General features: G+C 43.1%; 7 protein-coding genes and 1 pseudogene across 15 annotated transcripts; 3 read left to right on the top strand and 5 right to left on the bottom strand.

The window, feature by feature from the left end:
- Positions 1-760: 760 nt before the first annotated feature.
- MRPS21 (mitochondrial ribosomal protein S21) lies at positions 761-13,865 on the bottom strand. Its single transcript, XM_034989934.1, has 3 exons — positions 13,765-13,865; positions 13,232-13,347; positions 761-1,572 (listed from the first exon to the last, which is right to left on the bottom strand). Exons 2-3 carry the CDS (start codon positions 13,312-13,314, stop codon positions 1,392-1,394), a joined length of 264 nt encoding a protein of 87 aa, XP_034845825.1. The 5' UTR covers positions 13,315-13,347; positions 13,765-13,865; the 3' UTR covers positions 761-1,391.
- A 5,630-nt stretch (positions 13,866-19,495) lies between these two features.
- On the bottom strand, positions 19,496-23,933 carry CIART (circadian associated repressor of transcription). The gene is made up of 6 exons (XM_034989919.1): positions 23,241-23,933; positions 22,239-22,667; positions 21,995-22,070; positions 21,485-21,563; positions 21,261-21,372; positions 19,496-20,153 (listed from the first exon to the last, which is right to left on the bottom strand). The coding sequence occupies exons 1-6, from the start codon at positions 23,406-23,408 to the stop codon at positions 19,755-19,757; spliced, it is 1,263 nt and encodes a 420-aa protein (XP_034845810.1). The 5' UTR covers positions 23,409-23,933; the 3' UTR covers positions 19,496-19,754.
- A 947-nt stretch (positions 23,934-24,880) lies between these two features.
- Positions 24,881-31,468, bottom strand: CUNH1orf54 (chromosome unknown C1orf54 homolog). Of its 6 annotated transcripts, none has more exons than XM_034989922.1 (7): positions 31,364-31,468; positions 30,897-30,961; positions 29,687-29,770; positions 29,199-29,257; positions 28,707-28,802; positions 25,665-25,766; positions 24,881-24,969 (listed from the first exon to the last, which is right to left on the bottom strand). In XM_034989922.1, the coding sequence occupies exons 2-6, from the start codon at positions 30,940-30,942 to the stop codon at positions 25,668-25,670; spliced, it is 384 nt and encodes a 127-aa protein (XP_034845813.1). In that variant the 5' UTR covers positions 30,943-30,961; positions 31,364-31,468; the 3' UTR covers positions 24,881-24,969; positions 25,665-25,667. The 6 variants fall into 6 exon arrangements, with proteins under 6 accessions (XP_034845813.1, XP_034845814.1, XP_034845815.1 ...); XM_034989923.1 differs by lacking the exon at positions 31,364-31,468 and adding an exon at positions 31,158-31,225; XM_034989924.1 differs by lacking the exon at positions 31,364-31,468 and having other exon boundaries at positions 25,665-25,763; positions 30,897-31,002.
- Positions 31,469-33,282: 1,814 nt separating this feature from the next.
- On the top strand, positions 33,283-37,056 carry APH1A (aph-1 homolog A, gamma-secretase subunit). The gene is made up of 7 exons (XM_034989918.1): positions 33,283-33,615; positions 34,163-34,333; positions 34,513-34,586; positions 34,819-34,941; positions 35,095-35,222; positions 35,670-35,793; positions 36,128-37,056. The coding sequence occupies exons 1-7, from the start codon at positions 33,503-33,505 to the stop codon at positions 36,190-36,192; spliced, it is 798 nt and encodes a 265-aa protein (XP_034845809.1). The 5' UTR covers positions 33,283-33,502; the 3' UTR covers positions 36,193-37,056.
- A 325-nt stretch (positions 37,057-37,381) lies between these two features.
- On the bottom strand, positions 37,382-43,682 carry CA14 (carbonic anhydrase 14). Its single transcript, XM_034989928.1, has 12 exons — positions 43,594-43,682; positions 43,246-43,346; positions 41,197-41,217; positions 40,082-40,261; positions 39,555-39,697; positions 39,231-39,326; positions 38,983-39,049; positions 38,666-38,823; positions 38,435-38,561; positions 38,177-38,191; positions 37,980-38,064; positions 37,382-37,860 (listed from the first exon to the last, which is right to left on the bottom strand). Exons 2-12 carry the CDS (start codon positions 43,298-43,300, stop codon positions 37,797-37,799), a joined length of 1,011 nt encoding a protein of 336 aa, XP_034845819.1. The 5' UTR covers positions 43,301-43,346; positions 43,594-43,682; the 3' UTR covers positions 37,382-37,796.
- Positions 43,683-57,363: 13,681 nt separating this feature from the next.
- Positions 57,364-58,101, top strand: LOC118000295 (annotated as a pseudogene).
- A 1,017-nt stretch (positions 58,102-59,118) lies between these two features.
- Positions 59,119-59,718, bottom strand: LOC118000294 (60S ribosomal protein L17-like). Its single transcript, XM_034989920.1, has one exon. It carries the CDS (start codon positions 59,686-59,688, stop codon positions 59,134-59,136), a length of 555 nt encoding a protein of 184 aa, XP_034845811.1. The 5' UTR covers positions 59,689-59,718; the 3' UTR covers positions 59,119-59,133.
- A 5,320-nt stretch (positions 59,719-65,038) lies between these two features.
- ANP32E (acidic nuclear phosphoprotein 32 family member E) lies at positions 65,039-82,535 on the top strand. Of its 4 annotated transcripts, none has more exons than XM_034989914.1 (7): positions 65,044-65,460; positions 68,287-68,436; positions 69,040-69,162; positions 70,107-70,272; positions 72,201-72,376; positions 78,613-78,667; positions 80,165-82,535. In XM_034989914.1, the coding sequence occupies exons 1-7, from the start codon at positions 65,407-65,409 to the stop codon at positions 80,233-80,235; spliced, it is 795 nt and encodes a 264-aa protein (XP_034845805.1). In that variant the 5' UTR covers positions 65,044-65,406; the 3' UTR covers positions 80,236-82,535. The 4 variants fall into 4 exon arrangements, with proteins under 4 accessions (XP_034845807.1, XP_034845805.1, XP_034845808.1 ...); XM_034989917.1 differs by lacking the exon at positions 65,044-65,460 and adding an exon at positions 66,048-66,067; XM_034989915.1 differs by lacking the exon at positions 65,044-65,460 and adding an exon at positions 66,087-66,229.
- The last annotated feature ends 39,361 nt before the right edge of the window (positions 82,536-121,896 follow it).

Below are 121,896 nucleotides of genomic sequence, written 5' to 3'. Positions count from 1 at the left end.
CAATTTCCAATTCAGAAAGTCTAAAGGAGGTCCTAGAATTTGCATTTCAACCAATTAACTGAGTGATGTTGATACTGCTGATCTGAAGACCACACTTTTGAGAATCACTGCTGTAGATATTTCTGGCTCTGTGCCCTTGTATCTCTTAATACTCGCCCATTCCTTCTTTTCTACCATCCACCTACTGCTTTATTTCTTCTCCACTATTCCTTCATTAGCCTTCTTTAGGAAAACTAAAGGAAAGACAGGAAACAGGAGTGAATGTTAGATTTGTCTTAAGGATTCCTCTGGATAGGGGCACCTGGGGTGGCTCAGTCGTTAAGTGTCTGCCTTCAGCTCAGGTCATGATCTCGGGGTCCTGGTATCAAGCCCCGCATCAGGCTCCCTGCTCAGCGGGAAGCCTGCTTCTCCCTCTCCCACTCCCCCTGCTTGTGTTCCCTCTCTCGCTGTGTCTCTGTCAAATAAATAAATAAAAATCTTTTTTTAAAAAAAAGGATTCTGGGGCGCCTGGGTGGCTCAGGCATTAAGCGTCTGCCTTCGGCTCGGGTCATGATCCCAGGGTCCTGGGATCGAGTCCCACATCAGGCTCCCTGCTCGGCGGGAGGCCTGCTTCTCCCTCTCCCACTCCCCCTGCTTGTGTTCCTGCTCTCACTCTCTCTCTCTGTCAAATAAATAAATAGAATCTTTAAAAAAATAAAAAATAAATTAAAAAAAAAAAAAAAGGATTCCTCTGGATAAGGATTCCAGCACTCTAGTCTGGTTGATGGGTGTTTCAGTAGCAAAATTTATTCCAAATACGTAGATGCCTCCTCTCCTGTCCTTTTATCTAACAGTTGGTAAGAGGGGACAATTCAGTAAAGAGTAACAGATGCTCTTCCAATAATGTCTTGCTTTGGGTTTCATAAAAATTGAGTAGGAAATGGTAGATATATTCCACTACATTTTAGAAAAGTTCCTCACCTCTCCTAGACTACTTAAAAATTTTTATTACAGCTAAATATATATGGAATTTGCCATTTTCACCATGCAAGTGTACAGTTCAGTGGCACTAAGTACATTCACATTGTTGTGCAAGTATCACCACCATCTGTCTCTAGAACTTTTTCAGCTTCCCCAACTGAAATTCCGTACCCATTAAACACTAAATCCCCACTCCCAACCAGCCCTTGGCAACCACCATTCTACTCCTAGACTACTTTTTGACTTAGTTTCTCCTTCACATAATAAAAGAGAGGGTCCACTGCTGACTATGGGATTGCTTCTATATATGCAGGCCTTCTTGCACATACGTGATTGAATTTATTACAAGAAAGGTAAGAGAAAATGGGATTGGAGAAAGAAAGGAGACAGCTGGATAGGGATTTTCATACTGGGCCTACTATCCACAGGCCTCAGCAGCCCTGCCATGGATCCAGCCGATTCTTTCGCATCAAGAAGTTGATCTTGCGAGCCATTTCCATGTTGTAGATCCGCCGACAGGTTTCGTAGCTTTCCCGTCGTCGTTGACGACAAGGCTTTTCGTAGTACCGCCGTCGCTTAATGTCCTCGATGAGCCCATCCATGGTGAGGATTCTGTATAAAGGCAGGCAATGAAGTTAGAAACCTGGGCTCATTATTATTCTTTTCCAAGTTCACAGATGGCCAGAAGTCAACTGACCAAACAACTGGTGTCTATAAAAATTATGATGTGAAATGGTGGTTATATAGCTTTAACTGCCTACTTATAGAGGCAATCCCCAAATAGGAATTTGTGGGAAATAACAAAGCAATTAGTGACACAGTCCTTGGTCTTGGGGAGTTCATAGTCAGGGTCATATTTTCAACCTTTATTCTCCCACAGCACACCTGAGGGATGTGACACAGTCCTTAAGAACAGTGGCTCTCTATGGCAGTGATTCTCAACCAAGGGATCATTTCAGAATCTTCAGATGGGGTGAGTCATTTGTAGTAGGAAAAACAAATCATTAGGGGTGCTTCCTAATTGGTCCTTAGTGACAAATGCTACCCCATCCCTACAGTTTAACTGACACAACTGACACAGTGAGAGAGGGAAGTCTGTAGGCCTGAGATATCCCTGGGCCTACTTAATACAAGGAGAGAAGAGGCCTTCATCACACCAATGACACAAATGGGAGTATTAAGTTAACAGCTTCACCCATCATTTTCCCCATGTACCACACTACTTTGCTGACTACTGAACACACTCTAATACCAAGTCTTTATTCATGCTGCTTCCTCAATCTAGAATGCCACCCCCACCTCCAGTTGCCAACCTTCTGAGTAAAATTTTCCTCATCTTTTTGATGCCAAACTTAGATGCCACCTCTCTAAAAAGAATATCTTCTTAGAGGAAATAATTTATTTTACTGTATACCTACTTAACGATTATTTCATTCCTTCATTCTGTTATTTATACAAACGTCTCCCTCATTAGACTGAAAGTCTCTGAAGGAAGAAACTATGTTTTATTACTCTTTAAGGGTCTATAAAACTGAGCTCAATGTGTTTTTTCCTGCCCATCCAATTCCTTGCAATGCAGTTCCTCTTGTTGGATATATATTTTTTTCTTTTCAAATTTTTATTGAAATTCTAGTTAGTTAACATATAGTATAATATTGGTTTCAGAAGAATTTAATGATTCATTACTTACATACAACACCCAGTGCTCATCATATAGCCCATTCCTTGCCCACCTCCTTCCATCAACCCTCAGTTTGTTCTCTATCGTTAAGTCTCTTATGGTTTGCTTCCCTCTCTCTCTTTTTTCTCCCTTCCCATATGTTCATATGTTTTGCTTCTTAAATTCCACATATGAGTGAAATCATATGGTATTTATCTTTCTCTGACTGACTTATTTCACTTAGCATAATACTCCATCCAATCATTGCAAATGGCAAGATTTCACTCTTTTTGATGGTTGAGTAACACACACACACCCCACATCTTCTTTATCCATTCACCAGTCTATGGACGTTTGGGCTCTTTCCATAGTTTGGCTATTGCTGAATATGCTGCTATAAACATAGGGGTGCATGTACCCCTTTGACCCTATATTTTGTATCCTTTGGGTAAATACCTAGTAGTGCAATTGCTGGGTCACAAGGTACTCTTGTTGGATTAATAACACATCTAACTCAAACTTACCTCTTTGTTCTTCCACAAAGACACTGGAGCTTCTTTTATAAACTACTCAATCCCTAGGCTCCTGAGAACTCTGGCTCCAATCTGTAATTTGTTGCTCCCTCTCAATCCATCACCAGTCGGTCCTAAGGAGGTCTAGAGGCATCTGCTGCTGCTGCCCTCCATTTCTGGCATTGTTTACATGAGCCCTCTCCTGCTCACCCTGTTCTTTCATTACAGGTAAAAAGTTAAGTCACAAACACAGTTGGAGATAAGGAGGTTAAGTAGAAGAAGGGGGGGTGCCTGGGTGGCTCAGTTGGTTAAGCGACTGCCTTCAGCTCAGGTCATGATCCTGGAGTCCCAGGATCGAGTCCCGCATCGGGCTCCCTGCTCGGCGGGGAGTCTGCTTCTCCCTCTGACCCTCCTCCCTCTCGTGCTCTCTCTCATTCTCTCTCTCGCAAAAAAAAAAAAAAAAAAAGTAGAAGAAGGGGAATAGAGGAAAAAGAAAATCAAAATAAAAGAAACCACCAGCTACTTCTGCCCAGTGGGAAGCCCTATTTCTTGCTGCTATGTTATACCACAAAGTCCAAGATAACAACTATAGATCGAACATGAACTTGAAAATATGTGAGCTTTGGGTAAATAACAAATGTGAATAGACACGGGAACCACTGTCCTATGGGATCCTCTCCCAGGCTGCTGCTGTTTAATATCAAGAATGCTTTATAGGCTACTAGAAAATCATTATTTGTATAAATCAGTTTGTCTAGGTGTTAGTGGTAGGAAGATAGGGTCAAGGGAATTACTGCAAATTCCCAGAAGCAGGAGAAGCAGATAATTCAGGTTCTACTGGAAACATAGTCATGCCCAGAAGTCATGTGGATCCAACACTAGAATCTTACAATAGAGAGGTAAGGCACCAAAAACTAAAATAGACTCCATATCCTGGCCCACAATGGGTCTCCTTTGCTACCCTTATTCCTTAATTTACTTTTTTAAAAAAATTTATTTATTTTTTTTATTTTACTATGTTATGTTAATCACCATACATTACATCATTAGTTTTTGATGTAGTGCTTCATGATTCATTGTTTGCGTATAACACCCAGTGCTCCATTCAATACCTGCCCTCTTTAATACCCATCACCAGGCTAACCCATCCCCCCACCCCCTCCCCTCTAGAACCCTCAGTTTGTTTCTCAGAGTCCATAGTCTCTCATGGTTCGTCTCCCCCTCCGATTCCCCCCTTTCCTTAATTTACTCTTAAATGTTGGTATCCCCCCTCCAGATTCTGACTAAAAACCTCCTTCTTTCTGGTTCTACATGACTTCCTTAATCTTTACCAGTGAGCCTCAACACTAATGCACAATGGAATTATCCCCTGAAAGGTTTTTAAAAAGTACTGATTCCTGGGGCGCCTGGATGGCTCAGTTGGTTGAGCAGTTGACTCTTGGTTTCAGCTTGGATCATGATCTCAGGGTCTTGGGAGCAAGCCCCGCAGGAGGCTCCACGCTCAGCGGGAGTCGGCTTGGAGATTCTTTCCTCTGCGCCTCCCCTGACTTGCGCAGACCTCACGGGCTCGCGCTCATACACTCTCTCTCAAATAATTAAATGTTAAGGAAAAAAAAAAAAAAGTACTGATTCCTGGGCCCCTTTCCTCAAAGATTCTGATTTAAGTGGTCTAGCATGGAATTATGCACTAGAAATGTTTTAAAAAACTCCCAGGTAATTCTAATATAGAGCCCCACCTGAGAACTGACACAGATACTGCTGACTCCTGAATCTTTTTATCTCTAGCCCCAATCTTACCTTAGAGCTAGACTGTTATTTCCAATTGCTTCAAAACCTATAAAGACCATGATCTGTGGTCAGTGACTATGACTCACTGAAAGCTCAGATGATGGTTCGCATTTTTGAGTAATAAAGTTCTGTACATTTAAAAAACACACAAAAAACCCTACAAAGACCGAAGTTACTGTCTCCTCCTAAAATCTATTTTTCCTCTTCTATACTATTAATGACATCAGCAATTACTCAAGCTAAAAATCTCAGCATGTTCCTGGACTAGGCCTTCTCTTTTACTTCCCACATCCACACTTACCGTATCCTATAAATTCTATGACCCAAGAATTCTATAACCTCAGATCTCTTTCTTCTCTCCTTTCCTATGGCCACAGCTCTAATTATGGTCCTTATCATCTTATACCTGACTACAGAAATAAACATCTAACTGATCATTTAATCACTAAATGTTTATGGAATTCCAACTTGGTACCAGACATTGTGTTAAATGCTGAGGACAGAAAACAAGCTTAAACATGCTTCCCTACCCTTGCAGTCTAGTAAAGAAGATAATTATACAAGAATTACAATAGAGTGTGATCACTCCTTCCTTCTGTTCCCAAAGCACAGTGGTCCTCAAACTTCAGCCTGCAGCCATCACCTGGATAACCCATTAAAACATAGATGTTGAGGTGCCTGAGTGGCTCGGTCGGTTAAGCATCTGACTCTTGATTTTGGCTCCGGTCTCAGGGTCCTGGGATGGGGCCCTGCGTCGGGCTCTACACTCAGCACAGAGTCTGCTTGGGGTCTTCTCCCTCTCCTCCTGCTCGCATTCTCTTTCAAATAAATAAATAAAATCTCCCTTATTGGGGTGTGTGCTTTCTAAGGTTAGAAATTATTTATTTTTGTATTCATTTTTGAAAATGAAGTCCTTTTTTTTTTTTTTTTAAAGATTTTATTTATTTATTTGAGAGAGACAGAGATAGCGAGAGCAGGAACACAAGCAGCGGGAGTGGGAGAGGGAGAGCAGGCCTCCCACCGAGGAGGGAACCTGATGTGGGACTCGATCCCAGGACCCTGGGATCATGACCTGAGCCAAAGGCAGACGCTTAACGACTGAGCCACCCAGGCGCCTTGAAGTCATTTTTATATTTGACATAATGCTTGGCAAAGAGCATATTATCAGTAAAGATCCATAAAATGAATTCATAAAAATGAATCTTCTAGGTGACTGACACATGTCCACAGCTCAGGGTATTAAGAGGCTTTATTATAGACACAGTTCTTGGGAATAATAGCTCAGAAAGCCTCAATAATATTACCTTTCCTAAGATGGCACATTAGAGTTTAGACAGCATCTTCACATCCATGATCCTAATACAATCCTATAAAATTAAAGAAGCAGGCAATGTCATCTTTTTACAGAGTAGGAAACAGTCCAGAGAGGATGACATGCCCAAGATCACAAAATGGAGCTAGAAGTAGAATCCAGATAAAAAGATGGGAGGGGCTGGGCGCCTGGGTGGCTCAGTTGGTTGGGCGACTGCCTTCGGCTCAGGTCATGATCCTGGAGTCCCTGGATTGAGTCCCGCATCGGGCTCCCTGCTCGGCAGGGAGTCTGCTTCTCCCTGACCCTCCCCCCTCTCATGTACTTGCTCTCTCTCATTCTCTCTCAAATAAATAAATAAAATCTTTAAAAAAAAAAAAAAGATGGGAGGGGCACCTAGGTGGCTCAGTCGTTAAGCGTCTGCCTTCGGCTCGGGTCATGATCCCAGGGTCCTGGGATCGAGTCCCACATCGGGTTCCCTCCTCGGCGGGAAGCCTGCTCTCCCTCTCCCACTCCCGCTGCTTGTGTTCCTGCTCTCGCTATCTCTGTCTCTGTCAAATAAATAAATAAAATCTTTAAAAAAAAAAAAAAAGGACATGGAAACTGGGTTTGAGGAGAGACTATTAAAAAAAACCAGGGACATTGGATATGACTTCACTAGGAAGAGGATCCTATTGGAATGACAAAGACTGTTTATTTATTTTTGACAAAGACAGTTTAAAAGTGTGATGAAAGAAAACTGCAAAAGGAAGAGGGAGTTCAGACATATACTCAGTCAGGTATCCTACTGGAGTTTCAAAGGTTTGAAACAGAAGTGATCACCTTACCAGGCACGTGGGTGGCTCAGTCCGGTAAACCTCTGCCTTCGGCTCAGGTCATGATCTCAGGGTCCTGGGATCCAGCTCCGTATCGGGGCTCCCTGCTCAGTGGGGATCCTGCTTCTCCCTCTGCCCCCTGCTCATGCTCTCTTTCTCACTCTTTATCTCAAATAAATAAAATCTTAAAAAAAAAAAAAAGTGATCACCTTACCAAGTAAATGCCTGTGTGGTCAGGCAAAAAAAAGAAAGATAAGAAAAAAGTAAAAGGATCCAAGAATGGAGGAAGGGAAAGAATGAAAAGATCATGGTCCATGGGGTTGCTAAATGGTGTTCCCTGGATGGTTCTAACTACACTAGCTAAGCCTTACCCAGTTCTTTCTAGTTATCCTAAAAAAGCACAGATTACCTTCAAAAGCTCCAGAGTCCCTACAGTAGAGGCATCTACTCAATATACTTCTAATAAAAAAGGATGCAGAAAGAGCTTTGTAGAACTAATGAAGTAAATAGAGCGATGTTACTAATGATGCTTCTGCTTCCAAAGGTAGTTCAAGGACGAGCAGACCAAGGGCTTTAGAGTAAACAAATCAGCTTGGAGTTTGGGCGCTTGGCAACCTAACACTGAAGGAGAAATCTGCTGCCAATTTTAGTTAAATTCATCAGATTATGTAAAAGGAGCTGAGCTGCCCGGGCTGGGGGAGGTTGGAAGTGGCAAACTCACATGTCAGCGTAGCCAGCCTACGCCAGGATAACGTGTATGCACAAGGACTCACTGGGCCCAGAAGCTTGCCTACTGGGAATAAAAGAGGTCAACTAGGCACACTTCCAGTGTGCTTGCCTTTCCTTGCTTGGGGGCCAGCCAATCATACAGGGCTTCCTAGCAACCCCCACTCTCCATCTCCTTATCTCAGGGCAGGAATCAGGGCTCTTGGTTATACAACAAGCATTTTGTGGTGGTCTCACTGGACAGACACATAGGCTGTTTCCTTTGTAAGACTGCCTTAGTGCTCCAAACACACCAAAGCTTTAACCACCTCCCTCTTATCTCATTTGCTCTCCTGCCTACTGTTGTAATTAGACCACAGGACATGCAACTCATTTTTAAACTACCAACCATCAGAAAGCTGGAAGAGATAAGAGGCCTGGGGTGTAATACAGAATACAGAATACAGAAAAGGTGTAATACAGAAAAGGTGGCCAGAGAGGTCATTAAGAAAAAGCAGAGAAAAATAAGAAAAGTGCATCAGAAAATACTGTGTTTGACAGGAAGACTGGGATACCTCAGAACCAGCTGGCTCACATTTTCACCTTAAACTCCTTGCCTAGAGAATCATTCTAAGAGCAAAATATTTGCCCATTTTCTCCTCCTGAAGCTAAAATACAATTTATAGCATATATATTTAATACTCCAAGATTAAAAGGAAGAGAAATATTAGCTTCCTAAAGACTGAACGCCAATTGACAAAATAAGTATCCTCCCAAAAGACTATAAAAATTATTACTGTAACACTTGCTCCAACCTGGCACCTTCTAACAACATGCTCTTTTTTTTTTTTTTTAATTCTTTTTTCAAAGATTTTATTTATTTATTTGAGAGGAGAGAGAGAGAGAAGCTGGGTGGAGGGGCAGAAGCAGAGGGAGAAGCAGGCTCCCCGCTGAGCAGGGAGCCTGACATGGGACTCGATCCCAGGACCCTGAGATCATGACCTGAGCCGAAGGCAGGTGCTTAACTGACTGGACCACCAAGCACCCCAACAACATGCGCATCTTGCACTGCTTTCCTAGATAATCCCAGCCACAAAGTATGAATTTTCTAAATTCATAAGGAAGCCAAAAAGAGATCATCATACCCAAGGCCCTGAGTCTCTGGGACTTGAATCTTTTTGTCTATTTTTCTTTCCAACCATTCCTCTTCTTTCTGATCAAATTCTTTCTTTTTAAGTACTATATAATTTTTCCCCAAAAGCTGTTCCTAAATTGGTGTTTTAATCCCTGAAATGAAGAAAAAGTAATGCCATGTTTCTTTTTTCTGTAAAGATTTATCTATTTATTTTGGGGGTAGGGGTGGGGTGGGAAGACACCAGAAGTGGAGGGAGGGGCAGAGGAAGAGGTAGAGAGAATCCTCAAGCCAACTCTTCGATGAGCAAGGAGCCTGACGTGGGGCTTGATCTCAGAACCCCGAGACCATAACCTGAGCCAAAATCAAGAGTCTGCCAGTTAACCGAACAAGCCACCCAGGCCACCCAGGCTCCCCAGTAATGCCATGTTTCTTAATTAGGATATTTGACAGTGTGCCAAGGGTATAATCCAGAGACAAAAGTCTCTGGAATTTTTTTTTTTTTTTAAGATTTTATTTATTTATTTGAGAGAGACAAAGAGCATAAGAGGGGGGAGCGGGAGAGGGAGAAGCAGACTCCCTGCTGAGCAGGTAGCCCGATGCGGGACTCGATCCCGGGACTCCAGGATCACGACCTGAGCCGAAGGCAGTCGCTTAACCAACTGAGCCACCCAGGCACCCCTCTGGAATAAATTTGATGCATTTGCCCAGAGCACCAATTTTAACTTGAATAGGGGTGGAGATGCTAGCCCTAGAACAGATGCAATGGCAATGAATTAAAAAAAAAAAAAAAAAGAAAGAGAAAAAAAAAAGAGACAGAGAGGGATATGAAAACAGATTCCTAAGAACAAGAACTGAGATAGTACCAGGCCAGGCCAGATGGCAGAAAGAATCCAAACATGCCTCATCTTCTGCCATTTATTTATTCTTCCTTCACCTGCCACCCACTTGCATCTGGAATCAGGAAGGATTTTTAGATAAAATGAAAAAAAGAAAAAAAAAACAGGAAAAGAAAAACTCTAATGTTGATTAAAATTAAAATATATTGCATTTTGGAAGATGCAGATATATAGAGGTTTGATTCTAAGTTAATTAGAACGATCCCAGACAAAGACATCAGAAAGGTGTCTCAGAAGGTAGAAGGCCTAATGTTTTCTTCAGGTCTGACATCAATGGAAAGAGGATCAACTCCTTCAGGCAGGAAATTAGGAATATTTTGTTTTTCAGGTTTTAAATTTTTATAACTAGAAATAGAGATGAAAGAGCAGAGCATACAGAGGGAATAAATGCTATTATTTCAAAATGAGAGTAGCAATAGGCTAAATAGAAGAGACTTGGTTGGAAAATATCACTGTCTATAAGAAAAGTCATTCCAGGGGCGCCTGGGTGGCTCAGTCGTTAAGCGTCTGCCTTCAGCTCAGGTAATGATCTCAGGGTCCTGGGATCGAGCCCCGCATTGGGCTCCCTGCTCAGTGGGAAGCCTGCTTCTCCCTCTCCCAGTCCCCCTGCTTGTGTTCCCTTTCTCGCTGTCTCTGTGTGTCAAATAAATAAATAAAATCTTTAAAAAAAAAAAAAAGTCATTCCAGTATTAGCAGCAAACTGGATTGTCCTAAAAAAATAAAGCTTAATTTTCTCATTTTTTCATCTCCAGGCCACCTTGAGCATAACCTAATGATCAAGGAAGATAGAGAAAAAACAGCTAACGTAAACTTAACCATTCAAAATAAATAAATAAATCACCCACAAGCAAAACCAAAAGGGTAAAAACTTCCTTACAATGACTTCCAACTTATCATAATAGCTAATGTACAATGTGCCAAACACTGTTCTAAGCAATTTAATCATACTAACTAATTTAATCCTCACATCAAACCCAAGAGGCAGGTCCTATTATTAGTTCCACTTTACAGATGAAGAAACTGAGGCAGAGAGACATTAAGTACCTTACCATAGATCATGAAGCTAATAAATGGCAGAGCAGAGATCTATCTGAACCGGGCAGTCTGCTTAAGGGTCTGTGCTCTTCTTTTTTTTTTTTTAGACTTAGATCATAACCTGAGCTGAAATCAAGAGACGGTCATTCAACTGACTGAGCCACCCAGACACCTGGGGAAGGGAGTTCTGTGCTCTTATATTCAAGCCATGGCTTTGGTCAAAAGTATTAAAGTTGAGGGGCGCCTGGGTGGCTCAGTTGGTTGGGCGACTGCCTTCGGCTCAGGTCATGATCCTGGAGTCCCGGGATCGAGTCCCACGTCGGGCTCCCTGCTCGGCAGGGAGTCTGCCTCTCTCTCTGACCCTCCCCCCTCTCATGCTCTCTATCTCATTCTCTCTCTCAAATAAATAAATAAAATCTTTAAAAAAAAAAAGTATTAAAGTTGTAGCTACTTTCTTGATACAAATATAAGAAATGGTTTAATAAATAATCTTGCACCATAAATTGTTTTTTCATTCCTTGCCAAAGTAGCTCATTTCTTAAAAATCAAATTTTTGCTTTTGTGTTATTTGCACTTTAGGAACAGGGGAGGTTAGGGGAGCTAAAGCTAAACCTTTGGAAATCTGTTTTACCATCAAGTAACAGCTGGCCTTTGACATCCCTCAATAATACAAACATCTCAATCACTCTGGCTAACAGACCCATCTAAATCCACAAAAAAAAAAAAAAAAAAAAATCATACAAAGACTTACAGGAAAAGATCAGAAAAAGGGTGGAGAAATTTACTAGACTTCCTTTTCCCAAATTCAGCATTTCATCTCACTAGCTAATTCACTACTGAGTCTATAAAGACATTCTTTTTGTGCTTATAATATAGGGACAGAGAAAGGTCATTAGACATTTTGACCCTTTCACAGACATGCCACTAGGTCTGAAATAGGAAAGAGTTGGGTATGAGCAGTGATAGAAAAAAATGATATAGGGTATCTTACCACATAGTACTTAACTGATTATCTTTAGGGAACACCTTCTGTGCAAGGATATGACTGGTATGCACAGACATTGAATGAGGTAATGGGGATGACCTAAGACCAGATCCTTAAAAGACACAATTCATCTTGAGCTTGCAACTGCTTCAAAATTACACAGCTTCTGACAGCATCTTTGTCCTCATTAACTATGGTCTTCTGCCATCCAACTCTCCACACCCAAAACTCTTTGCTAAGAACTAGTTTCTCTTTCATTTATCCTCTCAGCCCCCAAGAACCCCACTAATAAATCCAATGAAATAAAGTTCTTAACTGGAAAATGACTGCAATAGGTGTCTACATTTCCAGAGGAACTAGTAAACAATCTAGTGACATAAAAGCAAAGAACACTGTAGTAGAAAGGTGTGTTTTATGCTCCTCTCCACCATTCAATAATTGTGTAATCCAAGAAACATAATTTACATGTCCAAAGCTTCCCTTACTTGTGTAATAAAGCTACCACCTTACTGGCCTTAAGGCAGAAGGCCAGCTCATATATTCTCTTAAGATCTCTTTCATACAGGGACGCCTGGGTGGCTCAGTCATTTAAGCGGCTGCCTTCGGCTCAGGTCATGGTCCCGGGGTCCTGGGATCGAGTCCCACATCGGGCTCCTTACTCAGCGGGGAGCCTGCTTCTCCCTCTGCCTCTCCCCCTGCTTGTGCTCTGTCTCTCTCTCTGACAAATAAATAAAATCTTTAAAAAAAAAAAAAAAATCTCTTTCATACAATTCTTTGATAATTCAACTCAACAAGCATTTGTTTCTTTCACACTGGGGAGAGAAAATGATGAAGCAAGCCGGAAAGTCAAAATCCTTACAACCAATGATAAGGGAAGACTAAGGAACTATTGGCCTGAGAACGTCTGACGTTAAGGTATTCTTTATTACAGCCCTTCTACATCTCTTAGTCTAGCATTCAAAACCTTTCAAAACAGGTCTTCTACTCCCAGTTCATTTCCACCTTTATGTTTTTGCTTTTGCTGTAACCTTCCCCTAAACCTGATACACTTTTCCATCTCTTGCTTCCTTCTCCAAGATCCCAAATCTCAATTCATCTTTCCATTGGCCTTGCCCTACACCAATCCCTCCCTCGACCTTCTATTTATCATGTACTACGTTCCTGCTTCCCAGCAACTTTATATTTTTATTTTCCCTTTGGGTTCCTTAAGTCTTGGGGGAGAGAATTCAGGCTCTGTATATACAAACCCCATACAGTTAGGTTTTGGGGAAAAACTTCATTTTTAAGATAATAAACTAAGGGGCTGAAAAGTTTCAAGAGGCTGAATACCTGGGCTGGCGGAGGTTTGAGAACAATCTATGACAGGGGAAGGGAAAGAATAACCACCCAAGCACTTCCCAAGAGAGCTTGTCTAGGCACGATTCTGGTTACCTGTTTAGGGTCCTGTATGCACCTTCTATGTTCCCTTCCTGTACCATCACAGTCCTGGCAATGAACTTCAGATGTTTTGCCATGACCTTGGAATTTAAATCTTCACTCTGCAGGACCTAAAGGATAACGGATAAAGGCAAAGTATAGAGACCAGGTAAGAAAGAGAAACAGAGCAGAATGCACACTCTACCGCACGAGCTCACTCAGGGTCTGGAAAAGCAACGTGCCCAGGAACAAGGGACACAGGGGCACGTGGGATTCTTCATATCCTAGAGATCACGCGCTAATCGTAATCAAGACTGCCTAGTTCTCTTTGCCAATACAACCCTAGCATAGGGAAGAAGAGACGGTAGCAGGGCGTCATCCCGGGGATGTACGTGGCCGGGCACGGAGGATCCGGTCGCGCCTCCAGTTACGGCTCACCGCCCCAGGAGGGTTTGGGGGTGGGAGCTGGGTACGAAGTCTTTCTCGCGCAAGCTTCCCCTCCCACCATACCCGCTTTGCTTTCCCCAACCCCAACCCCAGATCCTCACCCAGCTCCCTCAGGCACCAGCCGCCACAAAGCCAGCTCGCGGCCGGAAGCGGAAAGACGTCATCTCCTGCGCCTCGCGAAGAAATCCAGGCTGGAAGAGGAAAACTGCTTGGAAACCATGGCAACATTCTTCCTGGCTCCAGCTGATGGCTTCTCCACGCCCCCTTCCCCGACGCCCCCGCGCCAGGCTCCCCACGCCTCCAGCCCGGACTCGACACCCGACAAAGCAAGATACTCGTTGCCTTCACTTCGCCCCAAACAGGTTCTCGTTTTCTCAAGCTTCGGTCTCTGAGAAGGTCAGCGCGATTCCGTGCCCCCTAATCCTATCAAATCTGTAATAGATATTTAAGGCATTTCTTTTTCTGGAAGGAAAATGAGAGAAATAGGCAAAGCTTCCTGAACACGCTTCCTGTTTTCTCAAAGGACACAGATTCTTTGAGATCTGCTGTCCGGAAAAAACAGCTTCACGACCCTCATCTGCTTAAAAACTAAGGAAAAGAAATGAACATACCGTGAGTTTCCTGTAACATCATATGCCCAGGCATTTGACTAAATAAAGTGAAATTACTAAACAAAGAGTTGGGAAACGCCTGCAGGTTTTAGATTTGAAGACTTTTTTTTTTTTTTTTTTTTTTTTTTAAGATTTTTGTTCTTAAGCCATCTCCACACCCAAGGTGGGGCTCGAACCCACCACCCGAAATCAAGAGCCCCGTGCTCCACGGACTGAGCCAGCCAGGCGCCCTGAATTGAAGACTTTTATGACAACTTCTATCCCTTTGCCTCCCAGTGAGACCTAGTAGAAATATCTCCTTTGTTTCTTCTTCACTGTGGAAACAGATTTTCTTTTATTCATATGTTACTTCTACATATCCATCTGTGGTTATTCACATAAATTCAGATCTAGTGGCTACTGGAAAACAGTAGAGAAAGGCCCAAAAGAAGAAAGATACACAAGTGTCCCGCACAGGGCACCTTGCTCAGCGGGAAGCCTGCTTCTCCCTCTGCCTGCTGCTCCCCACTGATTGTGCTAGTGCGCGTTCTCTCTCTCTCTCTCTGACAAATAAATAAAATCTTAAAAAAAACCAAAAAACAAAAAACAAAAAAACAAGCAGGTACTTGTGTTATAAGTTAAGCCAGGTTCAAAGTACCAAAATAGAGCGAGACTGGGACATCATTAGGCTTATTAACAAACTTTTATTGAATGCCTACTCTTTGTTAGGTGTTTTTTTAAGATTTTATTTATTTGAGAGAGAGAGAGCGAGAGGGAGAATGCACAAGCAAGGGGAGGGGCAGAGGGAGAAGCAGGCTTCCCGCTGAGCAGGAAGCCCAATGTGAGGCTCGAACCCAGGACCCTGGGATCATGACCTGAGCGGAAGGCAGACCTTTAAGCGACTGAGCCACCCAGGCACCCCTGTTAGGTGTTTTTTTTGTTTGTTTTTTTTTAAAGATTTTATTTATTTATTTGACAGAGAGAGACATAGCGAGAGAGGGAACACAAGCAGGGGGAGTGGGAGAGGGAGAGGCAGGCTCCCTGCAGAGCAGGGAGCCCGATGCGGGACTCGAGCTGAAGGCAGTCGCTTAACCAACTGAGCCACCCAGGCGCCCCCTGTTAGGTGTTTTGATACCATTCCAGTGCCCTTTGGACCACCAGAAGACAGTACAGTAGACATAACTTTAAATAGTAAAACAAGTTAGCATACGATAAATGCAAAATAAATTATATAGGCAAAAGGATAATATGATGGAAAAGCACTGGATTAGAAGTTAAGAGATCTGATTTCTGTCCAAATTCTGATACTCATATGTCTTATGTCACTTAAACCCATAGTCCGAAATCTACTGCCTATAGGTCAAATCCAGTTCCACTCCTGTTTTTGTAAATAAAACCTTATTGGAACACAGTTGTGCTCATTTGTTTGCCTTATTAGATATGGCTGCTCTGGGCAACAATGGCTGAGTTGGGTAGTTGCACTCAATCACACAAAACTTGTCATGGGAAAAAAATTTGTCATGGGAATCAAATGGGATAAAATATAAAATTCTTTTTGAAATAAAGGAAGAGGGAAAGTAACATTTTTGAGAATCTGTTATATACCAAACCTTGTATGGGTACTTTACGTGCATGATCTCATTTGATGGAGTAAAGGGCCAAAGACAGCTTATATATCATGTTTAGTGGAGAGAATAATTGGGAAAAGGACTTGAGTGAGTCTCTTAAAGAAGGGTAGGGTTTAATTGAGAGAAGCAAGAAAGGCTGGGCAAGGTGAATAGCGTGAACAAGAGTTTAGAGTTAAAAAGTCTTACGGTGTTCATCAAGGGCAAATAAAAAAGCGAACAGAGGGATCAAGTAGGGGAACAGAAGGAGAAGCAAAGACTTTGAGTAAAGGCTTTGAACTTCTCAAAGCACTGAGGAGCCTTTGAAGGATTTGAATAGGAAATGACATGCAAAACACTGTTCTAGGAAAAGTAATCTGGTATCAGTGAGAGGGATTAGAGGTAAGAGAGACTATTGCTATAATTAAAGTTTAGGCCAAAGATGTGGCAATGAAATGGGTAGGAAGAAATGGATTTTAAGAGACATTCCAAATACAGAATAAAAAGGATTTGGTGAGACACCTGGGTGGCTCAGTAGGTTGAGCGTTTGCCTTTGGTTCAGGTCATGATCCTGGGATCGAGTCCCACATCAGGCTGCTTGCTTGGCAGGGAGCCTGCTTCTCCCTCTGCTTGTGCTCTCCTCTGACAAAGAAAATCTTTAAAAAAATATACACACACACACACATATATATATTTATATTATATATATAAATATACGTATATAAAGGATTTGGTGACTGAATGGCACCAAGTTTTAAGTTCAGTTATCTAGAAAAACAATGGTAGCTTAGACAGTGTTAACAGAAGAAAAAGAGTATAGAAAGGAAGAACAGGACATCTTTAAAGGAAAGATAATATTTTGATTCGCGACCACTGGAAAAAGCACCAGACTGGAAACCCAGAGTTTTGTACCCACATTGTGTTGTCTTGCACAAGCCACCTAAATTTCCTCATCTAAAAAATTAGGGGGGTGAATGATACCTCTTGGCTTTAAAATGCTGAAATTTTCAACAATATTTAGGTGTTAATAACATGTAAATAGAATTGTTCAGCAGAAATGTAGACTTCCAATACGTCTTCTAGGGGAGAGAGTGGGACTAGAGATGGGGATTCAGAAGTCTTCAAAGTTGAGGCAATAAAGCCATGAAAGATGACATCTTTAAGTGAAAGAATGTAGTCAGAGAAGAGTAAAGGATCAAGGACCGAGCCTAAGGGAAAACCCACACTCCAGAGCAGGCAGAAGTGGGGCCATTAAGAGATATGGAAGTTGCTGCCAGGTAGGTAAGAGGAGAATTAGGATAGTGTGTTGTCATGGGATCCAAGGGAGGAGAGTTTCAGTAGGTAGCATCAAGAGTGTCAAATGCTACAGAGAGCATGAAGCACATAGGCTTTGTGCTTGGATTTAGCTATTGATTAGGTGGAAGCTACATTAGAATACCTGATCCTGGGGGCTCCTGGGTGGCTCAGTCTGTTAAGCGTCTGCCTTCAGGTTTGGGTCATGATCTCGGGATCCTGGGATCAAGGCCTGGCATTGGGCTCCCTGCTCAGTGGGGAGTCGGCTTCTCCCTCTGCCCCTCCCCACTGCTTGTGCGCTCTCTCAGTAGATACATAAAATCTTTTTAAAAAATTTTTTTTAAAGATTTTTTATTTATTTATCTGAGAGAGAGAATGGGAGACAGAGAGCATGAGAGGGGGAGGATCAGAGGGAGAAGCAGACTCCCTGCCGAGCAGGGAGCCCGATGTGGGACTCGATCCCGGGACTCCAGGATCATGACCTGAGCCGAAGGCAGTTGCTTAACCAACTGAGCCACCCAGGCGCCCTTTTTTTTTAATTTTTAAAAGAGATTTTATTTATTCATTTGAGAGCGAGAACATGAGCCAGGTCGGGGTGGGGGGAAGTAGGGGGAAGGGCAGAGGAAGAAGCGGACTTCTGGCTGATCAGGGAGCCTGACACAGGGCTGGATCCCAGGACCCCGAGATCATGACCTGAGCATAAGGCAGATGCTTAACTGACTGAGCTACCCAGGCACCCCCGAAAAATAAAATCTTAAAAAAAAAAAAGAATACCTGATTCTGTGTGATAATTAGTGACTCTGGAAGGTGCACTAGAGTGACAGTAGCTAAGCTGCAAGAGGCTAAGGCTTGAGTGGTAGAAAGGAGTCAGAAAGATTAGACTGTCAACAATATGAGGAAAAGATAAGAAAGAGGACAATCAGACTCAAGAGATGTTTTCCGGAAGGGAGAGACCTGATCCCACTTATGGGAGGAATAAATATTATTTGTAGGAGAAATAAATAAATAAATAAATAATTCAAGAACAATGTGAAGTTACAAGATAAAGAAGGGATAAATGATACAGCAAAAGTTCCAGAGGAGAAAGGTAATCAGGAGCACAAATGGAGAGGTTTGCCTTAGAAAGGAGGTCATGTGGGCCGCCTGGGTGGCTCAGTTGGTCAAGCATCTGCCTTTGGCTTAGGTCATGATCTCAGGGGTCCTGGGATCAAGCCCCACAGCTCTTTACTCAGCAGGGAGTCTGCTTCTCCCTCTCCCTCTGCCCCTCTCTCTGCTCATGCTCTCTCTCAAATAAATAAAATAAAATAGAAGAGAAAGGAGGTCATGTTCTCTGAAATCAAGAGACAATTATTCCCTGAGAATGGAGGACTTGAGAAATAGGGGAAAGATGTATAACCAGCTGTGAGAAACATGCTAAGTAGCCAATAAACAGTAACTAAAATGACCAAGTAGTCTGATACACTGCCAAGACTTAGGATGGGAGAAGACATAGTTTCGGTGGAAACTGGGACAAATAAGTCAGAGTGATATACAGAGAAGGGCAGATGCAGATAAATTCACAGACTTTCATGTTTGCCTCCCGATAACACTAGGTAGCTTTCCTTAGCCTTGCACACGCTTAGCTGCAAGCTTTTTTTAAATTTAAGATTGATTTATTTATTTTAGTGGGGGAGGGGCAGAGGGAGAGGGAGAGAGAGAATCTCAAGTAGGCTCCATGCCCAACATGGGGTTTGATCTCACAATCCTGAGACCGTGACCTGAGCCAAAATCAAGAGTCAGATGCTTAAGCTTAACCAACTGAGCCACCTTGGCGCCCCTCCTGCAGCTTTTTGAATCAAGATGTGGCTCTGCATGTGAGGAGACTCCCCATTATGACAGTTCTAGGGCACCCCTTCCTCTTCAAAACTGGCAACCACAGTGGCTGTTCTGGCTCTCGTGTCCCTCCTCTGGCCGCAGTAGATGACATACGCATTTATCCACAAGCATCAATAGCTCCCATCAAAGCAAAGAGCTATCCCAGAGCAGAAGAACCTGCTAGTCTGGGCCAGCTGGAAGAGTACAAAAGGGAAAGGTACTAGTCTCTGAGACTAAATGAAAACACAAGCTCAATTCTGAACCCTGTAACTGTCCCAGGAAGTTTTCTGAACCCTGTAACTGGTCCCTAGGAAGCCAGCAGCAGAGTCTCATTTGCTCTCCACAGGATTTCTATCATCCCATCCAGACTTCTAACTTGCTGGAGCTCACTGTCACAAACATTCCCATCCCCTTTCTTCTCCTCTGCTGCTCAGAGGATCAATATTGGTATTTTAAGCAGAAAGTTTCAACTTCCTTTAATCAACAAACTCTTTAGGTATAAAGTTTCTTTAATCAAAAAGGACTTCTCTTCCCTCAACACAAATGCACACATTAAAAGTAAAAAATATATATGAGAGAGACATATATTTACACAAATTAGAAACCACAGTCTCGAGTCCTGGATTAGGGGTTGAGAAAATGGACATCAGGAGCAACTGGAGGATGGCTTCTCATCTGCTCTAAATGTCCCACAGTCATCTCTCTGGCCATGGTGGGTAGACCAGGACCAGATAGGGTATAGCTCCAGGCTTATGGCAGAGTTACTGGCAAACTGTGGTAAAGAGGTCCCTCTCCGGAGAGCTTCTTAGGATCACCAGGGATGACCACAGATGCTGTAGCAGGTGGAACTGGAGTGGTTGGGGGAGAGTGGGTGAAGGGCTGCACTCCGTGCTGGACAAAAAGGATGACACCAATGCTGGCTCCAGTGCCTAAAGGACCATGGCTAAAGGAAATGGTACCTGGGGAACTGAGGGGGGGGTTGCAAATTGGAGTGGTGTGGATCCAAGTGAGGTGCATGGTTGGCCATTCAGTGAGGTGCCAAGGCTGCTTTGGTTTCAACAGCAGATGTCCTAGCTGTGTCTGGTCCATCTTTTCCATTGGAGGTGCAGGAGAAGAAGCAGCTGAGTAACTGTGGTGGCTTGGAAAATGCTAGAAGGGGGAGACGAGAAGAAAAAAAAACATGTGAGAAAGCTTTCAGATTAACTCCACTAGGTTGCTTAAAACTTTTCTTTCCTGGGGGACTCTGTTTGCAATGCAAACATACCTAGTTTTATGCAACAGCTCATTTTCTGCCAGGCGATGATTAAAAGTTTTAGTAACCTAGTTATACTTTCATTTACTTAACAAATACTTGAAGGCTTTTATGTACCACACATTATATCAGGCACTGGACATCCAGACAGGCGAAATAAAACAAACAGTCCCATAGGTTCTCACTATTTATAAAATAATTCATTTTAGAACTTCTTTTTTAAAAGTCTATTTTTAGTTGGAATCATCATTCTCCAATTTCTGCATTTAAAATTTTAATTTCCCTTTGTTGAGTTTCTCAAGAAATATAAATTAATATGCAGGCAAGATCCTCCTGCCTATTTTTGAATGAGTTATTCCCACAGCAATAATAACTGTGGTTGATTGAATACAAGAAGGACTGTCCGTTACCTATAGGAGACTTTACCCTCCCTGTAATTTGAGTACCCCATAAATACCCTATTGTTTAAAGGCACAAAAAATAGGTCACTTCCAAACGGGTCTAAGAATCTATCCAACACTCCTTCTGTGGGTGCCCCCTGGGTGCCCTCCTCCCCTCCCAGTGATATACCTGTTATGACCAGTCCTTGGAGCCCACACTTCCAGAGGGTTTGGTACAAGGATACTTGGGTAGGAGTAAAAAGAGGGAGAAGGAAAGAATTTTAGGGCAACAGAGGAGAAAGGAATTGTAGAGAAAAGCTAAGGACTCTTCCTGCATGACTCATTTGGCCAGGCAAAAAGCCTTCTGTATCTATGCAGAAAGCAGATAAGCTGCACATGAGGGATAGGGTTAAACTTCATGGAGTTCTTTGTAGTGATCAGAACAAAATAGAACAAAAACCATACAGGAATCAAGACAATGAAGGAAGGTGAGGCATTCCCTCCCCTGAAAAGAAACCTGTTGGAAAAGAGTAAGACTCAAGAGAAAACAGAAGGAACCCATTTTTGCAGGTACACTTCGTTTCCTTATATCCCCATCTCCCCCTCAGTTTTAGAAGTTCTTACCTTGGTCAGCTGGTGCCTGCTATTACCCAGTGATGACTTCTGGGCAGCTATATGAGGAAACCAAGTCTTTAACATCCCTTCTACCTGTAGCAAGGTTCCTAGGTAACGTTCCCTGTGAAAAAGACATTTCTTTAAAAAGCCATTAAGTGTGAAAAAGCAACAAGACAGGATTGTAGATATCTCCTTTTTTATGAAGTACTGAGGAAAGAACCAGGGGAACTTACCCCATCTGTGGCTTCTGCAAAACACCTACAATACGATGGATTCTATCCATTGCCACGCTTTGCTGGAAACTGCTCAATCCTGGGGTCAGGGAGAGAGAAAGACATCAAGGGTTGAGATTCAAGACCTTAGTCAGGTAAAGGAAGGAAAGAACAGGGTTAAAATAAATTCACCTAAAGAAATTAAATCACAGGGCGCCTGGGTGGCTCAGTTGGTTAAGCGACTGCCTTCGGCTCAGGTCATGATCCTGGAGTCCCGGGATCGAGTCCCGCGTCAGGCTCCCTGCTCGGCGGGGAGTCTGCTTCTCCCTCTGACCCCCCCCCTCATGTGCTCTCTCTCTCTCTCTCAAATAAATAAATAAAATCTTTAAAAAAAAAAAAGAAATTAAATCACAGAGGCAGAAAAGTAAAAATGTAGGCTGTAAAGATTTAAGAGAAATACACATTTAAAACATTGAGAGAAAGAGAAAGAGATGAACCTAGCCAGATAATTGCAATTAATCAGATAATTACCTCTCTCAAATCGACCCATCTTCAGCCCATTCAGTAGGTCTGTGAGAGGGCGGATGAATCCTTGAAGCTCTTTACACTGTAGGAAAACAGGACAAAGGCTATGAAAGGACTGAGAATTGCCCCTACAGTACTGTTCTTCCCCACCTCCAAATCTGGGAACCAACACTCTCTTCATTGGGTCCTTACTAACCATCTGGGTGCTAAGCCATTCCAGTATTGTCGACTTTCCTCTGCTTTCTCTTACCTTCTGAGCAAAAAGCAGGTCTCCTTCTGTGGTACAACCCTGGATGATCATGTTGGTCTGTAATCCACCATCTCTTGTTCTTTTGACCCCAGATCCTGCCATGGGAGAAGCCAGGCCCCGCTGTTCCAAGTGAGACGCTGTATGTTGGTTGCTGGAAATCTTGGGCCGTTGCCTGCACCGGATAGGACCGGGGCTGGGCCGAGAACCTCCCCTTTGCCCAACAGGGTCTGACCTGGGGCCACGGGCCGCCTTGTCCTCCCCCTCACTATCGGAGGGGAGGCCAAAGTCACTGTTCCCTGGGGAGGTGGAAAAAGAGGAAGAGAGAGAGTAGGAAGAACAGGAAGAAATGCTAGCTGGAGAATCCATAGGTTCAGAAGCAGGTGCTGGAGAGCAACTCCGGGAGTACCCAACGATGATCGGAACCTGCAACTGAAGAGCAAAGCGAGGGAGTTTGTAACCATAATCTGGAAATTAGGAAATGGACCGGGAGACTGGGGTGTACTGTATGGGACGATAATACCTCTTCTCTCCTCCCCAGCATTACATGTCTCAGAGACTATAGAAAAAGTCATCTCCTCCGCCTGCCCCCCTCAATTAAAAACCTGGACTGCCCCTCTGGCCTCCGCAGAACAGCTTCTTAGTCTGACACAGACTCTGTTCTTTACTCCCCTCTGTTCAGAGTAAATTACCCTACTTGACACCTTCCCCTGACAGTTGTTCGCCAGGTCTGTTCCCAGCCTGACCCCGCAGCGAGGGCTACTGGAGAGCCCCAAATCTCCGGCAACCCACCCAGTGACCCTGTAGGGACCACTCCCCACAGGGACCTCACGCCTCTTCCCAATCTTTCTGATCCGGATCCCTGAGCCGGGACCCTCTACAGTCGCGCCTGCCACGTGATGCTATCCTTCCCAGTTCCAAGATCTGCTTTCGGTCCCTAAACCTACCCCCTCCGGGTCTGATCCTCTCGCGCGGATCGCTTCCTTTTCCTGCAAGCCTCCTCACCTGTATCGGTCGGCTCAGCCCAGGCTGTCTCCTGCTCCTTCTCCAACTCTGCGGGTCTCGGCTGCCCACCTCCGCCTCTCTCCCACTGGGTCCCGCCCCTTCCCCCTCCCAGACACGTGCGGCTGGGCACGTGCCTTCCCCCTGCGTACACAGACCTCGCACCCTCATTGGTTGACTGGCCAGTGGCACGTGACTCTTGTTCCTGAAGTTCACATCCCATTTGCTACAGCCTCCAGGGGCTCGGCCAATAGAGACGCTGGTAGGTGACGATTGGCTGGAAGGGAAGCATTCCGTGCCCCGCCCCTACATGCGGCTTGCGAACCGGACCCGGTGATGAGAAAAGGAGGAGGATGGAAAAAGAGTGGAAAAGGGCGGAGCCCGAGGCCTTAAATAGGATGATGGTGGGCAGGAGACGTGCGGTTGGAGTGTGCAGACTGGTTGTGCGATCTGAGGCGCGCGTGTTGGGATGTGGGACTCCGGGCTCGTCCTCGGTAGCAGACGTCCTCCCCCTGCCGCGGCCCCCCTCCCGTTCGAGCGCCTCCTCTCACGAGGGCAGCACGTGGAAGCCGTCAGCAACTTGGGTCTGCAACGTGTGTGAGAGAATGGATGTATGCCACTGTGTATCCATCCTCTCCCCCTCTGGGCCGCGCGGCCCTCGTGACTCTCGGGTCTCTGCTTCACCCTCTCCGCCTCCTCCTTCTACAAGTTGGGTGCCTCCTGCCCTGCTGGGTGAGGAGGGTGGGGACTGCTGCCGAGAACACCGCGTCCTCTCGCGCACTCCCACTGGGGCGGCTCCTCCGGCCCTTTCCTTACATAACCCGCCACGCACGTTACCAGCTCAGATGCCAGCCAGCCACGACTCTAGAGGTCAAAGACGAACTCGGTTGTTCCTGACTTTTCTATCCGGGGTCCTCGGATTCCTAGCGCAGGGAAAGGAGTATGGGTAGGTCCCTGATTTCCTAGATTATACCTTTGTCCAGCTTCATTGCCTTTATTTGTTCCCTGGAGAAGATTCGAAAGGCTTGGAAGGAGGGAAGGTGGCAAGTCCGGAGTTGACAGAGTCCGGAATTTACTATTCAATGCCCCTTGCAGTACTGAAAGTACAGTGCGGCGAAGGGGATAGGGGCTCAGGGACCGTGGGCTGATTGAGGCTGTGACACCGAAGCGACCGCAAGGGGGCAGCCCAGCTCTGATTAGGGTCTCGAGGACAGAGGAAGAATTAAAGTATGTCCCTGCCTGCCCTAATTACGCGCTGGAAAAGGCACATTGTTGGGGGTTGGGGGTGTAAGTGGAGGAGGGTGTGAGTTTTTAAGATCTATTCTAAGTAGTTTTTAATATTTTACATATGTTTAACAATGTGCTTATTTTATAAAAAGAAAAAAGTGTTCTACATAAACCTCAACTCTCTTTTCCCAAACACTCTGTCTCAACACCATGTGTAATAAAATATTAGAATTAGATGAAGTTAACTGTGTTGGTGCTCTTCTCCATTCTTCACAACAGTTCAGGTTTATTCACAGTCCTAATTATTCCCTCTAATTCTACTGCCACCTAACTCCCTTTCTAATCTACCCTTCCTATCCCCATATCCTGGTGCTCTCTTTAGCGTTGTGAGATTAGAACAGACCCTCACGAAGGAGTAGACAGTAACCAGATTATTTCATTTATTTATCTTCCAATTTCCTCTTCCCAAATCCCCATCCAAAGAGTTGTAGCAGCCTTCTTTCTCCTAAAAAAGGAAAGAAAGGGAAAAATAGGCTCAGGTGGCTCAGGAAGCCCCTCGTGGCCCCCCACCTCTATGAAAACTCCCCAGATTTCATATTCTGGGCTATATTTCTCCCATCTCCTGGAAGATGTGTCCCCTTCCCTCCTCACTCCTTCCTCTGGTAAAGCTCTTCATCCCCTCCCACCCCCCCAATAGTTTTTTTAGAATCCCAATTTTAAATTCCTTTCCTACAGTACAGGCTTCTCTTCCCTCCTGCTTGCCTCCACCACTCTCCTCTACTGTAGGGAACCAACCGCCACCCCTTCTGCCTCTGAACTTTGCCTCTTCACTCTGCCAGGTTGTAGGGCACCTCCCACTATGCCCTCTGGCAACTGCCATATCTTAAACCACCTCCTGGCTGGAACCAGCTTTGATTCCTCAAGTCAGACTGGAAATCTGGAGAGGTTTCTTCCCTGTTTCACCTGCTTCTGCTGTAGGAGGTCCTGAAGTCATCCCAGTTCAGAAAAAAGTAAAGACTCTTGTTTGAAAAGTCTTTGCCTCAACATCTCCTAAACCTCTTTAAAATTAGATAAGATTTTTCTAAATGGGATCCCTTGTCCTTTAAGCAGCTGAGAATTGACCAGGCTGGAAACACTAGCCAGAGATATTGGGAAAAGGTTACTTCACGGACTCCCCAAGGCCAGTGGCTGCACTCTCACCTTCTACATGAAATATATGCCCCCCTGAACGAGGGCCCAGGACAGGAGGAGGGGAACAGGACTCTGCAGACTGGATACAGCATCGTTCAGATCTGGACTCTGCTAAAATACAGACATCCCCCCACGGTAGGCTAGCGTCATCCTTCCTACCATCCCTCCTCCCCCTCTGGAAGGATAGCCATCTCTTTATACCAACCTCCGTCTTCCTTTCTTCGGAGCTTAGAGAAAGATCCAGCTCTCCTCCCCATAACTATGAGGAGTCCTTTCCTCTGTGCCTTTCAGCCTCCGGAGCATATCGGGGAGGATCAACTCAATTCAACCATGTGTATTTTTTATCTGTTATGTGCATGACACTAAGCTTAGTCACTGTGCTAGGTGCTACAGCAAGGATATAAGTGTGATTAAGACCTCCCTCCTTTCTTCAGAGAGTTTACAATCTAAATGGAGCCTACTATGTACCTTAAAATCTTTCCCTGTCCTTGTCATCAATCACCAGCTTTCCATTCCTACTGACTCCTCCCATCTGTGTTCAACTATATTCAGGCTATACTTTGGTCCTCTTGCCCTTTTTGGCGGCTGCTTCTTTTTTTTATTACCAGATTTCTCAGATGATTGGTCTACACTCTCCCTTTCCTTCTTCACAATATACTCCCTCTCTAACTCCACAAAACCTAACTTTTGCTCAACCACTCAATTAAAACTTACTTCTTTGGAGCTACCAATGACCTCCTTTTCTTTGGACTCTTGGTCGCTTTTTATTGACTATATTAAACTTTATCTTCTAGATTCTATAATACAGACTTGGCTATCTGCCTGCCTCTTCAATCAATTCTTCTCCATTTTCCTGGTTGATTCCTTTTCTTCCTACTAACTACAGGCACAGTCATTGGCCTCTGGTCTTCTGTGTACCAGCTCTGTTGAGCTTGTCTACTTTCGTAACTGTGACTTTGCACTTAGAACTGCAGCTCTGACCTAGTTCAGCTACCTTTGGACACCGTCACCATAAATTCAGCTTGACCAGTACCTAATTTATACGTTCAGTCCTAAACCACTCTGACCTTTCACAGTTCCTATTTTGGTCAGCCATTTCCCCAGACATCCATATTCAAAACTTGTAAGCTATTTCAACTCTCTCCTCATTTGCTGCTCATTGCATTTTCTTCAAAATACTTATTTTTCTCCTCTCCCTTCAAAATGCTACTTCCCTAGTCCAAGCCTTTAATGGATTGTTTCCAGAATGATGTAAATCTCATGCATCTCTCTCCACTCTGTTGCATCCTGCGTACAACAAATAGTTTTTCTAAAATACCACTTTCGGGGCGCCTGAGTGGCTCAGTCGTTAAGTGTCTGCCTTTGGCTCAGGTCATGTCCCAGGATCCTGGGATCGAGCCCCGCATTGGGCTCCCTGCTTCGCGGGAAGCCTTCTTCTCCCTCTCCCACTCCCCCTGCTTGTGTTCCCTCTCGCTGTGTCTCTCTCTGTCAAATAAATAAATAACATCTTAAAAAAATAAATAAAATACCACTTTCACTGTATCTTTACCACACTGAAGAACTTACTAGGCTCCCCCATTGCTTATCTAAGTCCAGACTTCAGCCTGACACTTCAGATTCTCTTGTGATTCAGCCCTATTGCCTTACCTATGTGAAATAATCAAGCGAGTATTAGGAGCCTTATAAATTTTAATTTTTTTCTTAATTTTCCGCTGTTCCTTCCCATACACCTTCTCCTCCAATCATACCCTATCCCACTAAACATGCCATGCTTATTCCATCCCCTCACCAATGCTGCTCTTTTATCTGCGATTCTTCCTTCTAATTGTTTTCATACTTTCATAACTTACTGCCACTCAAAAGCTTACCTATCCTTCCAAGTTTATCTCAAACACAGTCATCTTCTAAAAGTCTTCCAGGCAACTCCAGTGTATACTGATTTCTGTCCTTCCACTGACTAAAACACTTGCCTATGTCATATGCTCTGAAATTTATATGTAATTGAACTTTGTTATGAACCTTTTCATTTTGTTCTAAATGTTTTGTAAGTGTTGAACTTGGGTTTTATAAATACTTTGAGGGCAATAACAACATCATAGATTTCCTTTTCATCATCATCAGCATCCTTCACAGTTTTTTTTTATTTTTTAAAGATTTTTATTTATTTATTTGAAAGAGAGTGAGAGAGTGAGAGAAAGCACAGAGGGAGAGGGAGAAGCAGGCTCCCCGCTGAGCAGGGAGCACGATGCAGGACTCCATCTCAGGACACTGAGATCACGACCTGAGCCAAAGGCAGACGCTTAATGGACTGAGCCACCCAGGCACCCTCCTTCACAGTTTTAGTCATAGGTTACATACACATTTAAGTACTATTGAACTGAAATTTAACTGTACCAAATCTCCCCAGTTTTCTGAATACAAGGTTAGTATTAAATCTCAATGGAGGGGCTTCTGGGTGGCTCAGTCAGTTAAGTGGCTGACTCTTGGTTTCTGCTCAGGTCATGATCTCAGGGTCCTGGGATCGAGCCCCACATCTGCTCCACACTCAGTAGGGAATCTGCTTGAGGATTCTCTCTTTCCCTGTTCCTTTTGCCTCTCCCCTGGCTCTCTTTCTCTCTCTCAAATAAATAAGTTAATTTAAAAAAAACAACTAGGGTCTCTTGGGTGGCTCAGTCGGTTAAGCGTCTGCCTTCGGCTCAGGTCATGATCCCAGGGTCCTGGGATCGAGCCCCGCATCCCGCTCCGCGGGAAGCCTGCTTCTCCCTCTCCCACTCCCCCCATTTGTGTTCCCTCTCTTGCTGTGTCTCTCTCTGTCAAATAAATAAATAAAATCTTTTAAATAAATAAATAAATAAATAAAAACAACTAAAAAAAAATCTCAATGAGAGGTATGATGGCCAAGCTGAGCTAGACACCTGCATTGCTATATTAGTTATTTGGTTCCTTCTTCCACCGAAGCCTATTATTTCAGCCCTCCCTCTGTTCTATGTCACCAGCCCTGGGGTCTGCACCCCCCTCCCCGCCCTGTCCCACCATCCCCAATCCACTCACTGGTTCCATTGTTTCAGGCTTCTGAGGGTCTGCACCTTCTGTTTCATGACTAATGGTAGTCTCTGCTGCTTCCCTTCCCTCCTTATTCAACCTGTTCTGCCCTCAGTAGGATCAAAAAACACAGTTATCATTGCTTCCATCCAACATCCTCAGAGTTTCTCTATTTAGACTCCTTCTCTCCTGCAGCCCCCATCCCCCAAACTTAAGCTCAGGAATCCTCCCTACTTTATGTTTGCATGGATTATGTACCCATCCCATTCACCAATTCCCCTGACTCAAGGACTGTCCCTCCCTCTCAATGTCTTAGCAAACCTACTGAGTTCTGGCTTTATTTTCTTCCCCAACTGTGGTTAACATATATGCTTTGGGACTTCCCAGTTCCATTTCACCTAACTCATTTGTGTTCCTGCTAATCATTTATATTTCAATATTGCTCAGTTTCTTTTTTAACTGTTACCTATCCCGACCCTCTTAGATGTAGAGGTCACTCACCTGTCTGTCCTCAGATTCAAACATGGAGTAATCAACAGTGAAATTTGCACCGAAGTCATCTGGGGAGGAGAAAAAAATCAGTAATGACAAACAAAAAAGGTAGCAGTAGGTCTAGAAATGGAAAGAGGAAGAAATTGCTCAGAATACTTTAACTTGCTCAAGTTGTAAAATTTACTGGTGTAATCTAATTCTAATGAACTTTAATGTTAAAAATGTTTGTGAATGTATCTGCATTTATATTTTCAACCTGGTATCTAAAATAATTTACAAATTTGAAAATCTTCAAATCGTTTCAACCAGGTTCCAAAGAACTGAAAATCGCTAGCTTGAGAAATAACATTATGAGCCTTGATAAGGTCTTTGCTCATAGCTGAGTTTCTCTCTGATCTAGTTGTTCCAATTGCAAAGAGAAAGGCAAAGTCTCAGAACTAAGTATCTCCAAAATCTCTGTCCATCCTGCTATGCGTCAGAGCCTTATACATACTCACCATAATTGGGGGTGACTGTGTAATAATAGATCACCTGATAATAATCATCCTCTTCCAGTCCTTCTCCATCCTCATGTTCTTGTCCTATGGGGACAAGGACTAGAAGTCAGGGGGCATCTGGAACTCCTTAGCAAGGGAAGGACACCTGAAGTTGACCTCAGCTCTATCAATTTCTTTTCTCTCTGCCCCCCCTTCAAGGGTCTTACTATCTCACTGCCTGTGTACCTCTAAACCCTTCTCGGTCTTTGGGGCTCCATATCTGTGATGAGGCTTTTGGACTTGGGTTTTAGTTTATTGTTTTTTTTTATGAACATCTAATGTATTATTTGTTTCAGGGGTACAGGTCTGTGATTTATCAGTCTTACACAATTCACAGCGCTCACCATAGCACACACCCTCCCCAATGTTCATCACTGGACTTGGGTTTTAGTTCCGGATTCACTGCTAACTAGCAGAATAATGCTGAAGAAGCCACTTAACATCTCCTCTCTTAAAATGAGTCAGCTGGACTAAATGATCCATCTGCATTAGTTTTTCTTCCTTCCCAGGACTAAATATATAGATCAAGGACTCCAGGCCTCCTACTGAACACTTCCCTAAGCTCCTTAAATGCTCTCCCCGAACCCCAGGCAATGACACACAAATCTGGAGGAAAAGGAAACAATGAGAGTACCTGGCAGACTGGGAACAAAGGAGGGAAGGAGCCAAGCTACTTTTGGGACTCTCTCCTTGAGGAGGCCAGTTCTCCACTACCCTAAAGGCCACCCCCCATTTCTGTTTTCTTACTAATATAACGGTTTTTTCTCTGGCCCTCTGGGAAAGAAGATACCCTGGCTTCTCTCATTAGTTTCAGACTGCCCCACCTTCCAAGAGTCCACCTCTCTCCTCCACCCTCTCTGTAATCCCTCACCATCTTGTTCAACTCTGTGGTGTCGGAGAGCTGAGGTGACTTGTTAGGACCTCCAAGTGTCCGGGACTCCGTCCACATCAGCTGTTTCTTCTTTGACAGGACTCTGCTTTCTGTCCCTTTTCCCGGCTCTACTTTCCAGATCCCACCCCCCACTCCGCCCTAACACTGGACTCTGGCACAGATGTGTGTTATCACTCCCCATCAAATTGCGCCTCTCACCCTCTCCTCATTTTTCTTTTCTCCCACCCCACTTATGATAGAAGACCTAGCCCAAAAGCTCAGGGAGAGAAGTGAACTTACCCAGGATAAGTAGCACAGCAAGGATGGCTACGAAGAGGACATCCATTCTGGATTCTGCACTATTGCTGTGAAAGTAAAAAAGGAAATTACAGAGTTTCTCACCAAATTTACCCCGCCTTCTGCCCTCCTCCAACGCTGCTGCAACTCTTCTCCCAGGGGGTAGAATTCTCCACCCACTTGCTGTTGGACTAGATCATCAGTTTTTACTGGTCAGCCAGATCTGCCCAGATTAAGAGAGGCAAAGTGGGTTTTGATGCAAACCGGCTTCACTGAGCTCCCCCAGCCCTAGATTAGATCCATTCAGGACTCCCGCTGCCACTACCAAAACAAGCAAACAAACAAGCAAAAAGCCAAACCAAAACAAAAAACCCCAGCCTATCTGGGAGCTTCCTGTCTCCCCTCCTCTCCTTCTTCCCTCCTCAGTCCTCACAACAAGTTCACCCTCCTTTTCACTGTCCCTAACTTACCATCGCCAAGCAGAGTCGAGGCTTATTCACAATCTCTCTTCACAGCCAAAATGTTCTGAGGAAGGGATGAGCATTTTTTCTAGATCGAAAAAATTCCCTCTCCTCTGCCTATCCTGGACTATGAAGTACAGGAGTAACATCAACATCATTGTCTGACACTCAAAGCACTTACTACATTACTTCTGATAAAAATCTCTCAGCCAAGACTAGTTATTTCCTCTCTGGTAAGTACTGACCTCACTTCATTTCTTTCTCTCCTTTCTGGATACAGGATGGAAGAAGGGAGGAAACAGCCTCTTTTCCCATGTAGATGCTATCCCCTTCTCCCACTTTCAGTCACTTGGTATGCTCTCTCCATTCCAGCCCACAGGGCTAGAGTTCATCTCACTCTTCTCTCTGCTTTTATATTTCCCATTTTCATTTGATTCAACTCAGAAACATTTAGTAATGTATATGCTAGGCCTAGTCTGATAGGCAATTCAGGGTCCACTGGCAAGGGAATAAGAGTAGTTATGTTTTTTTAAGAGGAAGTTAATAAATATCTATTCAACATCTACTAAGAGTCAGGCGCTATGAGAGTCTCTGTGGAACCACCGGTGGACAAGATAGGTTTGGCGCCTGCTCTCATCAGTCAGAAGATGCTGTGGTAATACTCAGAAGAGAGATAAGAAGAGCTGTCTTATTCCTATCACCTCCCCTGACTTGGCCACCTCCCCTGACTCAGAAGCAAGACACACTGGAGTTTTGAGCACTGGCCAGGATGTTTCCACCCTCTCAGCCTTTTGGGGGGGAGGATTTGCTTGGTGATGGTGATTTTCCATGTATCTATACAATCTATTCCTTCAGCTCCTTTTAAGAACTTCCTGGAAAAAAATGTAAAATGCTTATGTGGATGTACCCATATGCATTAAATCATAAATCACTTCCAGGAAGGAAAGGAAACCTGGTTCTCTTTGAACAATTTCTATGTTTTTTTTGGTACTTTGATTAGTCTCTCAAAAACAATTTTCCAGATTTCCTCACCTTCCCATTCTGGTACTCTTTTACCTAAATATCCTCCCTAAAGACTGACCTTTGCCCCATCCAGATGAGGTTACAATACCCTCTTCTATTTTAATTTTCTCTCACTCTAATACACACAACCACTGTGCCTTCCCCTAGCCTGAAGAAAAGACACCACTGAGTTCATTTTCAGAAAATAAACGGAGGAAGTATGACCTAAAAGGAACTGTGTGACTTGGCTGGTGTGTGTGTGTGTGTGTATGTGTGATTTTCCTTCAGCCCCATAGCTCGAATTGCTTTTTTACAAAGAGTCTTAACTTTGAAATCTTAACACCAAATCCCATGTAACCTCCTTCCTAACATTGCTCTCCAGGCTCCTATTCTCTCCGATTCTCTGGTCATGACAGATGAAGGCTTCATTAGCGATATACTCACTGAATTGCATGTTTCCTCTACTAGCCCGTTGAAAGAATCTTACTTTTAAGTCTAACCTTCATCTCTTAGGCAGTAGCTCAAGCTCGTTTCCTCTCATTCAAGTAAGAACAATACCCGTCCCTATCTCCCTGCACCCTCTATCCTGTGCTTTCTTTGTATTTGTCCTTTAGGTTCCAACAGGATCTTCCCCCCCTCTGCAGCTCTTCAAGAAGACGTAGAATTGCCACTACCCTTTCCCCACAAAATAACGAAAGGAAGACGCAGCCAAGGCCCAACCAGACCCATGAACCCGGGCCAGTCCCGACCCACTCCCTCCTTTCACCCGCTCGAGCCACTCCCGGAACCCAGGTCGAAAGCTCAGTAGGGCAGAAAGACTACAACTCCCAGCAGGTAGTGCCGCCCCGCCCCCGCAGCTCCGCCCCCGCCGATTCTCCGTTGGCCTTCGGGGGGTGGGGATTGGATGGGAGGTGGCCATGGGGCTGCGGCCGGGTTTGTTCCCTCCTCGGCTTCCGTAGAGGAAGTCGCGCGGACCTGTATCTGGGGTTTCGGTGTCCCCCCTCCCCTTCCCCGGGGTCCGGGGGTGACATTGCACCGCGCCCCTCACGGGGTCGCGTCGCCACCCCAAGCGGACTCCCCAGCTGGCGTCCTCCCCCTATCCACCCCTCTTGGCCAGGCTTTCCACCCCGCCCCGGTTGCCCAGCCATGGGGGCCGCAGTGTTTTTCGGATGCACTTTCGTCGCTTTCGGCCCGGCCTTTGCGCTTTTCTTGATCACTGTGGCTGGGGACCCTCTTCGCGTAATCATCCTGGTCGCGGGGTGAGTAGGGGGTCGACAAGACGCGGGAGGGCGCCAGAGAGAGAGATCCGGAAGGGGCTGGGCGAGCTTGGGAGCCTGAGTTGGGGGAGACAAGTCGGAGGTGAAGATTGGAAAGGGTCGAGTCAGGGGTCTAGATGATTTGCCCTTTCCCGCAGTTGGTTTCCGCCTTCCAGGGATCGCACAGATTCCTCCTATACTCCTCCCGGCGACGTCAGAAGAGGCCCAAGGCCAAGACTCGTGAGGGGGGGTGTGCTGACCTCCGCCGGCCTAAGGGAGGATCCAGGAATGGATACCTCTCCCTACTGTGCGCGTACATTCTGGCTCTCATCGCTCTGAAGACTCATTAATCAGATTTCTGTCCCTTCCCCCGGTCCAGATCCCTACATGACCCCCTTGGTGGAGACACCGATCCTGTCTCCTCCCAGTCTCCCTGACCATCCGGAAGTCTAACTTCCACTTTCCATGCTGCAGCCTTGATTGGTTCCCCTCCTTGATTTCCCTGGCTCTCCCTACCCTGACCTGTCTGATTGCCCGTGTCTTTCCTCAGGGCATTTTTCTGGCTGGTCTCCTTGCTCTTGGCCTCTGTGGTCTGGTTCATCTTGGTCCATGTGACCGACCGGTCAGATGCCCGGCTCCAGTATGGCCTCCTGATTTTTGGTGCTGCGGTCTCTGTCCTTCTACAGGAGGTGTTCCGCTTTGCCTACTACAAGCTGCTTAAGTAAGAAGATGGGATGGTTAGGAGGGGAGAAGGGCAGACGATTGCACTATGAGAAGTGGGGCAGCCCCTGGGTGGTGGGTTTGGAAGAGGAGGCACTAAGGGAGGACGTTAGAGGGAAAGGAGCATTACTGCCCTCCCTCATATTTCCCCTACCCCACCCCACCCCCGCCCCATCCCAGGAAGGCAGATGAGGGGTTAGCATCGCTGAGTGAGGACGGAAGATCACCCATCTCCATCCGCCAGATGGCCTATGGTGAGCCAAGGGAGAGGGACTGGAGGAGGGAGTTGGACACCCCCCTCTCCCAGGGAAGTCGAAAACAACCACGTGTTCTAAGTGGCTGCTGCTTTTCCTTCATACCTGACTTCCAAGGAGGTGGTCTGGAGGGAGAGTAGGTGTGGGGGAATTGCGACTGGGAATGGGGTGGGATCACTGGTAATCAGGCTGTAGAGATCTATGACGTTGATGAGACCCTCCTTCCCTCCAGTTTCTGGTCTTTCCTTCGGTATCATCAGTGGTGTCTTCTCTGTTATCAATATTTTGGCTGATGCGCTTGGGCCAGGTGTGGTTGGCATCCATGGAGACTCACCCTATTACTTCCTGACTTCAGGTAAGGCCTGCTTTCTGTCTTGCCTTCATGCCCCATCCATCCCTGGCCCTGATCTGATGTATTAGCCTTCACTGGGAGACCTCTTTGGCTCAACATCTCAGGAGGCTGGGAGAGGATGAGGGATGTAGCTCATCCCCATCTCCCTCCCCGCAGCCTTTCTGACAGCAGCCATTATCCTGCTCCATACCTTTTGGGGAGTTGTGTTCTTTGATGCCTGTGAGAGGAGACGGTACTGGGCTTTGGGCCTGGTGGTTGGGAGTCACCTACTGACCTCCGGACTGGTGAGTTGGGGACATGGGCCCAAGTTAGAGAGAAAAAAGTTTAATGGTGAGTGGGATGGAGGGGAGATATATTCTCACTTCTTAACATTTGAAAATATACCGAGGGAGCAGGCGGAGAGGTAAGTGTTGAGAAGTCTCTCACCTCAGCATCAGTTGTATAACCTGCTCTGGGGATGCTCCGGGAGGAGTTTGAATGGATTAGTCAAACTCTAATACAAATGGCCTGAGGTGAGCAGGAGGGGCAGAAACCTATGAGGGAGCTAAAAATCAAAAGTCCTCTTAACCACAAGATGTTGGTGCCCTGAAGGGAAGGACTGGGGGATTTGAGTGAGCCACCTGGGGCGGGGTGGGGGGTAGGGGGGAGGTTTGGGTCAAAGGCACGGAGAGAATGTGGGGATTAGGCAGAGAGAGAAGCTAACTTCTTTTCTACCCTTACCCCATCCCTAGACATTCCTGAACCCCTGGTACGAGGCCAGCCTGCTGCCCATCTATGCAGTCACTGTTTCCATGGGCCTTTGGGCCTTCATCACAGCTGGAGGTTCCCTCCGAAGTATCCAGCGCAGCCTCTCGTGTAAGGACTGACTACCTGGACTGATCGCCTGACAGATCCCACCTGCCTGCCCACTGCCCATGACTGAGCCCAGCCCTAGCCCGGGTCCATTGCCCACCATTCTCTGTCTCCTCGTCGGTCTATCCCACCACCTTCAGGGTTTTGCTTTGTCCACTCGTGACCTTTAGTCTCTAGGCTTCACCAGGAGCAGCCTGGGTTCAGCCAGTCAGTGACTGGTGGGTTTGAATCTGTACTTATCCCCACCATCTGGGGACCCCCTTGTTGTCCAGGACTCCCCATGTGTCAGTGCTCTGCCCTCACCCTGCGCAAGACTCACCCCCCTTCCCCTCTGCAGGCCGACGGCAGGAGGACAGTCGGGTGATGGTGTATTCTGCCCTGCGCATCCCACCCGAGGACTGAGGGAACGTGGGGGGGAACCCCTAGGCCTGGGGTGCCCTCCTGATCTCCTCGCCCTGTATTTCTCCATCTCCAGTTCTGGACAGTGCAGGTTGCCAAGAAAAGGGACCTAGTTTAGCTGTTGCTGTGGAGATGAAATTAATGGAGGCTCAAGGGTAGACGAGCTCTCAGTTTCCCAGTACCTCCTCCCCAGACTGGGCGTCTTGGTATTTTTCTCAGGTCTGAGGGGAACCATTTTTGGTGTGATAAAGACCCCAAACTGCGTTTTTCTTTTCTTTTTCTTTCTCTTTCTCTTTCTTTCTTTCTCTCTTTTTCTTTCTTTTTTTCTTTTCTTTTCTTTCTTTCTTTCTTTCTTTCTTTCTTTCTTTCTTTCTTTCTTTCTTTCTCTTTCTTCCTTTTTTTCTTTTTTTGAATGGGGGAGGGAAGAGGTGTGTTGGAATTCTTCTAACCTCCTTGAACTATATTTTCCTTCCTCAAATTGCTCCTCATGGTGGGGCTTATATCTGTCCACCTTTCCCCTTTGTCCCAGGCCTTGGGGGAAAGGAAGGAAGTGCATGTTTGGGAAACTGGTATTACTGGAACTAATGTTTTAACCTCCTTGACCACCAGCATCCCTCCCCTCCCCAAGGTGAAGTGGAGGGTGCTGCGGTGAGCTGGCCCACTCCAGAGCTGCAATGCCACTGGAGAAGTCAGACTACCATGACATCACAGGGAAGGAGGGCAGATTTTTTTCTAGTTTTTAATTGGGGTGTGGGGGGGTGGGTGGGGAGGTTTTCTATAAACTGTATCATTTTCTGCTGAGGATGGCATGTTCCATCCTTTTAATCAAGGTGATTGTGATTTTGACTAATAAAAAGGACTTTATAATTGTGGGGGAACTTGGCTTTTAAGGGAGGGGATAACATATTAATCGAGATTTCTGTCCTCCCACATCTCTTATCCAACCTCCTTATCTGGCAACCTCTGATCCCCTTCAGCATAGCTTTGGTACAAGGACAGAAATCTGGGCTCATGGTCTCACATGTCAGGAACTTTGGGTTAAGTATTTTCCAGAGGCGGATCTCCCCTTGCAGGACTGAGGTAAAAAGAGTTATTCACCCATGCTTCTTTCCCCCTGTCCTTTGCCCACCTCTGCCTCCTGAGAGATTAAGGAACTCCCCCACTCTCAAAAGCCCCAAAGGAAGACCAGAGGTGGGATTAGAAACTTTAATTTCCAGGTATATTGAGCAAAAAAATATAACCCCAACAGCAACAAGTCTTTTTCCTAAGGGGAGGTCCTGCCCTATATCTAGGGAAAAGGACATAAAGGTAAGGGGGTGGAGGACTTTGGGGGTTACATCCCCAACTTCCCCTACAACTAAACACAGTTTGCTGTCTGCATTGTCAACATAGGGTTGTCCTGATCTATAGGTTTTGAGAGGTCGAAGGCTATCTGCTCTTATTCCACAAACAAGAGCCTGTCCGTGCCTCTCTGTAGGGGCTGTCTGGAGGAAGGAGGGGTGTCTGCCCACTACTCCTACAGTATTTTCTGGCCAGTCCCTGCAGCTCATTTTAGAAGCTCCCTGATTGGCATGAGGGGAAGGCATCCATGATGTCGGTGAGGGAGTCTATGCCTCTGTGGCTCGTGCTGAGGTGAAGACCACGCTTTTCCGGTTTCCTAGCCTCTTCTTCCTGGAAGGGGGAATGGTTCATGGAAATGACTAGTGTCCTAGGTGAAACAGATTAAAGATGGAATAGAGTGATTTTCAGTAGAAAAGAAAGGACCAAAGGAATGGAAAGTAGGACCTCACCGAATCTTCCTAGCGATGAAATAAACAGCCAGTAGAAGACAAAGACAGCCAACCAAGATCCCCACTCCTAAACTCAGCATTTCACCTGAGAGAAACACAGAAGATGTCATCCTAGGACTAACATAGATACTTAGACCTTCCCTCACTCACTGTGGAGCGCCACTCCCCTCCCCCACACCTGGTTCAGGCTGTCTTACCTGTAGTATACGAGGCTCTCGCTGTAAGGAAGGAAGACATGGGTCAGTGGGACTTGAGCTCCCCATCACAGCTGGGAGCAGGACACTATGCCTCTATGCTGGGGGAGATCATCACCTGGCGCTCGGGGTGGGGGTATTCCCAGTCCAAGCAAGTCCTAGAAACTCCTTCCCGTCCTAGCCTGCCTTTTCTTCCCAGAGGCTCCCTAGTTCCTGCCACCAAGTCCCCCAATTTCCCATCTCCTTTTCCAAGCCCTGTGCGGTCACCTTGGATGAAAGAAGCAAAGACTGTTCGCTGATTGAGAGGCTGGGGGGCTCGGTAGTTCCGTACCAGGAGCTTAGAGGGCTCCTCTTCTGTGGAGAACAACGTCTCCTGAAGCTCTTCCAGCTGAGGAGTAGAAGAGTGGGATGAAGGGAGAAGTGTCACTCACTTTGTGGAGTGGGAAAGGGTCTGAGGTTATGTCTCTGCTGCCTCACCTCTCCACCACTCACCTGTCCCATCGAAATCTGAGCCCTTCGACGGAAGACTGTCCAGAGCACACTCTGGTAGCAGGGGGGTGTGGTGAGCGAGCCATTGTAGCGGAAGAACTGGTCCAGCTGTGGGGGGAGCAGCTCTCCCACGTTGAAGGGAGGCACTGAAGTCTTCTGATCTGGAGGAGATCAGACTAGGACTCCTCTTTCCCTCACCGTACCCCAGCTTACCTAGATAGCACTCCCAGAAGCAAAGCCCCTGGCCCCTAACTCATTGTCATCCCAGGCTTCATAGGCCTTTTTGGGGAAGTGGCCCTGAAGTCTAATCTCAGGCTCACCTTTATGCCTAATTTCATGCAAGTGACTCAGGATGTGTTCATAAACTGGATTCTTGGTCTCACCCACCTGGGAAGGGAGAGAGTTGGGGATGAGTCCGTGTTTGGAGTAAGACGTTCACACATGGAGTAAACGGTCAGAGTGGGTTGCTGACTAGCCTAGGGAGGGAGAGCAGCAAAAGACATGGGCAGAATAGGACTGAAGGGGGCAGAGAGGGCGAGAGACCTGGGAGGGACTGGGGGCCACTGACCTCAATGAGGATGCCCAAGACAGCCAGGCCCTGAGGCTTTGGAGCGGCCTCACTCAAGCTGTCATAGGAATCAGAATCATAATGTACAATGTGGAGCTGAGGGAGAGGAGAGGGAATGAAATCATTTAATGTTTCTCCACTACCCCTTCCCAAAAGCTCTGACCCTAGCCACCACCACCTCCACCTCCAGCGTGCCCTAAACCTGTCCCACAAAGGCTGGCCTCATCCTCCAAGTATGACTCTTCTCAGTTTCCAGATCCTTCCATTCTCTGGCACCGACCATGCCTGTCACTATGTCCCAGTCCAAGCCTTGCTCCCTGGTACCTCCGCAGCTGTGGCTTCACTGTTGATCTGGTGCTCTGATCCGCCCAGGGATCCTGTCTCACCCCAGTGCAGGTGGAGCTGGGCAGCTACATATTTTCGAGGAAGTCCCTCCAGATACATGGTAGGGGGCAGAGAGAGTTGCACTGTGAGGAAAAGAGAGCAAGCTAGGGTTGGTGGAGGAGTGTGGCCACATTCCCACCCCTCCGATGCCACTGCTCCTTGGGAGACTCGGGCCAGCCTTTTCTACCTCCCTCCCCCAGTAGCACCCAGTCCTTCCCACCACTGCTTTTCCAGCATAGCTCTCCCTTTCTCAGTGAGGATCAAGTTGATGTTATGATGCTGAGTCCACCCTGATTGTAGACATTCACTCCCCACCTTTGGCTTTAAGGAACCACATCCCCATTCTCACATGTCTGAATTTGTAGATGAAGCCTTCTAGGAATTTAGAAGTTAGGCAAATGCTTCTTTTCCCTGACTCCTAAGATTGGAACTGGAGTTTACACCTCCTTGGAGCCTGGGCTTTTTACCTGTGTGGCCATTGTTGTGCAGGTCCAAAGGCTCAGTGCTAGGCTGGTCATATCCATGGGGCTGCAGAGCGGGCAACTCAGGGTCAAAAGTCACACTGTCTGTCTGGATATTGATGGGGGATTGGGCATTGCTTCCACACTCAGGGTAAGAGGCTGGCCAGTGGTCTTGACCATGTGGGCCTGGTGGGGATTACCACGGACATTTGTCCTACCCTCCAAGCCCCAGCCACCCTTCAGGAACTACCCCCCAACCCTGGCGAAGACCCCAGTTGTGCAGGGCTAGGTGAGGCAGGGGTCCCTGCTGGACTTGATGCAGCAGCACCCTTCACCTTCCCTGAGGCAGTGAGGACTCCCCAGCTCTCCTCATAGACTACTCCTGATAGAGTAGTGGCTTTTACTTACCTGTAGTTTGGGGACAAGAAAGCTGAATGAAAGGAAAAGGGGATGAATAGAAAACCTGCATGCCTGGAGAGGTGGGACTAGAACAGAGGCAGGAAAGCTGGGGGAAAAATGATCCTAGAAAGAGCAAGTCTCCTTGGGAGCCCCCTTATGAAGTGGCCTGGGGATTGCATTCCCTCTGCTGACTTCCCACCATTCATTTCTTGCTCTCACACAGGACCTTGCGTTGGCTCTGGAATTCGCTTGCTAGTCAGCAGTTCAGGGGACACCCCCACCAGGGTCACCAACTATCCTGCCAGACTCTTCCTCACCCCTGACCTCAGGCTCTGTCCCAATTCCAGATGCAAGGAGGATCTATGAGGTCAGAAAAAGAGCCAGGAAGTGGATGGGCAGCTAAGCTCAGTATTCCTTTCCCTACCTGATTTCCTCTCCACTCCAGCTCCCTCATTCCCACACAGACTGACGGAGGACATCACTGGTCTTTCTGCTGAATCGGGGGTGGGGGTGGAGGGGTGGGGGCAGGATTTGACAGAACAGGGTCTAGGAGTCATTGACGTAAAAAGTTGGGCCGGGGGGCCTGGGGGGGCAGGAGGAGCTAGGGTCAGAAGCTAAAGAAACTAAAGGGAACTCCCCACACACTCGACAGCAGTCTTCCCGGCAGGTGAAGAGGTCCCAGTGTGGAAGGGGGAGCGGAAGGCCTTGGGTTCTGCGCTCACCCTCATATGTCCAGTGTTGACCTGCAAGGCAGAGAGAGCGGGGTTGCAGCCAGCGCAGCGGCGGGGGGGGGGGGGGGGGGGGGGGGGGGGGGGGGGGGGCCCCCCCCCCCCCCGGGGGCCGTGCCGCCCCCCCCCGCTCTGTTCTCTCTCCACCCTCCTCCGCGAGCACTTCCCGAAGGAAGCCCTGAAACCCGACACCTCGGCGGAAAGGTCGGGGGGCCGATTTAAAATCGCCGGCCGGGCAGTGCAGGCGCGTGCTGAGGAGAGGGGGAGGAGAAGGGGAAGGGAGTAGAGAGAGCCCGGAGACTAAAATTAACCTGGACCCAAAAGTGCAGCTTGCCCCGGTCCTCACTGTTCTCCAGCCGGGGCCAAGCCAGTCCGACACTTAGAAGATTAGGGTGAGGTGAGCGCGTGGACAGAGGGTTTGGAGGAGAGGGACTAGAACCCGGGGGGGGGGGGGGGGGGGTGGGTGGGGGGGGTGGTGCTACCCAGGGGAGAAGGGCCATTATTCATCTGCTCTAAAGCGTCGTGTCAGGCGCGTGAGGCGACGCCCTTGGCTGTGAATTAACACTGAAGTTCCTCCTAGGGTCCTAGCAGCTCTAAAGGAAGCCTTCCCCGTTAGCGGGAGCCTCTGCTCTCTAGATTCCCAGATGGCTAGGGAAGGTGGGAGTCGGGGCAGGGTCCCCGCCACGTTGAGGGTGGTGGGTGGCCCAGGCAGCGAGGCTGGCAGAGACCGGCTGAAAGTGAAGCATTGTGTGTGGAAGGGAGAGCTGCCAGCCGGGTCACATGCCAGCCTCTCCTGCAGCCCTATCTCAGGCTGAAAGGCTGGGGGTCTGCTGGTCCAGGCTCACGCAGGGCCAATGGCTTGCGCCTTCCTGCCGCTTTTCTCTGGATTATTCCAATACTAGTTCAAATTCAAGCTCTGGGGGAAAAAAATTCAAAATTCCTTCCTCTCTCTCTCTTATTCTCAAATTCCTCAGACTTCTGAGATATCCTTGATCTCATCCTTAGGCTCTTGTTCTGACCCACCCCTTGGTTCAGACAACTCTGAAAAGCAGCCCAAGGGGGAGGGCTGGAGGCAGCGTCTCACTCACCAGCTCCATGGGACACTCAAGTCAACTTGAATTCCCCAGTTCCATTTAGTGCAGGCTGACAGCCTTGCTTTTCCCCTCCCACCAAATCCTCAACATGCTGATTCTTCATCTCTTCCTCTTCTTTCCCTGTTTTTTTCTTTTCCCTCAGATGCACTTTCCAGCTTTCCATTTGGCTGGCCCCCTCACCCCATCCTCCTCCCTGCATTCCCCTGCTGTTCTTCAGGCCCTTCCCCTCACCCCCTGCTCTTCCAAGGGATCTTGATTACACACCTGCTGTGTACTGGATTCTGTGCTAGACCTAGAAAACACAAAAATAAGGGGTGGGGGTCCTGGGAACACTTGGGAGCACCCAGAAGCCTGGTCTCCCGAGTCCTCCTCATGTCCTGGGAGCTTCTGAAAGTCCTTTGTAAGCTGTAAAGGGCCCAACAGTGTTGGCTGTTATTGCTACTGCTTGCAGGGAGAAACTGGGAAACCAGTCGCCCCATAGAATCAAGAGTGGACATTGGCCGTGCAGTTCATAGTTGGGGATCAGGGTCTGAGTTAGTCAGGAGGTGCAGGGGTATAGAGTCCTCTCTATTTTTTCACTCGCTGCCTCCTTGGCTCGCTAGTTGAGGGAGTTCAGAAATAAAGAAGGCCTGGGAGGGCTGCCTGGGACTAGGGCGGTGCAGGAAAGAGTGCGGAGAGCGATTCCCGCAGTGTGTGCACACATCCTGCTCCCCAGCTAGTTCCCCAACCCACCCCCCATCCCCACAAACAGCAAGGCTGGACAAGCAAAGGGGGAAGAAGGAAAGTGCTCTTCTCCCCACTCCTCTCTCTTCCCCCACATCCCTGAGTCTATTATTCAAGCTCCTAGGCTTCCTTTTATAGCCCCCCACCCCCCTGCCGCTCCATTAAGGAAACCTAGAGCATGTGGATATCAGCACAGACAGACACACAGACATCCAGATGTACCTACCCCCTTCGGCAGCCAGGATCCAAATCACCTCCAGCAGGAGAGTGAAGAACAACATGGTATCCCCAGAAGAAGCAGGTACTGGGAGTTTGGGGACTAGAGGACTAGGGTTGGCAGAGAAAGAGGGGGGGGGAGAGGGAGAGAGAGAGAGAGAGGGAGGGAGAGGGAGAGGGAGGGAGGGACAGAGAGAGAGTGAGAGAGGAGTTTCTTGGACCTGAGCTGATTGTATTTATCTCTTTTTCTCTTGCTGTCTCTATGAGCTTCCAGAGGATTTGGTTTTCAGTAGGGTACCGAAGGGTTTTGGGTCCCTAGGACAAATCTCTCGCTGCCTCTCTCTCTTTTTTCATCTACCTCTACAGTCTTCACTCCACTTGCTGGCCAGCGACTTCACAATCGCCTCCTGCTTTTAAGGTGGCTCTGGACGAGTGTTTGTGGTGGTGGTGCGGGGAGGGGGGGGGGCTGCCTGGGTCGCTGGCGAACAGCTCCTTAAATAGCCGATTAGGCATGCAGAGTTGGAGCTCGCGGCGGGTTCACAGGAGCCCGGGCCCTGGCTCAGGCGCCCAGCTGGGGTGAGCTCTTCCTTCCTCTGCTCTTCTCATGGGCACTGTCCAGGTGGGTGTCCCCTGGAGCGGGCCTGGGCCACGGGAGGAGGGCTTGGGGGTCCAATCCAGCCCCCTCAGGGGGACACTGTGTTCTCATTCCCCGTCTGGCTTCTCCGAGGAGCAACTCCCCTGGGTGGCATGGGGCAGTGGGTGGGAAGACCTGTTCGCTGTCCCCTGCAGAATATGAACTGCCCCGGAATAGGAAGGGTCCAGAGTTTGGAGATAGGAGTTGGGGACTCAGGGTGCAGGTGGAGGGTAGGAAGTCAAGGGCTAAAACCTAGCTTGTGGAAAATAAAGAAGAGAAATGAGGCAAGAGAACTTGTTTGGACCGATCTCTTCCTGCGCCTGTCACCACCCCCTTCCCACGGTGAGGCCTGGGTCCACGTGCCTGTGCGGCCTGGGTGGGGGGGTGGTTTTGTTTGCTGTATAAAGCCCATTTGTGTGCCCAGTGGGGGAGGGGCTGCAGCAGCACCACGGAGAGACAGCGGCTGCAACTGCCAGACCCGGCCACCTCCCTCCCCAGGGAGCCCAGATCTAGGGCGGCTTTTGTCATTGAAGAGGACACTGACCCCTGGCAGGGAGGCCAGGGCAGGAGGAGAGATGGGGAGACCTTTGAAACAATCATTACCACCGTAAAAAAAAAAAAAGGCGGACTCTAGAGAAAGGGAGGGGAGGGAGTAGAGAGAGACCATGTGATCTAGTTGGAAGTGGGGCCCAGGGTCTTCCCTCCTGCTCAACAAAGGGCTGAGGCCGGACATGTGGGACTGAGTGAAATCTGCCACCAGAGAGCTCGATGAGTAGAGCATAGGCTGCTGGGTCTCAGGAATGTGGGCTGGTGCCTGTTTCCCCACGGGACTGGAAATCCCGATCGGAATGTACATCCTAAAGCCCTCATTAGAGAATGTGAAACACAGATAATTTCAAGCTAGACACTGAGACCTCTTTCTCCTCCGTGCCCTTCACCAGAGTTACCAGCCCTGAGGAGGCACCCATTTGAGCTCCCTCTGCACTTGTCCCTCCTGCCAAGAAGCAAGAAATAGCCAAAACAAAGGGAGCAGAAGCTAAATAAGGAAGCAGGATAAAAGCCAAATGAACAGAATAATGCATGTGCTGGATCATCAGTGCCCACTGAGGCAGGAGTTGTCATGCCTTTCTGGTCCCTGTGATTGATGTGCGAAGCAAAACCATTTGGAGGATGTCATTTCCTTCTTCATTTTCTCATCACCCACAGAATTATTTTTCCCTTACAAGGCGCATTTTATGTTTTGGGGTTTCCCCAAAGCCCCACCCCTCTCATCTAAGAAGAATAAAAGGCATAAAGTGTAAACTAGACATCCTGGGAATCAGGATAGTTAACACAGAGAAACAGAGAAAGGAAGAAAAGCAGAGACATCTATTGCATGGGAGGAAAGAATGGGCCTGGACAGAATGACCTCGCTAGGTCAGAGTCCCCGTCCAGCGGCTGTGGCTGTAATTCAGCTTCCCCAGGCAGATAGTGTGTCTTGCCAGGCGCCACCTCCTGGTTGTCTCATGAATTTTTTCTTTTGGTAATTTTTTAAAATTTTAATTTAAAATGTGTGTGTGTGACTGCTTCGGGGAAGTGTTTCACTGCTGGTGGGATTTGGGATTTTGCCTCCAGAAATAAACATTGTTTCACAAAAATGTCTTAGCCCCAAATCAGCACCTTCCCACTTCTGAGTGAGCAGCCTCTCCAGGCCCTCGTGCTTCCCCAGTAGACAAAGACCTTGGTTTCTGGGAGGGAGGGAGTAAGGAGGCAAGCACCGTCCTCCAGGCACTTGCCTTTATTTTGCTCTTTGGCTCTACTATGGATATTTCTGTAGTCACCAAGCTAATTTGGAGTAGGTGTCAAGAGGACCCTTCTATGTTAAAACAAAACAAAATGCCATCCCACCCCCCCCCCACTCCCTTCACCTTAGTAGCTACTCAAACTCTGGTACCTTTGTTTTAATTCCTACTTCTCTCTCCAGCACATTCCTTACCCCGGAGTTGGCTAAACCCAAGGCATTCCACTGCCGTCTGGCGCCATCTCCTGTCCTTTCAAATGCAGTGAAATGTGAACAGGTCAGAGAATCAAATGTCCAAGTGTGGTTGGTGGCTTTTTGGTTTGTTTTTTCTTTCTTTCTTTTTTTTTTTTTTTTAAGATTTTATTTATTCATTTGAGACACAGAGATACAGAGAGAGAGAGAGAGCATGAGCGGGGGGGAGACAGAGGGAGAGGGAGAAGCAGGCTCCCTGCTGAGCCAGGAGCCCGATGTGGGGCTCGATGTGGGGCTCGATGTGGAGCTCGATGTGGGGCTCGATGTGGGGCTCGATGTGGGGCTTGATCCCAGGATCCTGGAATCATGACCTGAGCCGAAGGCAGATGCTTAACCATCTGAGCCACCCAGGCGCCCCTGGTTTGTTTTTTCTTAAAAGTTCTTTTTACTTTATTATTATTTTTCTTACTTAAGGAATCTCTATACCCCACGTGCGGCTAGAACTTACAACCCCCAAGATCAAGAGTCGGCATACTCTTCAAACTGAGCCAGCCAGGCATCCCATTAAGAGGTCCTTTTAAAAAGGATATTTAGGAGCGCCTCTGCCACTCCCCCTGCTTGTGCATGCTCTCTCTCTCTGTGTGTCAAATAAATAAATAAAATCTCTTTTTAAAAAAGGATGTTTAAACTCAATAAATGTCCTAAATAGTCTAAAACACCTTACAAAAGCCCACTAGGTACTGAGTTTGTGTGGTGGGGTATACAAGAGTCAGTGTGGGAGGGAGGCAGATCAAAAAGAAAGGAGGGGCACCTGGGTGGCTCAGTCAGTTAAGTGTCTGCCTTCTGCTCAGGTCATGATCCCGGGGTCTTGGGATCAAGCCCTGCATCAGGCTCCCTGCTCAGCGGGGAGTCTGCTTCTCCCTCTGCTCCTCCCCCTCCTCCTGCTCTCTCTCTCAAATAAATAAATTAAAAAAACAAAACAATACAAAAACAAAAAAAGGCGAATGGCCAACACAGGAACTTAAGCAATACAGTTGGTAACGAGAAAAGAGAATCAATGAGGTGACAATTAGATGGAATTCGATTTCTTTTTTTTTTTTAAGATGTTATTTATTTGACAGAGAGAGACGCAGTGAGAGAGGGAACACAAGCAGGGGGAGCGGGAGAGGGAGAAGCAGGCTTCCTGCGGAGCAGGGAGCCGGATGCGGGCTCAATGCGGGGCTCGATGAGGAGCTTGATGCGGGGCTTGATCCCAGGACCCTGGGATCATGACCTGAGCTGAAGGCAGATGCCTAACGACTGAACCACCCAGGCGCTCCTGGAATTCGATTTCTTAAAAGAGCAAGCAACTGGGGCGCCTGGGTGGCTTAGTTGGTTAAGCGACTGCCTTCGGCTCAGGTCATGATCCTGGTGTCCCTGGATCGAGGCCCGCATCGGGCTCCCTGCTCGGCAGGGAGTCTGCTTCGCCCTCTGACCCTATCCCCTCTCATGTGTTCTTTCTCTCTCATTCTCTCTCTCTAATAAATAAATAAAATCTTAAAAAAAAAAAAAAAGAGCAAGCAACTTTGTGCCATGAAATAATGTAGACCCAGAGATATTCTAATTTGGTAGATAATCACATTTATTATCACACGCTTGTCTCCTAACACATGAGTACTGAAGCCCCTTAAGCAAACACAAGAGCTTAAGAATTGAGGTCAAAGTAAAAACAAACAAACAAACAAAGAACAAAAAACAAAAGAATTAAAGTCCAAGTAATTTGGGAGAGGAGTGGTCAGAATTCTGGATCATTTTCTCAGCTTTCCAGTTCACATTCCCCAACAAATGCAATGTGAGACTATTGTAGACAGAAGACAGGTAAGTTTGTGGTCTGCAATCTTGCAACTTTATTTAAAAAGGAGTAATTGTGGGGCACTTGGGTGGCTCAGTTGGTTTAAGTGTCTGCCTTCAGCTCAGGTCATGATCCCAGTGTCCTGGGATGGAGCCCCGCATGGGGCTCCCCGCTCAGCGGGGAGTCTGCTTCTCCCTCTGCCCCGTCCCCACCCCCACCCCCCACCCCTGTTCATTCATGCTCTCCTGCATCCTCACTCTCTCAAATAAATAAATAAATAAATAACATCTTAAAAAATAAAAAGGAGTAATTTTGTGTCCTGCACTGATTCCGTGTCCAGGTCACTGTCTGGTACGTACATATTTGCTGAATGAATGACTAAATCTAGTCATTGGAACATTTATTTACTTTCTTTCTGTCTTTGGTATTTTGCGGAATTTTAGACCAGAAGGGTTCTCAGGCATCATTCCAACTCTCCCTGTGAAGGCAGAGTTTTGAGGGGCTTAGGGATTCTCTCATGGTTAGACACAGGGCCGCTAAGCTGAACCAGGGCAAGGGCACAGACCCCGTTGGACTTCCTACTACACTACTGGTTCTCAAACATCAGTGTGCATCAGAATCATCTGGAAAGCTTGTTTAATTACAGATTTCTGGGCCTCCCTCCCATAGTTTATGATTCTGTAGGTCTGGAGTATGTCCAGAGAATTGCATTTGTAGCAAGTCCTCAGGTGATGCTGATGGTCTAAGGGGACCCCACTTGAGAACCAAAGCCCTACACCAACTGGAATAGGGAAGGTAGTAGGAAGTTTGCCATTCTTGGTAGGGCTTCCAGCATCTGGAATTGTTATTTGCAGTCATCTTTATAGAGATGAGCCACAATACCTTCACTAGTTTACAATCATATATTGAGGACTTCTAGATGCTAGGCACCATGCCATGCCCTAGAAATAAAAAATTAACAAGAGGTAATCCCAGCCCTCAAGAATTTCACAATCTCTTAAGGGCTATAGATACCTTACCCAATTACTAGACTGCAGCACTGAGGAGTTCTGAATAATGGTAGAGCAAAATGTTATGGGAATCAAAGAGGATGGGAAACTAGTGGTGAGGTTTTCTTTACCTGATACCAACAATCTTTCCGCAGAATAGGAGCAGGTCCTAGAGTTATATGTAACAACAAAAAATTCCACTCCAAGGCAGGCAGGTTCGTGTTTCACTGTCTTGGAGAGTGACACCAAAGGATAGGTTCTGTCAAAGCAGGATTCTCCTTAATACATTTTATAAATTGCTTCCTCTGCAAGTAGGAAAGAAAAAGGATAGCAGGGTGCTCTGGAATTGTAGTTATCTGTTCTGTCTGCTCTGGTGGCTGCCTCATTCTGCCTGTCTTCTTCCTTTTCTCCTTATTCTCTACCATTTGTCTAACTTAAATGAACGTTGTATACCAACCCAAGCAAAAGATATTAACACTTTTTTTTTTAAAGATTTTATTTATTTATTTGACAGAGAGAGAGAGACACACACAGCGAGAGAGGGAACACAAGCAGGGGGAGCAGGAGAGGGAGAAGCAGGCTTCCCGCAGAGCAGGGAGCTCATTGCGGGGCTCGATCCCAGGACCCCGGGATCATGACCTGAGCCAAAGGCAGACGCTTAACTACAGAGCCACCCAGGCGCCCCAGATATTAACACTTCTACCACTTCCCTTCCATGGTGAGAAGATTCTAGTTAAAGATATTTTTTTCTTTGTTTTTCAAGGAACTGTTATGTCTGAATCACTATAGGAATAAGAATCAGGGGATAATATAATAGTGTAATCTTGTTACAATGGGTAACTTATTACTGGTTTAAATCATCCCCCAGATAAGAAGTCTGTTCTCATTTCAGATTGTGACAAATGATTTGGATTTCTTTGAAATCTTATAAGAGAAAGAGTTTGCTGTGTTTTCATGCACATCTTATTTGATCTCAAAATAGCTATACATTTTATTTATTTATTTGTCAGAGAGAGAGAGAGAGCACAAGCAGGGGGAGAGGGAGAAGCAGTCCCCACTGTAGCTATACATTTTTTAAGAGGACATGAATCTTAAAAGGTAAAGTGACTTGGCTGAAGTCATATAGAAATTCTACTGGGACAAAGAATCAGGTTCTGACTGACCCCTCACTCAAAATGTGTTAAAATGGAGCACCTGGGTGGCTCAGTTGGTTAAGCGTCTGCCTTCGGCTCAGATCATGATCCCAGGGTCCTGGGATTGAGTCCTGCATCGGGCTCCCCGCTCAGCGGGAACCTGTTTCTCCTTCTGCCTGCCTGCCTGTCTGCCTACTTGTGATCTCTCTCTCTGTTTCAAATAAATAATAAAATCTTTAAAAAAGTGTTAAAATAATTTAAAAAACAAAAAACCTTTAAGGAAAATTGAGAATTTTTTTTAATAGAGGACATTTCTGGTTCCAGCTGCTGCTCCCGCCTCAATTAATTCCCTGCAGTAGCTGAGGAGGCATTGCTCGGAGGAGGAAATCCAAAACCCAACAAAAGCTTCAAGTCATTTCTAAGGAACATCCGCAAAAGTGAAATACATCTATTAATGAGCTCGTAGATCCTGCATTCTTTCTACTGTTCTACTGTCCAACGCATTTATCATTTTAGGTATGACATATATATAATTAAGTAGTACTCTCGCAGGTTGGTTATAAATCTATTCACATTGGGAAAAATTGACTTTTTTTGCTCCTTCTAAAAAAAATAAAATAAAAAGGAGGGACACCTGGGTGGCTCAGTCGGAAGCTCAGATCTTGATCTTGGTATTGTGAGTTCAAGCCCCACTTCATGTTTTGTTTTGTTTTTTAATTTTTAAAAAAGATTTTATTTATTTATTTGACAGAGAGAGAGAGAGAGGACAAGCAGGGAGAATGGCAGGCAGAGGGAGAAGCAGGCTCCCAGATGAGCAAGGAGCCTGATGTGGGACTTGATCCCAGGACCCTGGGATCATGACCAGAGCTGAAGGCAGATGCTTAACCGACTGAGCCACCCAGGCATCCTTACTTTATTATTTTTTAATTATACAGGTAATACCTGATGAATTTAGGGAAAATAGGAGATTCAAAAAAGAAAAAAAAATAACATCACTTAAAATTCCTTCAATTAGAAATAACTGTGGGCGCCTGGGTGGCTCAGTCAGTTAAGCGACTGCCTTTGGCTCAGGTCATGATCCTGGAGTCCTAGGATCAAGTCCCGCATTGGGCTCCCTGCTCAGCAGGCAGTCTGCTTCTCCCTCTGACCCTCCCCCATCTCATGCTCTCTTTCTCTCTCTCAAATAAATAAATAAAATTAAAAAAAAAGAAATAACCGTGTTAATATTTGGTATTTTACAAACGTTTTTCTATGAAGTTACATCTAAATGCATATTTTGGGGCACCAGGGTGGCTCAGAAGGTTAAGCATCTGCCTTGGGCTCAGGTCATGATCCTGGGGTCCTGGGATCAAGCCCTGTATCTGAACCCGGCTCCCTGCTCAGCGGGGAGTCTGCTTCTCCCTCTCCCTCTCCCTCTCTCCACTTGTGTGCTCTCTCTCTCTCTCTCTCCAGTGAATAAATAAAATCTTTTAAAAAAAGGAATGCAGGGCGCCTGGGTGGCTCAGTTGGTTGAGCGACTGCCTTCGGCTCAGGTCATGATCCTGGAGTCCCGGGATCGAGTCCCGCCTCGGGCTCCCTGCTCCGCAGGGAGTCTGCTTCTCCCTCTCCCACTCCCCGTTTGTGTTCCCTCTCTCGCTGTGTCTTTCTCTGTCAAATAAATAAATAAAATCTTTAAAAAAAATGAATGCATACATTTTATGTGTATAAATATTGTACTTTTTACACAAATGGGACCATATCATACACATATTTGGCCTGTAACCTTTTTTCCTAACATTATTTTGTGAACATTCTTCAATGTCAATAAACATGTCTCCCTGTTTTTCTTTCTTTTGCTTTAATAGATGGCTTGTTCCTTTCTTTAATTACAAAAGGAATGAGACCTACATATTAAATTATTGAACACATATAAAACCCAGTATATATTCATATTCACTAGAGCTACAAAGTATTATCACTTTTAGAAAATTCTTTAATTATAATTTACATTCACTTCTTCCCCTACTAATCTTATATTTATCAATATGCTAACTAAGCAGAACATAGTAACCTCACATGTGTTTTTGGAGTTACTCTAAGCACCAGATATGTTTGGATTTTTTGATAGTTAAATGTTTATACTTCATAATGAACTCAATCAAAGAAGTTCACTATGAGCCCACTCTCCCCTTCTCTGTCATCAATTTATTTTAATTTTTAAAAATTTTTTTAAAAAGATTTTATTTATTCACCTGACAGAGAGAGACATAGCAAGAAAGGGAACACAAGTGGGGGAGAGGGAGAAGCAGGCTTCTTGCCGAGAAGGGAGCCCGGTGTGGGGTTCAATCCCAGGGCCTTGGTATCATGACCTGAGCCAAAAGCAGATGCTTAATGACTGAGCCACCCAGACACCCCTCTGTCAACAGTTATTTAAACTTCATAGTATTGTATAGAAATAACCTAGTATATTTATCCAATCCTCTGCCTTGGGATTGCTTGAGTTTTTTTTTTTTTTTCTTCAGTTTTTATCTGTAACAATACTTCAATGGGAATATTCTTGTTCATACATATTTACACACTGTCCAATTGTTTCCTAGAATTGCAAGAGGGTCTATGCTTTTTATTTTAACTTTTTATTATGAAAAAGTTCAAACTCAACCCTTTTAAAAAATATATTTATTATTTGAGAGAGAGAGCATGCGTATGGTGGGGGTGGGCAGAGGGGTAGGGAGAGAGAGTCTTAAACAGACTCCACGCTGAGCATGGAGCCTGACGCAGGGCTCGATTTCACGACCCTGAGATCAGGACCTGAGCAGAAGCCAAGATTCGGGTGCTTAACCAACTGCACCACCCAGGCGCCCCCAATCCTTTTAAAAAGTCAGGTTAATGAAGGTGTAACTTATATACAGTAAAATTCATCCTTGTAAGTGTACAGTTCTATGTGTTTTGAACAAATGCATACATTCACGTAACCACCATCATAATCAAGATACAGAACCCTGCCGCACCATAATTCCCTTGTGCCCTTTGTAGTCAGCTTCTCTTCCCACACTCATCCTTTAGTAACTACTGATCTGTTTTCTGACCCTATAATTTTGCCTTTGCCTTTAATATATAAGACATATAAGAATGTCTTATATATTAAATTATACAGTATGTAGACTTTTTTTTTTAAGATTTTTTATTTATTTATCTGAGAGAGAGAATGGGAGACAGAGAGCATGAGAGGGGGAGGATCAGAGGGAGAAGCAGACACCCTGCCGAGCAGGGAGCCCGATGCGGGACTCGATCCCGGGACTCCAGGATCATGACCTGAGCTGAAGGCAGTCGCTTAACCAACTGAGCCACCCAGGCGCCCCAGTATGTAGACTTTTGAGGCTGGCTTCTTTCACTTAGCATTCATTCATGTTGTTGCATATCAGAAATTTGTTGCATTTTATTGCTGAGTTTTTCCACTCTATGGATGTACCATTGTTTATCCACTTACCAGTTGAAGAACATGTGGGTTGTTTCTAGTTTTTCACAACCAAGAATCAAACCACTATAAACATTTGGGTAAGAGTTTTTGAATGAACCTACTTTTTTATTGTTCTTGAATGGGAGTAGTAGTGGGAGTGAACACCCTGTGCTGGGTTGTATGGTAAGTGTATGTTTAACTTTGTAAAAAACAGCCAAACTGTCTGTCATAGTGGTTGTACTGTTGTTCATTCCCACCAGCAATGTGTGAGAGCTCCAGTTGCTCCAGCCTTTGGCATTGTCAGGGTTATATATATACATGTACATTCACACACACATATATAGGTATATGTATATACATAAAGCAAAATAAAACAACAACAAAGTAGCCACCCTAATACATGTGTTGTGGTATTTCTTTTTAGTTTGGGGTGTGCACCTTTTTTGTTTTTTTTTTTTTGCTATATTTTTTGTAATATTGCCCTCCATAAAGGTTATACTCCTCCAAACGTATATACATGAGTTGTCACTCTTTCCTTCTTTCTCTGGAGAGATGGACAAAGGACCCTACAATTGGTGTTCCAGGACTAGGCAGAAATTTAGTATTTTTCTCTCTCATGACCTTTTAGCTATTTCACAGAAATAAAATTCACCTGTATCATGGTTAAATTTTTGTACAACAAATACCATCTTCTCATGGATTTTCAGTATAAAGTGAGAGATATGTTCAATTGAGGAAATTTTGGTTTAAAGGTGAGTAAAGTCTACATTAGTGAGTGTAGCAAGCTCTTCAAAGACACATTGAAACAACGAAGAAGAAACAAAAAAAGGCACAAAAACAAAACAATAAAAAGACACATATTGAAAGTAAACCTGTTGAATGCAAGCTGGGGCAGCCACTCTGGAAAACAGTATGGGGGTTCCTCAAAAAGTTGAAAATAGAGCTACTGTATGACCCAGCAATCGCACTATTGGATATTTACCCCAAAGATACAAACGTAGTAATCCAAAAGTGATCCCCAATGTTTATAGCAGCAATGTCCACAATAGCCAAACTATGGAAAGAGCCAACATGTCCATCAACAGATAAATGGATAGAAAATATGTGGTATATATATATATACAATGGAATATTACGCAGCCATCAAAAGCCCGAAATCTTGCCATTTGCAATGACGTCGATGGAACTAGGTATTATGCTAAGCGAAATAATTAAATCAGAAAAGGACATGTATCGTATGATCTCACTGATATGAGGAATTCTTTTTTTTTTTTAAGATTTTATTTATTTATTTGAGAGAGAGAGAATGAGAGAGAGCACATGAGAGGGGGGAGGGTCAGAGGGAGAAGCAGACTCCCCACCGAGCAGGGAGCCCGATGTGGGACTCGATCCAGGGACTCCAGGATCATGACCTGAGCCGAAGGCAGTGGCTTAACCAACTGAGCCACCCAGGCGCCCGATATGAGGAATTCTTAATCTCAGGAAACAAACTGAGGGTTGCTGGAGTGGTGGGGGGTGGGAGGGATGGGGTGGCTGGGTGATGGGCATTGGGGAGGGTATGTGCTATGGTGAGCGCGGTGAATTCTGTAAGACTGATAAATCACAGACCTGTACCTCTGAAACAAATAATACATTATATATTAAAAAAAAAAAAAAAGAAACTAGTAGGAGGGGAAAAATGAAGAGGGGGAAATCGGAGGGCGAGATGAACCATGAGAGACTATGGACTCTGAGAAACAAATTGAGGGTTCTAGAGGGGAGGGGGTGGGGGGATGGGTTAGCCTGGTGATGGGTATTAAAGAGGGCAGGTATTGAATGGAGCACTGGGTGTTATATGCAAACAATGAATCATGGAACACTACATCAAAAACTAATGATGTAATGTGTGGCAATTAACATAATAAAATAAATTAAAAAAAAGAAAGTAAACCCACCATTTTGTAAGAAATAATATCACCAAAATAATTTACACTAATGCAAAATACTGTTTGTTAAAGCAGCTGAAATAACCAAGCAGGAGAAAACCTGAATTAAATGGACCACATTGCACCAATCACCCAGCTTCTATCAAATTTCAATATATTTCAGTAGGATTGCATTAAACTCTTGGGTTACTAAGACTTTGTTTTTGGTATTTGTGGAAGCTGTTGACATGATTGAACTGAAGTTAAATGGAAACCCAAAACAGCCTTGTCAAAAATCCAGGCTGTATTAAGAAATAAACAGGGAAACATACTTATTCAAACACATGGCAGAAGAATATACCAAAATCCCATCAACAGGCATTGTGCATTGAATAAGCTCTCTATCTTGTAACAGTGAGTTTGGATTTGGCATGCTAAACTTCTCTATAACAAAATATATGTATATTCTTATCTTTTACTACAGAAAAAGAAAAGCAAATGTTGGCTTAAAGACAGCTAAAACACTCAATATATTTTCTTGTCTTTGTAGAAGATCCACAAGTCAGTTGTTAGCTACATATTATTATTGTTGTTGTTGTTGTTATTTTTAGAGAGGGAAGGAGTGGGGAGGGGCAGTGGGAGAGGGAGAGAGAGAATCTTAAGCAGGCTCCATGCCCAGCTCAGAGCCCAGTGCAGGGCTCAATCTCACAACCATGAGTTCATGACCTGAGCTGAAATCAAGAGTCAAACACTTAACTGACTGAGCCACCCAGGTGCCACTACCTCATATTAATTTTTAAATTTAATTTTGATTTTTATCAAAGCAGTACAGGTACATAGTGTAAAAGGCCAAAGAGATTGTTAAAAGTCATAACACTCTATTCTCCCCATATCCAACTTGTACTTCCTCAATCACTGCAACTTTTTAATGGTTGCTTGCAGTCTAGAACTCCAAATTTTCTTTCTTTTTAGAAAAAAAGATTTTATTTTTATTTATTTGAGAGAGAGAGACAGCACAAATGGGGAGGAGAGGGAAAAGCAGGCTGGGAGCCTGATGTGGGGCTCCATCCCAGGATCCTGGGATCATGACTTGAGCAGAAGGCAGATGCTTTATTGACTGAGCCACCCAGGTGCCCCTAGAACTCCAAATTTTCAAAAACGTGTTTATACTGCTATTTCTTGATTTTTCAGTTTCAGATAATACCTTTAAAAACTTTTTTAAATATTTATTTTTCTTATTTTTTAAAAAAGATTTTTATTTTTTTATTTGAGAGAGAGAGAGAGCACAAGCAGGGGGAGTGGCAGGCAGAGGGAGAGGGAGAAGCAGGCTTCCCGCAGAGCAGGGAGCCCAATGCGGGGCTTGATCCCAGGACCCTGGGATCATGACCTGACTGAAGGCAGATGCTTAACTGTCAGAACCACCCAGGCATCCCCCCCCTTTTTTAAGTAGGCTCCATGGCCATCGTGGAGCCCAATGTGGGGCCTGAACTCACATGAAGAGTCCATGCTTAACCGACTGAGCCCCAGATATTATTACCTTTTAACTTCCAACTACAAAAGATGAGGATTTACCTCATCATGTGTTACTCCCCAACACATATTTCTATCCCATCCTCCTGATATAGTTATTATATTTTTTGTTGAAGTATAATTAACATAATAGTGTTATGCTAGTTTCAGGTGTACAATACCATGATTCAATAATTCTGTACATTGCTCAGTGCTCATCAGGGTAAGTGTATTATTAATCCCTTTCACCTATTTCACCGATCCCTCCACCCATCTCCCCTCTGGAAACCATCACTTTGTTCTCTGTATTTAAAACTCTGTTTTGGGGGGCACCTGGGTGGCTCAGTTGGTTAAGCGACTGCCTTCGGCTCAGGTCGTGATCCTGGAGTCCCGGGATCGAGTCCCACATCGGGCTCCCTGCTCAGCAGGGAGTCTGCTTCTCCCTCTGACCCTCCCCCGTCTCATGCTCTCTCTATCTCAGTCTCTCTCTCAAATAAATAAATAAAATCTTTTAAAAAAATAAAAAAATAAAAAATAAAACTCTGTTTTTGGGGCGCCTGGGTGGCTCAGTCGGTTAAGCGTCTTCCTTCGGCTCAGGTGATGATCCCGGGGTTCTGGGATTGAGCCCCACCTCGAGCCCCATGTCGGGCTCCTTGCTCAGCAGGGAGGCTGCTTCTCCCTCTCCCTCTGCCGCTCCCCCTGCTTGTGCTCTCTCTTTCTGTCAAATAAATAAATAAAATCTTTAAAAAAACCCCAAGAACCCGAAACCTCTGTTTTTTTTGGCGGGCTCTTTGCCTGTGCATAGTATGCCCACTTCCCTTTCCGCCTCCATTGCCACCCTGACACCTGTGAAAAAGCTTGTGCTGAAGGGGGGCAAAAAAAGAAGCAAGCTCTGAAGTTTATCCTTGACCGCAGCCACCCTGTAGAAGATGGAATCACGGATGCAGCCCCTTTTGAGCGGTTTCCTCAAGAGAGATTCAAAGTGAATAGAAAAGCTGAGAATCTCGGTGGAGGGGTTGCAACTATTGAAAGGAGTAAGAGCAAGATTACTGTACCTTTTGAGGTGTCTTTTTCTAAAAGGCATTTGAAATATCTCACTGAAAAATATTTGAAGAATAATCTACGTCACTGGTTGTGCACAGTTGCCAACAGCAGTTATGAATTGTTACTTCCAGATTTACCAGGATGAGAAAGAGGAGGAAGGTGAGGATTAAAGTTCATTTATCTGGAATATTTTATATAAGTTCTTGAATAAAACTTTGGAACCCCCCCAAAAGTCTGTTTTTTGGTCTCTTCTTCATTTGTTCATTTGTTTTGTTTCTTAAATTCCACATATGAGTGAAATCATATGGTATTTGTCCTTTTCTGTCTGACATTTCATTTAGCATTATACCCTCCAGGTCCATCCATGTTGTTGCATATGGCAAGATCTCATTCTTTTTTATGGATACAGACTATTCCATTGTGTTATATACCACATATACCAAACTTCTTTATCCATAGATGAACACTTGGGTTGCTTTCATATCTTGGCTATTGTAAATAATGCTGCAATAAACATATGGGTGCATATATCTTTTTGAATTAGTGTTTCTGTTTTCATTGGGTAGATACCCAATAGTGGAATTACTGGATAATATGGTAATTCGATTTTTAATTTTTTGAAAAACTCCATACTCTTTTCCACAGTGGTTGCATCAATTTGCATTCCCACCAACGGTTCATGAGGATTACTTTTTCTCCACATCCTCCCCACACTTTTTATTTCTTGTCTTTTTGATTCTAGCCATTCTGACAGGTGTGAGATATCTCATTGTGGTTTTGATTTGCGTTTCCCTGGTGATTAATTATTGAATCATAATTTTTTAAAGATTTTATTTATTTATTTGACAGAGAGAGACACAGCGAGAGGGGGAACACAAGCAAGGGGAGTGGGAGAGGGAGAAGCAGGCTTCCCGCGGAGCGGGGAGCCTGATGCGGGGCTTGATCCCAGGACCCTGGGATCAGGACCTGAACCGAAGGCAGACACTTAACGACTGAGCCACCCAGGTGCCCCTTGAATCATAATTTTAGCAGAATCAGCATTTAGAAAATCATCAATATTTACCCACAGCTAAGCCAAACTGTATATGTCTTTTCTTGTACAACTTTTAATTTCCCTTGAATTGATAATGACATCCCCCTGCCTCCTCCCTTTGCTTTTGTTTTATAGTTGCTTATTCATCTCTAAACTCACTGTTGAAAATGTAACTCCTCTCTCATGTTCAAATGTATCAGGTAACTGATCATAACATTTCTTTAAAGGAATATTCCTCGTGGAACTCTCTGTCCTTCAGTTCTGAAGTTAGACTGACTTCTCTTCTCTCAGGAAGTTTTAGTATATTTCTTTTACCCTAGATGTTCTATTATTTCATGATAATGTATCGTGGTGTAGGTCTTTTTTTTTTTTCCCTCTCTCTTTTTTTTTTATTTGCATTTATTCTACAGAATTTACTCCCGGGCCATAAGTTTTTGTTTCTTCAGTTTCTTCTGGGATATCTTTTTCTTCTCTGCAAACTTCTCTTCTGATTTAGGAACAATCTGCTCTTTTTCAGTAAGGATCATCTCAATGTGGCAGGGAGAGCTCATGTATGGGTTAATCTGACCATGAGCCCTGTACGTTCTACGTCTCATCTTGGGGGCTTTGTTCACCTGGATGTGCTCAATGACCAGAGAATCAACATCTAAGCCCTTAAGTTCAGCATTTCTCTCTGCATTTTTAAGCATGTGCAGTAAAAATTCAGCACTCTTCTTGGGCCACTGACCCTGTGTCCAGCCCCACTGTTTGGCCTGGGCACACCTACCAACTCCACCACTGTAGCGACGGAATGGCACACCCTGCTTCTGTAAAGTGACGTCTTTCAGATACTTGGTGGCTTTTTGGATATGCAGACCCTTGATGGCCTGGGTAGTTTCACGTGTGTTCTTAAAGTGAACACGAAGATTTGAACCTCTTGATTTACATGATTTCGTAGGGTTTTCTGGGTCAAGCGAATAGCGAACCATTTTCAGAGGTCACCTCAGGCCGCTTAGGGGAAGAGCGGTCTTTTTTTTTTTTTTTTAAGGTTTTATTTTTTTTGACAGAGAGAAAGAGAGAGTACAAGCAGGGGGAGCGGCAGGCAGAGGGAGAAGCAGGCCTCCTGCGGAGCAGGGAGCCCGATGTGGGGCTTGATCCCAGGACCCTGGGATCATGACCTGAGCCGAAGGTAGACGCTTAACCGTCTGAGCCACCTAGGCGCCCCTCATGCTGTAGGTCTTTTTTATTTCTTGGAAGACCACTCAGTGGGCTCATTTGCCTAAAAGTTTATGCACTTCAGCTCTGGGATGTTTTCTCACATTTTTCTTTGATAATTTTGTTTTATATGTTCTCTTCTGAAACTCCTATTAATTGTATGTTGAACCTTCTGGACTGGTCTCTAATATTCCCAACTTTTTCCTTCTATTTTCCATCTTTCTACTCCTTATTTATTTATTTTAAGTAATCTCTGCACCCAATTGGTGCTTGAACTCATCACCCCAAGATCAAGAGTTGCATGCTGACTGAGCCAGCCAGTCTCCCACATCTTTTTGCTTATTATTCTATTTTCAGGGAGATTTGCTCAACTTTATCTGTTACCCCTATTGAATTATTAATTTCTGCATTCATATTTTTAATTTTCATAAGCTCTTTCTTCCATGAATGTTCTTTTTTTTTTTGACAGAGACAGAGAGTACAAGCAGAGAGAGGGGCAGGCAGAGGGAGAGGGAGTTGCAAGTTCCCTTCTGAGCAAGGAGCCCGTCGCAGGACTCAATCCCAGGACCCCGGGATCATGACCTGAGCCAAAGGCAGACGCCTAACGGACTGAGCTACCCAGGCACCCTCCTTTTTTTTTTTTTTTTAAGATTTTATTTATTTATTTAAGAGCGAGAGCATGATATGGGGAGGGGGGAGACAAGCAGAGGGAGAGGGAGAGGAAGGAGCAAACTCCCCACTGAGCAGGGAGCCTGATGCGGAACTCAATCCCAGGACCTGGAGATCTTGGCCTGAGCTGAAGGCAGACGCCTATCCAACCGAGCCACCCCGGTGCCCCATGAATGTTTTTTTTATAGCACTATTTTCTTTTACTTTCACAAATACATTATCTTTTATGTATTTTTTTAAGATTTTATTTATTTATCTGAGACAGAGAGAGAGAGAGCACAAGCCGGGAGAAGGATCAGAGGAAGAGGGAGAAGCAGGCTCACCGATGCGGGCCTTGATCCTAGGGTCCTGGGATCATGACCTGAGCCGAAGGCAGAAGCTTAACCGACTGAGCCACCCAGGTACCCCAAATTCTCTGCCTCTTAAAAAGAAGTTTCAAGTTAGTTTTTTGGAAGTAATTTTGTTACCAAGTTTACAAATTTCTTTTAAGACAACTATTTGTTACTTGTGCTACTGGGAGAATGCAGTGATACAATAATTCTTAGATTGCAAAATCTAAATCATTTGTATTTGCTATTGCAATATGGATTTATTTCTGGGAGACTTACTCTTCTAATTTTGTTTGACTTTGGTTAATGTTAAAACTAGGTTGTACGATGTTAACATATAAAGAGGTGACTCAAACTGGAAAATCTCAACCACAAATTTTAAATTTTTGCAGCTATTCCACCAAATTTGTTTTTTACATAGCAATAATAAAAAATGTACTGTAATAATGTGTATGCTTCCTACTTCTGCATTTACTAACAATCCCTAAAGTGAAAAGGATCTCAAATTAGAGAAAGAATAGAATTGGAAAAATTGAATTGGAGTGTTCTGAGCCACCCTCTCATTCATTCCTGGAAGATGTAGGGTAGTTCAATTATTTTTTAGTATTGGTGTCAATCAAAATCTTTTCTCAAATCTGATAAATATCTCCAACTAAGGTTTAATAGAATAATCAAGTTTACTTATTAGTTATCCTGGAGTCTTTGTATCTCAACAGGGGTCATAATATCAAATATCTGGCATTTTGGGCATCAGTAGGGAGTAAGAATATTTCAGGGAGCAGAACATTCTGTGCATTCATGAATTAAACAGGATTATAATGGTCCCCTTTGGAAAAATATTTTGACTTTGATCACAGGAACTGGATTTGAGATTTATCTTTACAAATTACTAATCTTAGGACCTTGGGTATACCTTGTTTAGTTATCTATTGCTCTTTTTTTTTTTTTTAAAGATTTTATTTATTTGACAGAGAGAGACACAGCGAGAGAAGGAACACAAGCAGGGTGACTGGGAGAGGGAGAAGCAGGCTTCCCGCGGAGCAGGGAGCCCGATGCAGGACTCGATCCCAGGACCCTGGGACCATGACCTGAGCCGAAGGCAGACGCTTAACGATTGAACCATCCAGGCACCCAGTTATCTATTGCTCTTGTTTAGTTATCCATTGTAATAAGTCACCTCGAAACTGAGTAGTTTAAAATAACAATCATGCTTTATTTACTCAAGATTTCAGGGGGAATAAGGGACACCTGGCGGTTAAGTGTCTGCCTTTGGCTCAGGTCATGATCCTAGGGTCCTGGGATTGAGCCCTGCATCAGGCTCCTTGTTCAGTGGGGAATCCTGCTTCCCCCTCTGCCTGCTGCTCCCCTTGCGTGTGCTCTTTCTCTCTCTCTCTGACAAATAAATAAATAAAAACTTAAAAAAAAAAAAAGATTCCAGGGGCCATAAGTCCTTCATTCCTGAAGGAAAATCTGGATGGTACATCATGGTGGTCACCACAGGATCTGCGGCTTTTGGTAGAGAGACTCAGCCTTCTTGTCACAACTTGGCATGAGGAAGTTGGGGAATAAATGCTCCATCCTTACAGTCCTCCAGACTTCTGATCTCCTACCAGTGCTCTCTCCTATGGACCAAACCCAGGAAGTCATAGGACTCTGTGGGTTTTGAGTCACAGAGCAGGGTGAAGAGTGGATCTGGAGGGGCAACAGAAGATATTCAGCAGCAGAAGATGAGTCTAGCTTTTGAACATTAAAGGCATATTGAGTTAAATAATATCCTGATGCATGCTTCTTATTGGTGGATTAGAGTGTTCTGAGCCACCCTCTCATTCATTCCTTTCCTTGCTCCTTTGCTTTCATCCACCTCCTGATAAGTTAACCTCACTTTTCATTCTACCATTTAAAATAAACTCTGCCTCATTACTTCAGCTTAAAACATGTTCTAGTTCATGAGTTTGGCTTTTCTCCTGACTCTATTTTATTTTTTCATCCTTCATTCAGCTCCATACACCCACCTACTAGCCTGGTAATATTCTTCATCCAACCTCTTCCCAGGCACCTTTCTTTCCAAGCACCAGCCCTCTGGAGAATCTTTCTTCCCCCAGCCTCTTATCCTGGCTTCTTGATTAAGACTAGAAAGAGGTAGGTTTAAAGGTACTGAGGTAGGGCACATGAGAGATGACATGAAGGTGGAGACCAAGGGTATGAGGGGAAGGTTCAGTTTGGTGGATCTCTGTCTATGCTTACTACAGTGTGCTTTGTGAAGCTATTATCCAAGGGTGAAATGAATTCATGGCCTGTCCTCACATTCATTACTTCCAACATACTCTCCCATTCTGTCTAATATATTCTGATAAAGTCCTACCATTTAACTTCAATAATCATCTCTTCCTTGAAACTCTTTGGCTTCCATACATTTCTGCCCCCGGATTCACTTCATTCTTTTCTACCTGTTCCTCAGTTTCTTCGACTACTTTGGTAGACAATCCCTCTCTCCTCTTTCCCCTCAATCACATTTTTCTCCCCTTTGCCTGATAGCCTTATTAAATATATTCTCTACGGGAATCTTATTTTTTTTCTCATAGCCTCAACTATCACTCATATGTGTATGACTCCTAAATCTGAATCTCCTTCCTGAACTCTCTTTGGGATTCCATTCCAGAGTTCCAGTGGCTGGTGGGATGAGACCACAGCACTTCTTCCCAAGCTGGTACTAAAATGTGCTTTCAGGTTTCTTTTTATCCTTTTTTTTTTTTTTTTTTAACTCGTCCTCAATCTGTTTTGGTTGTTTTCATATCATCCTGGCTTCCTTTAGCCCGTGTTAAAACAAACTTAACTAACTCCAAATTGCCCTGCAGAGATGTCATTTTATACCAAAAGCTCTCCCTCTCCCGTTTTCATCTTCACAAAATTTCCTTTTCAAGAACTCAAAGGAAACACTTATCCAGAAGACAATCACTATTTTATTTTCCTTTAAAGTATTTAACATGCTAACTACCAAATATTTACATTTTAAACGTAAGCCTAATTGAGGAGCTGTGTGTCTCTGTGTGGGAGGAGGAGGGATAGTTAGTGGCAAAGTGTTGAGGAGTCTGTTTGAAACCCTACGGTCTCTAACCGGAGAAACCGAAAACATAGCAAACAAGCACTCCACTCTGAGAGGGGTTGGACTAATTCACCCACTTTCTTCCCCAAATCATTTGGAATTTCTTTGGGCATTTATCCGGAGAATGGTGTAAGGGATTGAAAGGACAAATTTAAGCAAGAACTAAGAAGTTAGACTCTCAAGACAAAATTAAAAAAAAAAAAAAAAGATCATTCTTATCCCGCTCTTTTATATCTCACATTCATAGACTTTTAAAAGCACATTTAACCTACAGGTATCCAAGGAAACCGACCAAAGGGAAATTAGAAAGGAGAAGCATTGCAGTACCATTTCTATGCGAATTGATGTCTGATTTTCACTAGTCCAGCACTGTTTTTCCTCCCACGTCTTGGTGTTTATTACAGCAACAATTACCTCAGTAACAATTCCTCCAGGCTAGTTTTGTTTAAAGGTGCCTAACTTACATAATTCACCCAACTGTTTTCAAAAACGTTCAGTCCTTCATGTTGGAAGTTAAAATACTATCTTTATCTCGCGTCTGGTTCTGCACCAGAAGCTTATCCCCAGCCGGGCAGTGCCACGAAAGCTCATGTGCACCTTGGCCGCAAGGTGCTTTAAAACAGCCAAGAGCCGGTGCGTGTTTGTGTGCCAGATTATGAGTCCTGCAACCTGGGTACATAAGAAGGATGCTTTCTCCCTCCCTTTCACACTAAAAACAAAACAAATCCAGCAGGTATCAAAACCGTCCGAACGCCTAGGGAAAGCGCGCCAACCACACAAAGAAAAGGCGGGGGGCTACTGGGATTCAAAATCTTTTCCCCAGGACGAACACCCTCCCGGACCTATCGGAGTTAACTGCGCGCTTGGTCGTAGCCAATAGACACAGCGCTTCTGGTTCAGGTCCACCCTGAAGACTGATGGACATTAATGCAGCCCAATGAAACAGTGTGATGCTAAAGAATTAACCAATACATTCGGAAGGTGGGTGGAGTGTAGGCCAGGGGGTTGGCGGTGCCGTGTCATGGAGGCTCAGTCTCAGAGCAGCCATTGAAGGGGAAGGAACTGCGGTGTGTGTGTGTGTGTGCGCGCGCGCGTGTGTGTGTGTGCGTGTGTGTGTGTGCGCGTGTGCGCGCGCGCGTGTGTGTGTGCGTGTGAGTGCGCGCGAGTGTGTGGACAAGGAGGTGGGGGCAGCCGAGTTAGAGTCCCAACTCCTTGGACTCCATTTGCTATTCTCTTCTTTCTCCCCCACACCTATCTGGAGGTGGTGGGCGTTTATATTTGCTTTTCTTTTCATTCATTTCCAAATCTTTTAAAATTTAAGGGTTGGGGGTAGTGGGAAAGGCAGGAAAGGGTAAGGGAAGGGAGTAGTAGCAGAAGAGCAGGAGGAGGACATGGAGATGAAAAAGAGGATTAACCTGGAGTTAAGGAACAGAGCCCCGGAGGAGGTGAGATGACTCAGCCCCCTCCCCTTCCCCACCAGACCTGTATTCAGAGGATCGGGTTGCTGGGGGTCGGGTGGGGGTGTGGGGAGGGGTAATGAATTAACCCCCACCTGGGGTTAGGGTTGGGGGGGATATTTAATTTTAAGTGTTAAGTCATTAAAATCTACTTAAAATGGCGAAGGGTTTAAGTTTCTAGGGGCGTTTTTGTGTGGCTGGGGGCTTAGCCTCTTTAGGCTCTCTTCAGGTCGGGAGTCCAGGCCTGGTGGGGGCGGGAAGCGGAGTGCTGGGGGCCGCTCCGCCGCTTGGTTCCCTCCTCCTCCCAGGGGCCGGCGGCGTGGGCGCGACCCCCCAGTCCCACTCGCCCCTGCCGCAGCCGTCGTCGCCTGAGAAGTTAGTCTAACTTTTCTGCAGTGCTGCCAGCTCTTTCTTTTTTGGGGGGTGTCCCCGGGCTCGAGGCCGCGGGTGTGTGACGTCGCGCCGGGCGCGGGCTGGGGTCCCTGGCGGGGTCTGAGGACCGCCCGCGGCCGGCGGCGCCCACTCCCCCGGGAAGCGGCGCGCGCCGACCGCCGCCGGGCGGAATCTGGGTCAGCGGTCGCTTCCCCGGCCGCGGGTAAGTTTTGGGAGTCGTCGCAGAGACCGGAGGTGGGGAGGGGACGCGAGGCGTAATCCTCTTCGTCCCCCCGCGGTGTGACGATATTCGGCGTGTCGTATCGTAGTGGCCGCAACTCCGAATTTGATCCCTGGAGAAGCTTTCACAAAACTCAACAAATCGGTCGTAGTAGTTCTGTGCTTTAAAGATGGATTCGGCGAAACTAAATGATGCGCTCTTGCTGCTGTCGCCTTAGTTAAAGAGACGGCCTTGGGAGGGGCCACGTGAGGCTGGTCGCGGTCAACTTTTCGGGGGTCGGACGGGAGGCGTTTCCGCCTCCTTTTCGAGGGCGCCTTCTCGGCTTCCCCCAGCCCTTCCCGCCCGGGGCGGAGGGGCTGGGAACCCGGCCCGGGAGGCGACCCGTCTTTCCCTTGAGGAGTCCCCGCCGCCTGTGGGGTTTTCCGTGGGTCGGAGCGGCTGGTCGCAAGAGCGGGGCGGGTGGCCAGCGAGGAACCTCGCACTTCAGACCGCAGGGAAAAGCGTCAAGAGTCTTGTTAATTGCGGCCTCTGAAATAAACACTCGAAGTGGAGTATCAGGGATGTAGTTGTTTTCAGCAGGGGCGGGGGTGGTGCCTGTGCAAACCAGCGCAGAAGATGAGTAGGGTCTGTGGGGGGGGGCTGTGGCGGCGTGCGGAGTGGGAACCCAAGGTCTTCATGTACTTTGTTTTCTTTATGTATCCCTGAAATTAGCAAAGGGCAAGGAGAAGGAAACAGTCGCTACTATCATCCCAGAGAGATCTGGGAGTTTTCTAGGGCCTACTCTTTGGGGGCTTCAGGAAAACAAAATCAGACTTTAAAAACTGCCTCTCAGGAGCACACATTTAGAATGCTTTTGTATGTCTTGGGTTGGAAAAGTAGATTTGCTCCCCCTTTACCCTCTTTCATTTACCTACCCTACCAGTAGTAGTTTCCTTTCCAATTTTGGGGAGTGCCAGAGGTTGCCTTTTTGCAGCCTCTCCTTCCTCCCCTATGGTGTAATAACGGTCTCTTATATTTGTATAGCTCTTTACAGTTTACAAAACACTTACTGTGTTTATCATTTACTTTTCTCCTTCGGACAGACTTGTAAGGTGGATTGTATTGTTGTAGAATCCAAATTAGCAAACCGAGTCCCAGGGCAGTGAAGTTATTTACTCAAGTGGAAGAACTGGTTTTCTGACGCCAAATACCCGCGTTCTCCTCCGCTCAGCTGGACTAGGAGTCAGAAGATTGAGAATGGAGGCACAGCTCTGTCATACTAACTGGATGACCCTAGCCAAGTCATTCTTATTCTTACCCTTTGGGCCTTGGCTTCCTTACCTCTAAACAGGAGATCATAGGCCTTCTCTGGTCTCTCAAATAATTATTTCAAAGTCATATTCAGATAGAGAAGGTGGCATTCCTTGTTAAGTTTTTAGCCCTCAAAATTCCTCAGACATATTTTTGCATTGGGAGTAGAGATCCAGGGTCTCCTGTCTCCCCCTTAGATTAAGTCCTTTTAGGTGCACACCAGCAAGTTTTGTTCTACAGCTCTGACCTAATAGGAGGATGCACCCCCCCCCCCCACCATAGGGAAAAGTCCGCAAAATGCTACCAGGGTGTTACAGAGAAATAACATTTTGTCAAGGATGTATTGTTCTGGGTCACATTGTTTGGCCCTGCTATTAAGAACAAATAACCTCCCTTAGCCAGCTTTCTCAGAATGAGCTTTCTAACATTTCTTCATGAAGGGTAACAAGGTATTTTTGAGTTATGGTGGCATTTATCAACCAAAGATAAGGGGGTTTAAACTTGAAACGTGAATAAAATAGTTTACTTTTTTCTCCCTGCTGTTTTAGGGCAGCTCACTTGAACCCTTTCCCAGTAGCCTAGTCATCCCCTCACTGCATAAATACATGCCCTAATATTGAGAATCCTCATCAGGGGCAGAAGTAAGTTTCACATGGGACCTTTTTCAAAGTTTTATTTTTTATGCATCAGTGATTTGAGCAGGCATTGAACTTCTTGGTCTAAGTTTAAATTTAAAAGGTTAACTTATAATGATGACTTTAGGTTGTCTTTCAGTTTTTGGTGGGGGAGGAGAGAAAGAATCTTTGTAATGGGATTGATGGTTTTAATATTCACATTTCCAGTGTGTCTTGACCCAGGTCTTTTGCTAAACAGACTGCGAAGTAAAGAATCATTCATTTTCTGTCTTACAGGTGACAGAGTTAGTCCTTGATAATTGCCTGTGTGTCAATGGGGAAATTGAAGGCCTGAATGATACTTTTAAAAAACTAGAGTTTCTGAGTATGGCTAATGTGGAACTAAGTTCACTGGCCCGGTTGCCTAGCTTAAATAAACTTCGAAAGGTAAGTTGGTATTAAGTGTGAAATCATCATAATTTTGATGCCAAGGGCTAATATGTCTAGGTTTTGGCCAAATGAAACAACCATTCTGCCTTTTAATTAGAAGATTCTAAATTTCTAGAGATAAGAAAATGGGTTATGTAGGATTTTAGAATCAGCTCTAATACCGCTTTTAGAAATTTAAACTTAATAATGAAATTGTGTTTGACATGAATTTGGGTTTAATATCTATCAAATGTTTTTCTCTGAAACATAAAATCTATCTGTAACACATCTGGAGCCAAACTTAGAAGCTTGTTATGTAGGATTTCTAATATATTATTTGGTGATTATAGGTGGGAGTTTGGAAGTTAATAATTTGTGACAGTCTCTTGAAGCCAGAGAGAATGACAGTTGTTTTTCTTCTTCAGATTGATATATTTTAAAAATCTGGGGATGCCTGGTTAGCTCAGTCAGAAGAGCATGCGACTCTTGATCTCGGGGTTGTAGGTTTGAGCCCCACATGGGGTGTAGAGGTTATTTAAAAAAATAAAAAAACTTAAAAAAAAATCTGATCTGCCCTAAGCTTTCACCATTGTTTGTTTTTTCTCCATGTTGAATATATAGTTGGAACTTAGTGACAATATAATTTCTGGAGGTTTGGAAGTCCTGGCAGAGAAATGTCCAAATCTTACCTACCTCAATCTGAGTGGAAACAAAATCAAAGATCTCAGTACAGTAGAAGCTCTGGTGAGTGGAAGGTCTCTGGACTTGCTCTTTTTTGGTTGATTTTCTGAGATTTGCTTGTGTTTTATTTTACTGATTTATATTTCACTCTTTGAAACTTCTGAAATTTCTTATATGTTTTTATCTAGATGGTTATTGCTTTCCTTTCTCTTAGAGTAAAACATTCAGATAAATCTGTGAGAAATTTATTTTATCGTTAACTTCAGGAGTTGAATATCTGGTTTCAAACTTCCCAGTATTTTCTTAAATTCTATTCTTTTTCCTTCCTTCTTGATTTTTTTTGTTTTTTGAGTTATTTTATTATTTGCTCCTTTGTTTCCTGGTATGAGATGAAGTGAAACTCAGAAAATTGTTGCTCCAATTTTAAAAAAGCTTGGGAGGAGGAGGTTGAAAGTATTGACAACAAGCTTGACAGGATTTAAGCTAACCACATTATTGTTGTTGCCTATTTATGCACATATCTGGTCAACAAAATACATTGAGTGGCTACTATAGTAAGGCACTAAGCGAGGTGCTGGAGATTCAGTGGTGAACAAAACAAAGTTCCTACTCTTGCGGAGTTTATGTACAGGGCCTCCTTAAGAGAATTGATGTGGGGGGCGCCTGGGTGGCTCAGTTGGTTGAGCGTCTGCCTTTGGCTCAGGTCTTGATCCTGAGGTCCTGGGATCAAGCCCCACATCACGCTTCCTGCTCAGTGGGGATCCTGCTTCCCTTCTTCTCTTCTCCCCACCCCCGTCATGCTCGCTCGCTTGCTCACTCTCTCAAATAAATAAATAAAATCTTTAAAAAAAGAAATAATTGATACAATAGCCCTTCATTATAAAATTTGAAAAATCCAGAAATCAGCCTTTTGATTTCAAATATATGTTTTCTGGTTCATGAATTAAAAAGAAATAACATAGTATTTAAAATCTCGAAATGTAAGTTTTAACTTTTTACTTTTCCAGCAAAATCTTAAAAATTTGAAAAGTCTTGACTTGTTTAACTGTGAGATCACAAACCTGGAAGATTACAGAGAAAGTATTTTTGAACTGCTGCAGCAAATCACTTACTTAGATGGATTTGATCAGGAGGATAACGAAGCACCAGACTCAGAAGAGGAGGATGATGAGGGTAATCATTCTTAATGCTTATAAATATAGGCTCCAGCCTAGCCATGCACTTTAGATTGGGCCTGGATATTTGGGTGTTGAAAAAAAAAGATAGTAAGACAAGAAAAATTACAAATCCACAGCCCTAATCCTGTATTTCTTCTTTTAGATTTCTGATAGGGGAATTTAATGATTATTATACTATCAAGCTCTGTGAAATTTTATATCTGTATAAACTTGTTTAACCACCACCTAGTAAAAGTGGGAACTTTTAAAATAGTACCTTTTTTAAAAAAAAAGGAATCATTCCTTGTAGTGTTATCCATAATAATTAAGAAATAGAAACAACCTGAATGGCCTGTCAACTGATGGATAAATGAAATGTGATATATCCATACAATGAAATATTATTCAGTCATAAGAATGAATGAAGTACTGATACATGTTATGGCATTGAAAACATTCTATGTAGTGAAAGAAGCCAGACACAAAAGGCCACATTTTGTGTGACTCCATTTGTATGAAATGCCTATGAATAGGCAAATTCATAGAAACAGAAAGTAGAGTAGTGGTTGCCAGTGGGTGAGAGGAGAATGGGGAGTGACTATGAATGACTATGAGTTTTTTCGAGGTTGGGGGGGTGGGGTGGGGTGGTGATGGAAATGTGTTAGAATTAGGTGATGAATATATATTATTGGATAAATGGGTGACTAACAGATGATGGAATGGCTGTTATTAGTAATGGGACACTGTTACTCTTGGTTGAAAATTTTTTTACTGTAAAAAGAAATCTGATGGATAAACAATATTAGAAAATGATAGAATGATAGAGAAGCGGGTTTTGAAGTGTCCACAAGGTAAAACAAACTTTAATGCATGTAATGTTTCGATGAAAATCTATACATTGGAAATATTTCAGTATTTAGAAACCATATTTCGGGGTGTCTGGGTGGCTTAGTCGGTTAAGCCTCTGCCTTCAGCTCAGGTCATGATCCCGGTGCCGGGATCGAGTCCCACATCGGGCTCCCTGCTGAGCAGGGAGTCTGCTTCTCCCTCTGCCCTTCCTCCTGCTTGTGCTCTCTCTTGGTTGCTCTCTCTCTCAAATAAATAAAATCTTAAAAAAAAAAAAATAGAAACTATATTTCTCAAGGCACCTGGGCAGTTCAGTTGGTTAAACGTCTGCCTTCAGCTCAGGTCATGATCCCAGGGTCCTGGGATCGAGCCCCACATCATCGGGCTCCCTGCTCAGTGGGGAGTCTGCTTCTCCCTTTTCCTCTGCCCCTACTCCCAGCTTGTTCTCTCTCTCTCTCAAATAAATAAATAAAATCTTTACTTTTTTTTTTTTTTTTAAGATTTTATTTATTTATTTGACAGAGAGAGACAGCAAGAGAGGGAACACAGCAGGGGGAGTGGGAGAGGGAGAAGCAGGCTCCCCACTGAGCAGGGAGCCCGATGCGGGACTCAATCCCAGGACCCTGGGATCATGACCTGAGCCGAAGGCAGACACTTAATGACTGAGCCACCCAGGCCCCCATAAATAAGATCTTTAAAAAGAAATAGAAACCATATTTCTCAAATAGTAAATATGGATGTTGTAAAAGGGAAATCCTTTTTAAAGATTTATTTATTTATTTTAGAGAGAGAGCAAGGGCGCATCAGCAGGGAGAGGGGCAGAGGGAGAGTCAAGCAGACTTCCCACTGAATGTGGAGCCTGACTCACAACCCTGAGATCATGACCTCAGTTGAAATCAAGAGTCAGAAGCTTAACCGACAGCCACCCAGGCACCCCTTGGAAGGGAAATCTTAAAAAAAGAAAATCACCCTGAGATACTTTCCATCTACCCATTGACTTAAGAGTTGGAGGTGATTGGGACAAGGGCAGGTAGGATCAACATACTAGCAAGAAACATTTGCTCAGCCGTTTGCTCGTCTTTTAAAATATTTTTAAAGATGGAGATGAAGATGATGAAGAGGAAGAGGAAGATGAAGCTGGTCCACCTGAAGAATATGAAGAAGAGGAGGAAGAAGAGGAGGATGAAGATGAGGATGAAGATGAAGCAGGCTCAGAACTGGGAGAGGGAGAAGAGGAAGTGGGCCTCTCATATTTAATGAAAGAAGAAATCCAGGTGAATAGGCACTTTTTATGTGCGCTGAAAATTAATTATTTAGGCATAGGGCCAAGTACTATAAATAGTGAGTTGTGTAGAAATCTGAAAGTTGTTCCTAACTTGTGGGTCTGAGTGTATCTGTCTGCCTGTCATTTTCCCCACTGTCCCCCAGCTCATACTGTATCCAGATAATCATAAACACCTACTGATTTTACCGCCCAGATATCTTTCAAACCCATTCTGCCTGGAGCTGCATGCCACGGTATGGTAGAAACATTTTACAAAAGTTTCTGAGCCTCAGCTTCTGCATTTATAAAACTAAGATTGTATCAACCTCTTAGGCCTCTTTTAGGGATTTAACAAGATAATATGTGTAAAGTATCCAGTCCCTGGCACGTTGTAGGCACTTTCCTTTCCCCGATGATTTCTTGCTTACGGTTTTGGAGTAGCTTTCCAAATGGTCTCTCTGAAGACAGTGTCACCACTTGGGTGTCTCCTTCACAGTGTGTGCTTGCATAGCCTGTGTGCAAATGTGATCATATCACTAGCCTGCTTGAAACACTTCAGTGTTTCCCTGTTGCCATCCAGGCATACAAGGCCCATCATTATCTAGCCCCTGCTTCCTTCTCTAGTGTCTTCTCCCTCAGTACCAAATTAAATTGTCACACCAAGCTATTTCTTGCCTTTCTGTCTGTAGATACATTGTTTACTCTTATCTGAAATGACTTTACCCATGCTCTCTGATGAACTTTATTTTCTTTTTTACGGAGGTAAACGTAAGTATCGTTGAAGCCGGGAAAGTACACTGATTTTATGTACATGTTCATGACATTTTACTGTTGTATATACTTGTGTGACTGACACCCAGATCATGCTTTGTGAACGCTTTAAAAACTCAGTTCTGGCGTTGTCTCATTATTGAAGCTTTCTGTAACTTTTTATAGGTAATCACTCCTTCCTCCGTTATCTTTGATTCGCAGTTAGTCTTCTGTTGCCTGTAGACACTTTTGTAAAAACTTGTTTATTTGGCCACGTTCTACTAGATGGTGAGCTCCTTAAGGGGAGGGTCATCCGTCTTTGTATCTCAGCATCTAATACATTGACAGGGACATAGTAAGCTCACAGGAAGTTTCAGTTGACTTGAACAAATGATCTTTCGCCCATGGGAATTACTATTTTCTTGTAATGTTTTTAAATTACTGAGTTTTGTTTTCATAGTTAAAGTTTTTTTTTAAAGACTGTATTTATTTATTTGAGAGAGAGAGAGAAAGAGAGAGTGCACATGAGTGGGGGGAAGATCAGAGGGAGAAGCAGACTCCCTGCTGAGCAGGGAGCCTGATGGCAGGACTCGATCCCGGGACTCTAGGATCATGACCCGAGCTGAAGGCAGTCGCTTAACCAACTGAGCCACTCAGGCGCCCCATAATTCAAGTTTTTATTATTAAAAATAATACCTCTTATTTAGACTAGAAATTGTTAGTGTATTCTTATTTGTTCTTCTTATGACTTTTACATTGGTTAGATAGATAATATCACTGATCATTGATAATTTTTTTCTGATACCATTTTAATTATGAAACTAATGTGGAAAAAATAGAACTTAAACTTGTTTGGGGATTAGTGAGTTGGCAGCTGTCCAATAATGAAGAACAGCACTTTAAGCATTCATAGAGAGGGGCGCCTGGGTGGCTTAGTTGTTAAGCGTCTGCTTTCGGCTCAGGTCATGATCCCAGGGTCCTGGGATCGAGCGCCACATCGGGCTCCCTGCTCCGCGGGAAGCCTGCTTCTCCCTCTCCCACTCCCCCTGCTTGTGTTTCCTCTCTCTCTGTCAAATAAATAAATAAAATCTTAAAAAAAAAAAAAAAAAAAAGCATTCATGCTTGTTCAGTTTACTGGCAGTATACAGCTTGAATATTTTTCCCTTAAGCTTTATTTATTTATTTGTCAGAGAGGTAGAGCGAGAGCGAGAGAGCACAAGCAGGGGGAGCAGCAGGTGGGGGGGGGGCGGCTCGATCCCAGGACCCTGGGGTCATGACCTGAACCGAAGGCAGATGCTTAACGACTGAGCCACCCAGGCATCCCTCCCCTAAGTTTTAAGTTATTTAGTAAAATAATGGACTCATGTTATTTTGCATTTGGCTTTTTTCTTTGCCAGTAATTCTTCATTAAGTCTAAATAGTATTAAGTAGTTTAAAAATGACTTTCAACCAACTGTAGATATTGTGTTTATCATTCCATTGAATATTGGGGAATACTAACTAAAAGTGACCTAGTCAGGGCACCTGGGTGGCTCAGTCTTTAAGGTCTACCTTCGGCTTCGGTCATGATCCCAGGGTCCTGGGATGGAGCCCCACATTGGGCTCCCTGCTTGGCGGGAAGTCTGCTTCTTCCTCTGCCTCTCCCCCTGCTTGTGTTCCCTCTCTCTCCCTCCCTCTCTCTCTCCCTCTCTGTGTCGCAAAAGTGAATAAATAAAATATTAAAGAAAAAAGATTCTCTTAAAAAAAAATAAATAAAAGTGACATAGTCAAGTATAGAGCAAAAATCTCTGAGATGATACCCACAACATCAAGTCATTGTAGTACCCGGCTAGCATGGACCAGAAGTTTTCAAACATGATGAAATGGTTTAGATATTTACAATGTTTTAAATATTTTTAAATAGTTATGTTTTAAACTTACTTTTAGAAGGTGAGAGTCTGTAGAAGCTTCTGAGACTATTGAGATTTAAAAAGAAAGTAGAAGGAGATAGGAATGGGATTTGAGTAGCTGTTTTTGGTTTGAGAATTATTTTTATTTGTTACTCTTCAGAGGTAAGAAATTAATATGTATAAATATACATATTAATTTAATATAAAGAAGGGCTTTATGTGTGTAGTATATTTCTTTAAAAATGGGAATGGGGAGGGGTGCCTGGGTGGCTCAGTCGCTTAAGCAACTGCCTTCAGCTCAGGTCATGATCCCAGGGTCCTGGGATCAAGCCCCACATCGGGCTCCCTGCTCGGCGGGAAGCCTGCTTCTCCCTCTCCCATTCCCCCTGCTTGTGTTTCTGTTCTGTCTCTCTGTCAAATAAATAAATAAAAATCTTAAAAAAAAAAAATAAAGAATGGGAATGGGGGCTTTAGAAGAATTGGGAATTGTGATCCCTCTGTACTATAGAGTACAATGAGGAAACATGTTCTTTCCCATTAGTTAGGAAAAGACCATAGTTTCTACTGAACAAGACTTTGGTGAAAGCCGAGTTTTTATTGAGGAATGTTACCTCATAGATGATATTAAAAACGAAAGGCTTAGATGATAGCTGTACTTGCGGTGAGCAAAGCTTAAGGTGCAAACTTGTTGAATCACCATGTTGTACACCTGAAGCTAAGGTAATGTTGTGTGTCAGCTATACTTCCATTTTTAAAAAGGCTTACAACCATCAGTCAATTAATCTAACCATATTTTGTTAAAACAAAATCCAGAGAAGCAATTAGCTTTTGAGACTTGGACGTTTTTAAATTATCAAAGAATAAATGTGATTAATATTTCAAGTGTTTTTTTAAAAAATCACAAATATTTAAACATCCTCATTTATCATTCTCCACAGATCTGAGATGTTTAAAATGTGTCCCTTGTCTTTATTTCTCTCTCTCTTTTTTCTTTCTTTCTTTTCCCCTCCCCTTCCTTCCTCTTCCCTGTCCCCTCTTCCTTCTACCTTCTCTTCCTTTCTTTTCTTCTTTAGTTTAAAGCTTTAGGTTCTCCTGATTTTTATTGTGATTCCTTTTTATACTATTGGCTACCCCATTTATTCCTTCTCCTCATATCTTGATGGTGTTCTGGTATAGGATGCTTTTCAGTGTTTGAATTGATTGTATAAGATTGATTTCTGATATAAATGTCGTGCATTCGGGTTTCTCAGGGGATTCTAGCTATGTGCTGGGAAATTAGGTTCTGTTGAGTATCTCTAGACACAAATGGGGCTGTGGATACTGTGAAAAGGATGGGTTGTCCAAGTTTTTCCCTAACTACTCAGCAGTTCTTGACATTTGCCAATTAAAAGTATTTTGAAGGAGCAGTAAACTTTTGTGGGGCTGGAGGGGAGACCCTAGATTGGTTCCATTTTTTTCACACATATGGTAGAACTCAACTATTTGGAATATGGCGGTAAGTGTAAAAGGCCTCTGATTAGCCAAAATATAGCAACAGAAGACATTTTCTTTTCTTTCTTTTTTTTTTTTAATTTTTTTATTTTTAAAGATTTTATTTATTTATTTGACAGAGACAGACACAGAGAGAGCAGGAACACAAGCAGGGGGAGTGGGAGAGGGAGAAGCAGGCTTCCCGCTGAGCAGGGAGCCCGATGCGGGGCTCGATCCCAGGACCCTGGGATCGTGACCCGAGCCAAAGGCAGACGCCCAATGACTGAGCCACCCAGGTGCCCCCCCCCCTTTTTTTTTAAGATTTTATTTATTGGGGCACCTGGGTGGCTCAGTTGTTAGGCATCTGCCTTCGGCTCAGACACCTAACGACTGATCTACCCAGGCGCCCCTAAAAGACATTTTCTTTGTAGGAGAGTGTTCAAGCTGTTATTCTAAACCTATTTTCTCTTTTATATTCAGTTCTCTAATAAGCTTGTCAATCTATTTTCTGAATTCATAGCAGATTAAAATTGAAGTAGTAAAATTGAAAGGAGAAGGCATGAAAACTAGGAAAAGATACAATTCAAAGTAGAGGCCAGGGTCATTTTTTTTCAAATTTAATTTTATTTATTTATTTGAGAGAGAGAATGAGATAGAGAGACCATGAGAGGGGGGAGGGTCAGAGGGAGAAGCAGACTCCCCGCCGAGCAGGGAGCCCGATGCGGGACTCGATCCTGGGACTCCAGGATCATGACCTGAGCCGAAGGCAGTTGCTTAACCAACTGAGCCACCCAGGCGCCCCCAGGGTCATTTTTAATAGGAGAAAACCATCCTACGTATTTTGATAGGCTCTGAGGGAATCGGCAAATATATATTTTTTTAATTTTATTTATTTGAGACAGAGAGAATGAGAGAGAGAGAGCACATGAGAGGGGGGAGGGTCAGAGAGAGAAGCAAGCTCCTTGCTGAGCAGGGAGCCCGACGCGGGACTCGATCCAGGGACTCCAGGATCATGACCTGAGCCGAAGGCAGTCGCTTAACCAACTGAGCCACCCAGGCGCCCGGGAATCGGCAAATATTAATTAGTGTTATGTTCATGATCAAATCATTATGACTGATTATTCAAGAGAAAGGTTTTTTTTTTTTAAGATTTTATTGATTTATTTGACAGAGAGAGACACAGCGAGAGAGGGAACACAAGCAGGGGGAGTGGGGGAGGGAGAAGCAGGCTTCCCGCCGAACAGGGAGCCCGATGCGGGGCTCAATCCCAGGACCCTGGGATCATGACCTGAGCCAAAGGCAGACGCTTAACGACTGAGCCACCCAGGCACCCCAGGAGAAAGGTTTGTTAGGTTTAATATAAAACGGTAGACAGCTCCTTCCACAAAAATTGTAGATTAAGTTTTGTGATTTTTTTTGACATTGCTGTTTTGATATGTAGATTTTTAGATGTAGAAGGAACTTAGAGATCTTTCTAGATGAATACTTTCTTTTATTGAGTGGAAAACTGAGGTCCAGGGAAATTAAGCGACTTATTCAATGCATGTAACTATGTTGAGGCTAGGATTCGGGTAATTCCTATCTCACTCTATAAAATAGAAAACCTTTCTTTGAAATTGTCGAGTTACTGTGTCCATTATAGTAGCCACTGGGCACATTTGGTTATTTAAGTTAAAATTAAATAAAATGAAAAATTCAGTTCCTCATTTGTACTGGTCACATTTTACTTTATTTTATTATTTAAAGATTTTTTTATTTTTAAGTAATCTTTACACCCACTGTGGAGCTCGAACTCACAGCCTTGAGATCAAGAGTTGCATGCTCTACCGACTCAGCCAGCCAGACGCCCTTGTACTGGTCACATTTTAAATGCTCAGTAGCCACATGTGGACAGCATAGATACAGAACATTTCCGATGTTGCAGAAAGTTCTTTTAAACAGCATTGGTCTAAAACATAACTTACTTTCATAAACTAGATTTGGTTGGGTTCTTAAAAAAGACCTATGTAAGTTAGGCAGAGGTTGTCAGAACAAAGAATAACCATAGTTTTTTTGCTCTTGTTAGAATGTATTACTACCAAACAGTGAAAAGTGTGTCATGGATTTTTATTCTCAAACTGAATATTTGGTTTTCAAGGATGAAGAAGATGATGATGATTATGTTGAAGAAGGGGAAGAAGAGGAAGAAGAGGGTGAGTTACATTAGCCATAAAAAAAAATCCTAACATTAAAGTTATAGCTATTATTCACATACTTTAAAGAATGTGTTTATAATTCAAATTATTACTGGTCTCTGATTTGATTTTGGTAACATCGGGTGCCTTGAGAGGTGTAAAACCTTTTTTTTTTTTTTTTTTGAGAGAGAGCACGCAAGTGGTAGGGGGGTTTGGCAGAAGGAGAGGGAGAGAGAGAATCTTTTTTTTTTTTTTTAAGATCTTATTCATTTGAGACACAGAGATATATATAGAGAGAACATGAGCAGTGGGAGAAGCAGAGGGAGAGGGAGAAGCGGACTGCCCGCTGAGCCAGGAGCCCGATGTGGGGCTTGATCCCAGGACCCTGGGATCATGACCTGAGCCGAAAGCAGACACTTAACCATCTGAGCCACCTAGGCGCCCTGGGAGAGAGAGAATCTTAAGCAGGCTCCAAGCTTAGGGCAGAGCCCGATGTGGGACTCGATCTTAGGACCCTGAGATCATGACCTGAGCCGAAGGCAGACGTCTGGCTGAGCTAAGTCATCCCATACAACCTTTATAAAAGAGTAATTTTCTGGGGCGCCCGGGTGGCTCCGTTGGTTAAGCGTCTGCCTTTGGCTTGGGTCACGAGCCCGGTATCCTGGGATCGAGCCCCGCATCGGGCTCCCTGCTCAGCGGGAAACCTGCTTCTCCCTCTCCCTCTGCCTGGTTGTGCTCGCTCGCTAGCTCTCTCTGTCAAATAAAATCTTAAAAAATATATATATTAAAAAAGATTATTTATTTATTTATTTGACACAGAGAGAGAGAGGACAAGTAGGCAGAGCAGTGGGCAGAGGGAAAGGGAGAAGCAGGCTTCCCGCCGAGCAGGGAGCCGGATGCAGGGCCGATCCCAGGAGGCCGGGATCGTGACCCGAGCGGGAGGCAGACGCTTAACCGACTGAGCCACGCAGGCACCCATAAATAAATAATCTCAAAAAAAAAAAAAAAAAGTAATTTTTTCAGGACATTCAATAATTTCATTAAAAAAAACACCAGCCTGTAACATTTATTTTCAAAACCGGTATGAAGAGATGAGATAACCTTGAGCTTAATTTATTATTTTCTTAGGTCTTTCATTTTGAAGAGGGTGAATGAAGCCTTATCTCTAAGAGAAGAGCAGTTGAACTCCCAGATAATGTTCTTTTCAGATTTGTTCTCTAGTACTCTTTACCTAGGTCTTTCAAAATAAATTTAAAAATTTACTAATGATTCTTTTAATGACAGACCCCTAGTTCTTGATCTGTACTTCATGATTTGGCCACAAGGGTGCACAGCAAGCTGTCATTATTATGGATTTCTAAGTCTGTTAAGTGTTCAGTACACCGAGAGGAAACTTAACGTATAATTTTTTTATGGCATTAAGTTTTCAATAAGATAGATTCAAAACTGTAATTTAACAAATATTCATTTGTTAAAATTTAGTATTTTACAATTTTTCTTTCACTCTTCTTTCAGAAGAAGAAGGTCTTCGAGGGGAAAAAAGGAAACGAGATGCTGAAGATGATGGAGATGAAGAAGATGACTAGATCATTCTAAGACCAGATTCCCTAATGTTCCTGGGTGTGCAATAGAGTGATCACATCTTCTTTGTTTCTTCATGTACCATAGTGATCCCTACAGAAGATAACCTGTAACTTTTTATAGGAAAAGTGTGGTTTTACTATTTTTGCCTTATCATTCCAAATAAGATTTACTAGTCTGTTAATGATCATATTGTATGTAGAGAAAAAATTTTCCTTGACCCCATTGTGAAATTCCCTAGCAATTTATTTAGAATCTTCATTTTTCTCATTCAAACTCACTGTATTAGTTATTTTTAGCCCATAATTAAAACATGATCACTTTTACACAGGTGTAGTTTGGTGCATTTCATTCATAAGGTTATAAAGTTATTTATAAGTTAACTGAAATCACAGTCGGCTGGAATATGAAATGAAAATAGTCTCTTGACTAATAAGTTGGTTATATTTTTAGAGGTGACCCAGAGATCTTTAGTTTGAAGGCAATGACCTTTTTTGTTTTTGTTTTTGTTTGGCTAAGGGTATTTGGGTGCTTTTTTGTCACATAAGTAACTTAGAAAGTAGGAACAGAATAGCAAAGGTTCTATTCAACAATATAGTTCATGGCTTTTGTGGAGGCTTCTGAAACCTTTTAAGCCAGGTGACTAATAAGAGTTTGTTTTTGAAGGAAAAAATGCTTGTACTAAAGTTCAGAGACATGCAGGTGAGCTCTTTGTTTTTCTAGCTGAAAATCATGACATGCCAGTGGTTGTTAATTTTGTTTTGTTTTTAACTGCACGTTCTTTATTTTCCTCCCAGCAATTCTGTTATGATCACTTTCATTTTTTGTTTCACTCCCCTCCTTCTATCTCCAAAAAAAGTTGGGAAACTTATGGCTACCCAGGAAAACCTTTATTTAGTCTTTTATACCTCAACCACCTTTTCAGACTATCTCAGTTTTAAACAAGCTAAGTGAAAGAAATTGAGTATTTTTTGAAATATGAATATTATTATCAATACAGTTTTATGCAACAGATTCTGCTTTCTGTAAATCTCTCTTGGTTGACAAGATGTACAGGCTGTATTAATAGGGTGAAGAAAGAAAAGCAAAGGAAGCTTTCAGAAGCAGCATTGATGTTCCACGAAAGTCAGAACAATTGCCCCTTGATAATTAATCAAGTCAACTTTTTGTGAAGTTAGCTTCCGAAATGATTTAGATACCACACTGCAAAGTATTTCTAATTTTTCTGAGTAGAACCTTTAATTATTCTTCCTATAGTTTTAAGGTATTACCAGATACAGCATTTAATTGGAATATACTGGGCAGTTGGAAAAATATTTGAAACTAAATATTAAAATTAAGATTTGTTTTCAAGTGGAAATCCATTAAAAATAGAAAAATATCTGGGACGGGTGTGTTTCTTTATATGGCTACTAAATATAATAATATGAGTAGACAAGTACATCTCCCTTTTTGTTGTGGAGGCTCCGTGTTCAAGGCAATTGCTTTTTAAATCTTGGCTAAATTTTTTTCTGCTTTGTTTTGAATATCTGTAAGTTTTTTTAAAGTTAGCATCAGCAAATTAATTGAAGTTATACTTCTATACTGGGACACATTTAAATTACTGAGTAAAGAACTTCTTTTTTAGTTTCAGATGTATGACTTGGGGTTTTAAAGTAAAAATTACAAAGTTATTTGTGGGTAAACAAAGTTGCACAAGTGGCTGAACTAAAACTCTTGGAATAAGTTCAGTGGGGGGATTGGAATCTCCAAAAGACTAACATTTTATTCCTTTTTTAACAGTTGAAATACCCTGTTTTAGTCCTTAAGAATTCTCATTGCATAGTATATGCCAGACTATAAAATACTTATTTTTAAAATGAAATCTATATATTGACTTTCTTATCAATCATCTTATTGTGCAATCAAAATTAGAGTTCTTTGGTTTGAAAACAACATTTAGAGCCTCCAAATAACTTTTTAAGACTTATTTAGCTTTGTGGGTGGTATTTTCATGCAAATAAGTAAGGGTGGGTTTTATATTTTGTAGAAGTTTTTGGTCCTATTTTAATGCTCTTTGTATGGCAGTATGTATATAGTGTGTTAAATTTCCTCAAAACTCTCCTTTAAAAACTTTGAAGTTAATACTTTTGTGCAACTGTGTTTTGAATAAAGCCATGACAGTGTTAAAAAAAAATGCAGCACTCCTGATTATTCTTTTATTGTTTTTGACTTCCCTGTTTTTTTTTTTTCTGTGACTGCTGTAACTTAAAGTTTTTGAAATTGAATTGCTTCAAATAAATGGAAGATTTGTTGTTAATTATTAGTTTCAGTGTATGACATTCACTTTTTGAATACCACCACCGGGGGCTTTGAAGGTCTTTTTAAAAACAGAAACAGCTTGGAAGTTCTCACACACTTGGATGTCATATGAGGCATTACAATGTAGTAATTTAACTCATCATCTGCCTTACTTTCTTTTGTCCAAGAAGCAGAAAAAATTCTGAATTCCCTTAATTTTCCTTTTGGAATTGCAAACTGAGCCAGTACTTTTTATTCTTAATATTTTTAAATTTAAATTCAGTTAATAAACATATAATGTATTATTAGCTTCAGAAGTAGAGTTCAGTGATTCTTCAGTCGTATATAATACCCAGTGCCCATTACATCCCATGCCCTTAATGTCCATCACCCAGTTACCCCATCCCGCCAGGCACCTCCCCTCAAGGAACCCGCATTTGTTTCCTACGATTAAGAGTCTCTTATGGTTTGTCTCCCTCTCTGGTTTCATCTTATTTTTTCCTCTCTTCCCCTATGATCCTCTGTTTTGTTTCTTAAATTTCACATATGAGTGAAATCCTACAATAATTATCTTTCTCTGATTGACTTATTTCCTTAGTGTAATACACTCTAGTTCCATCCACAGTTGCAAATGGGCCAGTACTTTCTGCATTTTGGTCTGAAGTAATAACTTTGTTACCTAGAGTTGAAGTAACTTATCTATAGTTAACTAAAGTGATTATAAATCTGTTGTACACCAATAGTTGTTTTTTTTTTTAAGATTTTATTTATTTATTTGACAGCACAAGCAGGGGGAATGAGAGAGGGAGAAGCAGGTCCCCACTGAGCAGGGAGCCCCACTCGGGGCTTCATCCCAGAACTCTGTGATTATGAGCCAAAGGCAGATGCTTAACTGACGGAGCCACCTAGGCGCCCCTGTACACCAATAGTTTTAAAGAATGAATCCAAAGTCTTCATTTACACTGTAGAGCGTTTATCTTCAGAATCCTTAGATAATATAATACAAACAATTCTTGCGTGTTCACCTTGACTGAAACCTGAACCAATGTTTTTTTTGCTGTCTTTTGTTTTTCCAGTGAGAAGTGGTTTGTAGACAACTCTGGAATGTATTGTACAAAGTCAAGGCACAAATATGTTAATGTTTTTGTGACTGCTTACAGTTTAATATTGAAAAGGTATTTTAATTACAGAACTCTGCTCCTTGAGAGATGGAAAATATTGAAGTATAGCTCAACTATAGAAATTGTTTATTAAAATTAATGTTTTTGTGTGTATGTGTTTTACATCTTTAAAAAATTCAAAGCCTTTTTCCCCTTGGTTAAAGAAAATGGTAGAACTACACTAAAAATTTTTGGTGGTGGTAGAGAATGAAGCAATTCTGTGAGAGATTGTGTTTATTTCTTCTTCTGTATTTTAAAGAGAGGCTTTGGAACATGTGACATTCTCCCAGTTGCTGAAAATTTCCCCTCTGTTCCTAGTACTGGATGCAATGATATCCTGCAGCTGTTGCTTAATAATAGCATTCTACTACTGCGTTCCTTTTTCATGAACTAACCAGCCTAAGATTTGAAAACCTGGCTTGGGTAATTTGGCCTGAGGCAGCTACTTGTGTTAGTCTGTTGATCAGCCCTAACTTGAAGGAGAACAGGTTATAACACCACAAAATGGAAATTACAAAATGGGTTGATCTCCAGGAGCATCTCTAAAAATACTATATATACTGGTAAAATAGTTTTATCTCATACAGATCCAGTCACTTTTTGGGTGATAAGACTGAAGCAGGGTTACCCCATAATAGCAATTCTGACTAAGAATCAGAAGCAACTATGACTTGTTCAAATTTATGAATATTTACACATAATTCAAATTTTTGCTTAAGGCATCACTTGGACCTGGTTACTTATAAAACGGACACATTCACATTACTGGTCAATCCTGACACAGGCCATCAATAGGCACACAACACTGGTGGAAAAACAAAACAAAACAAAACCCATTTCAGCTGTTAAGAAGTAAGTGACACTCAAAGCTTTCCTATTTTCTGTGATTCTCCTATTAAATATTCAGATGGCACCATCTTGCCATGATCTGTGCCTCCACTTTAGTTGGACAAACTCATTCCACAGCCCCAGAATGAGCTCACTGAGACTCCTGGGTTTTGCTGCGTGGAGGCATTTTCTCCCAGTCTTCTCTTGGCCCAGAGAAGCCAGCAACAGTGTGCTCAGGGGAGCTCAATATCACTTCTATGGACAGCTGTGACTGAGGAAGATGCCTTGGTAGAAGAACCTCTAAGTGTAAGGGAAAGAACTGCAGTGGAAGCAACTAAAGAACCAATGACAGCAGCACCAGGGTAAACAAGCATCTGCAAGGGAAGCAGCAATTACAATCACTCTGCAACTAGGGCAGAGAAGTCAGTGCAAGTCCAGCACTTTTTGCTATGCACCCCCCCATTCCATTTATGAGAATATTCTGAGTTCAGAGCGAATTCATTTCTGCTGTGTTGAGGATTTAGTATTTGTAGGAAATGAGTGAAATTTTCTGACTAGGATTCCGGGTGAAGGGCCTTATTTTTACCAAGCTATCTATAATAGGACATGTGGAGGGCGATATCCTTTTTTTTTTAAAATTGTTTTCACATATTGACATTTTATGCTTTTGCACTGTTGATCCCCCACTGCCAAGGTTCCTGGGCTGTCACCATAGCAGTCAGCAGGGGAAGGATTAGAACGTTAGAACTCAGCCTCAATCCATTCTGCTTTTACCCCACTTCCTTTTCACTTCAAGGACTTTAGCCTTCAGACTGAGTTTCTCTAAGGCCTTGTTTCCTTTCACACTCCTCTGGGGCTTACCAACCATGTCATGTAGGTAATCTTATCCCAGCGTCATCACTTTAGAATCTTGATAGAAGGTCTGAATAAACAGAGCGGGAGATTTGGAGAGAGAAAATTTGAGAGAGAGAGAGAAAGAGCATAAGCAGGGGGAGGAGCAGAGGGAGAGGGAGAAGCAGGCTCCCAAGGAGCAGGGAGCCCGATGCGGGGCTCAATCCCAGGACCCTGGGATCATGACCTGAGCCTCAATCCCAGGACCCTGAGATCATGACCTGAGCCGAAGGCAGACGCTTAACCGACTGAGCCACCCAGGCCTTCCTAAATGCTTTGAGATAAAGTGATCTTCTGGGGGTGACGTTTTTGAGGTAAGTTCTCTATCGTAGTCCTATGAAACACCTGCCTCTTTAAATTTTTACCTTAATTTCCCCAATCCTCAACCCCTGATATAGATAAACCAGTTTTTCTTTTTTTAGAGTACTATTTTTACAACAAGACGCCCTCCAGGGATTCCGGAGTCTCCAGCAGTAGAAATCGGATTTGAGCGTCTTGGGGAGAGAGCAACAGGCCTTGATATTAGAGTGTTGACACTCTAATTATGGAGAAAAAGAAAAAGCGCCCCTCACTCCAGACTGTGCCCCTAATTTGATTTGCGGGGCGCACGACAAAAAGTTCCGCAAAACCAGATTCTTAGACCCAAGAGAGGGCTCCAGACGCCAGGAGATTAAAAGGAGGTCAGGAACCGGGGCTACCCGGATTGCTCTGCAAGGGCGCCTTCCCAGTTGCCTTGGATTGGGCCAGAAATGCCGCAATCCCGGTCACGTGCTCTCGCCCCGCCCACCCCTCCCGCCCCCTAGGTAAGCGGGGGCCGGCGCGCTCCCGCAACTTTCAGTCCGCGAGCTGCGCAGGCGCGGGGCGGGGGGCCCGGGGCGCCAACGGTCGGCGGAAAAGCGCCCGCGCTGCTTCTTCCGCTTCCTTCCTCTTCCCGGTCCGCCGGGCTGCCGCGGGCCGAAACTCCCCGGCCAGGTCCTTCCTTTGGACCCTCCTTTTCATTCATTCTTTTACGTTTTCCAACCCTCGCTGAACGATTTACAGAGCTGCTGTTTTCTTCCTAATTTAATTTGAAATTTCAATTATTCTTGGGCTCACATTCATGAATATCATCCAAGTTAGCAAGTATAAACGTCGGTGTGTTCTGTACGTTTTCAAGCTTTCTGAGGTGGAAATGCAACTGGAGCTCAGGACACTCTGCTGCTGCTTCTTTGTGCATGCTTTTTTTTTTTTAAATTTATTTATTTGAGACAGAGAGAACGAGAGACAGAGAGCATGAGAAGGGGGAGGGTCAGAGGGAGAAGCAGACTCCCTGCTGAGCAGGGAGTCCGATGTGGGACTCGATCCCGGGACCCCAGGATCATGACCTGAGCCGAAGGCAGTCGCTTAACCAACTGAGCCACCCAGGCGCCCTGTGCATGCTTTTTTTAAAAAGATTTTATTTATTCATTTGAGACACAGAGATCGAGAGCATGAGCAGTGGGAGAGGCAGAGGGAGAGGGAGAAGCAGACTCCCCGCTGAGTCGGGAGCCCGATGTGGGGCTCGATCCCAGGACCCTGGGATCATGACCTGAGCCACCCGGGCGCCACTTGGTGCATGCTTAAGTTTGCACTCGAGTGACTTGTTCCGTGAGCCTTGCTTTTAGTCTCTAGGAGCTAGCCAGTTATTTTGTGGTTTTCCTATTTTCATTTTCCCTATTTAAAGCCAAAATTGCTGGATCTGAGTCTTAATAGTTCAGTCAAGTTGGTACCCAAGGGCGAATCAGTTCTGGAAAGTATTAGAGCAACCAACTACTCATAGACAAAGCACTGGAAAATGACACTCAGACCACATGTAAACTGATAAAGAGGTTTAACACAGGTTGAGGATTTTTTTTTTTCTTTCTCTAAAAGGAAAGAATCGGTCCAGTGGGGAAGGTTTGTAAAGGGGAGTAGCTTAGGACTTGAGTTTTTTCTTCTTTTAGGTAGGGCAACTAAACTGCAGTTTGTTAGAAGTGTCTCAAACTATTGAAGGAAAACTCATCAAATTATACTTTTTATTGGGATTAGTAAGTCACACTTCAGATAAATTTGTGTGTACACAATTTTTATAAAAATATCAAAGGACACTGGGGCACCTGGCTGGCTCAGTCTGTAGAGCATGTGACTCTTGATCTCAGGGTTGTGAATTGGAGCCTCATGTTGGGTGTGGAGATTACTTAAAAATAGGATCTTACAAAAAAATTATAGTTGCTAATTCTATAGAATCAAACTCATTCTTTAATTTTTTATTTTTATTTTATTTACTTTTTTAAAAAGATTTTATTTATTTGAGAGAGAGAGAGAATGAGAGACAGAGAGCATGAGAGGGAGGAGGGTCAGAGGGAGAAGCAGACTCCCCGCCGAGCAGGGAGCCCGATGCGGGACTCGATCGCAGGACTCCAGGATCATGACCTGAGCCGAAGGCAGTCGCTTAACCAACTGAGCCACCCAGGCACCCTCATTCTTTAATTTTTTAAAAATTATTTTTAAGTAATCTTTATACCCGAGGTGGGGCTTGAACTCAACCCGGAGATCAAGTCACATACTCTACCGACTGAGCCAGCCCAGCACCCCTATAAATGTTTAACTCTAGTAAATTTAATGTCAGTAGTTTCTCAGGCTTTTTCAATGGCTTTTATAAAACAGTCACAAAACTCGGCTAAATGAAGACCAACCACTTCATTTAAAATAAGAGATGGGAACATACCTGGATTTTAAGAAGCCAAGATTTTCTGTTGGGTAACACCATTTCTCAGAAAAGGATTTTCCTTTTGACAGGGTAGATATTTAGGAGGAAGTTTCCTCCCCCCCCCCCCACCGCCCCATATCGAGAGATTGTGTTTTCAGCGCTGTTTTGGTGCTGTCACAGGGAAAGTTAGTAGTGAATTAGGTTTTTTTTACAACTGGTAGAAGATTGAGAAACTACTTGCTGAGAAAAGGGTTATTGTTATCTGGTCTACATTAAGAGGCCAAAGCCATCACATTGATCTCCTGATAATCTTTTCTTTTTGTGTCATCTATTTTCCCTTCCACCATTATTCTGTATCAGCTATGAGGTTGCTGTTGGAATTCAGGGACAAATAAGAGGTCATATAATGTAGGCCATTACATAATGATGAAATATCAATTCTGTGGTCTGTCTCTAAGGCTCTGTCCTTTTTTTTTTTTTTTTTAAAGATTTTATTTATTTATTTGACAGCGAGAGACAGAGAGAGAGAACACAGAGAGAGGGAACACAAGCAGGGGGAGTGGGAGGGGGAGAAGCAGGCTTCCCGCGGAGCAGGGAGGCCGATTCGGGGCTCCATCCCAGGACCCTGGGATCATGACCTGAGCCCAAGGCAGAGGGCTAATGACTGAGCCACCCAGGTGCCCCTAAGGCTCTGTCCTTAATAGTAAAATACACTGTACTAGGATGGTTGTAAAGCTATCACTCCATGTTATATATTCATTATTTTTAGTTCACATGATTGTGATTTACTTTCAGGTTTTTATGTGTTCTGTCTTCACAAGTCAGTCACAATTACCCGGTGAAGAAAAAAACCAATGGAGAGGTTATGTACATAAGCTTTTTAAGGTAAGGAGGTCTATAGCTATGATAAAGGCATAATATGTGGAAGAAAGTTCATTTAACAAACTTTTAAAAAAAGTATTTATTTTTATTTTTATTATTTTTTAAAGATTTTATTTATTTATTTGGAGAGAGAGAGAGCACAAGCAGGGTGAGCAGCAGGCAGAGGGAGAAGCAGGCTCCCCACTGAGCAAGGAGCCCGATGCAGGACTCCATCCCAGGACCCTGGGATCATGACCTGAGCCGAAGGCAGACGCTTAATGACTGAGCCACCCAGGCGTCCCAACAAACTTTTTTTTTTTTAAAGACTTTATTTTTAAATAGTCTCTACACCCAGCATGGGGCTTGAACTCACAACCCCGAGATCAAGAGTTGTATGCTCTACCCAGTGACCCAGCCAGGTACCCCTAAAAAACGTTTTAATACCTTTGTTTAAGGCACTGAAGTGCATGGAAAACAAAGATGAATAATATGCAACCCTATCCCTTGAAGAATACAGGCTAAACACAAGATTATGAGCCAAGAGAAAAATGATAGAAGGTAGACAAATAACAAAGCTTGTGCCCAGGAAGCTCAGAGGTGTACCAGAGCCTCGATTTGCTCACTTCAGTGAAGATCTGATTTTGTCAATGCACGTATGAGGGATAGACTCGTGCCATGAAAGCTCAAAGAGACTGCTGTCTAAACCTGGTGTCAATTTATTGGTTTTTAGGGAGATTGTACATTTATACTGACTGCAGTATTCTTGTTTATTCTTGTTCAATGTTTGAGATCAGTGCTCATCAATAAAAATATAATACTAATCACAAATATGAGCCACAGAAGTAATTTTAAATTTTCTCGTATCCGTATTAAAAAAGAAACAGGTAACATTAATTTTAATAATTATTGTATTTAACCCAATATATCCAAAATGTTATAATTTTAACATATAATCAATATATAACCAATACTGAGATATTTTACATTTTTTTTTCATACTAAATCTCTGAGATCTGGGGTGGATCTTACACTTAAAGCACATCTCAGTTAGGATTAGCCATATTTTGAGTACTCATGTGGCTATGTGGAGGTCTAGAATATTTTCTTCCTAGAAAAAGGTGACTGGGAGGCCAAGTTATAATCAGAGCATGGAATTAGAACAGAAGGTGCTAGATGGTCTTGAGGGATATTTTGTTGGTCTGGCAGGCATGATGAACCTACCCTGATCCACCTTTTTCATGGTGTTAGTATTTGTTGTATTTAGCATGTCTTGCCTCAGGAGCCCAAGGCTAATACAGCCAAATTCTTCTCCTAATTTGATGTAAACTGCTTTCTTCTATTTTTTTTTTAAAGATTTTATTTATTTATTTGAGACAGAGAGCATGAGAGGGAGGAGGGTCAGAGGGAGAAGCAGACTCCCTGCCGAGCAGGGAGCCCGATGCGGGACTCGATCCCGGGACTCCAGGATCATGACCTGAGCCGAAGGCAGTTGCTTAACCAACTGAGCCACCCAGGCGCCCAACTGCTTTCTTCTATTAACGTACTTTGTATTCAAACAGGTTTTAAAATTTTTTAACCTCTTTTATTAAAAAAAAATTTTTTTTAAAGATGTATTTATTTATTTGAGAGAGAGAGAGTTGGGGGGCATGGGCAGAGGGAGAGAATCTTCAAGCAGAATCCCCACCGAGCTTGAAGCCTGAAGCTGGGCTGGATCCCATGACCCATGAGATCACGACCCAAGCTGAAACTAAGAGTTGGACACCCAACTGACTGGGCTACCCAGGTGCCCCATGCCTCTTTTATATTTGGTCATATTTGAACACAGACTAGTTAATTTTTGATTTGTATATCTCTTCACCTAAGCAGCACTTTCTTTAATGGGGTTAATATTATAACTGGCTAACTTTATCCATGATGTGTTTTTTATTTTATTTTATTTATTTTATTTTTTTTAAAGATTTTATTTATTTATTTGAGATAGAGAGAATGAGAGAGAGAGAGCACATGAGAGGGGGGAGGGTCAGAGGGAGAAGCAGACTCCCTGCCAAGCAGGGAGCCCGATGCGGGACTCTATCCAGGGACTCCAGGATCATGACCTGAGCCGAAGGCAGTCGCTTAACCAACTGAGCCACCCAGGCGCCCCATGATGTGTTTTTTAAAAATAAATATTTTTTTAATTATAAATGTATTTTAAGAATGTAAATTACATGGGGCGCCTGGGTGGCTCAGCCGGTTAAGCATCTGCCCTCAGCTCAGGTCATGATCTCAGGGTCCTGGAATCCAGCCCCATGTAGAGCTCCCTGCTCTGCGGGGAGTCTGCTTCTCTCTCTCCCTCTGCCCCTTGCCACCCTCATGCTCTCTCTCTCTCTCTCAAATCTTAAAAAAAAAAAAAAAAAAAAAAGTAAATTACAATCATATTACTAAAAACTTGGAAAATAGAGGAAAACAAATAAAAACTACCACAATATAATAATTGCTTATTATAATGTATATTTTTAGAGTTGGAATCATAGACTGTAAATTAATATTCTGTTTATTTTTTCCTTTAATATAATAATATATAAAAACTTTCCCCCATATTATTAGAATTTCAAATGAAATGGTTTTCAAAACAAATGGAATTTCAAATGAAATAAAATTTTAATCTGTGGGGGCACCTGGGTGGCTCAGTCATTGAGCATCTGCCTTCGGCTCGGGCCGTGATCCCAGGGTCCTGGGATCGAGCCCTGCATCGGGCTCCCTGCTCCGCAGGAAGCCTGCTTCTCCCTCTCGCACTCCCCCTGCTTGTGTTCCCTCTCTCCTGTCTCTCTCTCTGTCAAATAAATAAATAAAATCTTTAAAAAAATTCTAATCTGTGGTTATAGCATAATTTATCCAATATTTTTTGTCTAATTGTTTATTTCTCTCTCTTTTTTCTTTTTTTCTCTTTCTGTGTGTGTGTATAAATAACCCTCTAGTGAACAGATTAACACTATGATTGCATTCCCATTCCCGTATTTTAGGATAGTTCCTTAGAATAAAATCCAAGAAGTGGAATTTCTAGGTTAAAGGGCATTAATATTTTTATGATTCTTTTTTTTAAAAGATTTTATTTATTTCAGACACAGAGAGAGTGAGCACGAGCAATGGGGAGAGGCAGAGGGAGAGGGAGAAGCAGGCTGCCTGCTGAGCAAGGAGTCTGATGCAGGACTCTATCCAAGACCCTGGGATCACAACCTGAGCCAAAGCAGACACTTAACTGACTAAGCCACCCAGGCACCCCTATTTTTATGATTCTTAATTGCCAAATTATTTTCCAAAAGGACATTTAACAAGCTATCATTGATGATGAGAATAACAGTTTTACTTCACTTGTCCTCATAGTGGTCATTGTCTGTCTTAAACATTTATTTAATAGGCTTATACATTCATTTATTCATTAAACATTTATTGAGTACTTATTATGCTCCAGGCAATGTCCTAAGCTCTCAGGACACAGCAGTGAATAAAAGACAAAAATTCCTGTCTTCCTAGATCCTCTTGGATGGAAACAATCAGCTAGATAAATAAAATACAGGTGCTAAGTGATAAAAATCAAGCATGAAGGAGTGTCACTGGGGAGAGCATTTTAATTAGAGTGGCTAGTAAAGATCTCATTGAGTAAGTGACAAAATTTAAAAATATATTTTAAATTTAAATCACAAGCCTACAGAAAACTTGCAAGTATAGAAGCAAAACCTTTTTTTTCTGAAGCATTTGAGAATTACCCATGTAATGTCCCACCTCCCCAAAGAGTTTAGTGTGTTTTTACTACAAAGACATTTCTCCTACATAACCAAAATATAAGCACCAAAATAAGGTATTAACACTGAGACGTTAATACTGTCTTATCCTCATACCCCAGTCAGATTTTTGCCAATTGTCTCAATAATGGCCTTTATAGAAAAAGGATCCTGTTCTGCATCAAGTTGTTGCTTTTAGTTACCATTTCTCTTTAGTATCCTTCAGACTGAAACAGTTTCTCAGTGTTTCTTCAGCTCTCCTGACCTTGATACCTTTGAAAATTTCTCTTTAGTATCCTTCAGACTGAAACAGTTTCTCAGTGTTTCTTCAGCTCTCGTGACCTTGATACCTTTGAAAATTCCAGGCCACTTATTTTGTAGAATATCCCCTAGTTTAGGTTTGTCTGCTGTTTCCTCATGATTAGACTTAGGGTTATTCATTTTTGGTGGGACTATGACAGAAACAATGCTGTGTTCTCATTGCATCTTATCAGGTGGCACATAATTTGTTTGTTCCATTACTGATAATGTTTACTTTGATCACTTGATTTAGATGGTATCTTTCAAGCTTGTCCACTGTAAAGTTCTTCTTCTCTTCGTAATTAAGTGTTTTGTGGAGAGAAACTTGATCACACTCCTCATCAAACTTTCAGTTTGTTTGTTTAATATGTATATGAGCTCAGTTTCCTATTTTAGTCAGTGAGCGAGTGTCATTATTTTGGTGTTTAAATTGTTCTTAGATTTTCCCATTGGAACCTCTTCAAGCTTAGCTTCTGTGTCCTTTTGACATGGCCCCATCGTTTTTTGAGCACTTCCTTGTTTTCTGGCACACCAGTATGTTCCAGGCTTATCTTGTACTTTCCCGGCCGAGCCCTGTAATCCGCCATTTCTCCGAGGAGCCCTTGAGAATGCTATTTTGAAGTCACGCTTTGGGTGCTAGGTGTGCTCATTGCTACTGGGGTTGAATGGAGTTGCTCCTCCCAGTCCCTTTTAATGGAAAGAGAATATGTGTGTATATATAAATTTATATATAGGTGTAATATATACACACACAATATTCACATAATTATATCTGTATTTGTGTCTATATATCTATATTGAAAACCATGAATTCACTCCAATTTCAACCTAACACCTCAGGGTTCATTCTAGTTTTATCCCCTTTCCATCTTTGTGCCTCTATAATCTGACAGTGAGAAATTAGCTCCCTTTATCTTCTATTTACTTATTTGATCAAATCCTCTGTGTATTATCAGTCTCTTCCTCTGCTGCCACACCTTTCCCTGCCTCAATGGCTTTCTGACCTCATTCAGCATGCCCCCACCTCGCTCAGGTCTGACATCCCATGCATGCCGGGCCACTCCTCTGCAAGGGGTCTCTCCTTATCCTTCTTGGCTCTGACACACCTCTGTGCACTAGTCTACCTGGTTCTGCCCCATCCTAATGTCTGTAAGACTGAATTGTTTAGGAAAGGAAGAGAAAGGGAGGAGGAAAAGTAAAGGAAAATTTTTAGTAAAGACCCAAAGGACATGACAAAGCTAACTATTTGATACCTTGGTAAGACCACTTCGGATAAGGATAGCAAGCGTAAAGGCTGTGTAGTAGGAGCCTGGCTGGTGTGGTGGAGTGATGTCAAGGCCATATGTCTAGAACAGTGTCAGCAAGAAGGATGGCAATATTCGATAAGGTCTTGGAGATAAGGGGTAGAGCAGGGTAAGAAGGGGACAGGTCCTGTAGGGTTTGTAAGGTCTTTGGATTTTAGTCTTAATGGGAATGGGCAACTATTGGAGAGCTGAGCAAAGAAATGAGAGCATCAGGGGCGCCTGGGTGGCTCAGTCGTTAAGCGTCTGCCTTCGGCTCAGGTCCTGATCCCAGGGTCCTGGGATCGAGCCCTGCATCAGGCTCCCTGCTCGGCGGGAAGCCTGCTTCTCCCTCTCACACTCCCCTTGCTTGTGTTCCCTCTCTCGCTGCCTCTCTCTCTGTCAAATAAATAAATAAAATCTTTAAAAAAAAAAAAAAAAGAAATGAGAGCATCTGCCTTAGGTTTTAACAGGTTCACTTTGGCTATTCTCTGGAAAACAGAGGAGGAGGGGCAAGGACAGAAGCCAGGACACAAGTTAGGAGGCTATTGCAATAATCCAAGTGAAAGATGTTGGTGGCTTGGATCCTGGTGGTGATGGGAGAAGTGAATTGAATTGTGGGTATGTTCTGGAGGTGGGGCTGACAGGAATTGCTGACTGATGAGATGTGGCAGATGTGGGAAAAAGCGGAGTCAGGGTGGTACCAAGATTTTTGGCCTGGGCAACAGGAAGAATGGGATTGCCATGCCCTGAGAAGGGGAGGGCTGCAGCGGGGAGCGGGTTTGGGGGAGAGAGGTAGTATCAGTAGTTCAGACTGCAATACATTTTCATTAAGTTTGAGTCACTTGTTAAAAATCCACGTGGAAATGGCAAGTAGGCAGCTGAATATTTCAGTCCAAGCTGGAGATACAAATTTTGGGACTCATTGATAAACAGATGCTATTTAAAGCCATGAGACTGGATGAGATCATTAGGGAATGAGTAGAGATAGAAAAAAGAGAAGTCTAAGTACTGAATTCCTAGAGCATTTCAACACACAGAAGTTGGGGAGATGAAGAGCAAAAGAGGCTAAGAAGGAGCTGTCAGAAAGGGAGGAGGAAAAGTAGGTAAAAGAGTTACCTCGTTGTTGCTTTCATTTGCATTTCTTTGATTACTGGTTGCAAGTTCCTTTGTAGATTGTTTATAGCCTTTATCAGTGGGCTTTTACTGTTTGATTTAAAAAAATCAATTGTATTAATTTGTTTATGTAATAGGGACTTTAACCCTTTGTTATACTAGATAAAAAATATTTCTTCTATTCTTTGTCTTTTTATTTTGGTTATAGAATGTTCAAAATATTTATGTAGTAAATCAATTAGTGTTTTTATTTGTGATTCATCTTATTCTTATGAAGCCTAGAAAATTGTCTCATCCTCCAGAGATTTGATGATCATTGAATTCTATTTTATTCTAGCTTTTAATTGTCTTGATTTATTTTTATTGACTTGTGGACCACCTAGAATTAATTGTTGTGCATAATGTGAGGTCAGAGTTTAAACCCGTATTTCCTCAAGCAAGAGGGCTCAGTCAAACACCAGCAAGCATTATTTGGTTCAAGCAGTAATTCATAAATAGAGGGGTCAGCAGGATGCATGTGGCCATGTGCTCACCATCCAGGAGAGTGATGGGCTTGAGTGTACCATGTGCACTGTGGTCAAACATGGGAGCAGCCTTGAGAGTGGATGGAGCTGAATTTGGGTGTCAAATATCCTGAGCTTGGGTGCCAGTTCTTGAGAGAGCTGCTGGGAGTGCTGGCTGCCCAGCAGTTGGATATTCTGGGGGAAGGTGAGATCAGGCATCTCCAGATACCAGCCAGCTCATTGTCAGGTAACCTTGGGAGAGCCCCCTGGATCATTCTTTGGACAATCTTTTTGTTTCTCCACACCCACCAAATTGTTAGTTATTCCAACACTACTTATTATTGAATAATCTATCCCTTTGCCAGTGATTTGTGATATCTTTTTATTTTTTTATTTTTATTTTTTTTTAAAGAGTTTATTTCTTTATTTGACAGAGTGAGAGACAGCGAGAGCAGGAACACAAGCAGGGGGAGTGGGAGAGGGAGAAGCAGGCTTCCCGCGGAGCAGGGAGCCCGATGCGGGGCTCGATCCCAGCACCTTTGGATCACAACCTGAGCCGAAGGCAGACGCTTAACGACTGAGCCACCCAGGCGCCCCTGTGATATCTTTTTAAGCATATATTAAATTCTTATGTATTATATATATATATTTAAAGGTTTTATTTATTTATTTGACAGAGAGAGAGGCAGCAAGAGAGGGAACACAAGCAGGGGGAGTGGGAGAGGGAGAAGCAGGCTTCCCGTCAAGCAGGGAGCCCGACGCGGGGCTCGGTCCCAGGACCCTGGGACCATGGCCTGAGCCTAAGGCAGACGCTTAACGACTGAGCCACCCAGGCACCCTTGTATTATATTTTATATATGTCTAACTATTTGAAAATATTAGTATCATTAACATCAGGATATTTACATCATTAAGTTAAATTTTAAACATGTATTAATCTAATCTGTAAAACGTACTATCATTTAATACAGGAATAAGTGTTAAAGCATTATTATATGTATTTACTATTCCTATTTCTGAGACGTCTTAAGTTCTTTCTCTAATATCAGAATTTTCTCTCTCTAGCTTGAATGCTTCAACAGTAGAGAATTTTCAAATAAAGACAATGCTTAAAATAATGGTTTTCTATTTGATTAAAGCAGAAATTTGCAAGTAGGTTTATTTTCATTTCACTTTTGAATACTTTTGATTTTTGTTACACTCTTCAAGATGAGGTATTTTTTTATTATCCCTTTATAATTATAAGTGGCTACTAATGTTATGGTTTATCTTTTTTAGTTACCTAGAAGATGCCCTCCTAACCTGAAAATGAAATTATCCATTGGAAAAAATACTAGTAAGATTAAATCTTACTACTAAAGATGAGTCTTTAGTACTACTACTACTAAAACTGAGTCTTACCTATAATATATTGAAAGAATAATTCAGTAACCGAAAAATGCTTATCTCAGAAATTTGAGGACGGTTCAATAATAAATCTAATCTTAAACTTTGAATATGAAAAATATATATAAATACTTCTATATATATAGAGAGAGTATATATATAGATAGAGATACTCTTGGGGCACCTGGATGGCTCAGTCATTAAGTGTCTGCCTTCAGCTCAGGTCATGATCCCAGGGTCCTGGGATCGAGCCCCGCGTTGGGCTCCCTGCTCCGCAGGAAGCCTGCTTCTCCTTCTCCCACTCCCCCCGCTTGTGTTCCCTCTCTCGCTGTGTCTCTCTCTGTCAAATAAATAAAAATCTTAAAAAAAAAAAGAAATTATATATACTCTATATATAAAACATTCTATTTTAAGTACTGATTAGGAATGAAATAGAAGGACAACTCGACATGATAAAATCTTTTTCAAAATAACAATGCTATTCTTTCCTTTTTTTTTTTTTTTTAATTTGACAGAGAGATAGCACAAGTAGGCCGAATGGCAGGCAGAGGGAGAGGGAGAAGCAGGCTCTCCGCTGAGCAGGGAGCCTGATGCGGGGCTCGATCCCAGGACCCCGGGATCATGACCTGAGCTGAAGGCAGCTGCTTAACCAACTGAGCCACCCAGGTGCCCCACAATGCTATTCTTAATGGCAAAATAAATAAGAATGTTTCCATTAAAATGAGGACCAAAATTAAAGGGATGCCGGCTGTTGCCTGTGCAAATAAATGAAGACCAACCAAACAAGAAAAACAAAAACTATTTATTCTGAGTTTGCTATAACAAGAGAGTCAGCTACCATCACTGGAGTTTTGTCAGTTACTCAAAGGCAGGCAGAAGATTGGGAAAGCTTTACAGTAGAGAAAAGGGAAGGCTTCACATGTGCTCCGCCCAACTGGAGACTATTGGCATGGGGAAGCTTGTAGACAGGCTAACTAGAAATGGGACATCCTATGTGATTGGTTAGGGGTGCATATTTTGCTTTCTATTGTTGGTCCCATGTTGGAAGTTGGGACCAAAATTGGGAAGGTTGTCAGTTATTAATGAAGTCATGGCCATTTGGGCGAGATTGTTACAGAAGTTATTGTTTAGCTTCTCGGATTGTCACTATAGATAGCAGCCTGGCTTCCTGTAAGTCTGACTTGTAAGAGGCTGGCTTCCTGGGTTGTTTATTGTAGATAAGGGGTTGGTTTCCTGGGCAGGTGGCTGCTGCTTGTGGGCCAAGGTTCTGTTTTCTGTATGGTCTGGCCATTGTCCATTTGTATATTTAGTCTCTCAACCACTGTAATTTAAAATTGTTTTGAAATTTCTGACTAATGCAATAAGATAGTAAACACATGATTTAAATTTGGGGAGGGTGCAGAAAGTAGATGGTGGAATTTTTATCTTAAACTAAACGTTTGAATTAATAAAGTCGTTTAGGAAAAAGCACTCTACTGTTCTGGCAATAATTAGGTAGGAAATGTAATGAGAAAAGCTTTCATTCACCATACCAACAAATAAAATTTAGGGATGCCTGGGTGGCTCAGTCGGTTAAGCAGCATCTGCCTTGGGCTTAGGTCGTGAATCTGGGGTCCTGGGATAGAGCCTGCAAGGCATCAGGCTACCTGCTCGGCAGGGAGTCTGCTTCTCCCTCTGCGTGCCGCTCCCCCCTGCTTGTGCTCTCTCTCTCTGACATATAAATAAATACAATCTTTAAAACAAACAAACAAAAAACCCAAAATAAAATTTATAGTTATGCTCTTAATGGAGTATGTTTGATCTATATAATCCAAACTATCAAAGAAACTATTATCAGAAGAAAAAACACTGGAAACACCTTTTAATAGAAACATTCTTAATTTTTCACCACTGAATAAAAGGAGAGGCATGCTAAGTTTTGGATGGAAAGCCTAAGCATTGTAAATATTTCAGGCCATCTTAAATCAACTTAAAAATTTAATACAATTTCTATTTAAATTCTCAATGGAATTTTTTGGGAGGCAACTAAAAATTTTTTCTAAAGTTGATCTAAAAGAATAAACAAAGAGCAAGACATATTTATTCATTCAATACCTATTTCTTGATTTCTGTGTTCCAAACTCTAGGGGAACATTAGTGAACAAGGTATTAACGTTTTAAAGTAATCCGATGTGAGTAAAATGTGTTTTCTTCTTTTCTAATAGATTGTTATCATTAACAAATTTAATTTTATGAAGATGTAGACCTGACATAAAAAAAATTTTTTTTAAAGATTTTATTTATTTATTTGACAGAGAGAGAATGAGAGAGCACATGAGAGGGGGGAGGGTCAGAGGGAGAAGCAGACTCCCTGCCAAGCAGGGAGCCCGATGCGGGACTCGATTCAGGGACTCCAGGATCATGACCTGAGCCGAAGGCAGTCGCTTAACCAACTGAGCCACCCAGGCGCCCCTGACATAAAAAATTTCGTTTTAAGATTTGTTTAAACAAATAAAAGTAGAAGTGTTAACATCTCTTTCTTACTAAATTCCTGTTATAGCACCTCCAAAGGGAAAACTCCTGGAGGGCAGAAATTTGCCTTTTCTACTTTTTGTAGCAGTGCCTTGTTTATAATAGTGTTTAGATTTTTATAATCCCCTCAGTTATTAGTTGTCCATTACAGAAATGCAAGAAGGAAAATATTTCAAGTATAGGCTAAACATGGCTAGAGTTTACTTTTCTTGAAGTATTTTCCCTTAAACTCACATTGTACTTATTGTTTAGACAGAAAACATAAGGTTATCTAGAGACATTTTATCATATCAAGGAAGGAGAAAAATAATCCCTAAATTACTATACATATTTAATCAACATATCGCCAATTCAGGTTAAATTGCTTAGTACAAGGAATACCTTGATGTCCACGTTTATACCAGCTGAAAATAAAGAAAATGTTCTGTATTGAATTAATTAACTCTGTGGACACTAATAAGCAATGAACTCATGTTCTAATTGAAAGGCCAGATGCTACTGAAACAGGACAAGAAGAGATGAAGCAAGAGAATTTCTGAATTTTACTTTCTTAAACTGCAAGTGCTAAGTTAAACCAGTTTCTTACATTTCAAATCAGGGAAGAACACATTTTGGCCAATTTAGGAAACAGCATCTGGATTAAATGCTCTTGTTTTTCATAAGTACTTTGGAAGAGATGTGTACAGAATTTTCTTCATAAAGTTTTAAGAACAAAATCATAAGCAACAATGAACGCTATGTTTGGAATTGTATCTTTCTAGATTTGTCCATGGGTTAGCAAAGGAGGGAAAGTTGTTTTCTTTTGGGAGTATATGCCATTATTGTAGTTATTTGAAGGTAGATTTTAATTATAATTCCTTAAGGAGTGTCTGAATAATACTTCTGCCTCAGAAGGACTAGTGTATGGATGCTTGCCGTCAGAAGGACTATGGGGAGTTGCCTCAGAATGAGGCATGGCAGACTGTGTAGGGAGCCTTCACAGTGGCTGCTTTCACTGTTAAAATACCAGTGAAATGAGGTGAGAACACACTGTCAGCCATTTCCCTCTATCTTCAGGCTCTAGTGGAGAATCCCTTCCTTGTCTTTTCCAGCCCTCATTGCTAAGCTCGTGGCCCCGCCATCTTCACAGGCAGCCTCTGTGTCACTCTGATCCCTGCTTCCGCGATCATATCTCCTCTGACTTTCCTGTCTCCCTCTCATCTATAAGGACCCTCATGATGGCGTTAGGCCCAGCCAGATAATTCAGACGAATCTCCCCATCTCAAAACCCTTAACGTAATCATACCTGCAAAATCCCATTTACCATGTTCGGTAATATACTCACAGGTTCTGGGGATTGGGACATGGACTTCTGGGGGGTGGTGGGGTGATTATTCTGACTATCACAGTTCCTTTAAATCAAAACCTAAGGAAATATTTCCTTCATGGAGAAGTTTAAAGTGGTGTGAAATTATCAATGAGTATATAAACTAATTTCTAGAATAATTTGCTTTTTTTTTTTTTTTTTTTAAGATTTTATTTATTTGAGAGAGAGAGCATGCATGAGGTGGGGGGCAGGGGCAGACAGAGAGGGATAAGCAGACTCCCCCCTGAGCAGGGAGCTCAGGATCATGACCTGCGCCCAAGGTGCTTAACCAAGCTTAACCAACTGAGCCACCCAGGTGTCCCTAGAATAATTTGCTTTTTTAAAAAGCTTGTGAATGCTTTAAAATAATTGCATATTACAGAATAACCTGGACTTTCTGTATAAGTGAAAAAAGTTACGAAGGGCGCCTGGGTGGCTCAGTTGTTAAGCATCTGCCTTCAGCTCAGGTCATGGTCCCAGGGTCCTGGGATCGAGCCCCGCATCGGACTCCCTGCTCCGCAGGAAGCCTGCTTCTCCCTCTCCCACTCCCCCTGCCTGTGTTCCCTCTCTTGCTGTGTCTCTGTCAAATAAATAAATAAAAATCTTTTTAAAAAAAATTTATGGAAATAACTCTCAAATAATATCACTTGGTGACATATATGTCTCCTCTCTCTCTGATCAGAGGGATATCTTTCTAGATTTTGTTTTCCTTTGGTCCAAGTCATGTAACTTTTCTGTGTTATCATTTTAAATATACATTCTAAACCATTTGACTGTCCTTTAAAGGCTAAAACCTATTTGTGCCTTGCTTTATTACGTGATTAGGAGACTTTCTAGTTGAATTTAATTAGAGAGGATAGGATGAAACCAATATATACAGAATCAGGAAAGCAGAAACTTCTCAGAGGAGATCAGGGAGTGATCACAAACTGCTCTGTGTAGCTGAAATAGATTTCCATCCCAAGATTCTGCTAATAAGAACTTGACAATTAAAGAGCTATAGTATGGGGCGCCTGGGTGGCTCAGATGGTTGAGCGTCTGCCTTTGGCTCAGGTCATGATCCCAGGGTCCTGGAATCGAGTCCCACATCGGGCTCCCGGCTCAGCGGGAAGCCTGCTTCTCCCTCTCCCACTCCCCCTGCTTGTGTTCCTGCTCTCGCTGTCTCTGTCTCTGTCAAATAAATAAATAAAATCTTAAAAAAAAAAAAGCTATAGTATTTCCAATTTCACTAAGTAGTAAATAAAATAGTAGATTGGAATACATTAATAAAAAGTGATATACTCTTAATCATATAATAAAAATTGTTAATTGAGTCTTATTTATTGTTTTTTTCTTTAGTAAAACCAATGAACTCAGTGAGAAATTTGATAAGGGGAGGAAGTTACATTCAGTGCCAGTCCAAACCTGGATAGCTTAGTTGGTTAAGCATCAGACCCTTGATTTTGGTTCAGGTCATGATCTCAGAGTCCTGGGATGGAGCCTGAGGGGAGCCCCACCCTGTCGGGCTCCCTGCTCAGTGGGTAGGCTCCTTGCCTCCTTCTCCTCCTGCCCCTCCCCCTGCTCTCGTGGGCGCGTGCTCTCTCTTAAATAAATAAATCTAAAAAAAAAAAAAAAAATCTAGTCCTCAGTCATTTGTAGGTTTTAAAATTCACAGAATCAGGATTTATTTTTTAAAATTGTGTTTTAAAGATTTTATTTATTCATTTGACAGAGAGAGAGAGCACAAGCAAGGGGAGCGACAGGCAGAGGGAGAGGGAGAAGCAGGCTCCCAGCCCAGCAGAGAGCCCGACGTGGGGCTCGATCCCAGGATTCTGGGATCACGACCTGAGCCGAAGGCAGCTGCTTAACCAACTGAGGCACCCAGGTGCTCCAGAATCAGGATTTATAAGCATAATGTGCTTACATGAGGAATAATCATTCACAGCAGATCTGAATAAACCCTCTTAATGTAACTTTCTAAAATCCAGGTTTGAAACTCCTTTCGATATTTTACAAGAATTTTCATATGATGTTTATAATTATTATGTTTCATATTATGTTAGAACACAATACAGACACATACCTCACCCCCTCCTTTTCCCTGCCATCTTCCCTATATTCAGCTAGAAGTGCAAGCTTTGTTTTCTAAGCACTTTGAAAGGAAGTGAACAGATCTGAGAAGTAAAACTGGAATACAAAGTCAAAAGTGTGAAGAAGTCTTCCACTAGCCAGGACTTTGGCGGGGGGAGGGGGGTGGAGAGGGAGACCTGAAAATCTTAATGCTCTGTTTTTTTGTTTACTGCAGAACTGAAATTCTCCTTTATCTCACTTAGAGTAATTAGTCTACAGAAGACCTTGTCTGCTTATAATTTTCAGGACTAATGTGACCATTTTGGACAACCTTTAGCATGATACAGTGGTTTTCAACCAGAGATGATTTTGCTCCCCAGGGGACATTTAGCAAAGTCTGGAGACATTTTTGTTTGTCACAGCTGGGGTTGGGGAGTGCTACTGCATCTAGTGGGTGGATGCTGCTAAACATCCAACAATTCAAGGGCAAAGACTTATTGGCCCACAATATCAATAGTGTGAAGTTGAAAAATCTTGGGTTTATAGGATGTTATTTAATTTTTGACGGACGTTCTGTGGTAGTGATGTGAGATAGTGTTTAAAAATTTTATTATAAAAGTATAAGCACTAGAGGGCAGTACCTGCCCAACAGTTGCAACTGATGTTACTTTACTTTGGTGGGGGAGGGGAGGGTCTTTGAAGGAAAAAAAGAGCTTGTGATTTAGGTAACTTGAAGGTAAGTGACTGTAAAAGATCCTTAAAGAAGTATTTAAGTAATTCTAGATCAAAAACAGTTTTAATGATTACCGTTTCTGAAGTCAGTAAAAGCAGAGCAAGAAGGGTTTTTTTTTTCTTCTTTTTATAATGATATCTTGTGAACTGTTGCCAGAGAAAGGGGAAAATTCACATGAGGTTTTCACACACTGAAACACTAACGTCATTGCCACTAACACTTCTATTTGTTCTCTTGAAGCAGGTGATGGAAAGTCGCTATTCCTAGGGCATAGGGATTCCTGTAGTGCTGTTGAAGCTGTGTCTAGAACAGGGGAACTTAGAAAGCCAGTGATTGAACCCACTAGGCAACTCAGAGTCTGACTCCACTCTGTGATTCTATGAAACATAAATAATACCCAGTTTGTTGCTGGAAGTTATTTACGTTAGCTATCTATACAAGAATGCAATAAAATTTTCCTAAGGGTCGGTCCAGTTTTTAAAAATGAAACAATTGAGGTGGGTGGGGGGATGGAGTCACTGAGGGATGGGCTTTAAGGAGGGCACGCGATGTGATGAGCACTGGAGTGTTATAGGCAACTGATGAATTATTGAACTCTACATCTGAAACTAATGATGTACTATATGTTGGCTAGTTAAATTAAAATAAAAACAATAAAAAAGAAAATTACTTTTCCTTTTTAGTATGAGACATCCAAGCTTAAGCCTGAGTTTTGGGGGATTTTAATAAAAATTGACCCCTTCCCCAAAACAGGTTAAACCGTTTGCTAAACTCATGTTAAACTCACATTTTTATTATTAAACATTCAAGGTGTACAACATGGTATAAAGAATGGACACGTCTTCTCCAGTTGTATCCTTCTCTCCCTGCCTCCTGCCCTGCCCTCAGGCCCAGGGAAATGAGTTTGATGTTTAACATTCTCCTGTGTTTCTTTGTACTTTTATTACATGTGTTAAAAATGCACAGTAATATATAACTTTTGCATATTTAAAAACTCCATATGCATGGCATGTAAGTGTTCTATAATTTGTGTTTTTCCTTCAACATTATGTCCATGTTGATAAAAATAGCTCCAGTTATACCAACATTTATTTATTATCTTTACGATTATAGATATTTAGGTTGTTTCCAGATTTGCTAATACAAATAATGATGTTATGTACATTTTCATATATAGTTGTTTTTGTGTACATGCTTATTTTTCGCTATTTTACCAAATATAATTTTTAAAAATGCAAAAACCTATAACCTGTTGCATCAGACTGCATATTTTCTGAAAGTCTTAAATATGAAGAGAATTCTCTGAATCTTATGCTTTCATTTGGTTTAAGCAATGAGCTTAAACACATCTTTTTTGTTGCTTCTGGGGCTAGGAAGAGGGTAGTAATTGGTGTAGTGGTACAGAATACCCATTAGGTTTATGGGTGCTTTTGAGAGGGTGCTAGGAATTGAGAAAAGACTAGGAAAATAATGGGCTCATGTAATTTTTAAAAAAATATTTATTTATTTGACAGAGGGAGAGAGAGAGAGCACAAACAGGGGGAGCAGTAGAGGGAGAGGGAGAAGCAGGCTCTCCGCTGAGCAGGGAGCCCAATGTGGGGCTCGATCCCAGGACACTGGGATCATAACTTGAGCCAAAGGCAGACATTTAACTGACTGAGCCATCCAGATACCCTGGGCTCATGTAATTTTTGAACTTAAAGATCTCTTTTAAATATTCAAGAATAGGTCATATTAAAAAAACATAAATAGTTCAGACTGACTTTATTGGTCTGGACTGGCTTTATTGCCTTCTGCTAGATCCATGAAAGCAGTAATTTTTGTCTGTTTTTGTTTATACTTGTAAAAATGCCTAGCATGTAGTAGATGTTCAAGGAATATCTGGTCATTGAATGAATGAATATATAGAACCCAATCCACCTGGATGAAAGCTTGAAATTCATTGAACTACTTGGATATTTATAATATATCACTTAATACTAAGCAATTCTATATTTGGAATTATCAAGATATTCTTGTTTTTCATCTAGGTTTTTTACACAGTAAAAACACAGTTGTGACTTTGCTCTCCATGGTAAATAATAATGAAAAGAGCTAACCCTAGTGAGTGAGTGCTAGGCACAGTGCATTACATGTATACACTCTTTTAATCCATGTAAGAACTCTGTGAGGTAGGTATTATTATCATCTCCATTTTTACCAATGAAGAAACCAAACGCAGAGAGCTTAAATAACTGTCAGAAAGCTAGAAAGTGGCAGAGCAGATATTTGAAATCAAACAGTTTGGAAGAATTTTATTGTTTAAACCTGGGATCTTTGAAGTCTTAGAGTCCAATCCTTTTAAGTCAAGCTTTATAATAGAAATGTAACATGAGAGGCCCCTGGGTGGCTCAGTCAGTTAAGCGTCCGATTCTTGATTTCTGCTGGGGTCTTGATCTCAGGGTTGTAGGATCAAGCCCTGTGTTTGGGCTCCACGCTCAGTGGGGAGTCTGCTGGAGATGCTCTCTCTCCCAAACTCCCAATCCCCCTCCACACTTGCGCTCTTGCTCTCTCTGTCTCAAATAAATAAATAGATCTTTAAAAAATATATAACATGAGCCACTTTTTAAAAAAAGATTTTATTTATTTATTTGACAGAGAGATAGAGAGAGCCAGAGAGCACAAGGTGGGGAGAGCAGAGGGAGAGGGAGAAGAAGACCCACTGATGAGCAGAGAGTGAGATGTGGGGCTCGATCCCAGGACCCCAGCACCTGGGTAGCTCAGTTAAGTATCTGCCTTCTGCTGGGGTCATGATCCTGGGGTCCTGGGATCTAGCCCCACGCCCCCGCATTGCCTCAGGCTCCCTGCTTGGTGGGGAGCCTGCTTTTCCCTCTCCCTCTCCCTGCCCTCCCCCTGCTTGTGCTCTCTCTGTCAAATAAATAAGTAAAATCTTAAAAAAAATTATTTTTATTTTTTAATTACTTTTTAAAGATTTATGTATTTTAGAGCGTGAGTGAGCAAGGGGAAGGGCAGAGGGAGAGGGAGAGAAGCAGACTCCCCACTGAGGCACCCTAAAAGATTTTTTATTTTTAAGCAATACTTACACCCAATGTGGAGTTTGAACGTACAACCCCAAGATCAAGAGTCTCATGCTCTACCAACTGAATTAGCCAGGCACCCCCCAAATTATGAGCATTTCAAAAAAAATTCACAAATATAATTTAAAATGCCTACATGCCGATAGTGTGATGTATCATAATTTCTTCAGCCATCCCCAATGGCTAGACATTTATTCCAGTTTTCCATACAGGTATACTTTGGAGATGTTGTGGGTTTGATTCCACAGCTCTGCAATAAAGCAAGTCAAATGAATTTTTTGGTTTCCTAGTGCATATAAAAGTTATGTTTATAATATACTGTAGTCTAATTAGTATGCAATAGCTTTATCTCTAAAAAAATGTATATACCAGGGCGCCTGGGTGGCTCAGTTGGTTAAGCATCTGACTGGCTCAGGTCATGGTCTCAGGGTCCTAGGATGGAGCCCCACCTCTGTCTGGCTCCGTGCTCAGCGGGGAGTCTGCTTCTTCCTCTCCCTCTGCCCCTCACTCCCCCGCCCGCCCCCCGCTCATGCTCTCTCTCTCTCAAATAAATAAATAAATAAAAATCTTTAAAAAAATGTACATACCTTAATTAAAAAATACTTTATTGCTGAAAAATGCTAACCATCATCTGAGCTTTCAGTAAGTCACTATCTTTTTTGCTGGTGGAGGGTCTTGCTGCAATGTTGACGGCTGCTGACTGATCAGGGTGGTGGTTGCTGAAGGCTGGGGTGGCTGAGGCAATTTTTAAAAATAAGACAACAGGGGTGCCTGCCTGGCTCAGTTGGAAGAGCATGCAACTCTTGATCTTGGAGTTGTAAGTTCAAGCCCCACGTTGGGTGTAGAGATTACTTAAAAAAAAAAAAACTTAAAAAAAAAGACAACAATGTAGTTTGCCGTAGTGATTAGCTTTTCCTTCCACAAATGATTTCTCTAGCATGCGATTCTGTTTGATAGCATTTTACCCACAGAGCTTCTTTCAAAACTGGAGCCAGTCTTCTCAAATCCTGCTGCTGCTTTATCAACTACATTTGTGTAATATTCCAAGTCCTTTGTTGTCATTTCAACAATCTTCACAGCACCTTCACCAGGAATAGAGTCCATCTCAAGAAACCACATTTTTTAAAAATTAACATATATTATTTGTTTCAGGGGTACAGGTCTGTGATTCATCAGTCTTACACAATTCACAATGCTCACCACAACACATACCCTCCCCAAAGCCCATCACCCAGCCAACCCATCCCCAAGAAACCACTTTCTTTGCTCATCCTAAGAAGCAGCTTCTCATCCCTTCAAGTCTGATCATGAGATTGCAGCAATTCAGTCACATCTCCGGCTCCACTTCTAATTCTCATTCTCTTGCTGTTTCCACTACTCTGCAGTTACTTCCTCCACTGAAGTCTTGAAACCCTCAAGGTCATCCATGGGGGTTGGAATCAACTTCTTCCAAACTCTTGTTAATCTTACTATCTTGACCTCTTCCCATGAATCACGAATCATAAGACATGAATCATGTCTTATAGCATCTAGAATAGTGAAAACTTTCCAGATGGTTTTCAATTTATTTTGTCCAGCTCCATCAGAGGAATCACTGTGGTAGCAATATCCTTATGAAATGTATTTCTTAAATAAGATTTGAAAGTTGGAATGACTCCTTGATCCATGAGCAGCAGAATGGACGCTGTGTTAGCAGGCATGAACACAATATTAATCTCATCGTACATCTCCATCAGAGCTCTTGGGTGACCAGGTGCATTGTCAAGGATCAGTAATATTTTGAAAGGAATCCTTTTTCTGAGCAGTAGGTCTCACAGGTGGGCCTTGTTTCATTTCTAGAGCACAGGCAGAGTAGATTTAACATAATTCTTAAAGGTCTAGGATTTTCAGAATGGTAAATGAGCATTGGCTTTTTTTTTTTTTAAAGATTTTATTTATTTATTTGAGAGAGAATGAGAGAGAGAGAGCACAAGAGGGGGGAGGGTCAGAGGGAGAAGCAGACTCCCTGCCGAGCAGGGAGCCCGACGCGGGGCTCGATCCCAGGACCCTGGGATCATGACCTGAGCTGAAGGCAGTCGCTTAACCAACTGAGCCACCCAGGCGCCCGAGCATTGGCTTTAACTGAAAGTCACCAGCTGCATTAGTCTCTAACAAGAGACTCAGCCTGTCCTTTGAAGTTTTGAAGACTTGAAGCCATGCACTGACTTCTGCTTCTAGCTATGAAAGCTCTAGGTGACATCTTCTTCCAACACAAGGCTGTCTCATCTACACTGAAAATCTGTTATTTAGTGTAGTCACCTTCATTAATGATCTTTTTAGCTAGATCGTCTGGATAACTTTGCAGCTTTGACATCAGCACTTGCCACTTCATCTTACACTCTTATGTTATGGAAATGGCTTCTTTCCTTAAATCTCATGAACCAACCTCTGCTAGCTTCAAACTCTTCTTCTGCAGCTTCCTCACCTCTCTCAGCCTTCCCAGGAATGAAGAGACTTAGGGCTTTGCTCTGGATCAGGCTTTGGTTTAAGGGAATATTCTGGCTGGTTTGATCTATCCAGACCACTAAAACTTTCTCCATATCAGCAAATAGGCGGTTTTGCTTTTTTATCATTTGTGTGTTCACTGGAGTAGCACTTTTAGTTGCCTTCAAGAGCTTTTCCTTTACATTCACAATTTGGCTAACTGAATCCAGAGACTTAGCTTTCGGCCTATCTTGGCTTTTGACATGCCTTCCTTACTAAATTCAGTCATTTCTAGCTTTTGATTTAAAATCGAGAGACATAAAAAAATAAAAAAATAAATAAAAATAAAATAAAATCGAGAGACATGTGACTCTTCCTTTCCTTTAAACACTTAGGGGTCACTGTAGGGTTATTAATTGGTCGAATTTTAATATTGTTGTGTCTCAGGGAATGGAGAGGCCCAAGGAGAGGGAGAGAGGCAGGGGAGCGGCCAGTCAGTAGAACAGTCAGAACACCTACAACATTTATGATTAAGTTTGCCATCTTACATGGGCATGGTTCATGGTACCCTGAACAATGACAATAGTAACATCACAGATCAGCATAAGAAAAATAATATAATGAAAAAGTTTGAAAATTTTTGAGAATTATGAAAATGTGACACAGAGACATGAAGTGAGCAAAGGCTGTTGAAAAAATGGTGCCGATGGACTTGTTCAATGTAGAGTTGCCACAAATTCTACAGTTGTAAAAAATTCAGTATCTGTGAAGCTTAATAAAGTGAAGTGCAATAAAACGAGGTATGCCTGTGTTTGTTTTGTTTTCTATTTTAACATTTACTCTGCATTCTTTTTTTTTTTTTAAGATTTTATTTATTTATTTGACAGAGAGAGCACAAGCAGGGGAAGTGTCAGGCAGAGGGAGAGGGAGAAGCAGGTTCCCCGCTGAGCAGATGGAGCTCGATCCCAGGACCCCAGGATCATGCCCTGAGCCGAAGACAGTCACTTAACCAACTGAGCCACCCAGGCGCCCCTACTCTGCATTCTAATATATATATATACATATATATATTCTTTTTAATTAACATATAATGTATTATTGGTTTCAGGGGTACAAGTCTGTGATTCATCAGTCTTATATAACACCCAGTGCTAATTACAACACATACCCTCCCGATGTCCATCACTCAGTTACCCCATCCCCCCACCCCTGCCCTCCAGCAACCCTCAGTTTGTTTCCTATGATTAAGAGTCTCTTATGGTTTGTCTCCCTCCCTGGTTTCGTCTTGTTTCATTTTTCCCTCCCTTCCCCTATGATCCTCTGCCTTGTTTCTTAAATTCCACATATCAGTGAGATCATATGGTAGCTGTCTTTCTCAGAATGACTTATTTTGCTTAGCATAGTACCCTCTAGTTCCATCCATGTCATTGCAAATGGCAAGATTTCATTTTTTAATGGCTGCATAATATTCCATTGTATATCTATACACCACATCTTCTTTATCCATTCATCTGTTGATGAAGGCATGCTTGTGTTTGTAAACAAACTCTTTTTCATACTCAGGATTCTTTTCTTTTTTCTTTTTCTTTTTTGGGGGGCTCTATACTCTTTGTTTTTATTTATAAAAATCTTCATTTTTATTTCAAGTTTTTATTTAAATTCTATGTAGTTAGTATATATGGTAAAATTGGTTTCAGTTGTAGAAGTTAGTGATTCATCACGTACATATAACCCCCCAGTGCTCATCACAAGTGCCCTTCTTAATATCTATCACCCTTTAGCCCATCCCCCACCCACCTCCCTCCATCAACCCTCAGTTTGTTCTCTATAGTTAAGAGTTTCTTATGGTTGGTTTCTCTCTTTCTCTTTTTTTTCCCTTCCCCTGTGTTCATTTGTTTTTTAAATTCTACATGAGTGACACCATATGACATCTGTCTTTCTCTAACTTATTTATTTCACTTACTATAATAATACACTAGCTCCATCCACATCATTGCAAATGGTAAGATTTCATTCTTTTGTTGGCTGAGTAATATTCCATTGTGTGTGTGTGTGTGTGTGTATATACCGCATCTCTCTCTTTTTTTTTACAGTATTTATTATTATTTATTTATTTATAGTGCAGGAGATGGGGGAGGAGGGAAGGGGAGGAGCAGAGGTAGAGGGATAAGCAGACTCTGCACTGAGTGCAGAGCTGGAGGTGGGACTCGATCCCACCCCCCTCAGATCACGACCTGAGCTGAAATCCAGAGGCTACTGCTCAGCCAGCTGAGCTACCCAGGTGCGCCTACACCACATCTTCTTTATCCATTCATCAGTCAATGGACATTTATACTCTTTCCATAATTTGGCTTTTGTTGTTAGTGCTGCTATAAATATTGGGGTGCATGTGCCTCTTTGAGTCAGTATTTTTGTATCCTTTGGGTAAATACCTAGTAGTGAAATTGCTGGATGGTAGGGTAGTTCTATTTTTAACTTTTTGAGGAAACTCCATACTGTTTTCCCGAGCAGGATTATTTTCTTTAGGTCCAATTCCTGCAAACGGAACTGCCATTCTGAAGAATATAAACATTTTTAAGGTTCGTGATATATTTTAACAAATTGCATACTAGAAGGGTTGTCCCATTTGCACCTCATCGTGTGTGAATGGGCCCATTTCACGGCAGTCACCAGCACTGAAGTAGTCTCATTTTTTTTTCTAAATTGAGAGACCAAAAATGTTATTTTATTGTTTTAATATCAATTCTTTGGTTGCTATTATTTAGTATGAACATTTCCTTGTATATGGCTGTTTTCTATATTATAATTTACTTTGCCATTTTCTCAGGTTTTTCTTATCACTTCATTTGAGTTCTTGATATATTAAGACATTGTTAGTTTTTTAAATGAATAGTGTTGATAGTTCCTTTAAAATAATATTCCTTTCAACACCAACTTTCAACATTAAGAGTTTTTGTTTTTTTAAATATTATTTGAAGAAAACATTTAGTTTCAGTTCTTTTAGGTGCCCTTTTGAACTGCTTTCTTATACTGTCAATGGCTGTGGGATCCATTAATTTCTGCAAAAAAAATGTAGAAAAAATGCTTTTGGAAAAAAATACCTTTGGGAATATTTACTTTGGATTATCTGCACCAACTCTTCTCCTCTGATAGGGCCAATAGAGTTGGTTGCATGTGAAGATCTTTAAAAAATTAATTTATTGAGCCGCAAATCACATACAAAACAATTTTCACATTCAAATTTTGGAAAGCTGTATTGTTTGATTTGGAAAGGATGGATGGGCTGTGCACCACTTTTTTTTTTTAAATTTTTTTTATATCCCCAAACCTGAAGAGTGCCTTATTGTTGATTCCCAGTCCTCAGGACTGACTTTTTTTTTTTTTCTTTAATTAGTCCTGGTTTCTCTGGGTTGCAAACTTTTCTCCAGTAGCTGAAAACAGAGACTTCTGGGTACTTTTTTATTTCTTCTTTCTTCACAGTTTTAAAAGAGCCCCTTGCCTCCACTGTTTGTCATTATGTGTACTGAAGTACAGAATAGAAAATGCAAAACAAGACAGCTGTACAGGAGGTTTTTCTTTTTCAAGAAGTGCATAGACAAATGGCACAAGGTTCACTGTTCTCACCAGCTGAGAGCTGAGCTTCCAGAAAGCACTACTTTAGGGGAACAAGTGAAGTAGTGTGGGAGGTCTGAAAGTCTTCATTGACACAACAGCGGGAGCCTCTGGTACCCACATTGTCCGGTATGCGCTGCCCTTCGGAAACCAGCTCTTGAGACTGCCACGCTCCCAACATCCCCCAAAGCTTAAAAAATGGTTTGTTTTTGTTTTTTGTTTTGTGTGTGGGGTTTTTGTTTTTTTTTTCCTTTTGGTCATTGTTCTTAGTTTTCTAAGTGAAATTCCTGAAAAGGTGTTTGTTTTTGTTTATCTTCGCCCTTTGGGTGTTGGTCAATGATTCCCATATCCCGTGGGGGTCTGGGCAGTAAGGCCATGACCCTGACAAATCAGTGGTCTAGCATTAGTGTTTGTTTTCTCGAGCTGCAAGCAAAAAGGAGCACTGGAGTGGGGGAACATAAGGCAAATCTGAAGCTGATGATTTAAGCCATTATTGATAGTTTCCCAGGTTTCTTTTTTTTTTTTTTTAAAGATTTTATTTATTTATTTGACAGAGAGAGACACAGCGAGAGAGGAAACAGAAGTAGGGGGAGTGGGAGAGGGAGAAGCAGGCTTCCCGCGGAGCAGGGAGCCCGATGTGGGGCTCGATCCCAGGACCCTGGGATCATGACCTGAGCTGAAGGCAGACGCTTAACCGACTGAGCCACCCAGGCGCCCCTTCCCAGGTTTCTTGAAGGATGATATGGAGAGATTTAAGTTTATTGTAAGAAATAACTTTCCAGTGGAACAAGATATTAAAAGTTATAGGTTTGTATCAGTGAAGTTGTAGACTCATTTGTAAACGTAGAGAGCTCTTCAAGGAAGACACAGTCATCTGTGGCATGTTGGTTTGGTCTAGAAGGGCTGGGGCCAGGCAACCTCTTCATCAATGGCTTTCATTCAAGTCTTAATAGAGCTCTCTTGAGAAAGGATGCGGCCTGTGCTCCTAACTTTGAGGAGCTCAGAGTCAGAGACCCGTAGCCTGGAAGATCCTTAGAGATCAGTACTCCACACTTATTCTGCAGGGAGCACTGAGGCCCAGAAGGGTTATTTGCTCAAGACTACACTAAGAGTTAGTGGCAGACTCTTGACTTTCTGGAAGCTAAATCTTTTTACGTCCAGGTTGGTATTTTTCCATTCACCTATTGTTGAAACTGCTTTATAGCTGTTAGAGAGCAACTCAAGACAATATATAATTAAGTGTGAATTGAATAATCAGTTGCCATCGAATATGGTGAGAGTGCCTTGTTAACTGTAGTTATCTGGACATATATGACAGATTTTGAGGAACTGGGTATGGTGCGGACATTACAAAAGAACCAGAAAAATCTGGTCTCTGTTCTGTGTTGTTGGGGGACATACACGAAGAAATTTACATCCTTCAGTCCAAGGCCGAAGGCTTTAAAGGTGCTCTCTGTTGGTGCACAGGCGCCCACGAAATTCCCCTGGCGAAGATCAAAATGAAAGCAGGGCTGGGTTGGGAGGTCAGGGGTGGGAGAGGAAGTGCAGTCCAGGTGATTCACAGATTTCTGAGTAAGCTTGGAAAGGCCAGCACACCTTTGGGGATGAACCTAGATTGCTAGACCTTTGGGTCTATGACAGGAAGGTCCCTTGTAGAAGTCTGGATGTAAAGAACTTGAGTTGTCCCCCCCACCCGATAACTTCTGCTTGGCTGTTAGGAGTTAGTTCTTGGCCTTAATATTTGATTTCTTCTCGCCCTCTATGCCACATAGGTTTCCTTTCCCTTCTTAGAGGATTGCCGAAAGCAAAAGTAACAATCAGAACCATCTGCCACTTAAACAAGAGGAGATTTATCACTTTAAAAAAAAATTTTTTTTTTTTAAAGATTTTATTTATTTGAGACAAAGAATGAGAGAGAGAGAGAGAGAGCACATGAGAGGGGGGAGGGTCAGAGGCAGAAGCAGACTCCCCGCCGAGCAGGGAGCCTGATGCGGGACTCAATCCAGGGACTCCAGGATCATGACCTGAGCCGAAGGCAGTCGCTTAACCAACTGAGCCACCCAGGCGCCCGAGATTTATCACTTTTAATAGAAAGGATGCTTGTCCAACAGAAGAAGGGTAATCATCAGAGAGGAAAGCCTGTGGTCACTGCTCTGCAGTCAAGTTGGTGGGTGGGGGTGGGGGTCCCCAAAGAGCAAACATCAGATACAGAGAGTTTGAGGTCAGAGAGAGCACACTGCTGGGTCAGGGAGCAGGAAGTTCAGTGCCTCTGCAGCAGGGCTGGAGTTTAGAGCAGGGGGCAGGCCCTGAGGCATCTAGTGAGGGGGGCGGGAGGGAGAGGCTGAGGCTGAGGCTGAAGAATCCAGATCTAGAGGGTCCTGTAAGCTACGTTAAAGAAAGTACATTTTAGAAAACAAATGAAGAGAAATAAAACAAAAAAGTTTAAAAAAATGTAGATTTTACCTCAAGGGCAATGGGGAATATTAGTATCATTTAAATTTTAGAATGTTCAGATTGCAGTGTGGGATGGCTTATGGAAAAGGGAGGAAGAGAAACAATGGAATCGGTGAGACTAATTACAACACTGTTCCAGCAGTTGAAGTGAGGGGAACTGATGGTCTGAACCACGTAGGGGCAGAACTGGGAGCAGCGCTTTTGGGCCTCAGGGCAAACATCCCCAAATTGACCTTCAAACAACTCTGTAATTCAAGATTTGCCCTGCAGATGGGTGGGACTGGTAATGTGCCTTTCAAGAACTTTCAGTTAAACTAAACATTCTGGATATTTAGTGCTATTTTAAAAGTGCTATTCTTTTAAAATAATTATGTAAATAAAAAAAAAAATCTACCTCCTTTAGATTTTTGTCTCCAGGAACAAAGTACAGTCAACCCCTGGCAGTTGGTCTGGGACGGAGGTGGGTGAGGGAGGGAGGTAATCAGATTTAGGAGATATTTAAGAAGTAGGATGGACAAGGAAAGCTTTTGAGGGAAAAATATTTTGAATTCATTTTTTAAAGTTGTTTTTTAATTGAAAGAGTAATATATGCTATGGTAAAATTCAAACAATACTAAAGATATACAATGAAAATATGTCTCCTTAACCAAAGTTAACCGGCATTAATAGTTCTTATGCACTCTTCTAGAAATTTTTTGTGCCAGTGTAAACTTATATAGGTGTTGCGGGGTGAACTGGGGAGACCCTGGGCCCTGGTGCCTTGATCCAGCCAGACCAGAAGGAGTCGCCAAAGGTTCTTAGTCTTGTCATGAGAATGAATTCAAGAACAGACACATAAACCTGGATGAATAACACAAGCAGAAAAGTTTGTTAAAGTGAAAAGTGCACTCTGGAGATATGAGAGCTGTGTGCCCTGGGGGTTGGGTTTCTATCTTTTATTGACAGTTGTTAACTAGGGGGTTGAATATTTACTACTTGGGGTGGGAGGCAGGGTTTCCCAGTTTTTTTTTCTTAATTTGGTCAGGAGTTTCCTGTGAGGGCATTGGCCATTTTGGGCCTGTTTGGTTTGATCTAGCTTCTTGTGGAGTGCTGTGGGGAGAGGCCTCCGACCTTCCCAGTATCTGCCCATGACTTCCTCATTGCTGACCTCCAGGTATCCTGTCAGAACCTAACTAACTGCCTACTCTAACACAGGCATACCTCAGAAATATTGTGGGTTCGGTTCCAGATCACTGCAATAAAGCGAGTCAAATGAATTTTTTAGTTTCCCAGTGCATCTAAAAGTCATGTTTATACTATACTGTACTCTATTAAATGTGCAATAACATTGTGTCTCAAAAATTGTACATTCTTTAATTAAAAAATACTTCATTGCTAGGGTGCCTGGGTGGCTCAGTTGGTTAAGCGACTGCCTTCGGCTCAGGTCATGATCCTGGAGTCCCAGGATCGAGTCCTGCATCGGGCTCCCTGCTTGGCGGGGAGTCTGCTTCTCCCTCTGACCCTCCTCCCTCTCATGCTCTCTGTCTCTCATTCTCTCCCTCAAATAAATAAATAAATAAATAATCTTAAAAAAACCCAAAAAACTTCATTGCTAAAAATGCTATCATGTGAGCTTTCAGCAAGTTGTAATCACCGATCACAGATCACCATAACGAATACAATAATAATGAAAAAGTTTGAAATATCGTGAGGATTACCAAAATGTGATAGAGACATGAGGTGAGCAAGTGCTGTTGGAAAAAAGGTGCCCTTAGACTTGCTCAATGCAGGGTTGCTGCAAACCTTTGATTTTTTTTAAAAAAAAGGCAATATTTGCAAAGCACAATAAAAAGAGGTATGCCTGTTCTTTTTAATAGTTTTGCAAAAATAATATTTATTTGTATTAAAATAAATATTAAAATATTTAATATCTCTCTTTTTATAAAAAGGGGAACACGCTATGCACCCTGCTCTTCCCTTTACCAATTCACTGAAACATTGTCTTTTGGCAGTTTTGCCACGTCTACTTTATTCTTTTTAATGATTGCTTCATGGTCTATTGAATTAATGTGTTATCATTATTTATATTGGTTTCCAAACTGATGGACTTCAGGGCTGTTTCCAGTTTTTGATATTTGAGTTAGATTTTAAATAAGAGCAGACACATGAATTAACGAAGGAAGAATTCTAGGTGGTGAAAAGAGGTTTACACATGAACAGGGACCCCTAGCATTTTTGTGACTGAGGAGCTGTTCTTGACTTGCCTAAGCCTGAAGGTGATATATCTATGAGGGCAGAGGTGGAAGAGCAGTGGGTGTTTATGCAGACCTTCGAGTCTGTGTTGTAGATTCAGAATGTGACTTAAGAGCTGGGCATTTCTAACAGGCAGTACCCCACTTCGTCAGCAATTAGAGATCTTTCAGGGGAAGAGGTGTGAACACTGACCACATTCCCCTCCCATAGAAATGCCTTCTTGCCCCTCCATAGCTGTCACCCTATTGCATTCTTTTTTTTTTTTTTAAGATTTTATTTATTTATTTGACAGAGAGAGCGAGGGAGTACAAGCAGGGGGAGCAGCAGGCAGAGGGTGAGGGAGAAGCAGGCTCCCCACTGAGCAAGGAGCCTGATGCGGGGCTCGATTCCAGGACCCTGGGATCATGACCTGAGCCAAGGCAGACGCTTAACCAACTGAGCCACCCAGGTGGCTATTGCATCTAAATCTGCCTGCTATCGTAGTTGTTTCTCTGGGCACCGTCGCCGGAGTGAGAAATATGAAGGATTTGTAAAAGACAGAAAATAGGTTTGATGGCTTGAATAGAAACTTATGTCAGGGGAGAATGAGAAATGGGCCATCTGTGTAAGGCCACGCCCTTTCATCTAAGCCCATTTGTCCTCTCCCACTGCTGTTGGAAGAGTTCATCCCGGATGTACCCATTTTTCAGTTGCATGATTTTGAGAGTCTCCAGCTTCAGTTCCCCTATCGGTAAAATGGGCATAATTAGTCCTGGTTGGCACAAGTACTGAGAAGGTTAATAAGCCAATGGATATGAATGGGCCTATTTTACTTTTTCCAAGGCCTTCACAGAATGGAATTTGTACAAGGCAATATGTGTCCCATCCAAGACAGTGAAGCATAATCTATTCTTTCCTGGGATGTGCCTGCCAGTGGCCAAGGTAAGCCTCAGCCTGTGTGCTTTATTTAAACAATTCCTGAAAGTTCATCACCTTTTGGAAAATATTACCAAATTTCTTACCTATCACCTTTAGGAAAATATTACCAAATTGTATATCACTCTGTGGTTGGCAAAGAGACCTTAGCAACAGGGGTCTCATATAAGCCTCCAGGAAACCATCCAGAGTAAGTAAGGCATATTTGATTCCCAGGTAGCGGGCGGTATAACAGGCTCAGAGAGATTGATGTAAAGAAACTGAGACTCAGAGAAGACACAAATAATAAACAGCAGAGATCAAGAATAGGTCTCCTCTAGACTACTTACAGGACTGATGAGGTGAGAGATAACAGCCCTGCTCTCAGTCTGCCTAGGCTTGCGATTCTCGTGTCTGTTTTCCCCAGTCATATTTTACATCCTAGTAAAATGTATGTCACTTTTAAAATAATTTTATTAAAGATTCTATTTATTTGTCAGAGAGAGAGAGCATGAGCTCTCTCTTACGATAACCTTATGAGGTAAGCAGAGCAAATAGGAGTAATTCCACTTTGCAATGAGGAAATAGATTTAGGAATTGAGACCTGCCCAAGGTTAAACACCCAGTAAGGAGCAGAGCCAGAATGGGAACCCGACTCTTTGGTCAACAACTTCAATGCCCTTTTTATACTTTCGTTAATGTTATTAGGCTTTTTATTATGCTTTTATTGTACATTTGTAACTTTTTCTAAAATTCAAATTAGATAACCTTGTGTAGACATTCATTACAAAACATTTATTGAGTACCTTGGTAAACTGGTCAGCATCTAGTTACAAGAAAAGTAAATAAACAGTTACAGTCAAAGATATAACATAGTTTGCAATTTGGAGCTTTAATAAATGGTTTTTAATGACAGCATGGTGACAACTTTTCCTCAAAAGGTAATAATCACAATTGACTTTTGTAAAAAGTGGGAGAAGGAAGTCACATACACACACAACCCTGCCCCGCATCAGTGAAAATCATCTGAATTTTCCATGCCAGGAAGTAACTGGCATTTTCTTGGCATACTGACCGGCAGGGGATTACAGGCTGCCATGTTGTGTATCAGCAGAGGATGTCAAGTGGATTTCGGTATTCTGTCACTTTGATGTCACTGTCCAGCATTGTCTGGTTTTTTCCTTGCTAACAGATACCACAACATCATGTGAAAAAAAGAGAATTTGTAATAATTGCCTTTGTAAACAGCATATTTCTTGCTTGATAATGAAGACTTTGTTTACAGAAGTCCTCTTGCTATTTTGGGGCCATAATTGGTTGTTGGTCTGCTCATCCTTCTTAGTTCTCCAGGGCAAATGTGACCTGGAGCAGATTCTAAGAGAAGAGGGATGGGGCAACGACTTAGAGATCAAAGATTAGACAGAACAGTACCTTCAGAGCGCTAGATTTGGAATTAAAAAAAAAAAGAAGAAGAGCAAAACTCCTCTATATAGTGAAGAATTAACTTTACGCAAAGAAAAGGGAAGAGTTGAAGCAGAGCTATGACTTTTGCCCTCTGCTCCCGGGAGGTGATCTCTAGGCATCTAGAATGTTCCACTTCATAGGGGCGTCTTTGCTCTGAGGCTGAGGCTGGCGACTGGACAGTCTAACGGTGTGATTTGTGACAGCTTTGGAACATGCTGTATCAGTTCCAGCCTCCAGAGGAGCTGAACACTGTGGGTCAGCAGTGTGGGCAGTGTGTGATTGAGCCCTAGTAAAAGATCCGGACTCCAAGGACTTGGTTAAGGGTCCCTGGTTGGCAACACTCGAGGATTGTCCCACATTGTAACCAGGAGGAGGTAATGCCATCCAGGACTCTACAGATGATGAGAAGCTTTGTGTTTGGGCCCCGCAGATTTCACCCCATCTGTCTCTTCTTTTGGCTGGTTCTGATTTGTATCCTTTTGTTATAATAAAACTTTCACTGTGGGGCGCCTGGGTGGCTCAGTCGTTAAGCGTCTGCCTTCGGCTCAGGTCACGATCTTGGGGTCCTGGGATTGAGCCCCGTGTTGGGCTCTTCGCTTAGTGGGGCTCCACTGCTTCTTCCTCTCCTTCTCCTTCTGACCCTCCCCCCACTCATGCTCTCTCTCAAATAAATAAATAAAATCTTAAAAAAAACCACCTTTGGGCGCCTGGGTGGCTCAGTTGGTTAAGCGACTGCCTTCGGCTCAGGTCATGATCCTGGAGTCCCGGGATCGAGTCCCGCATCGGGCTCCCTGCTCGGCGGGGAGTCTGCTTCTCCCTCTGACCCTCCCCCCTCTCGTGCTCTCTGTCTCTCTCATTCTCTCTGTCTCAGATAAATAAATAAAATCTTAAAAAAAAAAACACCTTTAATTGTAAGTACAGTGCTTTCCTGGGTTCTGTGAATATTTCTAGCAAATTATCTTGAGGAGGTAGTGGGATCCCCGAACTCGTGACTGGTGACTGAAGCGAGGGCAACCCTGTGAGCGCTGTGCGCTTCACCTGTGAACTTCGTCTACCTGTATCACTGGGGTCAGACATCGCTGCGTTTCCCAAAACTGGATCTTAGATTTAGATTTTGGCACTTTCTAGCTTGGTTATTTCTGTCAGCTTCAGGGTTGTTTTTTTTCCCCTTAATTTGGGGGTCATCCCTGTTCTATTTTCCTTACGGAGTTAATTCTTAATGTGTGTAAAAGAATACGCTACTTAAAAACTGTGATGGGCCATCAAGATATATTAATATGATCACAATGGACGTAAATGGTGGGGATGAACGTAGCAGAGATGTGGGTGGGATAGGCAAGACTTTATTCCATCATTCATTACACAAATAATTTTTGTGTTTCTATATTGTGTGCAGAGTGCTAGGGAGATAAGAGTGAAGAGTCAACAGGTCATGATCCCAGGGTCCTGGGATCGAGTCCCACATCGGGTTCCCTCCTCGGCAGGAAGCCTGCTCTCCCTCTCCCACTCCCGCTGCTTGTGTTCCTGCTCTCGCTATCTCTGTCTCTGTCAAATAAATAAATAAAATCTTAAAAAAAAAAAAAAAAAAAGAGTGAAGAGTCAAGGCCCTGCCCCTGTGGGGCCTGTATTCTACTCCGGGAGAGAGAGAACGAAAAGGCAAAAGTGGCAAATGATTAGTCTGTGGTCATTGTTGGAAGCAAAGAGTGATATGACAGGGAGCGATTCCACTGGAAGGGGTGCTTCCACTGGAAGGGACAGA

The sequence above is a fragment of the Mirounga leonina genome, unplaced genomic scaffold, assembly GCF_011800145.1.
Source record: "Mirounga leonina isolate KUSES-001 unplaced genomic scaffold, KU_Mleo_1.0 Mir_493, whole genome shotgun sequence".
In the NCBI taxonomy this organism is placed as follows: domain Eukaryota; kingdom Metazoa; phylum Chordata; class Mammalia; order Carnivora; family Phocidae; genus Mirounga; species Mirounga leonina.
Note: the sequence above shows the minus strand (reverse complement) of the source record. Positions and strands in the feature narration are given on the sequence as shown.

Bases quoted from the DNA above. Each gene is read 5' to 3' on its own strand.
- LOC118000294 (XM_034989920.1), bottom strand. From the start codon at position 59,688: ATGGTTCGCTATTCGCTTGACCCAGAAAACCCTACGAAATCATGTAAA.
- CA14 (XM_034989928.1), bottom strand. From the start codon at position 43,300: ATGTTGTTCTTCACTCTCCTGCTGGAGGTGATTTGGATCCTGGCTGCC. The intron at 41,218-43,245 runs GTAGGTACATCT...TCTGCCTTGCAG, and splicing joins GATCCTGGCTGCCGAAGGGG to GTCAACACTGGACATATGAG. The intron at 38,562-38,665 runs GTGAGTGGTGGA...TCTACTCCTCAG, and splicing joins CTCAGATTTCGATGGGACAG to CTGGAAGAGCTTCAGGAGAC.
- CIART (XM_034989919.1), bottom strand. From the start codon at position 23,408: ATGAGGGTGCGAGGTCTGTGTACGCAGGGGGAAGGCACGTGCCCAGCC. The intron at 22,071-22,238 runs GTAAGAGAAAGC...GTTTTCCTACAG, and splicing joins ACCTGCTTTTTGCTCAGAAG to TGTAAAGAGCTTCAAGGATT. The intron at 21,373-21,484 runs GTAAGTTCCCCT...TCTTTTTCACAG, and splicing joins TTGCAGAAGCCACAGATGGG to GGAACGTTACCTAGGAACCT.
- APH1A (XM_034989918.1), top strand. From the start codon at position 33,503: ATGGGGGCCGCAGTGTTTTTCGGATGCACTTTCGTCGCTTTCGGCCCG. The intron at 34,334-34,512 runs GTAAGAAGATGG...GCCCCATCCCAG, and splicing joins GCCTACTACAAGCTGCTTAA to GAAGGCAGATGAGGGGTTAG. The intron at 35,794-36,127 runs GTAAGGACTGAC...TCCCCTCTGCAG, and splicing joins TATCCAGCGCAGCCTCTCGT to GCCGACGGCAGGAGGACAGT.
- MRPS21 (XM_034989934.1), bottom strand. From the start codon at position 13,314: ATGGCAAAACATCTGAAGTTCATTGCCAGGACTGTGATGGTACAGGAA. The intron at 1,573-13,231 runs GTAACCAGAATC...GCCTTTATACAG, and splicing joins GCATACAGGACCCTAAACAG to AATCCTCACCATGGATGGGC.
- ANP32E (XM_034989914.1), top strand. From the start codon at position 65,407: ATGGAGATGAAAAAGAGGATTAACCTGGAGTTAAGGAACAGAGCCCCG. The intron at 70,273-72,200 runs GTAATCATTCTT...ATATTTTTAAAG, and splicing joins AGAAGAGGAGGATGATGAGG to ATGGAGATGAAGATGATGAA. The intron at 78,668-80,164 runs GTGAGTTACATT...CTCTTCTTTCAG, and splicing joins GGAAGAAGAGGAAGAAGAGG to AAGAAGAAGGTCTTCGAGGG.
- CUNH1orf54 (XM_034989922.1), bottom strand. From the start codon at position 30,942: ATGGATGTCCTCTTCGTAGCCATCCTTGCTGTGCTACTTATCCTGG. The intron at 28,803-29,198 runs GTGAGTGACCTC...TACTGAGGGCAG, and splicing joins TTGAATCTGAGGACAGACAG to AACAGGTTGAATAAGGAGGG. The intron at 25,767-28,706 runs GTGAGTGGATTG...TCTGTATTTTAG, and splicing joins AGCCTGAAACAATGGAACCA to CAGAGTCCAGATCTGAACGA.